Genomic DNA, 120,596 nt, shown 5'->3' on the forward strand with positions numbered 1-120,596 from the left:
TTCCTTCCCCTACAACTATTGTAACCTTTGGTCACCATTTAGCTCACTTCGGGCACTGAAACTCAAAACAGCCAACTAAATGTTCAGCAGAAACAAGGGCGACGCACAATTTCTCACAGATGGTACAGGTTCCAGGCTGTGTGGAAAATTCTGGATTGCCACAACTGTCAGACTTTTGAGGACACCTCAGGAACCAAAGCACCCTCACGTCCGACGTCCAGGTCGCTGTCTGAGGAGCTGGCGAGGAGGACTGGGCACTGCGGACGCCACGAACAAGAGGACACAGCAGAAAGATTGCTTAAACCCATTAGTTACCGAGGAGGCAGATTTTGAGGGCTTAGGACCAAGGCTACCCACTAGGAGGCGGCAGGGCTTCCAGTCAAAATCTGTGTCCGGGGCCTCAACCCGCTTGTTTGTGCCCGCGCCTCCACCGCAAGCGTGGCGAGCTCTCCACACAGGAGGCAGGTCTCCGGCGCCTCGGCCCGGGGGACAGACCCAGGACGCCCGGCTCGCGCGGGAACGCGGCCCGGGCGCGCCCCCAACGCGCCCCGTCGCTCGGTGCCCCGCCCCCAGGTGCGCTTCTCTCCCGGGCGCGTGCGTGCGCGCGCCGGGGCGGCGGGGCCGAGAGGCGTGGGCGCACGCGCGCTCGTGCACCCAGCCCCTTCCTCCAGGAGCCCCGCCCTCAGGTGCGCTTCCCTCCCGGGCGCGTGCGTGCGTGCGCCGGGGCGGCGGGGCCGAGAGGCGTGGGCGCGCGCGCGCTCGTGCACCCAGCCCCTTCCTCCAGGAGCCCCGCCCTCAGGTGCGCTCGGCAGGAGGCGGGGCGCGGCGGCGGCGGCGGCGGCGCGGGGGGGGGGGGTGGGGGCCCGGCCTGCTCCGGGGCGCGCGCGGGGCCGTGCGGCGGGGGCGCGCGCGCGGCCGCTCCCTCCTACCAATTTCCGAGCTCCGTAGCTCGGCACAGAGCTGCGCGGCGGGGCCTGACGGCGCTGCGGCCGCGGCCCTGAGGTGAGGCGGGCCCAGAGGGCGGCGGCGCTGGAGGCTCGCCTGGGGGACGTGGCCCCGGAGGGAGTGAGGGGTCGAGGAGCCGCGGCCGGAGGCGTGGGCGCAGGGGCGTGAGGTGCAGCGGGCCCCGGAGGAAGTCGGCGGCGCCCTGAGGGGAGCCCGGGAGTGCGGTGTGCCCGGCTCGGGGTATTGTCCTGGCGGGGAAGACCGGAGCCCCTCCGTGCTCCGGGCGTCGCTGGGGAGAGGAGGAGGAATGTTGCTGAAGTAAATTTCTCTCCCGAAAACTGGCTCCTCGTTAGCGCTTGCTTTCCTTGGGGAGGTTCGTGCTGATCATTATCGGGTGTGTTCGAGGGAGTTCGGGTGCGAAGAAAATGCGCAGGTCTCGTGACACGGTTTTGGGGCGAGGAACGTCGCCGCGGTTCCCGAGACACGGGGAAAAGCTGCTGGCACGCGGGGGTCCTCAGCGGATCGGAAGTCGGGGTGAGAGACCCTGGTGGCCCAGAGGTTTCTCCCGGGCTGCGGAGGCTTAGGTTTACTTTTAGGATATGTCTGGAAAAAAAAAAAAAATAAAGAGATCAGGATTGCTTTCTCTGGAGGACGTTCTGAAGGCGTCCAAGGTTAGAAAAAGAGTATTTGCCGGACTCCAGCTGCGAGCCAGGGTCAGTCTCCCGTGATCCCGACGGCAGCTGGGCCAGGCTGGGCAGATGTGGTCTCTGAGGTGGGGCTGAGACAGGTGAGGTCATTTCTGCGGTCTCCTCTGCTCGGACCTGGAGTTGAGATTTCGAGTCCGGCATGCCCGATTCTAGTCTGGCGCTTTATCCGCTGTATTTTGATTGGGGGAGAACAGTGTTGCATGGGGTTTGGGGAACACTGAATAGGAGAGAACCTTCTCAGGCTTTTTTGGAGTATTGCATTGAAATCAAACTAAAGAAGCATTAGTTGTTGAAGACACGCTCTTTAAGTGTATTTCCCTTCCCCTTCAAATGGGGGTTAGTATAGGGAAATCTTCCGTTCAGAGTAGTAGCAGATTTGTTAATGCATTTCATGTTTATTGCATATCTTTTGTGTTCCAGATACTCAGTGCCAAAAGTACTAAGATGAATAAAATTTAGAATCTTGGCTTTGAGTTTGAAAGGGTGGTTGTCTTAAGAGTTTTCCAGTACCCTACTAAATCATATTCTATACTAGTTTGTGAATCAGTCGGGTCAAAAATAGTTAAAAATAGTTGTAAGAACAAGCTTCTAAGAACCTATTATATGTAGGGAAAGTTATTGGATAATCTCAAACGGTACTATTGCATCCTTATTTTTCTCTTTCAGCAAGAAATAACACTGCTGTAAAATTTAGGTTAAATTACGTTGACAATTTTTGTTACTGCACCACCTTTGGTAAATTTTAAAACACTAGAGAAGAGAACATATATAATGCATCTGCTATTAAAAGGCTTATTTAATGGTGTTTTTATTAATTGAGAAGCCAGTGGTATAGCTGCACAGGAATTTCCAGTCATGAGTCAGGTAGTACCAGATTCCATTTAAGCTTTTCTAGTTCAGAGTTCTAATAAAAACAGAATCTGAATTGGCGTAGTGCTGCTTTGGGCGCAGATGTAGGTAGGTAGATATAAAGAATAATGGGAGATTTTGGAAATTTTGACTGTTTGCTTCAGTTTTTTCAATGAAGAAGGAATCAAGGCTACAAATGGAAGCTCTGAAATTTGGAGATTGGGAGGGTGAATGAACTAGTGACATACATGGTTGCCAGTGAATTAAGCAGTGTGAAAAGTGCAGTAGAGTGAATGTAGGGTGTTATATATGAGTGCACAAAATATAAGGTGTCTAATTTTGTGTATAAGGTGTTTCAGGTTCACTTTAAGTGCCTGTCTTTAGAATCATTTAGACCAAAAACTGCCCAGCTTATGCATTTGCTGTGTTACAGGTATTCTTACTTTGTACACAAGTTTTTTGGGGAGTCTAGCATTTCCATTCTTTTTTTCTTTGTATGGAAATTCCATTCTTTTCCTTTCCGAACTATTTCCCCACTTGTATTTAGCAGATTATATTAAAGTTACTGATAGTGTCTAATCTTTTTTGGCTTCATATGTTTGGTATAAATCCTTTGGTAAATGTTAAATTAATCTGACCCTTTTTTTTTCAACTTCCTTTTCTTCTTTCTCCTTTAACCTGCAAAAGGAGTTGATGAAATTTTTATGTAAAGATCAAGGTAGTAAATATTCTAGGTATTGGGGTGAGCATTTACTTAGCAGCTAAGATACCCACATCCCCCATCTGAGTACCTAGGCTCAGTTCCTGGCTTTCACTTCTGACTCTTCACTCCAGCTTCCTGCTGAAGCAGGTCCTGGGAGGCAGCAGTGATGGCCCCAGTGATTGTTTCTGACACCCATATGGAAGTCCTGGATTATATTCCTATCCCTTGGCCTCAGCACTAGCTCCTCCACAGCCATCAAGGGCATTTAGGGAGTGAACTAGCAGATGAGAATTCTAAAATTTTAAAATATTTTAAGTTTTTCAAATTGTATGACCTCTATTTCATTAACTTTGTCATTATAGCACAAAAGTAGTCACAGTACATAACTAATTGAGCATGGCAGTATTTCAGTAACATTTTACTTATAATCACCAAAATTTAGCTTGCATGTAGTTTATACATGTCACTAGATGTTGTTTTTGAATTTTTCTGGCCATTTTCAAATGTAGAAATAACTGCGTTAAATAGGCAGTAGCTTGGATTTAGTGCTTACTGCCTCTGTCTTAGGGTTCTTATAGCCTTTGATGTGTAAAAACTCTCATGAAGCCATAATAACAGATTTTATAGGATGATATCAGTTATAATGTCATCATTGGTAGGTAGAGAAGCAAATATAAATAATATTTTTTAATCAACAATATCATGGTCAATTTCAAGATTAAGACATAAAAATAGTAATTACAGTTTTATTAGGTGTAGAGGTAGAACAAAAGAGTGGTAATCAACTCTGGTTTGGTAGGCCAGTGTGACCTCAGTCATCTTTTAGAGGTAGGGAACTCACTTCCAACTGAGAGCCCTTCTGAGAATCTTTCAAGGATGCTAACAAGAGGACTGCACTAAGAAGTTGACTGACTGCATCTTTTACTAGGATGATCCTGAGGATGACTCAGTTTATTTTTGTAAGATGTTAATCTTAATTCATCCTTCACAGAGATAAACATGGATTTTAAAAATTAAATCTATTCATGTAAAATATATTTAAATTTATCAGGGTTATTTTACATGCTGCATAATGAAATGAATCTGATTCTGGCTAGCTTCAGTGAAAATAAAAATATATTGAGAAGATAGTAGGGAGTTTAACATACTCCAAGGAAGAAAGATAAGGTTTTGGGGAGGGTTTATGATATATTAATTAGGTAGCAAGACTGTATGAACTTCCTTTATAAATAACTAACTCAGTTCCCATGACTTCCAGTCTTTAAGTCTTTTAATTATAAATTACTGCCAGGAGAAAATTTAACTCTTACAGCTCAAGATTAGTGGTGGAGGAAGAGTGGTGCTGTTGATGATGATTTGTATGTTTGTTGCTTTGTTGGTTGAGGAACAAGGGTCATTTCTACTTTAAAAGGCTCCGACTAGGGTTGGAGTGAGTGAGCAGATTCATATATTTCATATAGGGCCATTAGAGACTTTCCCTTCAGGGAAAAGTTATCCAGAAGGAAAAATATTGGGAATCTATCTGCTGCTTTATGGGGAGTCTTTTATCTAAAAGTGAAGAGTTAAGCATTTAGTATTCAATTTGAATTAATAATTTAGTGGTGTCCATTACATCAATGTGCTTTGGCAGTTAACTTGAGAATGTTTATGCTATGTTGGTTGCTGTTCTATGTTTTATAGCAAATCCTGAAATGATCTGGCTTTCCTTTTTTCTTTTCTCTCTCATTCTGTCTCCTACCCTCCCTCTCTCCTCCATTCCTACTTCTCATCTGCCTGCCTAGATAGATGATTATCAATTCTTTACTGTTTTAATATTTGTTTTTTAATGTATCTTCTTTTGTTGACTCCTTTTGTTTTGTGTCTTTAATATTTTTGCAGGATGTCGAATTGTCTAATTACTTTTTTTACTATGTGGTATGTATTAATGGTAAAATAGAAAGCACAAAGAAAAAGTTGTCTAATACTATTGCTAATTTTTCAAATTGTCTAGTCTTTTAGTCTCTAGTGCATTTAAAAAGGGTGCTCAACTAAGTGGAATTTTAATTCTATGTATTTATTGAAAAAATTCTTTCCTTTATTTAAAAGCAAGAGAGCAAGAAAGACAGAGGGATCTTCTATACACTGATCATTCTCCAAATACCCTCAATGGCTGGGGCTAGGCCAGGTGGAAGCCAGGATCTGGGGGCTCAGTTGGGGTCTCCCAGGTGCATGCTACCTGAACTGTTACCAGCTACCTTCCAGGGTGTGGATTAGCAGGAAGCCAGAAAATGAAGGGAAGCTGGACTTGAATCCAGACACTTCCAGATGAGATGGAGGTGTTAACTGCTATGCCAAACACCTGTCCTTGTGTTTGCTTTTTTTGAAGAAGACAAAATGGCTCTAGTAGGTTGCCTGCTTTTTTAATCTTTGTGGAGATGGTTAGCCAGTTTGGAAGATTCTTTGATTTGGAGGGAAGTCATAGCAGTGCCCGCCCCCCCCCCCCCCCCCATTAGGTAGATTTTTATAAAACAAGGCAGTATCAATTGTTCTGGAAGATCTCCCTCAAGATGCCTCTCAATACCTCTTGGTATGCAGAGATTCTAGGTTACCAGGATAAACATATCTGAATGGGGACCACAGAAATTGCAGTTGAGACTCTGGCCTATTCTGTGTGATTTTCTTTCTTTCTTTTTTTTTTAAAGGTTTATTTATTTGAAAGAGTTACTTGGGGGGAGATGGGGGGGGGCGTGGAAAATGTCTTCTGTCTGCCACAGTGGCAGAGGCTGGGCCAGGTCAAGCCAAGAGCTTCATCCAGGTGTACCATGTGGGAAAGCAGAAGAGGACTCCTGTGCTTGGGCCCCTGCACCCATGTGGAAGACCCAAAAGAAGCTCTTGGCTCCTGGCCTGCTAGTTCACTTCCAAATGGCTGCAATGGCTGGAGGTGGGCTAGGCAAAAGCCAGGAGCTAGGAGCCAGGAGCTTCTTCTGAGTCTTCCATATGGATACTGTCTTCCACTGGTCTCCTATGCGCATTAGCAGGGCTCTGGTTGGGAAGTAGAGCAGCCAGGACTTGGACCATCGCCCATATAGGATGCCCACGTTGCAAGTGGCAGCTTTGCCAGTTAAGTCACAATGCCTCCTCCTACATTCTCTTTCTGAGTTCAGCTATAATGGAACTTCTTTGAAGAATTGATAAATTGATAAAACTTACAGCTCTAACAGAGGTCCACAAGCAGAAAGAGTTCTCAGGGTCTTCAAAGGGTAAATGTACTCTGGAAGAGGGTAATTAAACCTGTGACAAGCACAGTGAATTAGATCATACAACTGTACTTCTAAAGATATTTATTGGCCGGCGCTGCGGCTCAATAGGCTAATCCTCTGCCTGTGGCACCGGCACACCGGGTTCTAGTCCTGGTCAGGGTGCCGGATTCTGCCCCGGTTGCTCCTCTTCCAGTCCAGCTCTCTGCTGTGGCCCGGGAAGGCAGTGGAGGATGGCCCAAGTACTTGGGCCCTGCACCCACATGGGAGACCAGGAGAAGCACCTAGCTCCTGGCTTCGAATCAGCGCAGTGCGCCGGCCGCAGCGGCTATTGGGGAGTGAACCATCAGAAAAGGAAGGCCTTTCTCTCTGTCTTTCTCACTGTCCACTCTGCTTGTCAAAAAAATATTTATTGAGGTGAAATGTGTTTTCATTATTCCAACCTAAAAATCTTACTCATTAAGCAGTTAGTTTCTCCTCAGCTCTCTTTTCCCCTTAGCCTTTGGCAGCCATCTAATCTGCATTCTGTCTCTATGGGTTTATTTATCCTGGGAATTAAGTAAATAAATCAGACATTATTGGTCTTTGTGTCTAAATTCTTACACTTAGTATAATGTTTTGGAGCTTCATATACATTGTAATGCATATCAGTACTTCCTTTTTATGGCTGAATAATTTTTTAATTAATGATAATATATAATTAATTGTGTATATATAATAATTAATTGTGTATATATAAGGACTGTTCTGAAAGTATATTGAAAATTCACTATCTTTAATTCCATTTTTCCAGTGACCTTTTTGAGGTGGCCTCCTGTTTGTTTATCATCCATCTGTTGGTGGGTATTTGATCTGTTTTTACCTTTTGGCTATTATGAGTAGCTTTGTTATGAATATGTTTGAACTTTTTGTTGTAATTGTTACATTGAACTTGTAATTGTTCAATTACATTGAACTTGTAATTGTTAGAGTCTCTGTTTTCAGTTATTTTGCTGTATACCTAGGCATGGAATTGTGTGGTATTACAGTTAATTCTATGTTTAATTTGTGAGGAACTGCCAAACTGTTTTCCTCAGTATCTGAACCAGTTTGTTTTTGTACCACCAGTTTGTTTCTGTTTTTCCAGTTTCTTGTGAGAAATCTGTTCTTCATCTTGTTATTCTCCCGTAGATAATGTACTGTTACCTTTGTTATTGAAAGCCCAGTCCCTGTCCCTAGGGTCAAATCAGATGATAAGGACAAGGTTTGAGGGCAAAGGAAAAAGGAAGTTTAATCTCACAATAGATGAGGAGGTAGCAGATCAGCATCTCAGGAACTATCATGCTGCTTAGTGAGTATGTTTAAGGAGGCTAGGCTACTTAAGCCAGGTACTAAAGCCCAGTGCAGGTCGGGTAACTCAGTATCTTGGATGTCAGTGCTCTTTGGGAAACTTGTTTGATGGCTTGACTTTATTATAAGAAGGGACTAATAGGATGCTCAGTAAAGCTAAGTAGTTACGGAACATTTGACTGAAGCTGAAAGAGTCAAAGTATTGGGTTAAAAGAGCTTAGTGTTTCATTAATCAAGATGAAGCCCACTTAGTTTGGAGCCCATGCTTATCTTGCCCTTAGTTATTTGTATCCCTTTGCATTTTGTTTCAACAAATTTAAACCTCTGATCGAGATGATCAAGGAGGGCCAGACTACTTTGTAACTTCAGTTGACTTCTTCAAGGCCAGTTTCTGGAATATATGAGCAAGCATTATTTGAACAGACACTTTGGTCATATGGTCAGTAGTTTGCTTTTGTTCATCAGAATATAATATATCAGATGTATTTGGTCCAGTTTCAGGTTCAGGTCCTAAGTTTCCATAGTCTTTGAACTATGACTTGTAATTTCAGTATCTTTCGATCTGTCCTGTGTGTGCCATACAGTGATTAGTTTGCATCTGGGCAGTGGTACTTCCTTAAGACTTGTTAATAAGAATGGGATTAAACCCATGTAGTGGTTAGTGTAGGAGTTAATAACCAACTTTTGAGGTTCTTCCTGGCTTTCTCTTTTTATTTGCTGTCCTTGCTGCATTCACTTTTCTGGTGGCTGTTTTTTCCATCCTCTGGCCAGAAATCTAGGGCTTAGTTGCCCTATGGTGCAACATACTTCTACAGATGCAGGGCCGAGTGAGAGGAGGAGAAAAGCAATAGGGGTTGACTCCACGTCTTGGAACCATATTTCCATGGAGTGGAGAAGAAGGTTCCTCTGCTCAGAGTTCTGCCCATATTAGACTTTTTGTTAGTCCGGTGCTTCCACCATGGGATTGCTTGTGGATGGGTACACTGAAAATTAAAGAAAACAGTTTTGGTATTTCCACATTCTCCTTGAGCATTAAGACTTTCTCTTGCTATTCCTGAAGCCAAAACTAGAGGTTATCCTCTAGAGGTCTCTCTGTGGCCTAGTGCCCACTTCCCATGAGTTCAGTTTGGGAGATACCAGAGAAAAAGTAATAAGCTCACTGCAGGTTTGGTGGTATTTCAAATTCTGGTCTTTCCCTTGTGTTTTCATGCTATATTTTTTTTCTTTTTCATAATGCTTAAATTGTTGCTCCATCCATTCTATCTAGTTAGGAGAGACAGCTTGGAAGATGCTTTTAACTTCATTAACTTACTTAGGACTGAAACATCTCTGTGTTGTTAACATGTGTTTTATTGTGTGGCTCCAGGTTTGTTTCTCTTTTTCTTCACCTTTTTTTAGGCTGATCCAGAAAAAATGGCTACTGCAATTAGGGAGGTGGGAGTTTGGAGGCAAACCAGAACACTCCTGCTGAAGAATTATCTAGTTAAATGTAGGACTAAAAAAAGTAGTGTTCAGGTAAATTAAGTGACTTTTTCTTATATCTTATTTCAGTTTCTTTTGCTTTGATATGCTCTGTCTTTAAGAGATAATTAATTTTTAAGTGTATTTTTATTATAATTTTGTTTCCTTTGTTCCCTTTAATTCACTTGTAAAGAGCTTGTGTTTTGTTAGTGATAGAAAAATAACTGAATTACCTAGTACCTTCTAAATGTGAAACATTTAGATAATGATTACTAAAATTTAGTTAATTTCTAACACTAGTGCTTAATTTTGAACCTTCAGGTATGCATTTCCCAAGTTTCATGAAATAACATTCCACAGATAACTTTGTTCCCCCAACTTTCATTTTATAGACTATGAATTAAGTTGTCCAAGAATGCTAGAATTATATCACAGATAATTATATAATTATGTCAGAATATCAGACCTTACCTTTTTTTTTTTTTTTTTTTTTTTTTTGACAGGCAGAGTGGACAGTGAGAGAGAGAGACAGAGAGAAAGGTCTTCCTTTGCCGTTGGTTCACCCTCCAATGGCCGCCGCGGCCAGCGCGCTGCGGCCGGCGCACCGCACTGATCCGATGGCAGGAGCCAGGAGCCAGGTGCTTTTCCTGGTCTCCCATGGGGTGCAGGGCCCAAGCACCTGGGCCATCCTCCACTGCACTCCCTGGCCACAGCAGAGGGCTGGCCTGGAAGAGGGGCAACCGGGACAGAATCCGGCGCCCCGACCGGGACTAGAACCCAGTGTGCCGGCGCCGCTAGGTGGAGGATTAGCCTAGTGAGCCGCGGCGCCGGCCCCTTACCTTTTTTTAAAAAATAAATTATTTATTTGAAAATCAGAGTTACACAGAGAGAGGAGAGGTAGAGAAAGAGAGGTCTTCCATCTGCTGGTTCATTCCCCAGTTGGCTACAATGGCAGGAGCTGCGCTGATCTGAAGCCAGGAGCCAGGATCTTCCTCTGAGTTTCCCACGTGGGTGCAGTGGCCGAAGGAATTGGGCCATCGTCTACTGCTTTCCCAGCCCATAGCAGAGAGCTGTATAGGAAGTGGAGCAGCCAGGTCTTGAACCAACACCCATATGGGATGCTGGCACTGCAGGTAGTGGCTTTACCTGCTATGCCACAGTGCTGGCCCCCAGGCTTTACTTTTAATGGTAAACGAAACCAAGAATTCTAGCTAACAGCTAGTAATATTGTCAAAGGATGACATCATCATCTCAGACTGGCAGAATAATTAAATATCTGGAAGAAATAATAGTTTATCCCTGCTAAAGCTGACCATAGAATTTTGTATAGATTAGTATAAATTCAGATCTTATTAAAGTGTGATTTATTTATTTTTATTTTGACAGGCAGAGTTTAGACAGAGAGAGAGAGACAGGTCTTCCTTCTGTTGGTTCATTCCCCAAATGGCCGCTGTAGCTGGTGTGCTGCGGGGCTGGTGCACTGCGCCGATCCGAAGCCAACAGCCAGGTGCTTCCTCGTGGTCTCCCATGCGGGTGCAGGGTCCAAACACTTGGGCCATCCTCCACTGCCTTCCCGGGCCACAGCAGAGAGCTGGACTGGAAGAGGAGCAACTGGGACAGAATCCGGCGCCCCAACCGGGACTAGAACCCGGGGTGCTGGCGCCACAGGCGGAGGATTAGCCAAGTGAGCCATGGCACCGGCCTAAAGTGTGATTTATAATTCAGAATCTAATAAAGACATTTTTGTTATGATCCCTTATAGGGATATTTAGTTAGTTACTTCAAATGAAATCATAAGTAAATTCATTTTATTTTATGTAATCTAAGATATTTAAATATTACATTTTATGTCACTTTATTATGTTACTTGGGTTTAAACTATTTCAATAAAACTGAATGTAAAGGAAAAATCATTCATATTAGCCTATTGTGTTTAATGAGAAGTTCAACACTATAATTATGATAAAATTGCTTCATAATTTTTCTTGGTATTAGTTACATTATTTGCATAGAAATCTCGGGTGATTTTTGGTGCCATTTTTATGCTTTGTAATCAATTTCTTTTTTTATTATAGGAAATTCTTTTTCCACTATTTTTTTTATTTTGGTTAATATTAATTAGCATGATGCATCCAAATAAGAAATATGAAGAAGTGCCTGATATAGAACTTAATCCTATGGACAAATCTATTCTCTCTAACCTAATTCTTGGATATACTCCAGTGACTAATATTACAAGCAACATCATGCAGAAAGTGTCTGCTGATCATCTTCCAGATGGTATTGTGAGCTTAAATGTATATTCTTTGTATAACATGAAACCTCTTCGGTATTTATCAGCTTGCTTTACCTAGTAAATAGCATTCTTAGCTCTTACAAATGTGACCTTCCACCAAAGCATGATTTTATAATAATATTAAAATAATTGAATGCTGCTTTATATTTCTTGTGAAATGTTAATTTATATTCTGGGTGATACATATTTTATGCATTTGCATATTATGTATTTCTTAGACCATTTATGAAACAGGTTAAATATATTTGTACAGGATAAAAGTTTGAAGGAGTTTTTCATTTTGAATCTGTCTCAGAATTACTGAGGCTATAAGTTTGATAAAAATTATAAAGTCGTAGCCTTTTGAGATTGCTGTACCTGTTGATGGAGGTATATGGCACAAACTGAAGAAGTATTTAATTTTGGAGGCTATGACTGTGCCAAAGTACCTATGTCTGTTTTCCTAGTTTATTTTTCTCTCAAAGAAATGTACTAGAAAATTGATTAAACCATGAGGTGCTTGAGAACCTTAAGTTACTGTGAGAGAACCTAAAGCAAGAAATGGCAAAAAATGACAAAAGTATTTTTACTCTGATGATTAAACAGTGTAGTGCTGAGTTTTTGAAAATAATAGATTAGCATAGGATAGTTATAATTAATTTCCAGGATATATAATCATATAGTATATTTTAGCTACATAGTAAGGAGCCAGATGACTTGTTCCCCATTGGTTTCTTTTTCAGCTTTTTGCTACTTAATATGTTTGTCAAACATATTATAGTTTCTTGTTCTATCATATGAACACAGTATGCATAGGCATTAGAATTTAACATGTAAACTCAAAAAACTGATCAGAAATGTTGAGAATGAAATTCATTGTTAAATCTGAGAAGGAGGAAAGAGTATAAGCCAAGCAAAGACTAATCAGTGTCTAACTTAGATGCCAAAATAGTAGTATTGTATACAGATTTTTAAAAAAATATTATTTTTAACAACAGAACTATCCAAAAATGTGTCATACATACATGCATGATAATATGATTGGTAAGATGTCAAATTAATACCCTTTATTCAGGTTTGTTCTGGAGTCTTATGTTCCCCATAAATGCCTGGAAAAATCATGTTAATTAGCCTTTAAGTAATACTTAATAATTACTAATCAATTTCATGTATTTTACTTCTCTTAGTCTTCACAACAACCCATTGTAATCAACTAAGTATTGTAGATGAGGACATTAAAGTTTGAAAATTTAAATTGATTATCTATGTTCACACAGCTAATAAATGATAAAATTAAGTACCAAGCCCATGTTCTTCCTTTTTACCACATGTTCTATAGTAAGGACCAAGTTGCTTGCAAACAAACCTGCAGAAAAAAAATTTAAAACTTTTGTGTTTATATAAAGGGAATAAATTTCATGTATTTCATGTATACAGTTTCAGTTTTAAAAATATGATACTTGTCATCCTACCCTTATCCTTCCCTTGCTCACACTCCCCTTCCTCTTTCCAAGAATGATTGTGGCATTTTCTCCGTATATGTGCTGCAAAAGGAATAAGCAAATTCAAAGAATTGCATCATAGTTACTAAAAACATAACAGTTTTTGAGACAGATTAAGGAATTCTCTTCATAAGAAGAAACATTTAAGAATAGAATATCCATTTATTAAGGAGTTATTAGTTTTATTTTAAAATAAATTAGCTGTTAAGTATTTTTATACTTTCATTGCTGACTGAAATTTTAATTAAATTTAAGAATCTGTCTGAAAGCAAACCTGGTCATCAATGGACTATAAAGAGTAAAGATGACATCAGAAGTATTCTTCATTAAAGTTCTGTACAGTTAATTAAGATTTTGAGAAATAATCTCATAATGAAATAAGATTCTGCATATTGCTTTACCATCATTTATTATATTTATAACGTATGTATTATGGCACATAATTTATGTAATTCAGTGACAGCCAAGTAGGATCTGTATAATTGTACTATTTCATTTGTTCTTTAGTTTTCATTTTAGTTAGTGAAACATAAGTGCTTATAAAATATTCCATTCATCAAATATAATTGTAAAATTGATTTGCTGTGTTAAACTGTTTTACTTTTTGAGTTAACTGTATTGTAATATTTTATAGTTATAATTATTGAAGAATATACAAACGAAAAAGAAATGGTGGACTCCAGCCTTTCTAAATCCAGCAACTTTGTAGGTGTGGTTTTCAAAGACCTCATGTCCTATGAACTCCGGTTTTTCCCTGATATGATTCCAGTATCTTCTGCTTATATGGATTCAAGAGGTAAATAGCCCTAAATAGCCATTGAAAATCAGCTTCCATGCATGTCTTTGCTGTTCCACAGTTCATATGAAAAATCTAGATTCAACGTTGGTAATTTCAATTATACTTATTTGTTCAGATAGGAAAACTGTCAAGTATAGCATAAAATATGTATATAGAAATGTTTGTATATCTGCATTTACACATATACAGAATAAAATATATAACACCCATTTTAATTTTAACACATTTGCATGCATATCAATTATAGTAGCATATGCAAAATTATATTTTGAATTTTATGACTTTATAAATCTGTATCTTTTATCCCCTGTCATTGTTTTCAATCACAGTATAATAAAAATGTTTAGAATCTGAAGGTCTTCTACCAGTGGACTTAATTAGCTTTGTATTTGAAAAATGGAAAATAATCTTCAGTTGTTTTAAGCTATGAAGAGGTATTATCAACCACAAATATTTATTGAGCAATGTTAAAATCACAATGGTACATACTGAATTTGTAGCTTAATTCCAAAAAATCTTTCAGAAGTTTTTTTCTGTTTTCTTAACCTGGCCTCATCCTTGCGTCTGTGATGCTTTGAAGCGAAATCATTATAGAATGATTTACCTTACCAAAAAGTGACTTATTTTAAGTAACGATCTTTACAATTCTCTCTTTATACTTTTGTTCAGTTACCATTCAGTATCCTAACACAAATAATTGCTTTATTTCAACATTTTAAATAAATAATCAACAGTTTCTTATATTTTGCTTTTATATATCAGTAGTATATTTTATTTGGTCCTATAGAGACATTATATTGGTTTGATAATCCTTCAAATATTATCTTTAGAAGAAAGCACTTGCATGTTTTGCAAAATTTTATGCCTCACATTTTTCTCCCCATAGCTGGCTGTTCCAAATCATGTGAGGCAGCTCAGTACTGGTCCTCGGGGTTCACAGTTTTACAGGCATCCATAGATGCTGCTATTATACAGGTACATATGGTAAAGGACGAATCATATTTGAATAATTATTTTCTAATTCTTTATAGTAGAATTTGGTTTTATGACTGTCAGATGTGTAAAATATGTAACTTACTGCAACACCTTTGAGGAAAAAAGATGAGAAGTCATATTTTCTGATTTAATATATATTTTTTATTTGATAGGCAGAAGATAGAGCATTCCCATCCTTTGGTTCACTCCCCAAATGCCTACAATGGCAGGATCTGACCCCAGGGTTGGAACTAGGAACTGGGAATGCAATTCATGTCTCCCACATGGATGGCAGGAACCCAAGTATATGAGCTATTATTATTACCACTGCCTCCCAGGGTCTGCACTAGTGGAAAACTGGAGTCAGGGGCTGGGAATTGACCCAAGCACTCCAATGTGAAATGCAGGCATATTAACCACTAGGTTAAATACTTTTTTATTTTACTTTGGATTTAATACTTTTTGAAACTCACTTCATAAACTATTAATACTTTTTGAGACTCATTTGATGGTTATAAGCATAGGATTCAGCATTTTTTTTTTTAATATTTTATTTCTTTCTTTCTTTACTTTTATTTACTTGAGAGGCAGAGTTAGAGAGAGAGAGAGAGAGGCCTTCCATGTGCTGGTTCATTCACTAAATGGCTCTGCAATGGCCAGGACTGTGTCAGGCTGAAGCCAGGAGCCAGGAGCCTCTTCCAGGTCTCCCACGTGGGTGCAGGGGCCCAAGCACCTGGACCATCCTCCACTGCCTTCCCAGGCCACAGCAGAGAGCTGGATGGGAAGAGGAGCAGCCAGGACTAGAACCGGTGCCCATATGGGATGTCGGCACTACAGGCCAGGGCTTTAACCCACTGCGCCACAGCGCCAGCCCCAGGATTCAGCATTTTTGTGTTTTTGTATTATATCTTTATTGACAAAATGTTTATGAAAAATTATTTGTAGTCTTTCTCCCTTTAATTAAAGTAAGCTTAAAGAAGGCCAATATGTTTATTATATTGGCCATATTACTTTTTATTTAACATTCATCACTTATTTGCCAAACATTTTTTCTATGTTCCAGTGTTAACCCTTTTAATAATTAACAGCTATATGAGATTAGAACTGTTATCTCCATTTTATATTTGAAACTGAAATGTAGGGATATTGAGAAGCTTTTCCAAACCCAGCTAATTAGTGGCAAAGTAGGGATTCAGGCTATGTTTTTTTAACCCTTAACTCTGTGCTTTAATACATTTTGCTGACACTGGTATTATGAATTAACATTTATATTAGGTTCTGAAGACATGGCCTGATCTAGTGTTTCACATTTTGGCAGGAAAACTAGCCATGAAATTTATTTATTTATTTAAAGATTTATTTATTTATTTGAAAGAGTTACACAGAAAGGAGAGACAGAGAGAGTGGTCTTTCATCCACTATTTCACTCCCCAGATGGCCTCAGCTCCTGGAGCTGCACCGATCCGAAACCAGGAGCTTCTGGGTCTCCCACGCAGGTGCAGGGGCCCAAAGGACTTGGGCCGTCTTCTGCTTTCCTAGCCCATAGCAGAGAGCTGGATTGGAAGTGGAGCAGCTGGGACTTGAACTGGTGCCCATATAGGATGCTGGCACTGCAGGCAGTGGCTTTACCTGCTATACCACAGCACCAGCCCGATGAAATTTATTTTTAAAAAATCTTAAATTTTGGGGTTAACATGGTGTTGCAGCAGATTAAGTTGCTGCCTGTGTTGCCAGCATCTCATGTGAGCACCAATTCAAGCCCCAGCTGCTTCACTCGCAATCCAGCTCCCTGCTCATGTTCCTAGGAAAGCAGCAGAAGATGGCCCATGTACTTGGGCTCCTGTCACCAACTTGGGAACCTAGTTGGAGTTCCAGGCTCCTGGCTTTGGCCTGGCCCAGCCTTAGCCAGTGCGGCTATTTGGGGAGTGAATAAGTAGAGGAAGATGGAGTAGTCCCTCCCTCCCTCCCTCCCTCCCTCCTTCCTTCCTTCCCTCCTTCCCTCTCTCCCTCCCTCCCTCTCTCTCTCTCTCTCTCTCTCATAGTCTAGAGCACACTGGATGAATGGACAAGAAAGAACTTGTTCAATATTCATTTGAATGTTGGAAGCATCATATGGCATAGATAGTTTTATTATTCTGTCTATATGTGATGCATGTATAGATTTCAAAGCAAAGTAGAAGGACATACTACTTAAAAGAACATTTTAAAAACAGTCAATAGTGGTACAAATAATTATTCCTAGTCCCTCAATTTTGAAGTTTTATATTTTTATTAAGATGAATATAATTGCTTAACATGATAAGTATGCACTGTTATTTTCTTTGACAAATTATGTAATCAAAATCTCATCAACTTCAAACTTTAAACTTTGTGGTATGCTTTCAGAATGAATTAAAAGCTGTATTCTACTCTGTATTGTAACATTGAGGATACTGATTTTATTTTACATGTGTAGCTTTTTGAAGATTGTGTTTTTACTGGATTATTGACCAAATTTGGGTTATAATTGTCATATATATTATGAACTATAGTAATTAATTCAATGTATTTATATTTTCTAATTATAGTTGAAAACCAATGTTTCTCTTTGGAGAGAGCTGGAGTCAACGAAAGCTGTAATTATGGGAGAAACTTCTGTTGTAGAAATAGATACGTTTCCTCGAGGAGTAATTTTAATATATCTAGTTATAGCATTTTCACCTTTTGGATACTTTTTGGCAATTCATATTGTAGCAGAAAAAGAAAAAAAGCTAAAAGAATTTTTAAAGATAATGGGACTTCATGACACTGCCTTTTGGTATGTTATTAAAAGTTAATTATTTGGCATAATTAACAATTATATTAATTATATGACCATTTAGAATTGTAATTTTATTTATCTACTTAATGAGGTGCTGTTCTTGCTCTCTTTGAATAATAGCCTTTTCTTGGAATTTGAGACTAGTTGACAAACTTCAACAGTATTTGCCTTGTCATAGCATAAGGAAAGAGGAATATGGAAGTTTATGTCGACAAAGCATGCTTAAGTTTTATTTCATGCTGTGTTTGTATTCATGAGGCATGATCCATATATTGCACTGTACATTGCAGTACACAGAAGATGAAAGATTTGGGAATTAATTGCCTATAAAGTCCTCCCCTGATATCCTAGCACAGATTTATACATGTTATTCCAAATTCAGTTACAGTGATTAACATCTGCATATGTAGTATTGGAATTTTTTTTCCCTGGAATGTTTGTTATTTGGGTCAAGTAAGACTAAGGAATACACAAATAATTTTTGAAGAAACATGAGAAAAACATGTTTGCACAAGTTAACTTTATCAGCTTATTTTTACAAAATGATAATTTTATAGGAGCATATTTTATTTAGCTATTTTTTTATTTTGAGAAAGACAGGGAGACTGAGAGAGAGAGCTCCCTATGTGCTAGTTTGCTCCCTAAATGCCTGTAATGCTGGGGCTGGGCCAGCTGAAGCTAGGAGATAAGAACTCAATCTGGTTCGTCCATGTGGGTAGCAAGAACCCAGTTACGTGAGCCATGCCAGTTTCTGAAATTTTGTTTATAATTATTTTCTAACTATTAAAACCTATGTATTTGACCATAAGTATATTTGCATTTGCATTTTAGGCTTTCCTGGGTTCTTCTGTATACAACTTTGATTTTTCTTATGTCCCTTCTTATGGCAGTCATTGCGACAGCTTCCTCGTTGTTTCCTCAAAGTAGCAGCATTGTGATATTTCTCCTTTTTTTCCTGTATGGATTATCATCTGTAAGTATTTTAAGTTGAAATAGGAATAAGGAAATGTCAAAATATTTGGTAATATAGCAAGGTATTTTTCTTTGGTTTAGTTATAGTCAGTTTCCCATGAAAGACAGATTGTTGCTAAGTTACTGTTAAATGCATCATTGTACTTCCATATTTTTAAGGAAAATTATAAAACAGTCTCATGTTCAAATTCAGTTTATTTTAATATGGTACATGAATATTTTACATTAGATTGCTTTGAGTCTATCTGTTTTTATCTTTATATAATTGTGTGTAATGTAGATTACCCACTGCCAGACTTTTTTCTTCATCTTCATGAAATCCCGAGTTTTTCAAGTTAATTTATCCTAAAGGATAATAATGATTTTTAACGATATTTCTTTGTAAATACAGCTTTTGGGCGATCTTGGTATTTGGTATGTTGGGTGAATGCTGGTTTTTAGAAATATTTATTTTATTTATTTGAAAGGCAAAGTTACAGAGAGAGAGAGACAGAGAAAGAGATCTTTTATGCTAGTTTATTCCCTAAATGGCCCCAATTGGCCAACAAAAGCAAGGAGCCTGGAACGCTATCTATGTCTCCCGCCTGAGTGGCAGGGTCCAGATATTCAGGCCATCTTCCACTGCTTTCCCAGGTGTATTAGCAGTGGGTTGGATGCTCTTGAAAATGATAATTTAAAAATAACTCAAATACTTCCATATATAATTACCTGGTTTGTTTTTAAACTAGTTTTGTATTAACACATTATGTTTAAAAGTTTGTTGATAACATTCTTTTGTTCACACATCTTGTACATCTAACTATAGAAACACATGAGAGTTTATGGTTTCCGCACTGTGGGGGAGGTCATGTGTATCTGTGATGCAGACAAAATCCTGTCACCTTAAGTTTTTAAAATATGTATCACCATTTATATGAAAATAGCACAATGAGAAATTATAATTGTATTTTATTGAAGGTATTTACCAATGAAATAATTTTATTCTTTCACAAAGAAAATTTGTTTTTATACAAGTGCATGTGAACAGTGCATTAACATTAGTGTTTTTATTTTATAGGTATTTTTTGCTTTAATGCTGACACCACTCTTTAAAAAATCAAAACATGTGGGAATAGTTGAATTTTTTGTCACTGTGGCTTTTGGATTTGTTGGGCTTTTGATCGTCCTCATGGAAAGTTTTCCCAAATCATTAGTTTGGCTTTTAAGTCCCTTCTGTCAGTGTACTTTTTTGATTGGTATTGCACAGGTAGGTAATATATTAATCTTGTGTTTACTAAATGTTTTCTCTCCAATTCTGTGCAGCTTCCTATACTACCATTAATATTTCTTTTGATTTGAAAAAAAAAATTTTTTAAATTTCATCATGAGAAAGAAATGGTATTTGAGTACTGGAGTACAATTTAGAACTAGTTTCCTTTGTTCAATTGTAAGTTTCTAGTTAAATATTCTGCTTATAAGTTCTTCACCTCTTGCTTTATATATCTCAATAATTTATTCGACTGCAGTAACTCTGGTATAAGACACTGGTTTAAGTGTCAATCCAGATTGCTCTATGGCTTATTTACATTGCTGCCACTTTTAAATTCATCTCAGTAAAGTGCCAGGAAATTCTATATGAAGTAGAACAATTTTATTATGAGTGTAGTTGTGAAATAAGTAGATTTTGTTGGTATAAGTTTCATGGGATAATCATTCATCTGTGTAGTACTTAGATTTATAAATTTGATTTTTATTAGTCCATACTAATAAAGAAGATGGCCCAAGTACTTGGGCTCCTGCACCTACATGGGAGACCAGAAAGAAGCTCCTGGCTCCTGGATTCGGATTGGCACAGCTCCGGCCATTGTGGCCATCTGTGGAGTGAAACATCTGGGCCATCTTCTGCTGCTTTCTCAGGCCATAGCAGAGAGCTGGATGAGAAGTGGAGCAGCGGGGACTCGAACCGGCGCCATATGGGATGCTGGCACTGCAGCGCTGACCCCTGCATTACTACTGTTAACATTACACTTTATCTTTGTTTCATTTGATAGGCAATGCATTAGAATAAAATAACATAGGAGTGCATGTACTTCAGTTTCAGAAGCCTAGCATTAAAAACATGATTGAAAAGAATTGTAGTTAGCTTAGGTTTTGGTAAAATCTTTATTGTTTTCCTTATAAATTCATGTTATTAATTCGATATACTATTTAATGTGTTAAAGGCCCAGTTTGGTGACTGACACTCTAGATCTATGAGTAGCTATAAGTAGTATTAGCTTTTGCTTATTTTGTCATTTTTATATAATAATGTTGGTGTTTTTATTTTCCAGGTCATGCATTTAGAAGATTTCAATGAAGGTGCTTCATTTTCTAATTTAACTGAAGGCCCATATCCTCTAGTTATTACTATTATTATGCTAGCACTTAATAGTATATTCTATGCCCTCTTGGCTGTATATCTTGATCAGGTCATTCCAGGTATGCAAGAATTATTGGAATTTACTTTAAAGATTTTAAGGCTGTTTTTCCCAGACTAGTCAACTCATTTTTTTTTTTCACCAGAATACCCTGAGTCATGTTCACTGTTAGAACTTTAATTTGATATTAAATAATTTATTTTGTACCTTAAGCCTTAGTTACTAGTGAACCTTGGGAGAATGTATAAAAAAAAAAGAGTAGTTTGTTTTGAAAGCTTTAAGTCCCCAGCTGAACTTTTTAACTTGATCCTTTCCTATGTGAATCTTTCTTAATTAAGGTATTTTATTATTTTAGGAGACAAAACTATGATGTAATTTTCTAATTCTTGCCATCTGCACCATTTGCTATCATTCATCTGTAGGTAACCTCCTATGGATTCAATAGTAAATTGAATATCAACTACCTTCTTTCCCTTTCCCCTTGAGTTCCTTATTACTTTTGTTTGTATTATGTCTGCCTTATATGGTAACTGGTAGCACCATGTGGTTTTTAAATTTTAATTAAAATTAAATAAATGAACAGTTAATTTCTTGCATTTATAATTTAAAGGTCAGTTTTCAGAAATAACTTGTAATAACTCATTTTTAAATTTTTTTATTTTTCAGGGGAATTTGGCTTACGGAGATCATCTTTGTATTTTCTGAAGCCATCGTATTGGTCAAAGAACAAAAGAAATTATAAAGAGTTATCAGAGGGCAATGTTAATGGGAACATTAGTTTCAGTGAAATAGTTGAACCTGTTTCATCAGAATTTATCGGAAAAGAAGCCATAAGGTATGATTCAATCTTTGGCAGCTTAGGTATAATAAATAACTGCTAATGGAACCTTCCACTTTTAAATTTTATCTTTTAAATATAAGAGTTCTTTAGAAAGTTCATGGAAAATGAGAATTATGAAAAAATCAATGTATGAAATTCAAAAGTTCTTTTTTTATTTGTATTTATCTCATAAATACAACATTAGGAACATAGTAATTCTTCCCACTGTACCTGCCCTCCCACCCATTCTCCCACTGCCCTTCCTCCTCCCTCTCCTGTTTAGTCCAAGAAAGAAAAAGAACGGAAGGAAAGGAGGGAGGGGAGCAGGAAGGAAGGGAAAGAATAAAATAAAAAAACTAAGAAAACTGTTCCTCAACAGTCTAGACAAGGGCTGTTATTGCTTTTTTTTTTAATATTTTTTTAATTTTTAAAATTTTTTTTTTATTTTTTTGACAGGCAGAGTGGACAGTGAGAGAGAGAGACAGAGAGAAAGGTCTTCCTTTGCCGTTGGTTCACCCTCCAATGGCCGCCGTGGCCGGCAGGCTGCAACCGGCGCACCGCGCTGATCCGATGGCAGGAGCCAGGTGCTTATCCTGGTCTCCCATGGGGTGCAGGGCCCAAGCACTTGGGCCATCCTCCACTGCACTCCCTGGCCACAGCAGAGAGCTGGCCTGGAAGAGGGGCAACTGGGACAGAATCTGGCGCCCCAACTGGGACTAGAACCCGGTGTGCCAGTGCCGCAGGCGGAGGATTAGCCTAGTGAGCCGCGGCGCCGGCCTGTTATTGCTTCTTGAAGGTGATTTCACTCCCTCTCCCTTCTTTTCCCTTCTTTCCTTCCTTTCCCTTTTTTTCTTTTAGAAACTTAATTATCTTTAAAGAAGTACCCAAGGATGATATATCTTTTATCAGCTTTTAGACATAACTGTAACTTATGAGATATAATAATATCCTCCATTAATACACTCAAAGGAAGTGATTCTTGAGAACAAGTTTTACTATTAAGTCTCATGATAAAACTCTTTGGCAATAGAAGTTGCATGGGAAGTTAGTACACAGTGACTCTTGTTTTTTAACAAATAACATTCTTATGAATGACATCAGTGATCACCCAAGGTTCTTGATATGAGCTGCCTCAGCTGTGGAAACCTTTTGGATCCACTAGCTCAACAAGGCTGTAGGCAAAATGGAAGTTCTCTCCTCCCTTCAGAGAAAGTACATCTTTCTTTGGTGGCTACTTCTTTCTACTGGTGTCTCACCACAGAGGTCCTTTATGTAGAACATTTTTGCCAGAGTGTCTTGGCTTTCCATCCCTGAAATGCTCTCCTGGGCTTTTCAGCTAGATCAGAATGCCTTAAGGGCTGATTCTGAGGTCAGAGTGCTACTTAAAGCAAATATTCTAGGAGTCTGCTGCATGGACTGCTTCCCATGCAGCGCTCCGTGTTGGAGCCTTGACTCCTTTTTATTTCTGTTTATTATTATTTCCAAACTGTTTGTCCTATTTATATGATCACTTTAACACTTGATCCTGTCTATATGGTCACTTTACCATTTAATCCTATCCATTTGATCTCTGTAACACTTAAGCTTCTCTTTTTACCTGCCAGCTTATGGGAATTTGGGGTCCCATGTTAAGTTGTCAAGCTGTACCCTTAAAAGTTAAGTCTAGGAGTTTATGCAGGACTATACTGCATTGCAGTTACAAACTTAATATATTTTCACAATTACAACTTCATTATCTTGGTAATTCTTCCCACTGTGCCTGCCTTCCCACCTATATTCTCAACCCCCTTCCTCTTCCCTTTCTTATTCTCACTCTTATTGTTTACTAAGATCTATTTTCAATTAACTTTCTACATATATGGTTAACTCTATGTTAAGTAAAGAGTTCGATGATTAGTATGAAAGAAAAAAGATAAGGAAAATATTATAAAGGAAAAGAAAAGAAAAACAAAAATTTAGAATAAAAAGCTGTTCCTCAACAGTCAACAGAAGGGTTGTTCAAAGTCATTGCTTCTCAAAGTGTCCATTTCTACATGTTGCCTTTTAGGTACAGTAGTAGTTATCACAGGTCAGGGATAACATACAGAATTTGTCCCTTTGGGACTAGCTTATTTCACTAAGTATGATGTTTTCCAGTTGCATCCATTTTGTTGCAAGTGACTGGACTTTTTGTTGTTGTTGTTGTTGTTGTTGTTGTTTTTTACTGCTGTGTAGTATTCCATGGTGTACATATCCCATTATTTCATTATCCAATCTTCTTTGATGGGCATTTGGATTGATTCCATGTCTTTTCTATTGTGAATTCAGGTCTGATAAACACGGAGGTACAGATAGCTCTTTTATATGCTGATTTCATTTCCCTTGAGTAGATTCCCAGGAGTGGGATGACTGGGTCCTATGATAGGTCTGTATTCAAACCTCTGAGGTATCACCACACTGACTTCCATAGTTGCTTTACCAGTTTACATTCCCACCACAGTGGATTAGGGTACCTTTTCCCTCAAATCCTCACCAGTCTTTGTTATTTGTTGATTTCTGTATGAAAAGTAGTCTAATGGGGGTGAGGTGAAACATTATTGTGGTTTTGATCTGCATTTCTTTTTTTTTTTTTAACTTTTATTTAATGAATATAGATTTCCAAAGTACAGCTTATGGACTACATTGGCTCCCCCCCTCCCCCCAATAATCTGCATTTCTTTGATGCATGGTGATCTTGAGCATTTTTTCATGTGTCTGTTGGCCATTTAGATTTCCTCTTTTGAAAAATGTCAATTTAAGTCCTTTGCCCATTTCTTATTGAGATTTTTTGTTTAGTTTAGTTTCTTGATTTCTTTATATATTCTGGTTATTAATCCTTTATCCTTTATCAGTTACATAGTTTGCAAATATTTTCTCCCATTCTGTCAGTTGTCTCATCACCTTGCTGATTGTTTCTTTTGCAGTGCAGAAGCTTCTCAATTTGATGTAATCCCATTTGTTGATTTTGGCTTTGATTGCCTGTGCCTGGGGTATTTACAAGAACTCTTTGTGTATGCCAGTGTCTTGTAGGGTTTCCCCAATGTTCTTTAATAATTTGATGTTGTCGGATCATAGATTTAGGTATTAGATTTTGATGAAAAGTGTCAGGCAGAGGTCTTGCTTCAGGCTTTTGCATGTGGAGATCCAGTTTTCCCAGCACCATTTGTTGAAGAGACTGTCCTTGCTTCAGGAATTGATTTTTATTTCCTTTGTCAAAGATAAGCTGGTTGTATATGCTTAGATTGATTCTGGGCATTTCTATCTGTTTCATTGGTCTATCTATTTGTTTTTGTACCAGTACCAGTACCAGGCTGTTTTGATTATAACTACCCTGTAGTATGTCTTGAAATCAGATATTATGATGCCTCCAGCTTTGTTTTTATTATATAAGATTGCTTTAGCTATTCGGGTGTCCTGTTTCCATATGAATTTCAACATCATTTTTTCTAGGTCTGAGAAGATTGTCTTTGGTATTTTGATGGGTATTGCTTTGAATCTGAATTGCTTTTTGTAGAATGAACATTTTGATGATATTGATTCTTCCAGTCCATGAACATGGAAGATTTTTACTTTTTTTTGTATCTTCTTCAATTTCTTTAATGTTTTATAATTCTCATCATAGAGATCTTTGGCATCCTTGGTTAAATAATCCTAAGATTTTTTTTTTGTAGCTGTTGTGAATGGGATTGATCTTAGAAGCTTTTGCTCAGCCATGGCATTGTCTGTGTATACAAAAGCTGTTGATTTTTGTGTGTTGATTTTATATCCTGCTACATTTCCATACTCTTCTATGAGTTCCAGTAGTCTCTTAGTGCAGTTCTTTGGATCCCTCAAATAAAGAATCATGTAATCTGCAAATAGAGATAGTTTGACTTCTTGCTTCCCTATTTGTATCCCTTTGATTTCTTTGACTTGTCTGACGGCTCTGGCTAAAACTTCCAGGACTATGTGAACAGCAGTGATGAGAGTGGGAACCTTGTCTGGTTCCAGTTCTCAGTGGGATTGCTTCCAACTTTTCCCCATTCAATAGGATGCTGGTCATGGGTTTGTCATAAATTGCCTTGATTGTGTTGAGAAATGTTCCCTCTACTCCCAGTTTGCTTGAAGTTTTCATCATAAAAGGGTATTGTATTTTGTCAAGCTTTCTCTGCATCTATTGAGATAATCATATGGCTTTTGTTACTCAGTTTCAACATTTGATTTGCAAATATTGAACCATCCCTGCGTAGCATGGATAAGTCCCACTTGGTCCAGGTGAATGATCTTTCTGATGTGTTGCTGGATTCGATTGGCTAGTATTTTGTTTATTTTATTTTTTTTCTTTTTTTTTTAACTTTTATTTAATGAATATAAATTTCCAAAGTACGATTTATGGATTACAATGGCTTCCCCCACATACCGTCCCTCCCACCCACTACCCTCCCCTTTCCCACTCCCTCTCCCCTCCATTCACATCAAGATTCATTTTCGATTATCTTAATATACAGAAGATCAGCTTAGTATACATTAAGTAAGGGTTTCAACAGTTTGCTCTCACACAGAAACATAAAGTGAAAAATAATAGATGATTTTTTTTAAATGATGATGAAATCAGATCAGACCTATTGTCATGTTTAATCCCAGTGAGAGGAGAGTCAAGTTGGGAGTTGATAATTTCTTTTTTCTTTCTTTTTTTTTTTTTTTTTTTTTTTACAGAGGATCAGTTTAGTATACATTAAGTAAAGATTTCAACAGTTTGCACCCCCATAGAAACACAAAGTGAAATACATTGTTTGAGTACTCGTTATAGCATTAAATCTCAATGTACAGCATATTAAGGACAGAGATCCTACATGAGGAGTAAGTGCACAGTGACTCCTGTTGTTGACTTTACCAATTGACACTCCTGTCTATGGCATCAGTAGTCTCCCTATGCACCAGTCATGAGTTTCCAAGGCTATGAAAGCCCTCTGAGTTCTCTGATTCTTATCTTGTTTAGACAAGGTCATAGTCAAAGTGGAGGTTCTCTCCTCCCTTCAGAGAAAGGTACCTCCTTCTTTGAAGACCTGTTCTTTCCACTGGGATCTCACTCGCAGAGATCTTTTGCCAGAGTGTCTTGGCTTTCCATGCCTGAAATACTCTCATGGGCTTTTCAGCCAGATCCGAATGCCTTTAGGGCTGATTCTGAGGCCAGAGTGCTATTTAGGACATCTGCCATTCTATGAGTCTGCTGAGTATCTCACTTCCCATGTTGGATCACTCTCCCCTTTATTTATTCCATCGGTTAGTGTTAGCAGGTACTAGACTTGTTTATGTGCTCCCTTTGACTCTTAGTCCTTTCATTATGATCAATTGTGAACTGAAATTGATCACTTGGAATAGTGAGATGGCATTGGTACATGCCACCTTGATGGGATTGAATTGGAATCCCCTGGTATGTTTTTAACTCTACCATTTGGGGCAAGTCAGCTTGAGCATGTCCCAAATTATACATCTCTTCCCTCTCTTATTCCCACTCTTATGTTTAACAGGGATCACATTTCAGTTAATTTTTAACACTTAAGAATAACTGTGTATTAATTACAGAATTAAACCAGTCGTATTAAGTAGAGCAGACAAAAAAAACTACTAAGAGGGATAATGTATTAAGTTGTTCATTAACAGTCAGGGCTATGCTGATCAAGTCACCGTTTCCCATAGTGTCCATTTCACTTCAGGAGGTTTCCTTTTTGGTGTTCAGTCAGTTGTCACTGATCAGGGAGAACATATGGTATTTGTCCCTTTGGGACTGGCTTATTTCACTCAGCATGATGTGTTCCAGATTCCTCCATTTTGTTGCAAATGACTGGATTTCATTGTTTCTTACTGCGGTATAGTATTCTAAAGAGTACATATCCCATAATTTCTTTATCCAGTCTACCGTTGATGGGCATTTAGGTCGGTTCCAGGTCTTAGCTATTGTGAATTGTGCTGCAATAAACATTAGGGTGCAGACCGCTTTTTTGTTTGCCAATTTAAATTCCTTTGGGTAAATTCCAAGGAGTGGGATGGCTGGGTCGAACGGTAGGGTTATCTTCAGGTTTCTGAGGAATCTCCAGACTGACTTCCATAGTGGCTTGACCAGTTTGCATTCCCACCAACAGTGGGTTAGTGTCCCTTTTTCCCCACATCCTTGCCAGCATCTGTTGTTGGTAGATTTCTGAATGTGAGCCATTCTAACCAGGGTGAGGTGAAACCTCATTGTGGTTTTGATTTGCATTTCCCTGATTACTAATGACCTTGAACATTTTTTCATGTGCCTGTTGGCCATTTGGATTTCCTCTTTTGAAAAATGTCTATTGAGGTTCTTGGCCCATCTCTTAAGTGGGTTGTTGGTTTTGTTTTTGTGGAGTTTCTTGATCTCTTTGTAGATTCTGGTTATTAACCCTTTATCTGTTGCATAGTTTGCAAATATTTTTTCCCATTCTGTCGGTTGTCTCTTCACTCTCCTGACTGTTTCTTTTGCAGTACAGAAACTTCTCAATTTGATGCAATCCCAATAGTTAATTTTGGCTTTGACTGCCTGTGCCTCCCGGGTCTTTTCCAGAAACTCTTTACCTGTGCCAATATCTTGAAGGGTTTCTCCAATGTTCTCTAGTAACTTGATGGTGTCAGGTCGTAGATTTAGGTCTTTAATCCATGTTGAGTGGATTTTTGTGTAAGGTGTAAGGTAGGGGTCTTGCTTCATGCTTCTGCACGTGGAAATCCAATTTTCCCAGCACCATTTATTGAATAGACTATCCTTGCTCCAGGAATTGGTTTTAGATCCTTGATCAAATATAAGTTGGCTGTAGATGTTTGGGTTGATCTGGTGTTTCAATTCTGTTCCATTGGTCTATCCATCTGTTTCTGTACCAGTACCATGCTGTTTTGATTACAACTGCCCTGTAGTATGTCCTGAAATCTGGTATTGTGATGCCTCCGGCTTTGTTTTTGTTGTACAAGATTGCTTTAGCTATTCGAGGTCTCTTGTGCCTCCATATAAATTTCAGCACCAATTTTTCCAGATCTGAGAAGAAGGTCTTCGGTATCTTGATTGGTATTGCATTGAATTTATAAATTGCTTTTGGGAGAATGGACATTTTGATGATATTGATTCTTCCAATCCATGAGCATGGAAGATTTTTCCATTTCTTGGTATCCTCTTCTACTTCTTTCTTTAAGGTTTTGTAATTTTCATCGTAGAGATCTTTAACGTCCTTGGTTAAGTTTATTCCAAGGTATTTGATTGTTTTTGTAGCTATTGTGAATCGGATTGATCTTAGAAGTTCTTCCTCAGCCATGGCATTGTCTGTGTATACAAAGGCTGTTGATTTTTGTGCATTGATTTTATACCCTGCTACTTTGCCAAAATCTTCTATGAGTTCCAATAGTCTCTTAGTAGAGTTCTTTGGGTCCCCTAAATAAAGAATCATATCATCTGCAAAGAGGGATAGTTTGAGTTCTTCCTTCCCAATTTGTATCCCTTTAATTTCTTTTTCTTGTCTAATAGCTCTGGCTAGAACCTCCAGAACTATATTGAATAGCAGTGGTGAGAGTGGACATCCCTGTCTGGTCCCAGATCTCAGTGGAAATGCTTCCAACTTTTCCCCATTCAATAGGATGTTGGCTGTGGGTTTTTCATAGATTGCTTTGATTGTATTGAGGAATGTTCCTTCCAAACCCAGTTTGCTTAGAGTTTTCATCATGAACGGGTGTTGTATTTTATCAAATGCTTTCTCGGCATCTATTGAGATAATCATATGGTTTTTCTTCTGCTTTCTGTTAATGTGGTGTATCACATTGATTGTCTTGCGCACATTAAACCATCCCTGCATACCAGGGATAAATCCCACTTGGTCTGGGTGGATGATCTTTCTGATGTGTTGTTGCATTCTATTGGCGAGAATTTTATTGAGGATTTTTGCATCTATGTTCATCAGGGATATTGGTCTGTAATTCTCTTTCAGTGCTGCATCTTTTTCCGGCTTAGGAATTAAGGTGATGCTGGCTTCATAGAAAGAATTTGGGAGGATTCCCTCTTCTTCGATTGTTCTGAATAGTTTGAGAAGAATTGGAGTTAGTTCTTCTTTAAATGTCTGGTAGAATTCAGCAGTGAATCCATCTGGTCCTGGGCTTTTCTTTGTTGGGAGGGCCTTTATTACTGTTTCAATTTCTGTCTCAGTTATGGGTCTGTTTAGGTTTTCGATGTCTTCCTGGTTCAATTTAGGTAGGTTGCATGTGTCCAGGAATCTATCCATTTCTGATAGGTTTCCCTGTTTGCTGGCATACAAGTCCTTGTAGTAATTTCTGATGATTCTTTTTATTTCTGTGGTGTCTGTTGTTACGTTTCCTTTTTCATCTCTGATTTTATTGATTTGGGTCTTTTCTCTTCTTTTTTTAGTTAGTTGGGCCAATGGGGTGTCAATTTTGTTTATTTTTTCAAAAAACCAGCTCCTCGTTTGGCTGATTTTTTGTAATGTTTTTCTGGATTCAATCCTGTTGATTTCTTCTCTGATTTTAATTATTTCTCTTCTCCTACTAGATTTGGGTCTGTTTTGCTGTAGGTTTTCTAGATCCTTGAGGTGAATTGAAAGCTCATCTATTTGGTGCCTTTCCAATTTCTTGATGTAGGCACCTATTGATATAAACTTTCCTCTTAACACTGCTTTTGCTGCATCCCATAAGTTTTGGTATGTTGTGCTGTTCTCCTCATTTACTTCCAGAAAGTTTTTGATTTCTCTTTTGATTTCTTCTATGACCCATTGTTCATTCAGGAGCATGTTGTTCAATCTCCATGTGTTTGCGTATGCTCTAGGGATTCCTGAGTTGCTAATTTCCAACTTCATTCCTTTATGGTCTGAGAAGCTGCATGGTATGATTCTAATTCTTTTGAATTTGCTGAGACTTGCTTTATGGCCTAGTATGTGGTCAATCTTAGAGAAGGTTCCATGTACTGCTGAGAAGAATGTAAAGTCTTTAGCTGTAGGATTGAAAGTTCTGTATATATCTGTTAGATCCATTTGGGCTATAGTGTCGTTTAAATCTACTGTATCCTTGTTGATCTTCTGTCCTATTAATCTGTCTATTTCTGAGAGTGGAGTATTGAAGTCCCCCAGTACTATTGTATTGGGGTCTAAGTCTCCCTTTAAGTCTGTTAACAAATCTTTTAGATAAACCGGTGCCCTGTAGTTAGGTGCATATACATTGATAATTGTTATATCTTCCTGTTGAATTGATCCCTTAATCATTATGTAGTGTCCCTCTTTGTCTCTCTTAACGGTTTTTGTGGTAAAGTTTATGTTGTCTGAAATTAAGATGGCTACGCCTGCTCTTTTTTCATTTCTGTTGGCATGGTATATCTTTTTCCAGCCTTTCACTTTCAGTCTGTATGGATCTTTGTTGGAAAGATGTGTTTCTTGTAAGCAGCAAATAGATGGGTTTTGTTCCTTAACCCAATCAGCCAATTGGTGTCTTTTAACTGGACAGTTCAGGCCATTCACGTTCAATGTGACTAATGATAAGTGGTAACTTCGCCCTGCCATTTGCCAAAGATAAGTTCTAATATATGCTTTGAATTCCCTGTGATCTTTTGCTGTGAGCTTTTCTTCCTTGGTTTCCTTCCTTTACCTTCTTTCATATTGATGACCGTGTTTCTGTGTTTCTGTGTGTAACACATCTTTAAGCATCTGTTGCAGGGCTGGACGAGTGGCAACAAATTCTTTCAATTTCTGTTTGCTATGAAAAGTCTTTATTTCACCTTCATTCACAAATGATAGCTTTGCAGGATATAATATTCTGGGCTGGCAGTTTTTCTCTCTTAGTACCTGGGCTATATCTCGCCATTCCCTCCTAGCTTGTAGAGTTTCTGATGAGAAGTCAGCTGTGAGTCTGATTGGAGATCCTCTGAGAGTAATCTGACGTTTCTCTCTTGCACATTTTAGGATCTTTTCTTTATGTTTCACTGTGGAGAGTTTAATTACAACGTGTCGTGGTGAGGATCTCTTTTGGTCGTGTTTATTAGGGGTTCTGTGGGCTTCCTGTACTAGGATTTCTCTGTCCTTCTCCAAACCTGGGAAATTTTCTGCTAATATCTCACTAAAAAGGCCTTCTAATCCTTTCTCCCTCTCCATGCCTTCAGGAACTCCTAGAACCCGAATGTTGGGTTTTTTAATAGTATCCTGAAGATTCCCGACAATATGTTTTAGATTCCTAATTTCCTCTTCTTTTCTTTGGTCTGACTGTATCCTTTCCTGTTCTCTGTCTTCTAATTCCGATATTCTCTCTTCTGCTTCACCCATTCTGTTTGTAAGGCTCTCTATTGTGTTTTTCATTTGATCTGTTGAATTCTTCACTTCAGTCACTATCCCAGTTTCCTGTTGTACTAGTTGTTTCGTTTCATTTTGATTCCTCCTTAATATTTCATTTTCACGAGAGAGATTTTCTATCTTGTCCATTAAGGATTTCTGTAGTTCAAGAATTTGTTTTTGAGAACTTCTTAATGTTCTTATCAATTTTTTGAGATCTGCTTCTTGCATTTCTTCTATGTCATCATCCTCATAATCTTGAATTGGGGTGTCTTTTTCATTTGAGGGCTTCATGGTGACTTCCTTGTTTTTATTATCTTGGTTTTTGCGTTTGTTATTTGTCATATTGGAGATATTTGGTTTCTTCACTGTGGTGCTTTTTCTTGTTATACTATGACTCTAGATTAAGTGGACTATCTGTTTTTGATGGAGCCTTAGGGCTTGAGATGGGTGTGGCCTGAGAGCTCTGTTTGGTGTGCCAAAGGTGACACTCCCAGGTTAGGCGTGGTAAACCTCTCTCTCTCTCTCTCTCTTTTTTTTTTTTTTTTTTTTTGATTCAAAAGGGAAGTTATTCTGCACAGCTGAACGAAGTTGGAGGTAGTTAGCAGGCAAATGATATACCCACAGGAGCCAGAGATCAGAAGCTCTTTCCCAAGGACCACACAGGGAATCTGTTCGGCCCTCAGAGTGGGCTCAAATTCTCCTTCAGTCTCCCACTGGGTTGCCAAAGTTACGGAATTGTAGCGTCTCTGGAGAGTGCTCACGTGAATTCCGTGAGTTCTCTCCCCCACCGTCTCTTTTTTCACAGTCTCAGTTCAGTAGCACCACAAATTTACTAGGTCCTAATCTCCTGTTAATTTGCCCCGCCCAGAGTCAGGTTTTTCTGCTAGGCTCAGGGCTGGTGCAGACCTGAGGTCGCTCTGCTTATGACGTATGTCCAAGATGGCGCCTGCTCTTTGTCTTGCTCGCCCTTGAGAGGTGAGCGGAGAGAGAGAAACCCGTGTCCGTACCAGTCACCTTTTTTTTTTTCCTCCCCACCCCCCCCCCCCGGGGTCGTTCCCTCTAGTCTCCTCTCTCCGCTTGCCTGCCGGTGTCTCGGGCTATTGAGGTTCGGCTCACCTCGCGTTCCAGCGCTGGTGTGTTGAGTCTGCCGCTGGTGTCCCAAACTGTGGGCTCCACCTATTTTGTTTATTTTTGCTTTTATTTTCTTCAGAGAGATTGGTATGTAGTTTCTTTCTCTGTTGTATTTTTTTTATATTTAGGAATTAAGGTGATGCTGGCTTGAAAGAAAGAATTTGGGAGGATTTTTTTCCCTTTTGATTATTTTGAATAGCTTGAAAAGAATTGGAGTTAATTCTTTAAATATCTTATAGAGTTCAGCAGTGAAGCAATCCAGTCCTGGGCATTTCTTTGGTGGGAGGGTCTTTATTAGTGATTCAAGTTCTGTCTTGGTTATTAGTCTGTTTAGGTTTTCTGTCTTCATGGCTCATTTTAGATAGGTCACATGTATCCAGGAATCTGTCCATTTCTTCTAGGTTTCCTGTTTCATTGGCGTATAGCTCTTTGTAGTAATTTCTGATGATTCTTTTTATTTCTGTGTTGTCTGTTGTTACATTTCCTTTTTCATCTCTGATTTTACTAATTTGAGTCTTCTCCCTCCTTTTTTGGTTAGTTGGGGCAATGATATGTCAGTTTTATATATTTTTTCCAAAAAACCAGCTCTTCATTTTGCTAATCTTTTGTGTTGTTCTGTTGGTTTCAATTTTGTTGATTTCTTCTCTAATTTTAATTATTTATTTTCTCTTACTAGTTTTGGGTTTGGTTTGCTGTTGTTTTTTTAGGTCCTTGAGATGCATTGATAACTCATTTATTTGGTGCCTTTCCAATTTCTTGATGTAGGCTCCAGTTGCTATAAACTTTTCCCTTAACATTTTTTTCTGTATTTCATGACTTTTGATCTGTTGTATTGTTATCTTCATTTGTTTCCACAAATTTTTTTATTTCTCTTTTGATTTCTTCTATGACTCACTGTTCATTTAGGAGCATGTTTTTCAGTCTTCATGTGTTTGCATATGTTCTAGGGATTCTTGAATTACTGATTACCAGCTTCAATCCATTTTGGTCAGAGAAGATGCATGGTATGATTTTGATTTTTTTTGAATTTGCTGAGACTTGCTTTATGGCCTAACATGTAGTCAATCCTAGATAAGGTTCCATGTACTGGTGAGAAGAATGTGTATTCTGTGGCTGTAGGATGGAAAGCTCTGTAGATATCTGTTAGGTCCATTTATTCTATATGTTGATTACCTCTGTTGTTTCCTTGCTGGCTTTCTGTCTGGTTGATCTGTCCATTGCTGCAAGTGGGATATTGACGTCCCCCTTTATTATTGTATTTGAGTCTATGTCTCTCTTTAAATTCATTAACATTTCTTTGAAATAGCCAGGTGCCCTATAATTAGGTATATATATATTTGTAATCTTCCTGTTGAATTGATCCTTTAATCATTACATAGTGTCCCTCTTTGTTCCTTTTAACAGTTTTTGTGTAAAAATCTATTTTGTCTGATTTTAGGATGGCTACACCAACTCTTTTGGTTTCTGTTAGCATGGATTATCTTTTTCTATCCTTTCACTTTCAGTCTGCAAGTATCGTTGGTGAGATATATTTCTTGTAGGCAGCAAGTAGATGAGTTGTGTTTTTAATCCATTGAGCCAGTTTGTGTCTTTTAACTGGGAAGTTGAAGCCAGTTACATTCAAGGTGAGTATTGTTAATTAACAACTTTGTCCTACCATTTTTCCATAAAAGTCCTATTTGTTTACTTTGGATTTCCTTTTTTTTTTTTTTTTTTTTTTGACAGGCAGAGTGGACAGTGAGAGAGAGAGAGACACAAAGAAAGGTCTTCCTTTTGCCGTTGGTTCACCCTCCAATGGCTGCTGCGGCCGGCGCACCGCACTGATGCGATGGCAGGAGCCAGGTGCTTCTCCTGGTCTCCCATGGGGTGCAGGGCCCAAGCACTTGGACCATCATCCACTGCACTCCCGGGCCACAGCAGAGAGCTGGCCTGGAAGAGGGGCAACCGGGACAGAATACGGCGCCCCGACCAGGACTAGAACCCGGTGTGCCGGCGCCGCAAGGCAGAGGATTAGCCTAGTGAGCCGTGGCGCCGGCTGGATTTCCTTTGTTCTTTTACTGGACGATTTTCTGCCTTCACTTTGCTTTGTGGTGATGTTCCTGTTTCTATGTTTCTGTGTGCAGCACATCCTTGAGCATCATTTTTCAGGCTAGGCCGGTAGCTCCAAATTCTTTCAATTTCTGTTTGTTATGGAAGATCTTTATTTCATCTTCATCCATAAATGAGACCTTTGCATGCAGGGTACAGTATTCTGGGTTGACAGTTTTTTTCTCTACGGACTTGGAATACATCTCTCCATTCTCTCATAGCCTGTAGGTTCTGATGAGAAGTCCACTGTATCTTAATTGGTTTTCCTCTGAATGTGATCTGGCATTTCTGTCATGAACATTTTCGAATCATTTCTTTATGTTTTTTTGTAGAGAGTTTTACCACAATGTGTCATGGTGAAGATCTTTCTGGTTGTGTTTATTGGGAGTTTTGTGTGTTTCTTGTATTTAGATGACCCCTTCTTTAAATTGGGGGAGTTTTCTGTTATTACTTCATTAAAAGGGCCTTTTAATCTTTTCTCCCTTTCTATGCCTTCATGAACTCCTAGGACCCATATTTTGGGTCATTTGATAGTATCTTGTAGATCTCTAGCAGTTCTAATTTCTTCTCTTTTTTGGTCTGACTTTAAAATTTCCAGAAATTTGTCTTCTAGTTCAGATATTCTTTCTTCTGCCTCACCTACTCTGTTGTTAAGCCTTTCTACTGCATTTTTTTATATGATCTATTGAATCTTCATTTCTGGTATTTCATTCTGATTTCTCTTTAATATCACAATATCATGGGAAAATTTTTCGTTAATTCGTGAATTTGCTTCTAATTGCTTCTAAGTAATCTGATGGTTAATTTTTTGAATTCTGTTTCTGGCATATCTTCAATCTGTTCATCTTCACTTTCTACTATGGAAGTGTTGTAATGTTCCTTTGGGGTGCTCATAGTTTCTTCCTTGTTATTTCACTTTCTCCCTTTGTTTATCAGCATTTATGTAGCTTTTTTTTTTATTGTCTGCTGGCTTTTATCTTTGGTTTGTGGCTTTGTGGTTTTGTGGCTTAGTAGGACTTCTGAACTTTTAGTGAATATCAAGAAGTGTGGCCTGGGTGTGGCCTGGGTGCTCTTTTTAGTATTCCATGGTGGATCAGGTATCCAAGGTAAGGCCCTCACAGCGCTTTGTAGCTCTCCTCTGGTTATCTGGATGCAGGAGGGTGATACCTCTGTTGGCTTGGCCTGCCCTTCTCACAGCTATGGGGTACCCCGGTGTTAGTCCTGGTACAGTTCAGCACTCATTTGCACTGCTTAATGAACTGCACCTTTCATCTGTGGAATCTTTCTTCTGAGCACAGTTCTTTTTGTTATGAGCTGCTATAAGTAACTAGTGAGCTCAGGTATGCAGGGAAATGCTCTGTGGTTGCCCAGAGCCTAGTCACACAGTGTCTCAGGCTTAGCTCCCAGGGTGGGTTTTTTTCTTTGGTTAGGTCTGTGGGTCGTGGGCTGGTATGAGATTCCTATAGGTTGGGCTTCCCCTTGCTGTACAGCTTGCATAGAAGATGAAGGGATTCTTTTGAACTGTTGTACCCCTTGCTGTTTGGGGTGGAGAGTAAGGTGACCCCCATTATTGCTGGGTGCACACATGAGATGTAGGGGCAGCAGCCACCTGCCTGCATCAAAACAGACAAACAAACAAAATGGCTTTTCCTGGCTTTCTGTAGGTCTGTACTGTAGCAGGTTAGGGGGAATGGGGAGGGAGAAGAGAGGGGGAGAGAGGTACACCACCTCCTTATTTGTTTATTACCCCCTCCCCCCTGCCTCTGCTGTCCGAGGGGACTCAAGTACAACTTCAAAAGTATTTCATCAAGCTCTCCCTCTCACAGCTCTCTGCAGCTCTGTGGGCCTGCGGATTCCCCCTCACCTGGTCTGCAGGGCTGCATTCTCCCCAGATTCAAGCCTCCCGGTTTTTTTTGTTTGTTTGTTTTTTTCTTATTTGCTCTTTCTACATGGACCTCAACACTCTTGTTTTTCTAGGTTTCCCATTGCGAATTTCCCACAGCTTTATCTTAGGTGTGTAGTTTCTCCCCTTTTTAAATATTAATTTTGCCCCCATGTGATCCGGACTGTCCTGTTGCTATTCTGCCATCTTCCAAAAGTTCTTTGAATCAAACTAAACTTGTCTTTTAATTCCATTTTGCCACAAACATTTTAAGTACCCTCATATGTATTTAAGTATGATATCTAAGATCTGGTATACAATTCATGATTTTAAAGTATATAGTATTAGTAAAAACTACTTTCATTCCAGTTCTTATTTTTCAACCATTTAGAATAAGGTTGCTGGTAGGTTTGAAATTTTATGTTTCAATGGAAATTTGTAAAAGTAATACAATTCATTGTTTATATAATTAAGCTGTTTAAAGCTTTTCTCAGTTTTTAGAATGAAACAATGAACATTTTGTAATTCAATTCATACTTTATTGTTTTATACAATGTATTTTTTTAAGATTTATTTATTTGAATGTCAGAGTTACACAGAGAGAGGAAAGACAGAGAGACAGAGGGGGTGGGGGAGAGAGAGAGAGGTGTCTTCCATCTGATGGCTCCCTCTCCAATTGACTGCAATGGCTGGAGCTGGCTGATCCGAAGCCAGAATCTTCTTTCAGGTCTTCCATGTGGGCGCAGGGGCCCAAGGACTTGGGCCATCTTCTGCTGCTTTCCCAGGCCATAGCAGAGAGCTGCATCAAAAGTGGAGCAGCTGGGTCTTGAACGGGTGCCCATATGGGATGCCAGCACTGCAGGCAAGAGTGTTAACCCGCCTCACCACAGCGCCAGCCCCTATACAATGTATTAAATAGCCCTCTGTTAATTTTATAGGCTTTGTGACAAATTAAACTATTATTTAATTTTTTAAAGATCTATTTATTTTGTAAGGCAGAGAGAGAGGCAGAGGCAGAAGCAGAGAGAGAGAGGTTTTTCATCTGCTGATTCACTCCCCAAATGGCCACAGCAGCTGGAGCTGGGGCTGATCTGAAGCCAGAAGCCTGGAGCTTCTTCCAGGTTCCCTTCATGGGCACAGGGGCCCAAGCACTTGAGCTGTATCTTCTACTGCTTTCCCAGGCACATTAACAGGGAGCTGGAACAGAAGTGGAGCAATTGGGACTTGAACTGGTGCCCATATGGGATGTGGGCAACATAAGCTTTAGTTGCTAAGCAACAATACCTGGAGCTGGATTGGAAGTGGAGCAGCTGGGACACAAACTAGCGTAGTACTTTGATTTTTAAGAACCAGTGTAACTCATTACTATTCTTGGTTTGATCAGACAACACCAGAGTTGTTTTTTTTTTTTTTTTAATAAGAAAGAAAAAAAAAAGACAGTTAAAAAATGAACTATATTGCATTTTATAAATTTAAGAAAAACTTTTCAGCAAGGGAGTTCAAAATTTTCATATGTAAGTGGTAGACCAATATGTTGTGCCTACTCAAGGGTAAAATTTAAACTCTTTATCAAAATTATTAATTCTATACAAAATTGTATAAAAGGAGCTAGCACTGTAGGATAGTGGATAAAGCCACCACCTGTGGTGCCAACATCCCATATGGGTGCTGGTTCGAGCCTTCGCTGCTCCACTTCCAATCCAGCTCTCTTCTATGGTCTGGGAAAGCAGTAGAAGATGGCCCAAATTCTTGGGCACCTGCACACTGCGTAGGAGACCCGGAAGATCCTGGCTTTGGATCGGCACAGCTCCAGCCATTGTGACCATCTGGGGAGTGAACCAGTGGATGGAAGACCTCTTTCTCTCTCTCTCTCTCTCTCTGCCTTGTTTCAATGTAATTCTGCCTTTCAGATAAATCAATAAATCTTTTTAAAAAAATTGTATAAAAATCTTTAATGGAATGAGAACAATCTCTTCACATTTATGGAGAGTTTGCAGCTTTAAATTTGTGCTGGCATGAAATGGCATCTGGTATTTAGCTTTTTTAACTGATGTAATATGTATCTGATTAATCAGTGATGAAAAAAATCCATAAATTATTTGAATTAAATGATTCTTTTTAGAAATTGGCTTGGCATAAAAAATGAATGAGCGGCTGGTGCCGCAGCTCACTAGGCTAATCCTCTGCCTAGTGGCGCTGGCACACCGGGTTCTAGTCCCGGTTGGGGCACTGGATTCTGTCCTGGTTGCCCCTCTTCCAGGCCAGCTCTCTGCTGTAGCCCGGGAGTGCAGTGGAGGATGGCCTAAGTACTTGGGCCCTGCACCCCATTGGAGACCAGGAGAAGCACCTGGCTCCTGTCTTTGGATAGGTGCGGTGCGCTGGCCACGGCGGCCATTGGAGGGTGAACCAACGGCAAAAGGAAGACCTTTCTCTCTGTCTCTCTCTCACTGTCCACTCTGCCTGTAAAAAAAAAAAAAAAAAAAAAAAAAAAAAAAAAAAAAAGAATGAGCAACACTTAAAATGGAATGACTGTTACACTTTTGTATCTTTAAAATAATTTTATAATTAATGTCAACTTTCTTTTGGCATTATTTTAGTAGGATGGAGATTTGTTATTATTCATATTAGAAGTGGCACCCTTGATAGAAACAAACATATACACTTGTAATAAGTTGCTTTAAACACTTAAAATAGAACTCTTTTTCAGAATCAGTGGTATTCAGAAGACATACAGAAAGAAAGGTGAAAATGTAGAAGCTTTGAGAAGTAAGTAGCTTTCCTCATATTTGGTCCATAATATTAAAGTACAAACGGAAAATTAATTTGTATAGCTAGTGGGAAGTACAAACTTCTCTACCTTAATTTTCTGTCTTGCTTATAGATGTATTTATGTGATTAATGTCTATGGTAGAAGTAATAACATCAAAATTGTAAAAGCAAAAGTAACTTTTAACTAAGATGAAAAATATTCAACTATTTGAACAAGTCTATGTCTGTTTTCACTATTATGCATGTGTATGCATTTTAGTTATTTTTTTTAAAAAGTCATTTTTACCAACATTGGATTTCTCAACTTCAGCACTACTGACATTTTGGGCCTGATGATCCTTTGTTGTGGGGAGCTGTCCTGACATTTGTAGGTTGTTTAACATTGTATCAGTGTGTTAGTCATTGATCTCCAGAACCAGAATACACAAATACACAATGATATTATTAGTCTACTTAACTTTATTCTAGTAGGATAAGGTGGTACTCCACAGCATGTGACTTGATGTCTTTCTAGATTTCTTGAAAGTAAATTTCTTGGGCTGGCATTGTGATGAAATGGGTTAAGCTGCTGCCTAAGATGCTGCATCCCATTTGAGTGCCAATCTGAGTCCTGGTTGCTCCACTTCCCATCCAGCTCCCTGCTAATGTACCTGGGAAAGCACTGGAAGATAGCCCAAGTCCTTGGGCCCTTGCATCCCCTTGGGAGACCCAGACGTAGCTCCTGGCTTCAGCCTGGCCCAACCCGGGCCATAGCAGCCATTTGGAGAGTGAACCAGCAGATGGAAGACTCATTCTCATTCTCTCTCTCTCTAATTCTGCCTTTCAAATAAATCATTAAAAACAAGAAAGTAAATTTATCTGTCTTGATGATGAATTACATTTCTTGTAATCCAGAGGATTATAATATTATATATATTAACTAGAGATAGATCATAGACAGCATTTGAATTGTAGATTATTTGGACCCCACTAATCTGTCTTCTTTGTATCAGAGCTCCATCACTGTTCCTAAGAAAAGTAAGGCCATAGGATTATGCTTAGCTTTTGAGCTGAGTTTTTAGTTGCTGGCTTCAGTGACTGCAAACAACTTTTCTGTGTGTATCAGCATATAAGTGAAATACTGTCTCACAAATCATCCTCTGGGCATTTACTTGACAGTGATACCTGGCATATGATATGATTGCTTTTTTCAGTTGACAGCAAAGAGAGTATTGACTCATCTAAGGGCTAGACTTAGAGCAACAGAGAATTTCTAGAATGGCTGCTGCCATTCTTGGTGGATAATCTTTGTAGACTAGAATTGGAGCTAAGTAAGAGTTCACAGTATATGTTATTCAAAGCTGAAGAATGTCAAGGGGAAAACATTCCTCATCATTACCCTTAACTGGGATACCTCATTCCAGTCGCTTTAAAAGGAGTATCAAGTTTCTTTCCTGAGTTGCAGAGTTACAGTTACTGGGGAAAAGAATACAGTGGGTATGCTATTTTCTGTATTCAGAATGACAGATTCTAAGCTTGTGTGCATGGAAGTCGTGGTGCTGCAGAAGAAACATTTTTTCCCCCAAAGAAAACTTTTATTTCAGAAATACAAATTTCATAAGTACAACTTTAGGAATATAATGATTCTTCCTGCCAAACCCACACTCCCACCCATACTCCCAACACGCTTCCTCCTCCCTCTCCCATTACCAGTTCTATTCTCCATTAAGATTCATTTTCAGTTAACTTTATACAAAGAAGACCAACTCTATACTAAGTAAAGATCTCAACAGTTTGCACATACAAACACACACAAAAAACTGAGAACTAGTTTTACAGTTAAATCTCATAATACAACTCAATGAGGACAGAGGTCCTGCATGGGAAGTTTAAGGCACAGTAACTCCTGTTGTTAATTTTAACAATTAACACTCTCATGTAAGAGATCAGTGACCACCTGAGGCTCTTGACATGAGCTGCCTAGGCTATGGAAGCCTTTTGAATTTACAAACTCCATCATTATTTAGATAAGGCCATAAGCAAGGTGGAAGTTCTCTCCTCCCTTCAGAGAAAAGTACATCCTACTTTGATGACGACTTCTTTCTGCTGGGGTCTCACTCACAGAGATCCTTCATGTAGAACATTTTTTGCCACAGTGTCTTGGATTTCCATGCCTGAAATGCTGTCATGGGCTTTTCAGCCAGACCAGGATGCATTAAGGGGTGATTCTGAGGTCAGAGTGCTACTTAAAATGATTAAAACTACAGTAAAAAAGAGAGTGAGAGGACAGGATCCTTCTTTTTTCAAAAGAAAATATTTAACTTTTTATACATCATAGTTATTTCTCTTGAGTAGTTCATAGATACCCTTTTCCCTTAGTATGTTCATAATATCCAAAGATTTGTAATATGTGGGTACTTCAAAAAGTTCATGGAAAAATAGAATGGAAAGGTAAATTTATTTTAATGTAAAATAGTTTTGAAATACATGCATACTTTTTCGTAACACATATATTCATGAACTTTTTGAAGACACCATGGATAAATCATGATACTTTTGTTGATTAATTACTTTTCCTTTTTCTTACACAGTGAATGTGTCAGACAGTGAATCTTGTGTTTGCCTGGATTATAGAACTTTGTATGTGCATGGTTATCAGTGTGACTTTGCTTTTTAATTTACTGTGATGTTTACTATTATTCCTCAAAAAGATACTTTACTAAGTAGTTTCCACAAACGTATACATGTGCATGTATGTGTGTAGTGTGTGTGTGTGTGTGTGTGTGTGTTTGTGCACTCATGCATATACCTACTCACAAATGATTTATCAGTATGTCAACTTTTGCTCCCCTGAGATAATTACAAGTATGTTTGTGGTCTTGCTTTGGGTTTCTTGGTATGTCCTGAGTTCCTATACTGTAACTTTTACTTGTTATGTATTTTTGCTTGCTACCTCCCTGATTGGCTCTGGCATATGATACTACTTCTTATTTTATATTTCACCATTTGCCTAGTTTCTTGGCTAATTCATTTCTACTTCATAATTTCAGATCACCTCCTGTCTTCATTCGTTTACATATACATCCAGTGGTATTTCTTCATTGATTTAAATGTTTTAAGTATTTACTTAATCATTCTTGTACTATTGGTTAATTTCTATTTTTTGCCAGTGTTTTAATTCCCTTGAAAGTCACAAAAAGTCAGTAGATAGAAAATTCCAATTCCCAAATATTTAGTATACCCTCTAAATCTTACTATATTAACAAATACAAATTATTTTCATTTGCCTTTCATACTGTTTATACTATTTTTAAATAAGATTTATTTATTTATTTGAAAGAGTTACACAGAGAGAGAAGGAGATACAGAGAGAAAGAGAAAGGTTTTCCATCGCTGGTTCACTCCTCATTTGGCCCCAATAGCTGGAGCTGCACCAATCCAAAGCCAGGAGCCAGGAGCTTCTTCCAGAGCTCCCACATCAGTGCAGGGGTCCAAGGACTTGGACCATCTTCTACTGCTTTCCCAGGCTACAGCAGAGAGCTGGATTGGAAATGGAGTAGCCGAGACTCAAACTGGCACCCATATGGGATGCCAGCACTGCAAGTGGTGGCTTTACCTGCCAAGCACTGGCCCCCTGTTTATACAGTTGGCTATGATAAAGAAGCTCCTGAACCTGCTCTAAAAAATGCTGATAACTTTATAACTTTAAATGTATTGCTTTACTTTAAAATTACCCAAATATTATGAATTATCTTTCATAGCTGAAGTGAAATAAAAATTACATTTGAAGCTTCTTTTTTTCCTGAACTAGATTTGTCATTTGACATATATGAGGGACAGATTACTGCATTACTTGGCCATAGTGGAACAGGAAAGAGTACACTGATGAATATACTTTGTGGACTGTGCCCACCTTCTGATGGTGAGAATTTGCTGACTTAAATGAAATTTCTGACTTGTCTTATTAATGCTATTAACCATAATATATAATAATTATTTTTCCTTTAATGTGTAATTAATGATTTTTATCAGTGATTTGGGATCCATTTCTGTACTTGTGAAAGTGTTTTCTTTTTGTTTTGCCTACACATATTAGGGTATTTTTCCACAGAAAATAAAAGTGATTCATTTTTTGAGCCTATTTTTGTTACATATTTATGTGTGTGCATGTGTATGTGTATATATATACATATGTGGTATATGTGTATGTATGTTTGCTTATTCATTTTAGTGAACAACAAATCAGTTACTATCTGGAAATTAAATCACATTGATAGAATATTTCTAGTTGAAAAAATAAATCCAGATTTCTAAATTTAGAGCAATATTTTAAAAGGAAACAATGATAAATGTGAACACCATTGTCTAAATAGAATTTTAAGAGCAGTACCTCAAAACATACTTTTGATCTGTAATTATTTCATAGATAGAAATTCAGTGCAACAGCTCCATGTGTTCACATTAGCTAAATAGAGTGACAGTGTAGTACATATTTTACAAAAGGGCCAAATTGCATTGAATCTGCATTTTTCAATGTTTTAAATGTAGTTATACTGTTAAAACTAGTTTGATTTTGTTGCTTATGTTGTATCACTCATTATGGTAGTCATAGTATCTTAACATTTATATAAATTTATGATTTTTTATATGATTCTTCATTATCACTTTAACATTGTTAAGTGAGTTGTAGTAGTATTCAGTTTATAGAAACACTGGAATTTAGAGATTCTCTAATTTGCCTGAGACAGTACAACTGTCTATTTGAACTCTCCACTAAAACATAATATCTAGAAACAATGGGAAATTGTTACTGTTAATTGTAACAATAGACATTTATGTTTAATGTTAAATTTCTAGTTCATTCCTCATTTTGCTATGTAATATGGCCTAGAAGTGAAGGAAAATGAAGTTGAAATATAAGTGGAAGCATATTACCAATAATATGTAAATGAGAATGTTTTCTATTTTCCAAATTTAAATTAATTCTTGTTTTATATATCTATTAGAATCAAATAACTAAATTACTAGAATACATTAAAGCGTATATGTTGTAATACTTGCTATGTTTAATATAAATTTAAAAATGCATTTTTCTTTTAGGAATTGCATCCATATATGGACACAGAGTTTCGGAAATAGATGAAATGTTTGAAGCAAGAAAAATGATAGGCATTTGTCCACAGTTAGATATACATTTTGATGTTTTGACTGTAGAAGAAAATTTATCCATTTTAGCTTCAATCAAAGGAATACCAGCCAACAATATAATACAAGAAGTATGTTATTTATCTAGATACCTGTACTTTTTTCCCTGTGAGTTAATAACTTCATTATAATACAGATGTGCTCTAAATATAAGACCTTTACTGATCCAGTAAACAGAAAGTTATTAACAAAGAAATACAATTTGGAGCAAATGTGTTACTACATATAAAGTAGTCCTTCTTTCATCTGCAGAATTCTCACCCCCTCCCTCCCTCCTTTCCCTCATCTCCCTTGTTGCCTCCTATGTGCTGCTTCCATACCCACTTTCCTATACACCAAGAAACTTCACTGATCACTTCTCATTCCAAGTCTACCCAGGAAGGTACTAGAGTAAAATGGAGCCTTCCTTCAAAAAGCTTGTTATGTGCTGTTGTCAAAGCTATGTATGAATAAATGTCAAAGTAAAGTTTCATTTTGAAGGCACTTTAAAAAAAAACACACACACAAAAATTATCTTAAACTTAAAACCATGTATTCTAAAATATTTAATACTTTAAAACTTAAAATAGTTAAAAAACAAATACATAACTGGTGTGATTTTTAAAATTTGATTGTTCAAATTTTGCTTTTACAGGTGCAGAAAGTTTTACTAGATTTAGATATGCAGGCTATCAAAGATAACCAAGCTAAAAAATTAAGTGGTGGTCAAAAAAGAAAGCTGTCTTTAGGAATTGCTGTTCTTGGGAATCCAAAGGTAAATAAATATTAATTCACTGATGGGATCATTTAAATTATGTTGAATGCAAAATGTTATAGAAATATATATATATATACGCACATATAGTATATTATAGAAAGTTTAAACATATTCTGTGTTATCATAGATCAGAAAAATATATAACATCTTTATAATATTGGGTGCTAGAATGTATAGATTTTAGTTATGTCTGAAATGTTTTATTTCTTTAAAAAAAAGATCTGAGGCAGGCATTTATTGCAGCACTAAAGTCACTGCTTTGGATGCCTACATTCCATATCTGAGTGCCAGGTTAATAGCCGGAGTTCCTCTGCTTTTGATCTGGCTACATGCTTGCTAATATGCATCCAGGGAGACAGCTGATGATGACTGAAGACCTTGTGTTCCTACTGCCCACATGGGAGACCCTGATCAAATTCTGGGCTCTTGGATTCAGCCTGTCCCAGCCCTGGCTGTTGTGTGAATTTGGAGAGTGAACCAACTGTTAGAAGATCTCCTTTGTCTATCTCAAATAAAATGAAAATAAATCAGTTTTAAAAATTATAAAAATTATAAAAATGAAGAAAATATGGCCCCAAATATTTGAATAAAACAGTGTTCTTTTCTCTATAGTTTTGACTATATTTATAATAACTCATAATAAAAGCTAAAAATAAAAAAGGGATAGTTTAGTTTGTTCCTGCCCTGCTGCTTTGATTTTATGTGTGTTGTTTTGTGCTGCTGTCTGTGCTGCAGAAACAGAAGCAGTGTCTGACTGCAGTATGGAACCTGCCACACTCCAGTTGCTGCTATAGCTTGGGATGATTTCCTATTCTAGCTTCACGTTAATTAATCTTCCTCCTAATCTTCACCATCATGATTTTTTATTTAAAAATAGTTTTGAAACTTATTGCTTCGTTTGAACTAATATAGGACATGTTTCTCTAAAAAAGTTATTATGTCTACGAATTTAATTGTTAATATAATGGCAGCATACTTAATGTTTTTTGTAGTTTATCTTAATGTTACGTGTTATATGTTACGACATTAGTCTTTTAACATTAAACCAAGAAAAATATTCATATGCCAAACTTAAAAGTTTTACAATTTATGTGAGTTCAAATAAAGTGAAAAACTCAGAGCTAATATATTTCTGACTGATAATAGTTACTTGAAATGGAGAAACTTTTCAGTGTCCACATACATTTTAAATGTTGCAGTTTTCCTAAGGATTTCTTGCCCTTCCCACCATTTTCACACAGGTACTACTGCTAGATGAACCAACAGCTGGAATGGACCCCTGTTCTCGTCATATTGTTTGGAATCTTTTAAAATACAGAAAAGCCAATCGGGTGACAGTGTTTAGTACTCATTTCATGGATGAAGCTGACATTCTTGCTGGTGAGATTATTGCTTTATTTATTTATTTTTTTTTGCTTTATTTTTTAGGAACATTGCCATTGGCTAAAAGGGTTATGGGCACGAAAATGCTCCATCTTGAGGAATAGAAAAACATGTGTCTAGTTTCTCCAGCACTGGTTGTAACATGTGTGACTTGTCTACCATGGAAGCTCATTAGAAGCCCAGTGTTCTTATTGGATGCTAGTTACATAGGTATCTTCTGCCTTGCACATACCCACTGTCCAAACTCCCAGAAAGAAAGCAAATGTTTTGTATAAAACCCACTGTTTTATAGTTTTGTACAGGCCTAATGGGCTGCACTTAACTGTCGCTCCCCCTCTTCGTGGAGGAACGACACTAAACCCTGCCTAGGCTTCATATCCGAGTCATGGCACCATTATGTCGCTCCCCCTCTTCGCGGAGGAACGACACAGGACCCTGCGCTGTTCTTTTGTCTGCTCGGCCCTCCCCTGGTTTGCTGCTGGTTCTTCCCGGGTTGGCTACCGTCCCTCCACCTCCGTGGAAGGGCGGTTCCCCCTGCCACTTTCCCCACTTCCGCGGGGGAGCGGCACACCGCCAGCCAGCTCTCTCGGGGGCTGCACAGGTGTTCCTTCAGATAGATGTTCCTGGTGCATGTTGTCTCTCTCCTCCTTTATAGTCCTCTTCCGCCAATCCCAACTCTGCTACCCACACGCTGAGTACGCTGCTCTCCTCCAATCAGGAGCAGCTCCTGCTGCTTATTGGTTGAACTGGAGGCAGCTGTGTAGAAGCTGTTTCCTCCTCTCCCAGCGCCATATTGTGGGAGAGCAGATGCATAGAATAAGTCTTAATTCCAGTAACAGTCTAGTCCGAGTTGCTCCCAGTTGCTCCCCACACTTAACTTTTTGAAAATATTAGGAACCCTCCCAAAATCCAACTTTCCAGTTGCCAACCATGGGCCAACCTTGCAAGCAGGACTTTCTCAGGGTAATTTTTCAAGACCTGCTATGCTAACTCTTTTATACCCATAAACATACAAAGAACACAGGTTTATGCTGACATATAATTTTTAATAATCTTGACAAAATAGAGAAGTTAGAAATTCTAGAGTGACTTCTTTCAAAAGGTTACAATCTAATGGATAAATTATTCATCTCTTCAATAAAGTATCTTTATTTTAAAAAACACCAAACATTTTGTTATTTCTATTGTTTATACATTTGGTTATTAAAAAATGTAAAAGCCATTGTATTTAACAAGGTTTTTGTGAAGAAATATTTGAAGTAAAATGAAGAAAATGGCTCATAAATTCATATTGTTTGGGTCCAGTTTCTGGATTTGTTATTTAATAGTATATGAAATGTGTAATTAATTTATTATTACTTCACTATTCTCATTTGAAAAATAGGTGATCTGTTACCTTCCTCATAAGATATTTATGAATGATTATTGAAATAATACTTGATTACCTCATGATAATCCAAAAAACATAAATGCTAATTATTAATACTGTTATTAGCTTAGACATTGAAATGTAAATCTCTACTTGCAGATAGGAAAGCTGTCATATCACAAGGAATATTAAAATGTGTTGGTTCTTCAATTTTCCTTAAAAGCAAATGGGGGATTGGCTACCGACTGAGGTATTGTTCATTCTTTATTGAGTTTATTTTTTTTTATTATAGTTTGTATGTACTGTTATTGCTTTTATGGTTTGTCATAGTATTTCTTGACCATATTTTATGACACTAAATTTAAAGAATTCAGAATTCACTTTGAATTGCTTGTTGAGTGATAATAAAAAAATTCCAATTCTTTGATCTTCTCTAGTATGTACATAGATAGATACTGTGCCACAGAATCCCTTTCCTCACTGGTTAAACAGCACATACCAGGAGCTACGTTATTACAACAGAATGACCAACAAGTTGTGTATAGCTTACCTTTCAAGGACATGGACAAATTTTCAGGTATTATTCTCAGCATGTTGGTTGTCAGACAAGGATCTTTTATTGGGAATGGGCTTTCTTGATGTCCTTTTTGCTTATTTCTCTTTCTTCTATTCCTATGCTTCCAGGTGGTCAGGATTAATATTTTATTTTTGCTTTATTTTGTTTTTGAAAGCTAGAAATACTGAATGTTAACTTTTGTTTTTCTTTACAAACAGCATGCAAGAAACTAATATGTTAAATATTTTAAGAAAATGTAAGAAAATCATAAAAAGAATTTGTTTAATATGCTGTCAAGAAAAAAAGAAATTGCTCCAGATTTGCTTGTTGGCTTCATGAGAGTAATGCATTGATATGAGGATGCTTCAAAAAGTTTGTAAAAAAATGTAATTAAAATATAGGTAGTTTTGGGCCGGCGCTGCGGCTCACTAGGCTAATTCTCCGCCTAGCGGCGCCGGCACACCAGGTTCTAGTCCCCGTTGGGGTGCCGGATTCTGTCCTGGTTGCCCCTCTTCCAGGCCAGCGCTCTGCTGTGGCCAGGGAGTGCAGTGGAGGATGGCCCAGGTGCTTGGGCCCTGCACCCCATGGGAGACCAGGAAAAGCACCTGGCTCCTGGCTCCTGCCATCAGATCAGCGCGGTGCACCGGCTGCAGCGCGCCGGCCGCGGCGGCCATTGGAGGGTGAACCAACGGCAAAGGAAGACCTTTCTCTCTGTCTGTCTCTCTCACTGTCCACTCTGCCTGTCAAAAAAAAAAAAAATATAGGTAGTTTTTTGCAGACAAAATTTGAAATTTATATACAGTTTTTTTATAATACACATTTTCATGAACTTTTTGAAGACCCCTTGTGTATATATACATACATTGTTGCTTTTGTATATTCTCAAGTTCTTTTTAAATTTCATGATTTCATAATGAACTATATGATAAATCTTTAATTTCTTTTTATCGAGGCACTGATTTTCAGCTTTATAATGGGGAACTCAAACTCAGTCTGTTTAATAGCCAAAAGGGTATTACTGATGTAGGTGTGTTGTACAAAATTCCAATAGTATTGATCTCATAACCAGAAAAATATTTTCTATAGTAGATTAATTAGTTTATTTTCAGAAAACCTCATGAATTAATTGTATTAACAGACATGTACCAGTTTATTGCATCTTACCTATTATTCATCCAACTTATATCTTACTCTTTAATAGCATTTATGTAATGCTTGTCTTGTGCCAGATGCTGGTCTATGCCTTTACAAGTATTAGTTTTCTTAGTTATCCCAATTTTTCAACAAATAAATAAGTGAGATAAGTACTATCATAATTTCCAGTTTTTAAGTGAAAAAACAGTTATAAAAAGGTTTAGGAAAATTGCCCAGAGGTCATACAGATAGAAAATAGTGGTGCTGGGTTTTGAACCCAGGAAGGCTGGTTCCAGAACTCATGTTTTCACTACCATACTTTATTGTTCCTCATGTTTCTTTGATAAATTGTCACACTACTTCACTGGATTTTTTTAAAATTTATTTATTTGAAAGAGTTACATAGAAGAGAGGCAGAGAGAGAGAGAAAGAGAGACAGAGGTATCTCCTATCCACTGGCTCACTCCCCAATTGGCCGCAACGGCCGGAGCTGCGCCAATCTGAAGCCAGGAGCCAGGAGCTTCCTCCTGGTCTCCCACGTGGGTGCAGGGGCCCAGGGACCTGGGCCATCTTCCACTGCTTTCCCAGGCCACAGCAGAGAGCTGGATTGGAAGTGGAGCAGCTGTTAACCCGCTGTGGCACCAGAGCGCTGGCCCCTATTTTACTGGATTTTAAAGTGTGTTTTTGGAAACTCCTAGGGGTGGGCCCTAAGAGACCTCTTTATGGAATTCATGAAGTCAATACTTTTTTCCAATATACCTAGACTTATTTACCTTTTTTTGATTCTCAGCTTCTCACATACAGTTTCTTTCAGAAACTACAGGACATGTGCCGTTACAACAGAAACAATTACTGGAGAATCAGTTTGTCCTCTGTTAAGGAAATTTGCAAAGATATCCCCTTCTTAGTGACATCTTTGTCTGGAAAAATATAATTTTTAAAATAATATTATTTTAACATGATTTTCCTTATTATTTTTAAAAAAGCAACTGATTTTTCTGTTTTTGAGTATGTTTCAGTTTTAACTTTCTCAGTTTTAGTTGCAAATACTTTAAAATATTTCTTAATTTTAATTTATAATATAAATACCTATTAGGTATATCCCCATAAACAAAATTTCATTGGTTTCTGGAGCATTGATAAGAATTTTAAGGCACCAGTTGTAGTGCAGTGGGTTAAGCCACCAACTGTGACACTATATAGGCACTGATTTGAGTCCCTGCTGTTCCACTTCTCTTCCAGCTCCCTGCTAATGTGCTTGAGAATGCAGTAGAAGATGGCCCAAGTACTTGGACCCCTGCCACCCAAGCGGAAGACCACGAGGAAACCCCTGGCTCCTGGCTTCTGCTTGGCCCAGCCCTGGCCATGGCCACCATTTTGGGAGTGAACCAGAGAATGGAAGATCTCTTTCCACTCTCTCTCTCTCTCCCCCTCTCTTTTTCTCTTCCTCTCTCTCTGTAATTCTGTCTTTCAAATAAATAAAACTTTTAATAATAATTTTAAAAAATCTTAAAATTATCTTGTTACCAAAAGCTTTAGAAACTCTGTCTCAGCAGAGTACATTTATTTACTTCTTAAAGAATTATTTGTTTTTGTGAAAGAGTTGGAGAGAGAGAGAGAGAGATGGAGAGAGAGGGAAAGATCTTCTACTTGCTGGTTCACTGCCCAGATGGCTGTAACAGCCAGGACTTGGCCAGGCCAAAGCCAGCAGTCAAGAGCTTCTTCCTGGTCTCACACATGGGTGGCAGGGACCCAAGCACTTGGGCCATCATCTGCTGATTTTCTAGGTGCATTAGCAGTGAACTGGATTAGAAGTGGAACAGCTGGAACTTGAACCAGATCCACTTGGGATGCCGGCATTGCAGGTAGTAGCTTTACCTATTGTACCATAACACCCACCCCACAGCAGAGTAAATCTAGTCTTACCCTATTTTTAAAGGATATTTTAGAGTAATTCATGATAATATGCTTTACTATACATCATTCTTTCATTTTTTATTTTAGGTTTGTTTTCTGCACTAGACACTCATTCAAATTTGGGTATCATTTCTTATGGTGTTTCCATGACTACTTTGGAAGATGTATTCTTAAAGCTAGAAGTTGAAGCAGAAATTGACCAAGCAGGTAAAAACGCAACTAAAAATGTTTTAGACAATGAGCCAGACAGATGGTGAATAAGACAAGTAACTGTTTAAGCATGTGAAACTTTTATTATTTTAGGGAGGGAGGGCAGAAATAAACAGGTAAGTAAATAAGTAATTGAGATATTTACTGATAGTGATAGGAGTTATGAAGGAAATTGATGAGTTTGTCTTGGTATGCAGTGAAGTTATATTGTATTGTATTGTCAAGGAGGACTTTGTTGAGAATATCTTTAAGGTACTGGTGCTGTGGCTCAGTGGGTTAAAGCTGCTGCATGTAGTGCCAAGATCCCATATGGGCACTGGTTCGAGTCCTGGCTGCTCCACTTCTGATCCAGTTCCCTCCTAATGTGCCCAGGAAAGTAGTGGCATGCTTGGGCACTCTACCCACGGGAAACCCGGAAGAAGCTCCTGGCTCTTGGCTTCAGCCTGGCCCAGTCCTGGTTGTTGTAGCCATTTGGGAACTGAACCAGCAGATGGAAGATTTCTCTCTCTCTCTTCTTTTCTCTCTCCCCATAAGTCTGCATTTCAAATAAATAAATAAATAAATCTTTAAAATTATTTTTAAAATTAGCATATATTTGAACTGAGAACTGTATGAAAGAAAAATCTAGGTAAGAAGATTTTAAGACAGAAATTTCCAGGTAAAGAGAACTTCTACTGAAATCACATAAAATGAGAACTGAATTTTATGTTTTTAAGGGATGAAGAAAGACCACCATGGCTGGAACCATGGTGAGGACTACAGACAGTTTTGTCAGAGGGTGGGCAAAGGCCATATCACATTTTACCTTTGAATATGTGAATTTTGTTTTTTGTCTTAGTGTGATATGATAAACTATGAAATTTAAAGCAAAAAAGTTAATACAATCTGATGGGCATTTTTAAAAAAGGCATTATGGTTGTTGAATGATGAGTGTATTATAAAGAAATAATGGTAGCAAGAAGATCATTTATGAAACTACTACAATTAATCCCGGCTTGAACTAAGATGATGGTGAATATGGGTGAAAAAAAGTTTTGGGTTATATTGGTTGTAGTGGGGATGCTTTGCTGATTGATCGAGTGTTAAGGGTTTGGGAAAGGGCAGAAATCAATACTTTTGGATTAAGAATTAGGAATAGAATTGCCATTTCCTGAGAATAGGGGAGGAGTAGGTTTGTGGAAAGAAGGAATTAAGGCATGAATTTAGGCTATATTGTCTGAGACACATCTGTATTTTATGAGATGCATCTGGAGCTAAGTGAAGATGTTGGATGAAATCACTTAAGTTGAGAGTATAGATAATAGTAGAGGGGCAAGTCTTGAGGGTTAAAAATGGAGAAGGGTCCAAAAAATAACTGAGAAAGAGCAGTTATTAGAGAATGAATAAAAGAATGGAGATGGAAAAGTATAGAAAAACAAAATGGTTTCCCAAGAAAGAATAAGTGAACAATTACTTGTGTATTGTTGCGATGAATGAGATGAGAACAGAAAAGATTGTTTTGATAATACTGAAAACAGTGAGGAATTTGATAGTGTGGATGATAATGGTGACCTCGACAAGTACAATTTCAGTAGTGAGGTAAAGAGAAAGCTGGGTCTGTGTATTTTCAGGAGAGGATGTAAGCTGAGGAAACTGTTCTAATGACTGAACAAGGTGGTTGCAGTGTTGGGTCAGGAGAGTAAAGAAAACTGGGATATTAATGGTTAGTTAAAAAGAGTTTAGTGTTTTAAATACACAATTTTTGTGATTGCTGGTTGGCTGATGATTAGAATTATTGTGAGATAAGAGTAAAGAATAAGGCTGAATATATCATCATGCTAAACTAAATCTGAAATTTTATAAATAAGTTATGGGAATTTTCTAATAGTTTTGGTTGTCAGATAAAAGATTGGCATTACTGTGTGGGTGTGATAATTTGTAAGCACTGGCAGCTGGAAAATTGTTTTTGTGGTTATACATACATATATGACACCAGATGATCCCTTTTAGATGTATTTACTAAGGAAGCAATGCGTTTTTGGGTACTCCATTTTTTTTTGTCTTATATATCAAAGAAGATTAATCAGAAACATTATATATGATTTTATGGTTTTTTTCTTTTGAATTTTTAAAATGATGAAGTTGGCATTCTCAAAATTTGTAGAGAAATTAAAAAATTTTTTGAAAGTGTTAGTTCTTTTTTTTTTTTTTGACAGGCAGAGTGGACAGTGAGAGTGCCGTTGGTTCACCCTCCAATGGCCGCAGCGGCCGGCGCACCACGCTGATCTGAAGGCAGGAGCCAGGTGCTTCTCCTGGTCTCCCATGGGGTGCAGGACCCAAGCACTTGGGCCATCCTCCACTGCACTCCCGGGCCACAGCAGAGAGCTGACCTGGAAGAGGGGCAACCGGGACAGAATCTGGCGCCCCGACCGGGACTAGAACCCGGTGTGCCGGCGCCGCAAGGTGGCGGATTAGCCTAGTGAGCCGTGGCGCTGGCCAAGTGTTAGTTCTTAATGGAACTATTAACTGAAAATGAAAGAAAGCCTTCAAAAATTTATTTTGTTTAATATTGTGAGTGCTAAAAAATGTGTATAATTAAATACATAAAATACATATACAAATACATAAAATACATAAACAAATACAAAATACATAAATACAAATACATAAAATTAATATTATTTTTTCAAAAAATCAGCTCTTTATTTTGCTGACCTTTTGTATTTTTTTATTCAATTCTGTTGATTTCTTCTCTAATTTTAATTATTTCTTTTCTCCTACTAATTTTGAGTTTGGTTTGCTGCTGTTTTACTAAATTCTTCAGATGCATTGATGGTTCATTTATTTGGTGCCTTCCCAATCTCTTGATGTAGGCACCTATTGCTATAAACTTTCCTCTTAATACTGCTTTTGCTGTATCCCCTAAGTTTTGATATGTTGTGTTGTTATCTTTATTTGCTTCCAGAAAGTTTTTTATTTCTCTTTTGATTTCTTCTATGATCTAGTGTTCATTCAGGAGCATGTTGTTCAGTCTCCATGTGTGTGCTCTAGGGATTCCTGAGTTGCTAATTTCCAGCTTCATTCCATTGTGATCTGAGAAGATGCATGGTATGATTCTAATTCTTTTGAATTTGCTGAGACTTGCTTTATGGCCTAGTATGTGGTCAATCCTAGTGTAGGTTCCATGTACTACTGAGAAGAATGTGTATTCTTCAAGTGTAGGATGAAATGTTCTGTAGATATCTGTTAGATCCATTTGGTCTGTAGTGTCGATTAAATCTGCTGTTTGTTGATTTTCTGTTTGGTTGATCATTCCATTGCTGAAAGTGAAGTATTGAAGTCCCCCAGTACTATTGTATTGGAGTCTAAGTCTCCCTTTAAGTCTCTTAACGTATCTTTTAAATAGCCTGGTGCCCTGTAATTAGGTGCATATACATTTATAATAGTTACATCTTCCTGTTGAATTGACCCCTTAATCTTTATATAGTGCCCCTCTTTGTTCCTTTTAACAGTTTTTGTGTTAAAGTCCATGTTGTCTGATATTAAGATGGCTACACTAGCTCTTTTTTGGTTTCTGTTGACATGGAATTTCTTTTTCTAACCTTTCACTTTCATTCTGTGTGCATCTTTGTTGGTAAGATGTGTTTCTTGTAAGCTGCAAATAGATGGATTGTGTTTTTTTAAATCCTTCAGTCAGTCTGTGCCTTTAAACTGGGGAGTTGTGTCCATTTATATTCAATATGACTATTGATAGGTAATGACTTTGCCCTGCCATTTTTCCAAAGATATTCCTAATTTATACTTTGAACTTCATTTGATCTTTTACTGAGTTATTTTCTTCCTTTACCTTCTTTCATATTGATGACCATGTTTCTGTGTTTCTGTGTGTTTAACACATCCTTAATTATCTTTTGCAGGGCTGGACAGGTGGTGACAAATTCTTTCAATTTATGTTTATTATGAAAAGTCTTTATTTCACTGTCATGCACAAATGAGAGCTTTAAAGGGTGATAGTTTTTTTTTTTTTTTTTTTTTTTTTCTCTTAAGAGTTGGGCTATATCGCTATTCTCTCTTAGCCTGCCTGGATTCTGATGAGAAGTCTGTTTTGTGTCTAATTGGAGATCCTCTGAAAGTAATCTGGCATTTCTCTCTTGCACATTTTGTAATCTTTTCTTTATGTTTCACTGGGTGAGTTTGATTACAATGTGTCATGGCGAAGATCTTTTCTGATTATGTCTATTGGGAGTTGTGTGCTTTCTGTACTTGGATGGCTCTTTCTTTCTCCAAACCCAGGAAATTATCTGCTAGTATTTCACTAAAATGGCCTTCTAATCCTTACTCTGTCTCCATGCCTTCAGGAACTCCTAGAACCCGAATGTTGTTGTTTTTTCTTTTTATACCACCCTGTAGATTCCTAACAGTATTTTTTTTTAGATTTCTAATTTCTTCTTATCTTTGGTTTGACTATATAGTTTCCCGTGCTTTGTCTTCTAAGCCGATATCCTCTCTTCTGCCTCACTGATTCTATTTTTAAGGCGCTACACTGCATTTTTTATTTGTTCTATTGAATTCTTCATTTCATTTTGATTCCTCCTTAAGATCTCAATTTCATGAGAGAGATTTTCTTTCATGTCCTGCATGGATTTCAGTGGTTTGTGGGTTTGATTTTTGATTATTTCTGTGTAATCTTATGATCAATTTTTTGAGTTCCTTTTCTTGGATTTCTTCTATCTCATTGTCTTCATAATCTAGAATTGAAGTGTCATGTTCTTTTGGGATCATCATGTTGTCTTCCTTATTGTTTTTTGGATTGTTGTGTCTGTTGTTCGGCATTTTTGGAGATACCTGTTGTTTTCTTCTTTTTTTCTACTGTGGCGGCTTTTATCGTTGTACTATGACTCTGTAGATAAGTGGACTGTCTGCTTTCAGTGAATCTCTAGAGGCTTGTACTGGGTGTGGCCAGAGAGCTCTCTGTTCAGTTCTCCAGGGTTAAGGGCATGCCTAAGGTGATACTCCCAGGTTTGGCGTGGTAGATCATCTCTCTCTCTCTCATTTTTTTTTTTTTTTAATCAGAAGGGAAGTATATTCTGCTCAGCTGAGCTCTATTCCTTAATGGAGACCAGAGCCTGAGTGCTAGCCCCAGTGAGTATAATATTTGTCTGTCCCAAGGACCACACAAAGAATCTGTGCAGTCCTCAGTGTAAGTTAAGATTCCCCAGCAATGTCTCTGACCAGAACTATGAACCCCTGAGCTTGTGGTGTCTCCCACTGAGACTGCTCAAAGTCCCAGCCATACCGTGAATTCTCCCACACACCCTCAGTTTTTCACAGTCCTGGTTCAGAAGCTTCACACAGTCATAAGGTCCTAGCCCCCTGTTATTTCTCCCCACCAGAGTCAGGAGTCTCTGCTCTGCTGATTGCTGGGCACAGACACAATCTGGTGTAGCTGTTACATATGTCCAAAATGTGCTTGCTCTATCAGCTTGTCACAGTATACCTTTCTAAAGTGATCAGAGAGAGAGAAACGTGTCTGTCCCGTTCTTTTTTCTTTTTTTCTCCTCTAGTTTGGCTGGTGCACTTTCCCTCAAGAGGCTTCAACCCTTTTTCCCTCTAGGCTCTTCCTATTGCTTTTTTTGCCAGTGTCTCTGTCTACTGTGGTCTCATTTCACCTCACTTTCCAGCTCTGGTACGTAGGTTCTCGGCTGCTGGAATCCCAAGCTGTGGGATCCCTTGCCCTCCACATAAGTCTACCGTGTCCCTCTGATTTCGCTGGAGTTTCCTCTGCTGTTCTTTTCCTAACTGTTCCCTGAGACTACACTGTCTCCACTCTTTTTTATTTTATTTATTTATTTATTTATTTATTTTTATTTTTGACAGAGTATACAGTGAGAGACAGAAAGAAAGGTATTCCTTTTGCTGTTGTGTCACCCTCCAATGGCTGCCGTGGCCGGCGCACTATGCTGATCCGAAGCCAGGAGCCAGGTGCTTATCCTGGTCTCCCATGCGGGTGCAGGGCCCAAGCACTTGGGCCATCCTCCACTGCACTCCCGGGCCATAGCAGAGGGCTGGCCTGGAAGAGGGGCAACCGGGACAGAATCCGACACCCTGACTGGGACTAGAACCCGGTGTGCCGGCGCCGCAAGGTGGAGGATTAGCCTACTGAGCTGCGGCATCGGCCCCTCCACTCTTTTTTAAACTCTTCTGGACTAGAGCAGTAAGCTCCCTCCTTCCTCCTCCATCTTTGAACCCGCTCCAACTGTGTTGTTAACGTGCAACTGTATAGTACTTTGGTCACTTTCATTGTCTTATATTGTTAAATATCTGTATATATTTTATTATATATTTTAATATTTGTATTTTTTACAACTATTTATGCATTTATTGATAGATATTTGAATTCTGTTGGTTTATAAGTATTTGGACTTTATTATATATATTATAGTGTTATATATATTGTTATATTGGACTGTACCAAAAACATTCTTGTACATGTGTTCTGATGAAGTATATGTATGTGTGTGTGTTTGTGTATTGGGGCTTATACTTGATACAGGATTTGTGGGTCAAAGGGTATGCATATGTGGAGCTTTAGTAGATACAACCAAAATGTATGAGAGTCCTGATTTTTGCACCTCATCAATTTGCTGATTTTAAAATTGCCTTGGTGCAGCAGGTTAAGTGGCTGCCGTATGACACTGGCATCCCATATGGGCATCAATTCAAGTCCCAGCTGCTCTACTTTTGATCCAACTCCCAGTAATGCACCATGGAAAACATGGAGGATAGCCTAAGTGCTTGGGCCTCTGCCACCCATACAGGAGACCCAGAGGGAGTTCCAGGCTCCTGGCTTCAGCCTACCCCAGCCCTGGCAGTTATAGCCATTTGGGGAATGAACCAGTGGAAGGAAAATAGATCAATCTCTGTCTCTCTGTCTCTCTCTGTCTCTGTCTCTCTGCCTTTCAATAAGTAAAATAAATTTTTTAAACATCTGTATGCTTTAGAAAGACTCATTTTTTTTAAGGAATATACCAAAATATATTTTTGTGTTGTTTTGCAAATAGATTATAGTGTATTTACACAGCAGCAACCAGAAGAAGAAATGGATTCAAAATCTTTGGATGAGATGGAAGAGAGCTTACTTATTCTTTCTGAGACCAAGGCTTCTCTAGTGAGCACCATGAGCCTTTGGAAACAGCAGGTGTATACAATAGCAAAGTTTCATTTACTTACTTTGAAACGTGAAAGTAAATCAGTGAGATCAGTGTAAGTATAACTATAACTCTACTGCTTGAGAAGTTATCTATTAAGGTTAAAGATGCATTTATATCTTAATTATTTAAATGAAGAGATATGTAAATAATATATATAGCTTTGAAATATTAAACTTTAATTCCATCAGAAAAATATGTATAATCATAATTATATACAACTATCATTAAATATACTCAGAGCCTTACTTTTTTTTAACTAACATTTATTATCCTACCTATACAATGGAAAAGTAACAATTAAAATTCTAAAATTGTGTGATTTTTGAATTGCTGTCTTTGAATCTTCAGTTTAATTTTTCATTTACATTTTGAAAAATTTTTTGTATCTCTTAACTTGTGTTACCACTTTTTACTCCTATTTAGTAAATGAAGAAATGGGACTAAAAAGAAGGGTATAGCTAATAGATTCAGGATAAATGTAGCATTTTCTGAAGTTTATGTTAGCCTCTCTCAGGTTCCCTTAGGATGCTGGGCATTTAATTATTTAGAAATATTAATTACTTTCATATTGAACATCTATCTTGTTGACTCCAAAATAGTTGAAGCAATAGAACTTAATAATCAAGAATAAATATTGTTAAAGATTTGAAATGTTCTCTATTTATTTCCTCTTTTGGTTAGATTTATTAATATTAAACAAATGACAGTAAAGTATCTGATTTATTCCTGTGAGCATTACTGATAGAAAAATGTTTAAGTCAGCATGTTTCTGCTTTTTTAGTTGAACATATTCTCAAAAAATACTCCCTGAAAAACAATAAATGTGTTTTAGCTAATCTTTCCATAACAAAGTACAATAGACTGGTTGGCTTAAATAACAAAAGTTTATTTTCTCACAGCTCTAGATGTTGGAAGTATGAAATCAGAGAGCCAGCATGGTGAAGGCTTTCTTGTTGGCTTGTAGAAGGCTGCCATCTTGCTACATGCTTGTGTGACATCTTTGTCAGGGGCAGGGGAAGAGTGAAGCTGTAATGAGTACTCTGAGATGTCTGTTTTCATAAAGACACTGATCCTATCACAAGGGCCTCACCACATAACCTTATCTAACTCAAATTACCTTTCAGAGATCCAGGCTTGAAATACCACAGATTGGAGTTTAGGACTTAAAAATATAAAATTGGGGACAGGTTACCAATATTTAATTCAAAACAAGTCTTCAGTATTCAAATATATTCAGGGACTATTACATTATATATTCTGTCTTTCAGATTTACAGCGTGGCCATAAAAACAAGTTAGACGTTTGATGTTTAAGGAAAAATAATTTCTTCAACTTTAACACAGTTCCCAATTATTATTCAATCATGATTCTTCTAAAACACTTATTAAGTTATTATAGAACTTGATTTTAATGCAATATGCTTTTGTAAATGTTAACTTAGGTATGCTTGTAACAGTTTAATCGTATTGCCTGGGAGGGTGTGTGCTGGGCCTGCTCGCAACAACTAAGAAGCTTCTGACTCCCTGTTGTCCCTTCCTCGAGATATGAATGGGGTCTTAGGTGGCAGGGATGCCAGTGACTGCACTGAGCCGCATGAATACCCCAGATCTCCTCTACTGCTACCATCAACTATATTCCCCCCCCCAAAAAAAAGGAAAAAAGGAAAGAAAAGGTATAGGAAGACTATGTGACAGAACCAACAAGAACTAAAGCCAAAATAATCAACCAAATGAATACTCAAAGGCACATCTTAGGGAAAAAGCCTTAAACCAACAAAATCTATTCTTTAAAAATGATGGAAACAAATAATCTTCAAAAATTAACATAGGACCCAAGAAATATGAATAAACAAGGTACTATAATACCCCTAGAGAAATGCTATATACATTAATTTCAGAGCATGAAGAAAGAAAGATTGATGAAATGCTAGAAAAAGAATTCAGAAGAGTGATTTTAAGATTACTCAGAGATACAAGAGAACACAGATAATTAGGAAATCACTGCGCGACATGAATGGGAAATTCAGCAAGAGATAAAAGATATTGAAAAATAACTAAACAAATATTAGAAGTGAAGAAATCAAACATGTCAAAAATATAGTTGATAACCTTATCAACAGACTAATCAATTACAAAAAAAAAACTTCTGACCTTCAAAAGACAGGTATTTTGAAATACCTCAGTCAAACAGAAAAAAGAAAAAAAAAATGAAAACAGTGTTCAGGATTCATGGGATACTCAAGCAAACCAATATTCAAGTTTTGGGAATTTCTGAAGTAATGGAAAAAAAAAGAATATCATAGAAAACCTATTCAGTGAAATAATAGCAGAAAACTTCCCCAATTTGAAAAAGGTGCATATAAAAATACAGGAAACTTATGGGACCTCAAAGAGACATGTTCAGAAAAGAACCTCAACACAATACATTATAGTCAAACTTAGAAAAGTACAACATAAGAGAGAAGTCTAAAATTTTCAAGAGAATAGCACCAGGTCACTTTGAAAGGAACTCCAGTGGATTGACAGCAGATACCTCAGCAGAAATCTTAATGGACCAGGAGAGAATAAAGAGAGAGAGTCTAAGTCCCAAAAGAAAAAAAAAAAAAAAAAAACTGCTAGGACTGGTGCTATGTGTAGCAGGTTAAGCCTTTGCCTGTGGTGCAGCATTCCATATGGGCATCAATTCGCAGCTGCACCACTATTGATCCAGCTCTCTGCTGAGATGTTCCTGGGAAAACTGGTGGATGGGCCAAGTGCTTGGGCCCCTACATCCACATGGGAGACCTGGAAGAAGCTTCTGGGTCCTGGCTTTGGAGGAGCTCAGCTCCAGCTATTGCAACCATTTGGGGAATGAACTAGCAGGTGGAAGATCTCTTTCTCTCTCTCTCTCTCTCTCTCTCTCTCTCTCTCTTTCTCGCTCTTGCTCTCGCTCTTGCTCTCACTCTCTCTGGCTCTCTAACTCTACCTTTCAAATAAATACATAAATCTTTTTTTTTTTTTAAAAGAAAAACTGCCAACCCAGAATATTTTACCCAGCCATGTTATCATTCATAAATGAAGGTGAAATAAAGGCTTTCTAAGACAATTAAAAACAGAAAGAATTCATCACCACCCGATGAATCTTACCAAAGAATGATTTGTCTTTAAAAGTGGGGTATCTGAAGATTATAAATTGCAAAGTGAAGTATGAAGATCTAATATCTCCAGCAATTTGTCATGACATTCATCATCACATACAATATAGATGTATTTAGTGGAATAAGTACTGTCTTGCTAGAAGGTCACTGCAGTATGCTGCACATTATTTTCCTTCCAAAAAGAGCAACAGCAATGAACATGATTAAATTGTGCTTCAGATGAAATGTCAAGATATCAGTCATTCAAAGTTTCGCTGAAGTTTTGTTCTCTACCCTGTATCTAAAATATTTTTTTAGTTTATAGAAAATAAATGATTGGAATAGAGATAGAACAGGAAATAGTTCCTGCAGTAGTTCAGAGATAAAAGTATGTGGGACATGATATCTGATTGCTTAACATTTATAACAACATATTTACATATTCTATAAAAATTTAAGGGTGGCTGTGATATAAAAATTAGAATTTGATTTTGTCATTAAGTATTGGCGTTTTCTCAAATATTGTCATGAGATCATTTTTAGAAATAGAATTTCCTATAATTTTTTTGTTTTTTAAGGTTTTATTTTGTTGGTTGTTGTTTCAGTGATTACTTTTTAACTGTCTGGGACTTAAATCTGTACCAGTGTAAAGGAAGGCTTTTAATAGGTTTATATATTAATGTCCCTTGATTTATAAGTTTTTTTTCATTTCAGGTTGCTTCTGCTTTTAATTTTTTTTGCTGTTCAGATTTTTATGTTTTTGGTGCATCACTCTTTTAAAAATGCTGTGGTTCCCGTCAAACTTGTTCCAGACTTATATTTCCTAAAACCTGGAGATAAACCTCATAAATACAAAACCAGTCTGCTTCTTCAAAATTCTACTGGTGAGACTGTGTGAAGGTCTGTGAATGTGTGTTGGTCATGGTATGGGTTGAAGGGTAGCTAGAGGCCAGAGATACGGAGTTTAGAAATATATTTAAGATAAGGTATGACTTGTCTGCATGAAATGTAAATGAAATGAAATGAAATATTTACCTTATTAATGCTGAACAATATATTACAGGAGTAAAATTTTGGTGTAAATGTAAATAGAAAGGGCCGGCGCTGTGGCATAGCAGGTAAAGCCGCCACCTACAGTGCTGGCATCCCATATGGGTGCTAGTTCAAGTCCCAGCTGCTCCACTTCCAATCCAGCTCTCTTCTATGGCTTGGGAAAGCAGTAGAAGATGGCCTGAGTCTTTGGGTCCCTGCACTTACGTGGGAAGACCAGGAGGAAGCTTGTGGCTCCTGGCTTCAGATTGGTGCAGCTCTGGCCATGGCGGCCAATTGGGGAGTGAACCATCGGATGGAAGACCTCTCTCTTGCTCTGCCTCTCCTTCTATGTGTGACTCTGACTTTCAAATAAAATAAATAAATCTATAAAAATATAAATAGAAGTTTTAAAAGTACCATATACTATTTATAATTGTAAAATTATCTTTTTTTGTTTTTAGTAGAATTAAAACATTGTTAGCTAAATATTTTATATCAGAGTTTATGATGAACAAATTAAATTTAAGAACTTAAACATCCCACTTAGAAAGAGTTGCAGTATGTAATGTTCATGCAGTTGAATATCTATGTGGATATTTTCAAGTAATCCTTCAAGGACTCTCTGAAGAATTATTTAAAGCTAAGGAAAATTAGCCTTAGATTTTACTATATATTAATGAACATATTAAATTTATAGTAAATATTTTTGTATTTGTAGCTGGTACTCTTACTACAAAATTGTTAAATACAAAAATAAGTTTTTAAGCATACAGATTTGAGCAAAACTAAGAACAGAAACTAGCACAGGATTCTGATCTTCAAAATATTAAAACCTATTACACAATTTTATTCATACATGATGAATTAGTCCTAAAACATCTCCCATCTATGTAGGGAGAGTCCCAAGGTTCTCTAAGAAGAAGAGTTCCCAAGGTTCTCTAAGAAGAAGAAATGAGGGATGACTGCCTAGTACATTTACAGCAAAACAAAATTGGTTTACTTCAAAGCTTCATTTGTTTAATCTTGCTGAAATATGTCTACACTTGAAAGTACAATTTATATAATCTTTTTATAATCAGAAAATCTTTGGGGGTTTAACATTTCCCTACACTGTGATATTGCTTTTTGAGTCACTATGAACTGAAGAGTTTTTCCCAGTGTTAAAATAATAAGCATGGTGAGGGATGATTGTAAATCTAGTGCTTTATTACTTAGCCTCTGTTCTTTTTGAGGAAAATGTACTGGGTGATAGAAAATTACCCTTAACTAGAAAATGTTATGCTTCACATTTTTTTCTTTCATTTAGAATCCTTGTTTTTTGTTTCAATACACATTTTAAGCTGCCAAAATATACTACTCCATGGAAACTTCCATTGTGATAATTTTGACATTTTTATGTGTGTCTAGAGAATCCATCTCCCATCTTTTTGCTTTGAGTTCATTCTCACTGATACGTGGAAATTAAGTACTTCCAACTTGTCCTCTTCATTATTTTTAATATGTTACTTGCTATGAGTATATCCCATATTTTCCTAATCTGTATTACCAGACCAAAATAAAACTACTTTTACTTTAGGGATAACAGCTCTACGTATACAAATATAGGTGTGAATTGCATGAACACGCACAGGTATGTGCTGGTATCTTTTCCCTCTTGCAGAGCTTCGTATATCCTTCAGTCACAGAACATAGTCACTCTGGCATGCCCAAGATAAAACAAAAGTTAAGGCATTGAATGGATTGGGAGTAAATGTAATGTTACTATAAACCTAAACCCACCATTCTCTGAAACACTTGAGGTGGTGTGGTCTGTTCTGCTTTGCCATACTACTCAGTGACTGATAGTTCTGCTTTGTTTGATTTGTATTCCTATCAAAATCACATTTGTCCTTGTTTGAATCCTGATTTTGTGATGATATAGGGTGAACTGCCTCTATTCATCAGACATGTGGGTACAAATTTAAATCCCAGAAGGAGTCAAAAATCTTTCTCTTGACTTGAAGCAATTTAGAGAATATAGATGGAGATCTGATTATTTATTTGAATGTTTTATATATTTATATATTTTGTATATTTACATATTTAGATGTATTTATTATCTTGACTTTCAGAAGAAACTAAGGCCCAGAACATCTAAGTAATTGGCTTGAAGAATGAATAGTGTGAATCGTGCAACTCAGATTTAAATTCAAGCCAAATAATTCCAGATCTAGTATTCCTAATCATGTTTTAGCAATGAAAATAAAATGTTCTCTAAAAATAGGATGGAAGTTATGGGGGGGAAAAGCCATTGTAATCCATAAGCTGTACTTTGGAAATTTATATTTACTAAATAAAAGTTTAAAAAAAAAAACCTTGTTAGGCCAAAAATAAATAAATAAAAATAGGATGGTTTACAATGTGATTAAAACCCTGCATATGTTTCTAACTTAAACTGATTTTTTTATTTGCTTATTTTCTAATACTAGACTCAGATATCAGTGATCTTATTAGTTTTTTCACATACCAGAACATAATGGTGACGATGTTTAATGACAGTGACTACGTATCTGCTGCTCCCCACAGTGCGGCTTTAAATGTGGTGCATTCAGAAAAGGTAAGAGTAATACATTTGAATGAATATCCATTTGAAAGTTACAAAAGATTAATCTATTTCCTCCAGAATTAATCATTTGCCGTTTTGACCTCTTTAGTTGAAAACTACTGTCTACTTTTGGAAATAACTAGCTACATTTATTTATGTTTTTTGCCCTGATGAATGACTAGTATAAAAGGGTATAAGGAACTTTATTTTATTTATATATATATATGTTGTTTAAAGAATCAGGTCTACACATTCTAAACCAGATTGTCTTTATCTGTAGTTGAGAATAATTTTTATGATTTGTTGAGGGAGATTTTCTGTATAATTAATGAAAATTATGTTAGTTGGTGTGAAAAGCTTGGTACATAGAATGTGTCCACATACATACAGTGCATAATAAGTCTCTCTTTTTTATTGTAGGACCATATTTTTACAGCTGTTTTCAATAGTACTATGGTTTATTCTTTACCTGTATTGATGAATATCATTAGTAACTACTATCTTTATCATTTAAATGTGACTGAAACCATCCAGATATGGAATACCCCCTTCTTTCAAGTAAGCAAAGATAAAATTTCTTATACATATCGTAAACATATACACATACCTAGTTAAAATTCAAGCAATGGTAACAAGATGTGTAAAAATTAATCTTGTGAGATTGCCTAGTCATCTTAAAATTTAGTTGAGAGATGTCTTATGTAAAAATTTAGGAGATCCTAGTATAAATTTCTGTCAGGATCAAGGTGATCCTGTTTTGTTACTGATATTTTTGTAAAGCATGAATATTTTTATATAATTCAGTGAAGAAAAATTAATTTCAAAATGAATATTATTTTTGCAAAATCTGTTACTGTGATATTGAGAAAACCTTGAAAAGCCATCTAGACTCACATTGTTTTCTTGAGGTAGGGCTGTTGGGATTGTAAAATCAAAATAATTTATGTCTCGAGGAGAATCTTCAATATTTTTTCTCTCAATCCTTTGTTTTTCATTTACTTAAAAATAGAAGGATGAATATCTGTAATAGGGTTTTCTATTATATTTTTAACAGCTTTATTGAAATATAATTTACACATCAAGTTGACCCATTTAATGTGTACACTTAAGAAGATTTTTTATGTTCAAAGATTTGTGCAACCATCACCACAGTTTAAGATATTCCATCACCCTCTAAAAAACTCGAGCACCTGCTAATAACCACTCCCCTTTCCTACCCATAGTCCTAGATAACCACTAATCTACTTATAAATGAAATAATATAATATGTGATCTTTCTTGTCTGCCTTTTTGATTGTGGCATGCTGTTTTAAAAACTTATCTTTGTAATAACATGTATGATTTCTTCATTTCCTTTACTAATGAAGAGCATTCCCTTGTGTGGGAGGTTCAAAAAGAGTTAGATCTATGAATTTTGGAGAGGATAGAAGCAAAACACCTTTTACTGTTACGTGAGGGAAGAAAAAAAATGGCCATATGTGTAATAGCTTCTCTACTCTGTGAGGGAGAGGATTCCTCACCCAAAAGATTAAAAAGTTTCACTTTCATAGAAGATCATGGCTTTGTGATCTACACCAAAATGTTTTTAGTTTGCTGTATTCTTTCTCCTACTTTAAATGGAAATCATACTGAAGATGAATTCTTATTACACTTATACTTGGAGATGGGTACAAAATATCAAGCTTGTACCTTGAAAAATGGCTCTCACCAAGGTAGAGGGATTTCTGTGGGAGAGCTGGAGTGTAGGAGAGGACAGCACGAAATCAGATCAGAGATTCCATTTTTCTCTGTTTTGGAGATTATTTTACTAGTTCAAATGAGAAGAGATGACATGTCTGAGTTAATGCAGCAACAGTAACAATTAGTGAGAGAAGGATGTTAAAAATTAAGTAAAATAGCTTGATTACTGTTGCATTTGTGAAGTGAGGAGAAGGAAAGGGTCATGTATTTCATGCAGTTTAGGTACTGTGATGTACAATAATATGGTTCACCAATTCTGATGATACAGAGAAGAGATTTTTGTGGAATAGGAATGTTTATTTCAATTTTGAACTTACTGAATTGATTATTCTTATAGCATTTGCTTGATAGATATTTAGTAAACATTTTGGATATAGGAATCTGTAGAGATTTCTGGTTAGGAATATTTGTGAGATACTACCAAATATGTGATACTAAGGTCTTTGAAGTTGTAAGTCATCCTATATGATTTTTTTTATTGTGAAATATTTAAAACCTATGGAAAATAATAATGCATATACTACTCAAATGTTTCAAATGTTATCTTGTCATAATTGTTTAATAAAATTTTAAAGATACAGTGGAAATATAATTTTCACATATTTTTATGATGTTACTATACATGTGTGTATCTGTAACTATTATGAGAGATCTTATAACTTACATTTTCTGTTAAAACGATAGCATTTATTTTTCAGAGGGAAAGAGATATGACTTTTAAAGCTTACTATTCATAGATACGAGTATAGTCTTATTAATATTCTAAAATTTTCCTTTATCAGATTCTGTGGATGAATGCAACTATAGTTTCCTTAATCTTTACTTGTTCTACAACTTCTTTTATATATTTATAGACTGTATCTGAACCTTCTATTATCATGTACCATAGACAGTGAGACATATACCAGAGATACTGGAACAAATTGCATAATTCCATATGGAATGAATTGGGGTATTGACTTTATTGCTAAACAAGAAAACTTAGAAGTCTAGAGTACCGTGACAGTGATACATTCTGCTTCCACTTTATCTAATGGAAGGGTGTGTTAGAGCTAGGGTTTCTGCTAAACACAATGACAGTTCTATTCCAGTGCAGACTGACTTCACTGCCTCATGGGTATAACTTTTTACAGAACAAGGGTAAGATAATGGCCTTGTTATGGTGGCTGATAAGATTGTGTCCTTAAGTCCTAGATAATCTCCATTTGGGGTGCCTACTGTTCAGCAGAATGTCTTAGAAAGTTAGTTGACTGCACATGGATTCTAGATTGGCCATGGGCATTGAGGCCTATAGGACTTAATATTGTTAATTATTAGTTTGGGAGAAGTTATTTTTGTTTCCATTGGAAGCTAAGCTGTATTCTTAATTCCATTTCTCAATGGAAAAAAGGAAGGCCCAAGATTCCAGCTGGATTCCACATAGCCAATGAGGAGTAACAAAAATAATATTTTTTAAGATTTATTGATTTATTTGAATGAATTACAGAGAGAGAGAGGGAGAGACAGAGCAGAGATCTTCCGTCCACTAGTTCACTCCTCAGGTTGCCCCAACAGCCAGTGGTGGGCTAGGCCAAAGTAAAAAAATTATCTGGATCTTCCACATGGGTGGCAGGGGCCCAAACACTTGGGCCATCTGCTGCTGCTTATCCCAGGCCATTAGCAGGGAGCTGGATGGGAAGTGGGGCAGGGATTAACAAACTAGCACCCATATGGGATGTGTGCATTGCAGGCAACAGTTTTACCTGCTATGCCACAATGCTGCCTCCCCCGCACCCAATCATTATTTGATACTCATTATCACTGTGTGAGATAATGGTGATCATGCTAATTTCTTTGCACCCATTTTTTTAAATGTTGAAGTTTAGTTTACATGCCAAATTATTCTGTTATAGGTAAGAAAATGAAAGAACAGTTACTTGCTCAGAATCATTTAGCTGTAATTAGGTACAGAGTTAGTACTGTAGTTCACCACTGCCTGTTGTCTACCACCCATTCTTTCATATATATACTATGACTAGGATGGTTTTCCTAATGTTTTCCTTCAGAAAATTTGAAATATTTTAGGATTTACCAAGGTTATATAAAGTGATTCCAAGTTTCATTTCTTGTTTTGTGGTTGTCTTTCAGGAAATTACTGACATAGTTTTTAAAGTTGAGCTGTATTTTCAAGCAGCTTTGCTTGGAGTCATTGTTACTGCAATGCCACCTTATTTTGCAATGGACAATGCAGAGAATCATAAGGTAATGAATCATTCAGTTTAAAAAGTGCAGTGTGGTTTGCTATTAGAAAATATTTAAAAATAATCTATTTGCATGATTCCAAATCTTAAAATATAATTTTTATTTCAGGAATAAGTAAATGGAATAGAAATACATTTATTTATTATAATTGTGATAATAGGGATAATTAACATTTAATACTTAGTACTTTTGTACTTTAAAAATTACATACTCTAGTTCTTACAGCATTGTGATTTAAGTTTTATTTCACCTGTTTTATGGATCAGAAAACTGAAGATGAGAGTTTTCATATAAATTTACCACGGTAGATCCGGGATCTGGCTGACTACCCTCTTTATGTGCTAATTTGACACACTAACTTGCCTCTCCCCTTTTATCTTTTATAGAGCATGTAGAATGTATAATGAGCTTAATTTTTGTTAAATTTAAAAATTGGGGTGAAAAATGATTATCATCACTAGGTCCTAGAAAAACTTGCTAAGTATACTGAGTCTTTGCTATTGCTTCACTTTTCTGTACATTTCTCTTTTGCTGTACTCTAGGAACAGTGACCTTGGAGTCTTTTGGCTGTTGAACTCCTTTCACTCTTCCACCCTGCTGAAGTTTTATCTTAACCCTCTAATCAAAAAATCTTATCCTCTTCATCTGTTATCTTTATTCAGTAGAATCACATTTCTCTAAATTAATTTATAAACATGGTGAATAATGACTGTAGACTGTACTTTTTAACTGTATTAAGTATTAATAAAAAGAAATTCCAATTTTTATAAAAATTTTTTGTTACACTTGCTTAGCATGAGTCTCACAAAACACTTTTAAAATAATGTTTAACCTTTGTTATGAATGCATGAATCGTCTTCAGAAAGTTCATGAAAACTGCACATTATCTTTTCATTACATTTTTGAAGTACCTTTATACATATTTATTATAGTAATTTATAAATAGTATAAAAATATAAAGAAAATATACATCATTATAGATAAGTTTAAAGAAAATAAAAATCTATATCCCTATCACCCACCCAAAGCTGAAGACTTATAGGAGAGCTTAATTAATTCCTTTTTTAACTCAAATTTAAAATTTTTTGAAAAGATTTATTTATTTATTTTGAAAGTTACAGTTACAGAGAGAGAGAGAGAGAGACAGGAATCCTCTATCTGCTAGTTCACTCCCCAGATGGCTGCAACAGCCAGGGCTAGGCCAGGCCAAAACCAGGAGCCAGGAGCTTCTTCCAGATCTCCCATGTGGGTGGCAGGGGGGCCCAAACATTTGGACCATCTTCCGCTGCTTTGCCCAGGCCATTTGCAAAGAGCTGGATTGGAAGTGGAGCAGCCAGGACATGAACTGGTGCAGACTATCCTCTAGGCCAAAGCGCCTGCCCCTTAAATATTTTAAAATTAACCTTTTTATTTTGAGATAATTGGGGACTGATGTTCAGTGTTAAGAAATGATACAGAGATCCTATGTACTCTTTACCTATTTTATCCCAGTGATAACTTCCTGCAAAATATTACAGTGTTGTAAGGATATTAATGTTGATACAATCAATATACTGAACAATTCCACCACCACAAAAATCCCTCTTGTAGCCCTTTGCTAGACACCCTACTCTCCCCTATGCTTGTCCTGACTTCTGGCAGTAACTAATAAATTCTGATTCCTGTAATTTTGATATTTCAAGAATGTACAAGTGGAATCACAGTATGTTTTTTTCTGGGTCTTGACCATTTTTACTCAGAATAATTCCCTGGAAATTTATCCAATTTGTGTGTATTAGTAGTCCATTCTCTTTTATTGCTGAGTAGTATTCCTTGGTATGGCTGTACCACAGTAACCATTTGCCTGTTGAAGAACATCTGTATTGTTTCCAGCTCTATTATGAATAAAGTTTCAATGAACATTTATATTTAAGTCTTTGAATGAAAATAAGTTTTCATTTATCTTGGACTAAATGCCCAAGGACGCAGTTTCTGGGCCTTAAGGTGGTTGCATGTTTAGTGTTACAAGAAGTTGACAGTTATTCCCAGAATGAATAGAATATTTACATTTCCACCAGCAATGTATAATGACAAAAGCTTGGATTATTTTAAATAATTTTATTTGACCTGGTTTGTGTTTTTATATTTCTTTTGGAATTTACGCTTCTGATATTCTTATAATTCATTGACCACAAAACTTGTCCATTTTCTTTTATTTCTATTCTTAGCTAATCTTTATATTTCATGCCTCCTTTATCTTACCTATCGCCAGTTTTTTTGTATTATACCTGTAATTATTAAAGTATGACAAAAATCAACTGAATAACATTGTTAGGTATTGAGATTTGTGAAGGGTGTGTAAAGTTTTAAATTAAATAATGAGAGCACAAGACAAGGAAGCCATGTTCATTTAAGTTTGATATTGAGATACATGGCAATACTATTTATTTGTGGTAGAAATAGCACCTTATCTTAAAAAAAAAAAGAAATAGCACCTTTATTTATGTACTGTGTCAGCATACCTAAAAGGCTTTCACATGCATTATTTGTGTATATAGTTTCACAATTAAGCTGAATGCCCTGTGTAAATTAGAAGGATCCTGGAAGTTTATTCATGTTTTTGTGAAAGGTTAATTTTAAAAAATGAGAATTTTCTGCTTAAACATCATTTTACCTACAAACATTTCCACATACTTTCAAAAGCTGCTGTGTTTTGACTACTTTCTGTTTGTGCATCAATAACCCTATGACTTTATTCCAGTTTTATGCTTATTAGCAGTACTACTGTATTTTGATTCTTAAAAATTTGATTGAAAATGTTACATTTTAGAAATAATCAAATTAAGGGCTAAGAGAATCTATATTTATTGTGAGGATGACTTTTATTAACTATAGGCCTAAAATATAACCTTTTTTGCCTTGTCGACGTAAAATTAAGAGTTCTACATTGATTTACTCATTTTTTGTTTCATAAAGTGTCTAAAATTATAATCTAAATACTTTTCCTTCTTTTTTTTTAGATCAAAGCTTATACTCAACTTAAACTTTCAGGTCTTTTGCCATCTGCATATTGGATTGGACAAGCTATTATTGATATACCCTTATTTTTTGTTGTTCTTACTTTGATGTTAGGAAGCTTATTTGCATTTCATTATGGATTATATTTTTATGCTGTAAAGTTCCTTGCTGTGGTAAGTTAACAACAGTTTACTTGGCTATTTGTAGGTAAAATGTTTATAAACATATCCGTTGGCTAGTTGGATAATTTGGCTATTCTTTTGTTTTTTAAAGAAAATAGAACCAAAGTCGATTTAATTATTGTGTAGAATACATTTAATCAATTCAGTTTATGTGATTATGAGCAATTTATTAAAAAGCAATAGCAGCATTTAAGAATGAAATTGAGGTTATCTTTCATGTATATGACCTATTGTGTAATCCGGGATACAGAAATATTTTCCTTTTTTAAAAGTCATTACTATTTCTATGCCTGGACATATTTTCATAAGGAAGTAGTTCTTTTATTCCATAACCTAAAATATGGCTTAAAATATTAAGGAAGCATCTGGTTCATATTCTTTTACACATATAATAATAATAATAATACTTATAATAAACCCTTTCATTGAATAATTTTTATGAGTAAAAAACAGAGATAGGTGTTGTTAGTGTTGAAATTAAATATTAGTTTTTCCAGGGTTCTACTGACCTTATGTATTAATTTCTTCTATACAAAATAGCAAATGTTTGGATAGCCTCGTTGCACAGTGTATTAAACCACCACTTGGAATGCCTGCATCCCATGTTGGAGTGCTGATTTGAGTCCCCACTATGCTTTCTTTGATCTCTCTTTTGCTAATACACCCTGGAACCAGGTGATGGCTCATGTGCTAGGGTCCTAGCTACCCACATGGGAGACCCAGACTGAGTTCCTAGCTCTTAACTTCTTGCTGGTCTTGCCCCAGGTGTTGCAAGCATTTGGGGAATAACCCAGTGGCTGAAAGATTTCTCCTTTGTGTCTCTATGTCTCTCTCTTTCCCCCCTCCCTTTCCATCTCTGTCACTCTTACTTTTGCATACTTGAAAATAAATAAACGTGTAGAAATAGCAAATGTCTTTAAACTTTGTAAAAATATATTCGATGCTATGTATTAAAATAGTAGCTAATAAATTGAGAGATAAAAAGTTGTAACCAGATATACTTGTTTTTACAACAAAATAAAACATTTTATACTATAAATAGTATTAAGTTTAAATGACTTATTCAGGACTATATTAACAATAAATTAAAAGTGTGATTTTTATTGATTATTAGACATATGGATCATATTTCCTTGAGTAATCACAGTTTCAGTTTATAGAACAATTTTGCAGAATCAAATCAAATTCCTTAACATTTTAAGATAACTGGTATTTTGTATCATATGTATTGCTGTCTACTCATTTTTTCATAATAATAAACATTTCTGACTTACAGGTTTTTTGCCTGATTGGTTATGTTCCATCAGTTATTCTGTTCACTTACACTGCTTCTTTCACCTTTAAGAAAATTATAAATACCAAAGAATTTTGGTCATTTATCTATTCTGTGGTAAGTCATATATTTCAGTTTTTCATAACAGTTTATTTAATTCATGAACTCTTTCATAATAATACTCAAAAATATTACATGTCTTTTGTCAGTATAGAATTTAGATAGAAAGTGGTAGTATCTTTTTGCAGACATGCTTTTCTTGTGTCATCTCTTCCTTGAAGGAATGATATTAGAAGCATTTAGGCCAGCACCGTGGCTCACTAGGCTAATCCTCCGCCTGTGGCGCCGGCACACTGGGTTCTAGTCCTGGTTGGGGCGCCGGATTCTTTCCCGGTTGCCCTTCTTCCAGTCCAGCTCTCTGCTGTGGCCCGGGAGTGCAGTGGAGGATGGCCCAGGTCCTTGGGCCCTGCACCCCATGGGAGACCAGGAGAAGTGCCTGGCTCCTGGCTTCAGATCAGCGCGGTGCGCCGGCCACGGTGGCCACTGGAGGGTGAACCAACGGTAACAGGAAGACCTTTTTCTCTGTCTCTCTCTCACTGTCCACTCTGTCTGTTAAAAAAAAAAATTAAAAAAAAAATTAAAAAAAAAAAAAGAAGCATTTAACAACTGGCATAGCTACAAACAAATGGTATCAGCATACTTACAGTTCCCAGCTAAGTATCATCTCTGTTCCCATGTTTGTTTAAAGGATTGAAAATGTAGTTCATTCTGAAGCACCAATTTACAAATAAGATTGTATGAAATTTGTACAAACTTTGTCACTTGTTTTCTCATTTTTTTTTCCTTTAGACAGCATTGGCTTGTATTGCAATCACTGAAATAACCTTCTTTATGGGATACACAGTTACAGCTATTTTTCATTATGCCTTTTGCATAGCCATTCCAATCTATCCACTGCTAGGTTGCCTGATTTCTTTCATAAAGGTAGGTCTTTTTGGTATTTTAATGTTTTAAAAGTATAAACAAATACTGCCTAACCTTTGATATCTTAGTTCTGGTGCTAAAAAAAAAAATGCATCAAGTTAATTGCTACTACTTGGGTAAGTCTTATTAATCCAGCAATTTAAATTATCTTGGTACTTTTCTAGCCTATTTTTAAACTTTAAATTCTATGTGTATTACTATGTTCTTGGTAAAAGCCTATGTATATTACATGCTTTTGATGCTCAAAATGAATGTAATTAGAATTTTGTTTCAGTCATTTGTTTCTAAGAGTTTTTCAGGTATTAAGAAATGTATTACACTATAAAGAGATGAGACAAAATGAAGTGTAAGAATTTTTTCCAAGGAAAAACAAAGAAAAATATAGCAGTTTTACTAAGACTGGATACTTGAAATAAATTTCTGTGTTATTTATTAGGGAAAAATAAATTTTGAATTCTTGATTTGGAATTACTTAATATTGATTAATTCTATTCTCTAACTACCCCACCCTTACCTTTGTTAAGTTTTTGCTTTTGTTTAATAATCTACAGCAATTCTGATGGAAATATTTGGAGGCAGGGGAGATTTTAATTCAAATATAAAACATAGTTTAATTAATATGAATAGCTAACTTACTTACATAGATGTTTGCTGAACAAACATGTATTTTTCCATTTTAATGCAAATATTTCAACATATCACAGCATATACACTGAAATAGATTTTTGTCTCAGGTTTCTTGGAAGAATGTACCAAAAAATGAGGATGCCTACAATCCATGGGATAGGCTTTTGGTGGCTGTTATATTGGTAAGAAATGACAAAAAGTTCTTTTTTGTGTTAGCATGTTACTTTTAGAATATTTAGTTGTATGGTTTTAACTCTTTAGTTTTTATCCTGCTGCATAAAAAAGAAGGTGCATAAAAAGTCAAGTGTATTAATGCTGGGTGGCTGCATAGGCAACGTAAGAAGTTTTCAGAGGAAGAAAAATATGTTAAAAGTTATTTTACTAAAAATAATTCTAGCTAGGTTTATATTAAAATTTGTTTTAAGTTATCTTTACTACACAAGCATAAAGGCATTGTGATTATGCTTTTGGAGAGGGTAAGGAGGCTGATGTATGTGGTCTTGGTTCTGCTGGCAAAGGTGAAAACGATGATTCAGTGTTGAGCTGTATTCTGTTCTTTTAGCCTTACCTGCAGTGTGTTCTATGGATTTTCCTCTTACAATACTATGAGAAAAAATATGGAGGCAGAACAATAAGAAAGGACCCATTTTTCAGGTAAGTTCTTTTAAAAATTTTAATGTTTTAGCATATTTACAGAATTGTATAATGATCACTGTAACAGTTTTTTTTTTTTTTAAAGATTTATTTATGTATTTGAAAGAGTTACACAGAGAGAGGAGGAGAGGCAGAGAGAGAGAGAGAGAGAGAGAGAGAGAGAAAGAAAGAGAAGTCTTCCATCTGCTAGTTCACTCCCCAAATGACCACAGCAGCCGGAGCTGAGCTGATCTGAAGCCAGCAGCCAGGAGCTTCTTCTGGGTCTCCCATGCGAATCAGGGGCTCAAGAACTTGGGCCTTCTTTTACTGCTTTCCCAGGCCTTAGCAGAGGGCTGGATGGGAAGTGGAGCAGCTGGGACTCGAACCGGAGGCCATATGGGATGCCGGCACTGCAGGCAGCGGCTTTACCCGCTATGTCACAGTGCCAGCCCCCCCATGACAGTTTTAGAACATTTCCAGCACTCCGGAAATAGATTTTTCTTCCGTTATTAGATTCTCCTATCGCACTTTCCATGCTTCCAGCACTAGGTAACCTCTAACCTACCTTCTATATTTGTCAGCTATGTCTATTCTGAACAGTTCTTATAATTGGAATTATACAATATGTTGCCTTTTTTTGTCTGAATTCTTTTACTCAATGTACTTTTTTGCCTTTTCTTAACATGTATTTTTGCAAAATTAATGTATACAATGAATATATATGTATACTATATATAGATTTAGATACTTCCCATTGTGCTTACTGCACATTAAGTGCTTTAAATATTCATATGCTACATTTTAAAAATATTTTAAAGAAAAGAAACAGTTCTGAAAAAATTAAGCCAAAAAAGACCAATGGTTTTCTTACATACTTCAGAAATACTTACTTTTCATCATAATTGGAACATTATTTTAATATCAGAAAATCATATTCATCAGAAAACACTATATAATTATTAGAATTATTTGAATTTAGTGTCTAGTATACAGTTTTACAGTTAGTAAAATGTTTGAAAGGATCATTATGTTGCATCATGTAGCAGTGCTTCATTACCTGTGTGGGTGTTTTAGTGTTAATATTACATTGTTGAATATCTGTACCATGCTTATGTTTTTGTCAGTGAGTTTGGTTTTATTGGCTATTATGAATACTGTTTCTGAGAACATTGTGTACATGTCTTTGTGTGGACATGTGGTTTTCATTTCTCTTCAGTGGATTCCTAGAATAGGATTTATAGATCAGAGCTCTGTGTTTAACCTTTTGTGGAACTGCCAATCTACTTTCTAAAATGGTAGAACCATTTTACTTCCACTTAGGAATGTCTGAGAATTCTGTTTTCTCCACAACCTCATCATTGCTTGTCATTTTATTTTAGCCATTGTAGTATATGTGTAGTCGTATACTATTGTGATTTTGATTTATATTTCCCTAATGATTCATGATGTTGAGAACCTTTTCATGTGCTCGTTGTACATTTTGTTTGTTTGTTTTGTTTTGTTTTTTTGAGAGCCAGAGTTTCAGACAGATCTTCCATCTGCTGGTTCACTCTCCAAATGGCCGCAAGGGCCAGACCTGGGCCGATCCGAAGCCAGGAGCCAGGAACTTCTTCCAGGTCTCCCATGTGGGTGCAGGGGCCCAAGCACTTAGGCCATCATCCTCTGCTTTCCCAGGCCATTAGCAAAGAGCTGATCAGAAGATAAGCAGCTGGGACTAAAACCAGTACCCATATGGGATGCCAGTGCTGCAGGTGGAGGCCTAAACTACTACACCACAGCACCAGCCCCCTCATTAGCTGTTTTTAGATCTGCTTTTGAGAAATGTCTATTAAAAGCTTTCACACATTTTAAATATTGTTATTTGTCTTCCATTTTGTCTTTGTCTGGTAGACCCTTTACCTAATTGTAATCTTTAACATGATTGACTTACTCTCCTTATACTTGTCTTTTTGTCCCTTTGTTTTCTATAATGTCATCTCCTATTTGCCTCTTTACCTTTCTTCCTATTCAAAATTTCCTTCTTCCTCTGCCTATCCTTAAAAATTGTATTCCTATGTATTCTGACTTCTGCCCCCTACATCTAATGCTTCCACGCAGTTCCATTAATACCCAAAGCTGTAAATTCTTGTAGAGTCCGTATTTTTCTTCCTTTTATCTTTCTGTGGAATTATATCTGACACTTACTAGTCATAAATGATATTGTTGAATAAATGAAGTTAGATGATATCATTTAAATGCTATCTTTCAGTGAAGAATATCAATTGTAATTCTGGTTTTCAGAGATAACCCTAGATCTGATGTTAGTATATTTCTCAAATTTTCCTCTTTGTAATGTCTATATTTCTTATAACTTTAATTATTTGAAAGTCTGTCTTCATATGTTTAGAAACCTTTCAACAAAGTCAAAAACCAAGAAGTTTCCAGAACCACCAAACAATGAGGATGAAGATGAAGATGTCAAAGCTGAAAGATTAAAAGTCAAAGAACTGATGAGTTGTCAGTGTTGTGAGGAGGTAATTAAAAATTTAAAATATTTTCCTTTGCACAAATAAATCTGAAAAAATCTTGCAAAAATATTTTGTCTACTTTTGGATATTCCATCATTTCAGTTGCAATGAAAATGTATTTGTATAATTATCATGTTATTAATAAATGTATTCTGGTGATATGTATATGAAGAACAGCTTGCCATGAAATGACAGGTATCTTTTTTCCCTAATTAGAAACCAGCCATTATGGTCAGCAATTTACATAAAGAATATGAAGACAAGAAAGATTTTCTTCATTCAAGAAAGATTAAGAAAGTGGCAACTAAATACATCTCTTTCTCTGTGAAAAAAGGTGTTGTCGTTTAATTATTTTTTTCTTAAATAGTTTTCCAGAAGAATAGTTTTTGTATTTATTTTGATCATAATTATTTTTTTTCTTTCAATTCCTTTAGGAGAAATTTTGGGACTGCTGGGTCCAAATGGTGCAGGCAAAAGTACAGTTATTAATATTCTAGTTGGTGATATTGAACCAACTTCAGGCAAGGTATGCCATACAAGGATATGGAATTTATTGAATATGATTTACATTTTTTTAAAAAAAAATTATTTATTTTTACTTGAAAGTCAGAGTTACACAGAGAGAAAAGGAGAGGCAGAGAGAGAGAGGTCCTCCATTCGCTGGTCAACTTCACAATTCAACGGCTGGAGCTGCGCCGATCTGAAGCCAGGATCCAAGAGCTGCTTCCGTTCTCCCTCGCAAGTGCAGGGGCCCAAACACTTGGACCATCTTCTACTGCTTTCCCAGGCCTTAGCAGAGAGTTGGATCGGAAGTGGAGCATCCAGGACTTGAGCCAGCGCCCTTATGGGATGCCGGCACTGCAGGCCATGGCTTTACCTGCTACGCCACAACACCAGCTCCAGATTTACATTTTTAATTTAGATAAATTAATGCTAAATTAGGATTTTGATGCTCAGATTTTCTGTATTATAATAATATGCATGGTGAGATTTTCATGCACACATGCAGGTATGTATGTGTATGATATTTCTGCTTTTCTAATTATTATGTGCATAGGTGATTTGTGTACCAACTTAATGGAAAACAGTTGTGTTAACTTCAGGAGATCTGGGAACTAGTCTTGATCCTCCTATCAGCTTATCTTTGATTATATGTGTTTCACTCCCCACTTTGAAGAAACTTCACAATACTTGCCTGTCTGCATTTCTTGTTTCTTTTGCCTTACTAACTTCAAAACCAGGCCCACTGACTTACTGCTTTTCTGGAATATACCAGGCATTCTTTCTTTGTTTTTTCGCCTGAGCCATTTCCTATATTGGCTGTATCTTATGTCCAATGAAATTCAAGTCACTAAATTCACTTATTCCTAGTTTCAAAGATCATTTTACAGTGAGACAATTTTCTAGTGAAAGTTGTATTTTTCTTTCCTATCCAATGCTACCTTAAAATCAACCTTTCTAGCTGTGTCACTGAACTGTGACTTAGCTATGTCCTTCCGTCATCACAAAGTATTAAAACCTGACATGATACTACACAGGCAATAGGAAGGGATTTGAATTAATCCACTTGCCTCTTCATAATGTAAATCAAATGAAAATACTTAACTGAAAATCGGCTTGTATCTTTGTAGGTATTTCTAGGAGAGTATTCTTCAGATGCAGCTGAAGATGATGATTCTATTAAGTGTATGGGTTACTGTCCTCAGATAAACCCACTGTGGCCAGATATTACATTGCAAGAACATTTTGAAATTTATGGAGCTGTGAAAGGAATGAGTTCAGGTGACATGAAAGAAGTCATAAGCCGGTAATATAATTTTCTTCAGATCTATTTTATTACATGAGGAAGTTTTATAGCTCATATATTTAAATTTTCCTAACAAGCATTTCTGTAGATCATGATTTTCATAGAAACAGCCATTACTTTTACAAATATTCTTTACAAAATTATAACAGCTATGCAACTGAAAGGCGTTTTTCCACTTATGATTATTAATGATATACCATTAAATGTATGAAACTTGAAGTAAATCATTTTATGAAGAGCTTCATTTGTTTAAAATAATTTAAATTGGGCCGGCGCCGCGGCTCACTAGGCTAATCCTCCGCCTAGCGGCGCCGGCACACCGGGTTCTAGTCCCGGTCAGGGCGCCGGATTCTGTCCCGGTTGCCCCTCTTCCAGGCCAGCCCTCTGCTGTGGCCAGGGAGTGCAGTGGAGGATGGCCCAGGTGCTTGGGCCCTGCACCCCATGGGAGACCAGGAAAAGCACCTGGCTCCTGGCTCCTGCCATCGGATCAGCGCGGTGCGCCGGCCGCAGCGCGCCGGCCGCGGCGGCCATTGGAGGGTGAACCAACGGCAAAGGAAGACCTTTCTCTCTGTCTCTCTCTCACTGTCCACTCTGCCTGTCAAAAAAAAAAAAAAAAAAAAAAAAATAATAATAATAATAATTTAAATTGGTGATTTTTCTTGTCTAATTATAGTAAGTTAACTTAGTAACTCTTCTAGAGAAAACACTGGCAGTGATTATACATAGTATATATATATTTATATTTAAAATGGTACACTAATTTTGTGCTGTCAATTTTGCAGAATAACAAATGTACTTGATTTAAAAGAACATCTTCAGAAAACTATTAAGAAACTACCCGCAGGAATTAAGCGAAAGGTACTTTTTGTTATGCAACAAGTATATCTCTATATTACTGATAATTTAATACTTTTTATTAACTTGATAGGATTCCATATAGTGAAATCTTTTAGTCCACCTCCATTCTTTTCTTTTCCATCTAGTTGTGCTTTGCTCTAAGTATGCTGGGAAATCCTCAGATTACTTTGCTAGATGAACCATCTACAGGTATGGATCCTAAAGCCAAACAGCACATGTGGTAAGTGTGATACTGAATAAATTTGTAACATATATCATAATGTAGAATAAAGGATTATTTATTATTAATTAAGCATTACTATTAAATATTAATATTTAAATGATAGAATAAAGGAATATTTCTTTTATTTATAGTTTTATATTAGTTATATGCACATCTTGATTTAGAATCCTAGTAAATGCTATAATAATTAAATATTAGATATTTAATTTCTAGATATTTCTTTAAAATTTATATTTTCATGAAATGTTTATAATATTTTCTATGAGTATATTTCAGAATGGAAGTAAATGTATGGCTATTACTAAAATAAAGAATTCTACTTACTGAATAGTTTTTAAAAGTTTTCTTTGTAGGCCGGCGCCGTGGCTCAACAGGCTAATCCTCCGCCTTGCAGCGCCGGCACACCGGGTTCTAGTCCTGGTCGGGGCGCTGGATTCTGTCCCGGTTGTCCCTCTTCCAGTCCAGCTCTCTGCTGTGGCCAGGGAGTGCAGTGGAGGATGGCCCAGGTGCTTGGGCCCTGCACCCCATGGGAGACCAGGAAAAGCACCTGGCTCCTGGCTCCTGCCATCGGATCAGCGCGGTGCGCCGGCCGCAGCGCGCCGGCCGCGGCGGCCATTGGAGGGTGAACCAACGGCAAAGGAAGACCTTTCTCTCTGTCTCTCTCTCTCTCACTGTCCACTCTGCCTGTCAAAAAAAAAAAAAAAAAAAAGTTTTCTTTGTAGTCATTTAACATATGTTTTATCTTTCCCAAAACAATATTGCTTTGAATTTATCTTGGAACACTTTCTAATAATTCTTTCTAATAATTTCTTTGTAATCACTTAACATATGTTTTATCTTTCCCATAATAATATTGCTTTGAATTTATCTTGGAACTCTTTCTAATAATTTAAGGTATGAAATAATTAAACAATTCTTTGAACTTCAATTTCTGGGTCTGCTTTTTGAATATTAAGCTTTCCTTATGATTCTATGGTTATTTTTCTTTTTAATTTAAAAATATTTTAATTAATTTAATGGGCATGTAAAGATTATAATTATTTACAGAGTATCATGTGATGTTTCAGTCCATGTATATATCATGTAGTGCCCAAACAGGGAAAATATCTCTGTATCTTCAAACTTGTAATATTTCTACATGATAAAAACATCTGAAATCCTGTCTTCTAGGTTTTCTCTGAGGGGTGGGGACATCCAGCCCGCAGGTCATATAAGTCCAATGAAATCCTTTGATCTGGTCCTGCCAAGGAAACCACAGGCAAGACAGAGTGAAATAAGCTGGACACAGAAAGACAAATACCACGTGTTCTCCTTTATATGTGAGAGCTAAAATTAAAAAACAGAAAAAAAAAATAAAAAGAAAGCAATTCATATTTGTATAAGTATTGCTGCAAATATAGTTTTGTCAATCTTTATTTTTAAGAAAACTTTTATTTAATAAATATAAATTTCATAGGTACAACTTTTGGAATATATCAGTTCTTCCTCCCATATCTGCCTTCCCACCCCAACTCCTGTCCTACCTCCTACTCCCTCTCCCATCCCATTCTTCATTAAGATTCATTTTTAATTATATACATAAGATCAACTCTTTACTAAGTAAAGATTTTAACAGTTTTCACCCACACAGACACACAAAGTATAAAGTACTGTTTAAAGACAAGTTTTACCATTAATTCTCAAAGTACAACTCGTTAAGGACAGAAGTCCTACATGTGGATAAGTGCACAATGACTCCTGTTGTTGATTTAACAATTGACACTCTTATTTATGATGTCGGTGATCACCTGAAGCTCTTGTCATGAGCTGCCAATGCTATAGAAGCCTTTTGATTCCACAAACTCCATCAGTATTTATACAGGGCCATAAGCAAAGTGGAAGTTCTCTCCTACCTTCAGAGAAAAGTACCTCCTTCTTTGATGGCCCCTTCTTTCCACTGGGGTCTCACGGAGATCCTTTGTGTAGATCATTTGTTGCCCCAGTGTCTTGGCTTTCCATGCCTGAAATGCTCTCATGGGTTTTTCAGCCAGATCCAAATGCCTTAAGAGCTGATTCTGAGGTCAGAGTGCTATTTAGGGCATTTGTCATTCTATGAGTCGGTTGTGTGGCCTGCTTCCCATGTTGGATCATTCTCTCCTTTTTAATTCTGTCTATTGTTATTACCAGACACTTGGTCTTATTTATGTGATCCCTTTGACAATTAATCCTATCTATATGATCAGTTACACGCTTAATATGAATATGATCACTTTAACATGTAAGATGGCGATAGTACCTGCCAACCTAATGGAATTTGGAGTCTTATGGCAAATTTTTAGCTTTACCCTTAGGGGTAAGTCCATGGGAATGGATGCCTAACTGCACATCTCCTCCCTCTCTTATTCTCACTCTTATATTTAATAGGGATCAATTTTCAATTGGATTTAAATACCTGTGAATAATTCTGTGTTAAGTAAAGAGTTCAACCAATGATATTAAGTAGAAAAAGAAAATATTAAAAAGAATAAAATAGTAAGCTGTTCCTTGACAATCAGGACAAGGGCTGATCAAGTCATTGCTTCTCATAGTGTCCATTTCACTTCAGCAGGTTTCCTTTTAGGTGCTCAGTTAGTTGTCACAGATCAGGGAGAACAAATGATGTTTGTCCCTTTGGGACTGGCTTATTTCACTCAGCATGATGTTTTCCAGATTCCTCCATTTTGTTGCAAATGGCCGGATTTCATTTTTTAACCACTGTGTAGTATTCCATAGAGTACATATCTCATAATTTCTTTATCCAGTCTTCTGTTGATGGGCATTTAGGCTGATTCCATGTCTTAGCTATTGTGAATTTAGCCAAAATAAACATGGAGGTGCAAATAGCTCTTTTATTTGTTGATTTAGTTTCCTTTGGGTAAATTCCAAGGAGTAGGATGGCTGGGTCATATGATATGGCTATATTCAGATTTCTGAGGTATCTCCAAACTATCTTTTATATTGGCTTTATCAATTTGCATTCCCACCTACAGTGGATTAGTGTGCTCTTTTCCCCACATCCTCGCCAGTATTTGTTGTTTGTTGATTTCTGTATGAAAGCCATTCTAACCAGGGTGAGGTGAAACATCATTGTGGTTTTGATTTACATTTCCCTGACAGCTAGTGATACTGAACATCTTTTCATGTGTCTGTTGGCCATTTGGATTTTGTCTTTTGAAAAATGTCTAAGTCCTTGTCCCATCTCTTAACTGGCTTGTTTGTTTTGTTTTTGTGGAGTTTCTTGATCTCTTTGTAGGTTCTGGTTATTAATCTTTTATCAGTTGTGGAGTTTGCAAAGAATTTCTCCTATTCTGTTGGTTGCCTCTTCACTTTCCTGTTTCTTTTGCCATACAGAAACATCTCAATTTGATGTAATCCCAGGTGTTAATTTGGCTTTGCCTGTGCCTCTGGGGTCTTTTCTAGGAAATCTTTGCCTGTGCCTTTATCTTGCAGGGTTTCTCTGATGTTCTCTAATAATTTGATGGTGTTGGGTTGTAGATTTATATCTTTAATCTGTGTTGAGTGGATTTTTGTGTAAGGTGTAAGGTAGGGGTCTTGGTTCATACTTCTGCATGTGGAAATCCCGTTTTCCCAGCACCATTTGTTGAAGAGACTGTCCTTGCTCCAGGAATTGTAAACCAGAGTATTTTTGCTTTTTATTGGTTGAAGTTTTTATTTGGTGGAGCATTAAGCCCTTGAATGTAATGTAAATGAAAACTATGTCATCTCAAAAATACAAAAATGAAACGGAGGGAGGAAAAGAGGGAGACAAAGAATATCATTATATTAGAAGTGTGTCAGGGCTGGTACTGTGCACAGCAGGTTAAAGCCTCAGCCTGCAGCACCAGCATCCCCTGTGGGTACCAGTTTGAGTCCCTGCTGCTTCACTTCTAATCCAGCTCCCTACTAATGCACCTGGGAAAGCAGCAGAGATAGCCCAAGTCCTTGGGCCCCTGAACCCACGTGGGAGACCCGGAAGAAGCTCCTGGCTCCTGGCTTTGGTTTGGCTCAGCTCCTGCTATTGCAACCATTTGGGAAGTGAACCAGCAGATGGAAGAGCTCTCTCTCTCTCTCTCTACCTCTCTGTAACTCTGCTTTCAAATGAATAAAAATAAATCTTAAAAAAAAAAAATTTGTGTCTTTGAACTATATTGAATCTGTTAAAAAGTAAAGCAAACTAAAGAAAAAAATAAAAATAATAAAATTTTAGACTCATTAAAAATAAATAGAACTAACAGGCTAATTTTTAAGTTGATGATTTTGTATGGCCTCATGTGATATTATAAATATCCAAAATGCCATTGGTAGAAAAAATGTTTACCACCCCAGCTTTAGAGAGAAATATACAGTACATAACAGTAGTATATAGTATATTAACAGTAGTCATCCTACTGTGTAATCAATCCCCAGAACTTCTTACTTTTACCATCTATAACTTAGTACTCATGAATCAGTCTTTCCCAGTCCCTCCCCACTTTCTTCTCTCCCTAGTGTCTGGAACTACCATTATACCTTTAATTTCTATGAGATCCCCTTTTTTGATTCTGAGATTATGTGGTACTTGTCTTTCTGTGTTTGGCTTATTTCACTTAATGATCTCCAGTTCCATCTGTATTGTTACAGATGATAAGATTTCAATCTTCTTTATGGCTAAGTAGTATTCATCATTCATTTATTGTGGATTGATGCTTAGGTTGTTTCTATTTCTGACTGTTATGAATAGTGCTACAATAAACGTGGGAATGCAACTGTCTCATTGACATTCTGATTATATACTTAGTGGGCTTGCCTTAGTATGCTTGCTGGATCATTTGGTAATTCTCTCTCTCTCTCTCTCTCTCTTTTTTTTTTTTTGAGAAACCTCCGTAGTTTTCCACAATTGCTATACTAATTTGTAAGCCACTTGTAAGGATTTCCTTTTCTCAACATCATTGTCAGCACATGTTATTTTTTGTCTTTTTGATGATAGTCTTTACTGAGGTGATGTTACCTTGTGATTTTGATTTGCATTTCTCTGACCATTAGTGATGTTGAACATTTTTCGTGTGCCTGTTGGCTACATGTATGTCTTCTTCTGAGAAATAGCTATTTAGAAACATTGCCCATTTTTATTGTATTGTTTGGTTTTTTGTTTTGTTTTGCTGTTGAGTTTTTTGGGTTCATATATGTATATGTATATTCTGGATATTTGGGTTCATATATATATATATATATATATACACACTCTGGATATTAACCCATTGTCATATTATTTTCTCTCTGTAGGTTGTCTCTTCACTTTTTTTTTTTTCACACTTTTACTGTGCAGAAGCTCTTCAGTTTGATGAAATCCCGTCTATCTGTTTTTGCATTTGTTTCCTGTGGTTTTTGAGGTCTGATAAAAAAAATTATTGCCTATTCCAATGTCCTGAAGCATTTCTTCTGTGTTTTCTTCTAGTAATTTCAAAGTTTCAGGTCTTATACTTAGCTCCTGAATTCACTTTGAGTTGGCTTTTGTACATGGTGAGGGATAGGAATCTGGCCTCATTCTCTTTAAGTAGATACTCTATTTTCCTAGCATCATGGATTGAAAAAAACTGTCCTTTTGGCAATGCATGTTGTTTGCACCTTTGTGAAAGATCAGTTGGCAGTAGATGTGGGTTTACTTCTAGGATCTCTATTTTATTCCATTGGCTTATGCATCTGTTCTATGCCAATACAATGTTGTTTTAATTACTATAGCCTTGTAAAATCGACTAAAGTCAGTGTAATACCTCCTGCTTTGTTCTTTTTGCTCAAGATTTCTTTGGCCATTCGGGGTCTTTCGCAATCTTACACAAATTTTAGTAGTGTTTTTTCCTAATTCTGTTTAAAATGATACTGGTATTTTAACAGGGTTTGCACTGATTCTGTAAATCACTTCGAATAGTTTCTTGAGTGAATATGAGGTGTCTTTTTATTTGTTTTTGTCCTCTTTAATATCTTTCACCATTGGTTTATGGCTTTCATTGTTGAGCTCTTTCACCTTGCTAGTTAAGTTTACTCCTAGGTATTTTATTTTATTGCAGTTACTGGAAATTGCTTCCTTGGGTTTTTTTTTCCCAGATAATTTGCTACTTTGTATAACAGTGTTACTTGTTTTTGCATGTTGACTTTGTATCTTACAACTTGGCTGAATTTCTTTATTCTAACAGCTTTTTGGTTGAGTCTTTGGGGATTTATATATATCATGTCATTTTCAAATAGTGACACTTTGGGGCCTACACTGTGGCATGGTGGATAAAGCCCACCTGCAGTGCTGGCATCCCATGTGGGTGCTGGTTTGAGTCCTGGCTGTTCCACTTCCAATCCTGCTCTCTGCTAATGCACCTGGGAAAGCAGCAGCAGATGGCTGAAGTGCTTGGGCCCCTGTACCCATGTAGGAGACCCAGAGGAAGCTTCTGGTTCCTGGCTTCAGATCTGCCCCGCTCTGGTCATTGAGGCCATTTAGGGACTGAACCAGAAGACCTCTCTCTCTCTCTCCTTCTCTGTCTCTCTCTCTCTCTCTCTCTCTGCCTCTTTGTACCTCTCTGCCTTTCAAATAAAAAATCTTTTAAAAACAAACAAAAAAATAGTGACACTTTGATTTCCTTCTTTCTGATTTGGATGCCTTTTATTTCTTTTTCTTGCCTAATTGCCTGGCTACAACTTAGAATACTGTGTTGACTGCAGGTGGTGAAAGCTGGCTTCCTTTTCTTATTCCAGATCTTAGAAAGCCTTAATCAACATTTCCCTATTCAATATGATGTTAGCTGTTAGCTTGATAGATAGAGCCTTTATTATGTTGAAGTACATTACTTTTATACCTACTTGGTTCAGAATTTTTGTCATGAAGAGATGTTGAATTTTATCAGTTGCTTTATCTGCATCTATTAAGATGACTTTATGATTTTTGTCCATTATTCTCTTGATGTCCTGTATCATGTTTATTGATTTGCATTTGAAGCACCCTTGCATCCCTAGGATTAATCCCATTTAACCATGGTGAATAAATATTTTAATGTGCTATTGATTTTACTTTCTAGTATTTTGTTAAAGATTCGTACATTTATATTCATCAAGGATATTGGCCTGTACATTTCTTATTTTGTTATGTTGTTTTCTGGTTTGAGTATCAAGGTGATGACAGCTGCATAGAATGAAGTGATTGAATATTGCTACTTGTTATTGGTCTGTTTAGGTATTCTCTTTTGTCACAGTTCAATTCTGTCAAGGTGTATGTATAAGAGAATTTGTCTATTTCTTCTAGATTATCAAATCTGTTGTAAAGAATTTTTTATTCATTTTCATTAGCTTCAAGAAATTTTAAAATTTCCTCCTTAATTTCTTCTTTGATCTACTGGTTGTGTGTTTAATTTGCATATATTTACGTAGTGTCTAAAACTCTTGTTGATTTCTAATTTTAGTGCATTGTGATAAAATATACTTAATATGATTTCTGGTTTTTAAAATTTGTTGAGACTATTTTTTTTAAGATTTTATTTATTTATTTGAAAGGTAGAGTTACAGACACTGAGAGGGAGAGACAGAGAGAAAGGTCCTCCCTCCGTTGGTTCACTTTCCAAATGGCCGCAACGGCCAGAGCTATGCCAATCCGAAGCCAGGAGCCAGGAGCCTCCTCTTGGTCTCCCATGTGGGTGCAGGGGCCCAAGCACTTGGGCCATCCACCACCGTTCTCCCAGGCCACAGCAGAGAGCTGGATTGGAAGAGGAGCAGCCAGGACTAGAACCGGCGCTCATATGGGATGCCGGTGCCGCAGGCGGAGGATTAACGTGCTGTGCCACGGTGCCAGCCCTGAGACTTGTTGTATAAGCTACGATATTATCTGTCCTGGAGAATGTTTCATGTGCTATTAAGAATAATATATATTCCGTAGCTTTTGAATAGAAAGTTGTGTCTGTTAGTTCCAATTGATCTGGGGTGCAACTTAATTTGGCTTTTTTTTGTTGTTGATTTTCTTTTCTTAAAGATTTATTTATTTGAAAGGTAGAGTTAGAGAGAGAGGGAAAGTCAGATCTTCCATCCGCTGGTTTAACTACTCAAATGGCCACAATCGTCAGGGCTTGGCCAGGTCAACACCGGGAGCCTAGAACACCATCTGGGTTTCCCACGTGGGTGGCAGGGGTCCAAGTACTTGGATCATCTGCTTTCTCAGGCACATTAGCAAGGAACTGGATTGGAATTGGAGCAGCAGGGACCTAAACTGGTATTTATATGAGATGAGATGACAGCACTGTAGGTGGCAGCTTAACGTGCTGTGCTACAACTCCAGCCCTCTTTGTTGATTTTCTCGCTGGATAATATATCCATTTCTAAGAGAGAAATATCGAAGTTCTCCACTTTTATTATATTGGAGTCCATCTCTTCATCTAGGATTGTTAAGATTTGCTTTATGGAACTGGCACTGTGGCACAGTGGATTAAGCCGCTGTGTAGCGCCGGCATCCCATGGGCACCAGTTCGGATCCCAGCTACTCCACCTCTGATCCAGCTCCCTACTAATGTGCCTGGCAAGTCAGCCATGCTTGGGCCTCTGCACCCGCATGGGACACCCAGATGAAGCCTGGCTCCTGGCTTTGGCCTGGAACAACCCTAGCGTTTGCAGCGGCCATTTGGGGAATGGACCAGCAGATGAAAGATCTCTCTTTGTTGCCTTATCTCTTTGTAATTCTAACTTTTAAATAAATAAATAAATCTTTAAAAAAGATTCACTTTATATATCTGGGTACTCAGATTGGCTATTTCCTCTTGGATTTGGAACTCTATCATATAATAACCTTGTCTCTTTTTACTGTCTTTAATTAAAGTCTGTTTTATCTGATACAAGTGTGGCTTCTCCTGCTTTCTTTCGCATTCTGTATTTCTTATAACATAAAAAGACATCAGTTTTTACAGTTCATTAATTATACTTTTAATCCTTATAAACATTTGAAATTATGAAATTACTTGACATTTTACAAGCTTTTAAAACTAAAGGAAAATGAATTTGAATAGAAAAATCATATTTGGGCAGGATATAACAGTTTATATTTGGTAAGTTTTAATTAAGCAAATCAAATAATAGAATATTTAAAAACCTAATATTAACAAACATATATTCTTTTAAAATTTTCTTTATATTTTTCAGGCGAGCAATTCGAACTGCATTTAAAAACAAAAAGCGAGCTGCTATTCTGACCACTCATTATATGGAGGAGGCAGAGGCTGTCTGTGACCGAGTGGCTATCATGGTTTCTGGGCAGTTAAGGTACTGTCTAAACCATTTGCGTTTAGGGAATGAGAGCAGGAAGTATATTTTGAATGTTGTCTTTTCCAAAACTTACTATATGTTAATCTAAATGTTAAAAAGTGTTTCTGGGCCGGCACCGTGGCTCACTAGACTAATCTTCCACCTGCAGCGCCGGCACACCGGGTTCTAGTCCCGGTCGGGACGCCGGATTCTTTCCCGGTTGCCCCTCTTCCAGGCCAGCTCTCTGCTGTGGCCCGGGAAGGCAGTGGAGGATGGCCCAAGTGCTTGGGCCCTGCACCCCATGGGAGACCAGGAGAAGCACCTGGCTTCAGATCAGCGCAGCGTGCCGGCCACAACGCGCCGGCTGTGGCAGCCACATAGGGGGTGAACCAACGGAAAAAGGAAGACTTTCTTTTTGTCTCTCTCTCTCACTGTCTAACTCTGCCTGTCAAAAAAAAATTTAAAAAAAAGCATTTCCTTATTTGAACTTTTATGTCAGTTTTCTACAGAATTACTTGGAAGTATTGATTTTATTCCAAAAGATAGCTACTTTGCATTTGAAATCAGCTTAATTATTTGGAAATTTGGAATGTTAATTTCAAAGTTGATATTGTTATTTTAGAAAATTGTTAGGCACTGTAATAGGTTATAGCACAAACAATGTAATGTACACTTTCATATTTACATAAATGATTGAATAAATAAATGAATCTGGGAAAAGAGGCAAATACTCCTTACACAATGATTCCAAGTAAAATTTGTGGATACTATCCCCTCAAGAGGGGAGACATAATATGCAACCCCCTAGGTTTAGCTTGGACTTTGCCAGTTCTAAAGCATAGAGTAGTAGAAGAGAAAACAGTAACTTTACAGTTGAGAAACCTGCCAAAATAATATCTTAATTAAATACTGTTGTGTGGCTCTCATGTGCCCCTGGATATGCAGTGGTAAGAAGGATACTTCAGCCATGTGGTATTCCCTTCAAGACTCTAACCTTTGAATAATCATGTGAAAAACATCAGACTGACCGTGATTGAACAGCATCTACCAAAACACTTGACAAGTACTTCCAGAACTGTGAAAAATCACAAAAAAGAAGGAAAGAATAAGAAATTGCTCCTTACCAGTGGAGACTAAGGAGGAGACATGACAGCCAAGTGCAAAGTAGAGCAGAAAAAGGGCACTAGTGGAAACTATTAATCCAAGTAATTCTGTAGTTTATGGTGATACACCAGGGAGGTTTATTCAGTTTTGAAAAATGCCATAGTAATATCTTAATATTATGTAAACTGAAATTGGATGAGGAGCCTATGAGGATACTGTGTTATCTTTGCAACTTTTGTATAAAAGTATTATAAATTCCAACATAAGTTTTCCTAAAAGTTGGTAGAGATTGAAGTGAGAAATCATTCTTTGAAATTGTCATGCCATTTTGTGTGTAATCTTTCCTTTAAAAATTAATTCAGATGTATTGGGACAGTACAACATTTAAAGAGTAAATTTGGAAAAGGCTACTTTTTGGAAATTAAATTAAAGGACTGGATTGAAAATCTAGAAGTAGACCGCCTTCAAAGAGAAATTCTGTATATTTTCCCAAATGCAAGCCGTCAGGAAAGGTAAAGAAAAATTCAGATTATTTATATTTCCTTTAGAACAATATACATAATACGTTACAGGATTAGGAAAAATCCTTTTATCATTCATTGGCTGTATTTGTATCTCTATATACACATCTTAAAGTACTGTATTAATACTGTACTAGTAAAATCTGATGAATGAAATTTAAATCAACTTGGTGTTAGAACTTTCAATATTTGGTTGTATTTAAACTTTTTAAAGTTCTCATTCAGTGACAATGATAGAAGTCACTTCATTATCTTGTATTTTACCATTTTTACATTTTATCCAAATACATATAAAATATATTATTAGAATTTAATTTTGAACTCTAGAATTTTTGAATTTTAGCTTAAGAGTAGAGTAGTAGTAATGTTTACATTTTTTATGTTTTATTTTTCAGTTTTTCTTCTATTTTGGCTTATAAAATTCCTAAGGAAGATGTTCAGTCTCTTTCACAATCTTTTTCTAAGCTGGAAGAAGGTACATGGTATTTGAAAAACATTATAAGATAGTTCTCAAATTAAAAATAATTATATTTTAAAAGTTCAGAATTGTCATCTCAGTTTGTTCTGTAAACTATGGCAAATATAAACTTTTATTCATTTTATTTAAAATCTAGATAAATGCTAATTCTGAATGGATTTTTGCAAATCAGCTATATTATGGTATAAGGTGTAAACCTCTTATAGTCTTCAGTTAACATCATCAGTGTTTATTATCGTTGCATCTGTGAAAAAGCTTAATTATCTTAGCAGTCATTCATGCAACAGGAACACTGATTTCCTTGAATCCTTACTTTATACTAGGCCATAGAAGCAGCAGCAATATCAAAACTGTGCTTATAGCAGGAAAGAAACTGCAGTAGAGTTGGTTACTCCGTACGAAGTTTTTAAAGAAGCCTATTGAATGTTAGCATTTTAAGAATAAGTCATGGGTAAGAAAAATAGATGCCTGTGGTGGCAGTGGAGAGAGATAAATTCCTTGATGGCAAGTGTTGATATACAGTTATTTTATGACATATATAAACTACAAACAACCTGTGTTTATATGTAAGATTTATCATTAATACCTCTCAAAATAATTGTAGGATTTTTATGTTTTTATTATGTGAATACTAAATATAAAAAATTACCTGATACAACACATATTCGTGTCATAGCTATGAATTTATGTATTACTTTTGTTCTTTTTTTAAATGTTATTTTTGAGCCAGTAATATATATTGGCAGAGTTTCTGCTTTCTTAATGATTTCTTTATAATTGAAAAACATCTGAATTATTTAAAGAGAATTAAATTAAAGGAATGAATGGAGCACCAGAAATTAGATATTAGGTTGTACTGCAAGGTCTGACAAAATTATAAAAAAATTTATAAAATTATAATCAGAATTCACATTCCAAGTCAACAATTAAGAGCAAGCTTCCATGGAGTTGTTGAGGAATGGGAGATAGAGAGCAGATATCAAAAAAATAAAAATAGGGCTGACGCCGTGGCTCACTTGATTAATCCTCCGCCTGCAGTGCCTGCAACCCATATGGACACTGGGTTCTAGTCCTGGTTGCTCCTCTTCCAGTCCAGCTCTCTGCTGTGGCCCGGGAGGGCAGTGGAGGATGGCCGAAGTGCTTGGGCCCCTCCACCTGCATGGGAGACCAGGAAGAAGCTGGCTCCTGACTTCGGATCGGCGCAGCGCCAGCCATAGTGGCCATTTGGGGAGTGAACCAACGGAAGGAAGACCTTTCTGTCTCTCTCTCACTATCTGTAACTCTCCCTGTCAAATAAATTAAAAAATAAATAAAATAGGAAAAAAATGAAGAAAACATGAAAAAATAATAAGAAAGAAGATAAAGGAGAAAAAGGTGAAATAAAATAAGGTCTTAGGGCTGTCAAATAATTGTCAGCATGGTGAAGAGAAAGGAAGCAACAGGAGAATAACAGAGGTAGCTTCAAATTAAATGAGTTAATTTGAGGTTTTTTTATACAGAGATTGTTAGCCATATTAAGTTGTTGCCATTTTATTCTCTAAAAATATTAATAATTAAATTTTATTTTTTATTTAATATTTAATAGCTAAACATACTTTTGCTGTTGAGGAATATAGCTTTTCTCAAGCTACACTGGAACAGGTACTATAAAGTTTAATTTTTAAAAATTATTTTATAGAAGATAGTAACTATTGTTAATTATTTAGGCTATATTGGACACAGATTTTGAACCAGAGACAAAATATTATAGAATAACCTTAAACTTTGTGTTATTTTAAAATTTTTTATGTTCTCCATTGCTTATTTTTTTTAAATTTAAAACATTTTTATTTATAAATGGTGAACAAAATCATTTATTTCATATATACAGATTTAAAAGCATGATACTACTCACTCCTCTCCTCCTCCTCCCACACTCCCACCCTTCCTCCCTCTTCTTTCTTATTTTTTCTTTTAATTTTTACAATGGCATTCTTTCAGTTTATTTTATAACCACAAGCTTAACATTAGTCTTTTACTAATGTTACATTTAATTGACAAGTTGTTTTGTATATGTTTATGTGGTACAATATGTTTTGATGTATCTATACATCTATTTATATATAATACAATGTGGATTAATTAAGTCAAGCAAATTTCCATTTGCTTAGTTTTCATAGCTCAATATTTCCAATTTGGTAAAGAAAGTAAGTCATGAAAGTATTTATTAGAAGATCTGAAATTACATTATGTAAACATTATTTTATGACAGTGCTACTTAGTATATTAATTTACTAAGCCTCTATAATAACATTCATCTTTGCATGTAATAAATGAAGATAACTCATTCTGTTTGTGTAATGTTAATGCTTATAGATCTTTTAGGATGCTTATTAATTCAATCAAATATAGACTAATACTTGATTAAGTTAAAAGTTCTTGGAGATAATAGTGATAGAGATAACTTTAATAGTTTATTTCTTTTTATCTAGGTTTTTGTAGAACTTACTAAAGAACAAGAAGAAGAAGATAATAGTTGCGGAACTTTAAACAGCACACTTTGGTGGGAAAGAACACAGGAAGACAGAGTAGTATTTTGAATTTATCTTCAGTCTGCTTACCAAATTTATTTATTTAATCTTTGCTTTATTTCAACTTTTGTTTAAAAAGTTTTTTATTTGCTAACTAGCGAACAGTGGAAGCAGTTGGGACTTTGCTAAGCTATTTGAATTGATCTTCTGTGATTGTGTTTTTGTTTTCTTTAAATAAAACTTACATATAATTAATTGAACCTGCATGTTTATATCTGTAGTATATTGAACCTGTAGTCTGTATGTCTTTTTTACCTTTCAGAAACAATGAATTTGAAGGATTAGTGGTTGAATACTTTTATTTTGAGTAATTATTTTTAAAAGTTTATGGCGTCTGACTTAAATATATAATATCTTAAACTAAATAAAAATTGATAAATAATATATTTAATAGTGATAAAGCAATAAGAAAGATTCTTGTTTCTCTTTTTCAGTGTCTAAAAGATACTTAATGGAGGTTGGCATCCCTAAAAACTGAAGTATAAACATTAGTCTCAATGTAGAGGTTTGAGAGAAATGGCATCCACTAGGTGGCAGTCATCAGTTATAGTAAATGAGACTTTTCTTCTAGTAGATGATTTTAGATGTAGATAATTGGATATTTGAAGTTAAATTTCTTTTGCTTTTGGAAAAATTGAGGTGTTTAATGATTTGGATTATAGGAAGACTCTTTCTAGAGTATTGTCACGTAATATTCTGATTATTTGACTCTATGTGGCTAGAATGGAAGACATCTATAAAGATGGAACAATTAAGCCATACCTTTAACCTTGCCTTTCATGAAAAATAGAAGTTTTTTCTCAAGAACACATTTAATTGTATTCTTAGATAAAATAATCATTTTGGGTAATCGATTTGTTGGCAAACTTTACCCTTTGACCTCTGTCTCCTTTATAGAGTTTTAATTAGATCAGTATATAGATTTATTTCATAACTCTTCTCATATTAACTGTAGTAAATAGTGGAATTTATGTAAACTCTTTCCTAAGGGTTAAATTAAGGTTTAGAAATGGAGTATATGTTATTTTCTTTAATGACGACCAAAATTTCACTCTATGAATAGAGTCAAAATAAGGCACCGTTAATGTAATCTTAGAAACACTTCCTTGTAGAGCCCATGTATGTACTATAGCTATAAAATGTGATATCATTACTACCAGTTGACATGAAAAAACATATTGAACGTGTGCTTACTGCATTACAGGGACAAAAAACAGTTTGATCTGGTAATGAGTTACTTGGAATAGCCAGACCCTTTCATGAAATTATAAATTCATTAATGTATATAGCACCTAATGAACTTTTAGCTTTGTTATGTAATAAGACATCTGTGTTTTTACGCTCTAGAGGCTTACTTAAAATAGTTCCTTTCTCAGTACAAGGAACATAGCTGACATTTCTCTCCATTGCTTTGGCAACTACTATGCACATTTCTAAAGATATCTATTTGACCAGCTCTCTTTAAACATCTTCTAGCAAATCTGAATGATACACCTTACAAGTTTATGTTTGAATTTTAATACCCACAGTAAAGTTATTTCTCTTTGTATGATTTAATTGGCCATCACTTGGCTTATGACATTGAATTATAATTTTGAATTCTTTACCCGAGAATTTCAGTTGCATGTCTAGCTAATGATAACTGCATGGTGAACACAATTAAGACATATTTGGAAGAAAATCTTTGACTTTGTAAATAAGTTAATAAATAGCATATTATATTTTCTAATCAATTCATTGCTAAATGGTGCCACAGATTTAAAGAGATATCTTTTAATATCTAATATTCATATGAACACCCAGAGCATTTCTTTTGGTATGTTTTTGTAACTGGGTATGACCTGGATTACTGAAGCTCTATATGAGAAATAAAACTGTATCTGTAGTTTACTGGGGCAGTCATGGAAAAAGTGACTTTTTTTTTTTTTTTAAATCTAACCATCTTAAGAAAGATTACTTTAAAATAAAGCATTACTAGCATAGGACACTACCTGCTTTTGCATAGATTTGGTCACTTTCCATTCACACTTGTGAACATGAGATAAATACAAGAAAAGTTTTTTTTCCTTCAAAGTAGAAGTTGAGATTATGTTGACCAGGCATAATCATGTTTATTATGTTCATTTAGTCACATTATTATTATCATATATGAATACGTGGGTTTTATAAACAAATTAAAAATATGTGAATTTTTTTAGTTTTTAAATATACAAAATAAACGTATTTTGGTCATGAATTAAATTATAAATAGAAGTGCTGTTTCCTTTTTCTCAGTAACAAAATCTTTGTGATTGAAGCAAGATGTAATTTAATACTTAGGAAAGCAAATCTGAGCTGGGAAGAAAAGGAGACAAAGTCAAATGTGAGCTTTATTTATAATGAACAGTTAATCTTTTTGAACATATTTTAAAATATCTCAAAACTTTGTTTTATACTAATACAGATAAACAAATATATATATATATTAGGCAAATGTTGGAAAAAGCATTATGTGTTTCTGTTTTCTACCTGTGACCAAATTTTAATGGTAGAGAAAAGAATGAGCATTACTGAGTGACTGTGGTTACTGACATTTGTCTGTAGAAGTTATGAACTAGGAAGCTGGTAACAATGAAAAAAATAATGTTTTCTTTGAATTCAACTTTGTGGGGCTTTTTTTTTTTTTTTTTTTTTTGACAAGCGGAGTGGACAGTGAGAGAGAGAGACCGAGAGAAAGGTCTTCCTTTACCGTTGGTTCACCCTCCAATGGCCGCCACGGCCGGCGCATCGCGCTGATCTGATGGCAGGAGCCAGGTGCTTCTCCTGGTCTCCCATGGGGTGCAGGGCCCAAGCACTTGGGCCATCCTCCACTGCACTCCCTGGCCACAGCAGAGAGCTGGCCTGGAAGAGAGGCAACCAGGACAGAATCTGGTGCCCCGACCGGGACTAGAACCCGGTGTGCCGGTGCCGCAAGGCGGAGGATTAGCCTAGTGAGCCGCGGCGCCGGCCAACTTTGTGGAATCTTAATTTTTTGTTTTTTTTTTTAGTTTTTTTCTCAGTGAAGGTCTGTGTGTTTCCTTTAAGAATACTTTTTTCTTTTAAATTAGTAAAATTACCATAAGTGAATATTTTGCTTTTCACTAAATATTTTTAGAATAATTTAATTCAATAAACAATTTAGTGACCATGTTTCCAGTGATAAATTATTTGGCTAGAAAGATGTCTGTCAAGGTTAGCCCTGTAAATGTCTTGCAATCTAATGAGTGGAAGATTGGTAATTATGTCGTTAGCTATGATATGACAAATGCTTTCCTAACAGTTTTATAGTGCAATTAATTCTTCTTTGGGTAAATATTTTTATTGTTTTATTGCTATTCTATTGGTCACACAACATTCATCTGATTTTGCTCTGAATTTGTTCAAATGCAATATTATATTTTCATGTAATATATAAATAGGCATTAATTGTCTTAAATAAGTATGTTTATCTCTATTGTATTTTTAATATTGCTAATATTGGTTTTTAATTTTCTTTCCTGAAATAGCATATTACTTTAAATGAAAGAATTATTCTCAGGTGAATAATTTTTATATCTGCTATTCTTATATAAGGTAAAATTTATTTTTTTATTCATAATATGTTATATGTAAGTACTTCACAATGATGCCCTTTAAGAAAAATAAATGTGATTGTTAATAATCTTTTAAGAGCTGAAAATTTAAGACAACTTTGTACACTGAAATGGATTCTTTGTTATTTAGTGTTGGTAATGGAATAAAGAATGGCTTGTATTAATATTGAAGCAAAAACCTAGCACTAAAATGGCTAGCAATCTTTTTAAGTATTTGGGGACAGTTTTCAAGTATAGAAGGAATGCTGACAGTTACTATGTGTTGTACTCTCTAAGACTGGAAAACATAGGAGATGACTAAATTCAAAACAAGTAATGTGCTAGATAGGGGCACATCAACATCATTCTAAAGTTACTGGTTGCTATTCTGTGAGCAAATGGTAAGTTATGCCGTTATCTGGACTTGACAGCAATGAAGGTGATAAAATCCTGAATAATATAAGCTAGGTGGCAGAACTTAACAATCAAAAACCACGTGGTCACAGTTATTTTAATAAACACTAAGAACTATAGGTTTGCAGTAACTCTGCAAATCCCTGCTCTGAGAGACCTGCACAAACCCTGACATGGCTTCTGTCAGCAAAAGGCCACTTTTAAGATAATCCCAGCCACCCTCTCCCTTCCCATTACATTAAATAGCTTGATTAAGAAAAAAGAAAAAAACCAGTGCTGCCAGGAAATTTTACTCTCCTAGCCAAGACCTATTGATAGGTCTGACCTTCTTTTTTAGGAGCATTTAATGAATATTTTGCTTTTCACTAAATATTTTTAGAATAGAACCTATCTCTTGCAGTTTAGAAACTTCTCTCTCAAAGACCTGAGAGCCTTTTCTTTTAAATGTAATTTTCAAGAAGAATAAGGACTGTCTGCCATTCTCTGTGGAAGGGTAAAATCCTAACTTCAATAATGCCAGCTGACAAACACAGATGGCCTAACCACTTTTACACTGACAACCTTTGTACTTTTTCACTTCTCTTATTCTACTGATTCCCTACAGCCCCCCTTCCCTCATACTCTCTTTGAAACTCCCAAATCACCTATATACATACACAGTCAGGAGTGAACTGAGTTTTCTCCTCTACTGTCAGTAGTTACCAGTAAGGTCTTGCTTTAATATCAGGCCATATTTATCATGACAGGAGCTAGGTCACCTAATACAGTTATAAAGATAGTTAACAGAACACTGAATCCCTTGGGTCCAAGTGGGTCATCTACTGGGCTAATATTCAGTCTTTACAAACAAATCAGCGAAGGGGGTTCAGAAAGTTGAAAGGAATTGACTCCATAAAAGGTGGTAATCCCTTGTCCAGATTCTAGATGTTAGCCAGTTTTTTATAACCACAAGTGTTCAAAGATAAGTTACTGGTCCCTAGCAGGAAGTATCATGTAATTTTTAAAAAAGATGTGTTTATTTATTAGAAAGGCAGAGTTACGGAGAGAGAGACAGACAGAGATTGATTGATTTCCATCTACTTGTTCATTCCACAAATGGATGCAATAGCCAGAGCTGGGCTGGTCTGAAGCCAGGAGCCAGGAGCTTTTTCCAGGTCTCCTAAGTGAGTAACAGGGGCCCAAACACTTGGGACATCTTCATCTGCTTTCCCAGGTCATTAGCAGGGAACTGGATTGGAAGTGGAGCAGCCAGGACTCAAACCAGTGCCCATATGGGATGCTGACACTGCAGGCAGCAGCTTTACCTGCTACACCACAGCACTGGCCTCTCTTGTAATATTCTGGCATAATGAAGATACTTCAGACAGCTTGTGGAAGAATGGAATTTAAATGTAAATTTATTTTGGTGCAAATAATTTGAAATAATTTTTATTTCATAATATATATTTTCCATGAACTTTTTGAAGTCCCTTTGTATATCTGGTATCTACTCTCCCAGACTTCCTTCAGAGTGATCTGTGGCCATTATCAGGTATACTGGAAAAGAATGCTGCAACATTTCAAAGTCTGTTGGATACATGACCAAAGTTGACACAGACCAAGGTGTCATCATTTCTCCGCCATCAGAATGAAAATATTTGAGACCCAAGTATTACCCAACACACAAGACTAGATCCAGTTCACAATGAGTCCAGTAATCTCTAGACCTATCTGGTATAGATGTCTATAGTCTTTGAATTTTTGATTGAATAACAATAACTGGGAATTTGTACAACCCCTCAGATATTTTCCTATTAATATTGAAGCTAGTCTGTGGGGTAAGAGCTATCATAGTGGCTGCATTTGTTTCTTAGGGCTGATATTACAAAATAACAAAGCAGGCAGGGCATTAGGGGCTGAAAGTCCAATATCAAGGTGTTGCTAGGGTTGGTTCCTTTTTGGGGGCTTAGAGGGAGAAACAGTTCCATACTTCTTACCTAGATTCTGGGATTTGCTAGAAATCCAGGAACTCCAGTCTTGCCACATTGTCATCATCCCGGTGAGTCTGTCTTGATGTTTCTTTTTTTCTAAAATTGCCAGTTGTCTTGGATTTGGGTCCCAACCTAGTCCAATATCTTAACTAGTTAACATCTTCAAATATCCTATTTCCAACTGAGATCAGATTCTGAAGTTTGAGGAAAGATAAGAATTTGGTAGAGACACTTAAGAATAACTGTGTATTAATTACAGAATTAAACCAGTCATATTAATTAATACACAGTTATTCTTAAGTGTTAAAAATTAACTGAAATGTGATCCCTGTTAAACATAAGAGTGGGAATAAGAGGGAAGAGATGTATAATTTGGGACATGCTCAAGCTGACTTGCCCCAAATGGTAGAGTTAAAAACATACCAGGGGATTCCAATTCAATCCCATCAAGGTGGCATGTACCAATGCCATCTCACTATTCCAAGTGATCAATTTCAGTTCACAATTGATCATAATGAAAGGACTAAGAGTCAAAGGGAGCACATAAACAAGTCTAGTACCTGCTAACACTAACCAATGGAATAAATAAAGGGGAGAGTGATCCAACATGGGAAGTGAGATACTCAGCAGACTCACAGAATGGCAGATGTCCTAAATAGCACTCTGGCCTCAGAATCAGCCCTAAAGGCATTCGGATCTGGCTGAAAAGCCCATGAGAGTATTTCAGGCATGGAAAGCCAAGACACTCTGGCAAAAGATCTCTGCGAGTGAGATCCCAGTGGAAAGAACAGGTCTTCAAAGAAGGAGGTACCTTTCTCTGAAGGGAGGAGAGAACCTCCACTTTGACTATGACCTTGTCTAAACAAGATAAGAATCGGAGAACTCAGAGGGTTTCCATAGCCTTGGAAACTCATGACCGGAGCATAGGGAGACTACTGATGCCATAGACAGGAGTGTCAATTGGTAAAGTCAACAACAGGAGTCACTGTGCACTTACTCCTCATGTAGGATCTCTGTCCTTAATGTGCTGTGTATTGAGATTCAATGCTATAACGAGTACTCAAACAATATATTTCACTTTGTGTTTTTATGGGGGTGCAAACTGTTGAAATCTTTACCTAATGTATACTAAACTGATCCTCTGTAAAAAAAAAAAAAAAAAATTATCAACTCCCAACTTGACTCTCACTGGGATTAAACATGACAATAGGTCTGATCTGATTTCATCATCATTTAAAAAAAATCATCTATTATTTTTCACTTTTTGTTTCTGTGTGGGAGCAAATTGTTGAAATCCTTACTTAATGTATACTAAGCTGATCTTCTGTATATTAAGATAATCGAAAATGAATCTTGATGTGAATGGAAGGGGAGAGGGAGTGGGAAAGAGGAGGGTAGTGGGTGGGAGGGACGTTATGGGGGGGAAGCCATTGTAATCCATAAATCGTACTTTGGAAATTTATATTCATTAAATAAAAGTTAAAAAAAAAAAAGAATTTGGTAGAGACACTATTCAACTCAATTTACTTAAGAAAAATGGCCCTCCTCCCAGCCAAGATAGAAAATAAAGTTTCATTCTAGGATAGAGAATGAGGAGGGAATAAGGTAATAAGTGCAACCCTTAAAGATCTAAATATGCAATGGCAGGGGATAGGTCCTATATTTATATTTTAATATACTAATCTTGCCTCTGCAAAAAGCAGATTCTGGAGGAGGGCATTACTCTACTGCAGAGCCTACCAATTAGCCCCTCTACTTGAGGTTAACCAGATGTCCTGTCTTTAAAACAGCAGATTAAGAACAGCTTCTTTGAGATGGTATTCAACCACTGATTTGGCCAATGACATTTTCATTTTTGTCAGAAATAGAAACATTTTCCATTGATCTGGAATAGACAAAAGTATACACTTTAGTCTTATCCTAAGGTTAAATTTAAGATTTTTCTGCTCTCTTTGAGTATGTTCCCAAGAGTCTTGGATCAGCTGTACATCTCACAGAACATGACTCTAGTCCACTCTGTTGATGACATCATGGATTTTGGATGAGCAAGAAGTGGCTAATACATTGGAGACCTTGATAAGACATCATGCTGTAGATGGATTATATAAATATCTAGTGCAAATAATGTTCTAGAAAATAACACTTTAATCATCTACCCTTAATCATCAAACATGCTAAATTTATCCTAAGAAAATCTATTTTGTACCAAACTTATGATTGATTAAGGGTAACCTTGATAAATGCTTTGAACTGGATATATCGTTCTTGGTGGGGGGAGGACGGCTGTCTATAAATACAACATTTATAGTATTCCTACCCTTTTCCCACTAGATGCAAGTAGTACCTCCTACCAAGTGACAACCCCAAAAAATGTTTCTAGACTTTGTCAAGTATTTCCTAGGGGAGAAGGGCAAAGTAAACCAACATTTTAAAAACATTTCAGTGCAAAGATTTGCATTTAAATTATTCAATTCACTTACCCAAAGGTGTCAGTGGAAAGTTGTCTTTCACAGTTATCTGTAGTTTTTCCATATACAGTAATGTTTCATACTCTCCTCAAAGAGAGTATTTTGGTTCACTCAGCTTGAGCTAATATAAATCTTTTTTATTCCAGTTTTATTTATTTATTTGAAAGAGTTACACAGAGAGAAGAAGAGGCAGAGAGAGAGGAGAGGAGAGGTCTTCCATTCGCTGGTTCACTCCTCAGTAGGCTACAACGCCTGGAACTGTGATCAGGAGCCAGGAGCCTCCTCTGGGTCCTCCACATGGGCACAGGAGCCCAAGGACTTGGGCCATCCCTTAACTGCTTTCCCAGACCTTAGCAGAGAGCTGGATTGGAAGTGGAGCAGCTGGGACTCAAACCGGCGCCCATATGGGATACCGGCACTACAGGCGGCAGCTTTACTACACCACAGCACCGGTCCCTTTATTCTAATTTTTCATAAGTGTATTTTATCAGAATTTAATAGACTGTCTTCAAACCTATCTTGAAGATCTGTGGGAGATATTTGAAATACTTCTCATTCAACACAGTTTTGAATTAATCTTGTATTATCTTTTGAATATTTGGTGGTCTTTTTATTACATATAAAGTTATTCATCTGTTATTTGTAAGTCATTACTTAATGAGGGTCCCAATTTGCAAGTATTCACTTGGGAAAGAATCACTACTTTTAGACCTATGTTATAGAAATTAGAAGTAGGTACCAAGATGAACACAAGCTGTCCATAAAGACAATATGGCAGATCCAAGATCCAATGTAGCTTTAGTTACATTTTAAAATTCTTGGGACCGGCACTGTGGTGTAGCGGATAAAGCCGCCGCCTCCAGTGCCAGCATCCTATATGGGCGCTGATTTGAGTCCTGGCGGTTCCACTTCCAATCCAGCTCTCTGCTATGGCCTGGGAAAGCTGTAGAAGATGGCCCAGCTCCTTGGGCCCTGCACTCATGTGGGAGACCCAGAAGACGCTCCTGGCTCCTGGTTTCAGACTGACAGAACTCCGGCCATTGCGGCCAGTTAGGGAGTGAACCAGCAGATGGAAGACCTCTCTCTCCCTCTCTCCCTCACTCCCTCTCTCCCTCTCTCCCTCTCTCCCTCTCTCCCTCTCCCTCTCCCTCTCTGCCTCTCCTTCTCTCTCTGTGTAACTCTGACTTTCAAATAAATAAATCTTTTTAAAAATTCTATGTTAGAGCCTTCTAAAAAATGCTACTGGTAGAGTTTTTATTTATAACCATGAAAATGATAATATATATATTATTATTGCAGAATCTTACTTTGACCCTCATGAATATTCCCACACAGTTGAGGATATAGCAGACTACAAGAAAACATTGCAAAGTGAATTATATATAAAGCCATTAGAAATTTTTGATTTTTTTTTTTTTTTGACAGGCAGAGTGGACAGTGAGAGAGAGAGACAGAGAGAAAGGTCTTCCTTTGCCGTTGGTTCACCCTCCAATGGCTGCCGTGGCCGGCGCACCGCGCTGATCCGATGGCAGGAGCCAGGTGCTTCTCCTGGTCTCCCATGGGGTGCAGGGCCCAAGCACTTGGGCCATCCTCCACTGCACTCCCTGGCCACAGCAGAGAGCTGGCCTGGAAGAGGGGCAACCGGGACAGAATCCGGCGCCCCGACCGGGACTAGAACCTGGGGGGATCTTTTTGTCTAGTTGAAAGTCAATAGAATTTGCAATAACAATTTATTATTTAAATTTAGAGCTCTAACTGTTCTAGGGGACAAAGAATCTCACACTTGCGATGTTTAGTGGCAAGGTTATTTATTCAAATGCATTTTGTCTAACTTTACAACTAAAGTCGATCTTTTAAAAAGTTGTATTTATATATTTGACAGGTAGAGAGGGTGAACCATCTTCTGGTTCAATTCCTAGGGCTCTCAACAGCTCAACAGCTGGGGCTGAGTCAAGGTGGAAGCTGAGAAAGGTATCCAGGTCTCCCACAGGAGCCAATTACTTGAGCTGCCACCATTGTCTTCCAGGGTTTGCACTGGCAGGAAGCTGGAATCAGGAGCTGGAGCTAGGCATTAAACCCAGGTAGTGTAGTGTGAGATGCAGTTATCTTAACTTCTAAACACCTGCTTCAAAGTTCATTTTACGTTAGTAACCATGAGATAACAGTTTCTAATTCTGTCATGTGGAAGCAACACAATATAAACTGCAGGTGCCTAGTATGCCTAGTAGACTGGGCAGACCAATGGGCAAAACCTGTTGACCACCAGATAGCAGCAGAGGGCTACAATGAAGAGGCACCTTCTGAGTCCTAGTAAGGAAGTGAGATCAGATTGCTTGAGCAGTGGCAGAACCAGCAAAGCAGTCTTTGAAGCTAGAGGTTTAGAGTTACCCAAGTGCTAGTTCATTTGGCAAACACATAAGAGGTAGCAGGGTTTAAGTTTTCAAAGTACAAGAAATGAGAGGTGAGCCAGAAGACAGTCCCAGCCGTTCATCAAGCTGAACAAGACAACATCCAGAGGTTAGAAAGGGCAGGAGTGGTGTAATGGGCAAGAGCCCAAGTTGGAATTCTAAATTACTAGTTTTTAAATACCTCCTTTGATTCCTTTAAAGAGCCACAAACTCTGAAATTTCTTAGGCTCTGTCCAAATAACAGAATGTTTTCATGTCTTATTCATGAAAGTTTCATGTTTCTTTCTGTAAGTAAATGTCAGTGATGTCTGGGATAACTGGGAGAATAGGTAGATAATAAAAGGTGTTAGGCTGTTATTTCTGTGAACAAGATGTATACTCTACCTTCAATCTGATTTTTCACCTCTCTGATTTCCTTTGTTTCAAATATTAAAACTAATAAAACTCAAATACTTGAGAAAATTTATTTTTTTCCACATAAATCATTGCTTAAAAATTTCCTTGGTAAATCCCACTGGAAGGAAACCTCAAGATGAGTCAAAACAAAAGTGTTACTTTAGTGGGATGTTTCAAAAATAATCCTCACTATTTGGAGAGACTTGGTTTTTAAGAGCTAAGCTTTTAAAATAGTAGTGATTAACGTCAAGGATTTACTCCATATGGGGCATTTTCCAGACTTAGTGGTCATTGAGTAGCACATCAAAGTCAACTGGAGGGGCCAGTGCTGTGGTGTAGTGGGTAAAGCCCCAGCCTGCAGTGCCGGCATCCCATATGGGCACCAGTTCAAGTCCTGGCTGCTCCACTTCCTATCCAGCTTTCTGCTATGGCCTGGGAAAGGAGGAGATAGCCCAAGTCCTTGGGCCCCTGAACCTGTGTGGGAGACCCGGAAGAGGCTCCTGGCTTCAGATCGGCGCAGCTCCAGCCATTGTGGCCATCTGGGGAGTGAACCAGCGGATGGAAGACCTCTCTTTCTCTGTATATTTCTGACTTTCAAGTAAAATAAATAAATCTTTAAAAAAATCAGCTGGAGATTTGTCAGAAGTAAAAATCAGACCACACTAGATATAACAAACAAAGAACTCCAAAAATGGGGTCAAGCCATCTGTGTTTTTAGAATATTCTCCAGGTGACTGTGATGTATACTGAAGTTTGAAAACCACTGGTGTAAATATCACATTCAATCTTCACAGCAACACTAAGAAATAATGATTTTTTTTGCACCCTTTACTTTGTACTTGGAGAATCATGAGACCAATTAGGTTAAATGACTTACTCAGTGATACCAAGTTCCTAAGTGGCAGAGCTAGAATTTGAATCCAAGTAATATGACTTCATAGTCCGTATTCTTGACTGCTATATATCAGAGAGAGTGCTACTTAGTCTGTTGTATTATCTGACTCCTGTTATATGGCATGTGTAGCATATTTAATACACAGGTCTCTTCCAGTGTGCATTCACCTGCATGCACATGTAAGGGTATGTGTTGGCAGAGGTGGTTGAATGAGCGCTATTTGTCTTGTCATTCTGCCAAGTCATCTGAAGATAGTCAAAAGGGATATATTGCAAAATGTGTAGAAAAATGAAAATTGACATTAGCTCAAGGAGTGATTTTCAAAGAGAACTGGATATCAGAATTGCCTGGTTTGAGAAGGCCGTGATGGCCAGGAGAATTGGACAAAAAATGGTAAATGGCCTAAGGAATGGAATAGGTCTTGAAGAAGACTTTGAAATACTTCACACCTTTTCTTGAAGTTCTTTTGGAATTGAACATTTAGATTAGAAAACACAAATTTGTGAGGAATCAATAATTAGAAGCTTATTTTTTGTGGTAATGAGTTTAAATTCTGAGAAGGTATGTGAGCATATACTGGGAAAGCGAATCTGGTATATAGAGAGAAGCCCCCAGACTGAGCTATGTTCAGCCACATACCCTGGTCTTCAAAAAGTGTGGGAAATTGAATTAAAGATAATGTGTGTTTGTGGGAGAGTGAGGCAGACATTTGTTGCAGCTCTTATTTTTTTAAATTATTTTTAAATCTTCTTTAAATGGATTTCATGTATTTCATATATACAGTTTTAAGAACATAGTGATGCTTCTCTCCCTACCATTCTTCCTGCCCACACTCTCACCTTTCCTCCTTTCTCTCTACTCCCTCTCTTAATCTTTATAATAATCTACTTCCAGTATTTTAGGGACACCCACATTCCATATTGAGTGCTGGTTTGAGTCCCAGATGTCCATCCTATACAGCTGCCAGCTAATCCACACCTTGAGAGGTAGCAGATGGTGGCTCAAATACTTGGGTCCCTGTTATCTTCTCAGATTGAGTTTTGGTCCTTGGCTTTGGCCTCGTCCAGCCCAGGCTGTTGCAGGCATTGGGAGTGAGTCAAGCAAATAAGAGGTCTTTATCTCTTCCTCTTTGCTTCTCTGGCTTTCAAATAAATAATAATAAAAAATAAATGTGCATTTTTCCATGAAGTTGTTAAGATGCCTGCATTTAATATCGCAGTACCTGGATTTGATACCAGTCCCCTGACTCCAGTCTTCTGCTGAACCCCAGGGGGCAGGGTGATGGCTCAAGTAATTGGGTTCCTGCTGCCCATGTAGAAGACCTGGATTGAGTTCCTGGCTCCTGGGCTTGGGCAATTGCAGGCATTTTGAGAGGGAACCAGAGCATGGAAGTTGTCTCTGTCTCTCAAATTAATTATTTGTGATAAAGCTTAAGCAATACATATCTCAAGACAAACAAATCTTACAGGGCAGTGACCCCATATTTCAAAATTTTATACTAATTTGATAATTTGAGCATTTATTCCAAATATGTGTGTAAATTAACTTTTAAACAGTTTATATACATTTATTATTGTATTAATATGTTTTAAAGCATTCACAAACCATAACAGGTAAGGTAAAGCTGTGGTAATATTTTTTCATCTTGTAAACAGACTGAAAAGAAGCTCATACTTGTCATTTTCCTATTTTTCAATGTACATACATTATTAGAACTATTTTTGATACACATTTCCTTTGCAGAAATCTTGTTACATTGAGGGCAAATTGAGGCAATGTAAAGTACAGAGGTTTCACCTCACCCCGGTTAGAGTGGCTTTCATACAGAAATCAACAAATAACAAATTCTGGCAAGGATGTGGGGAAAACGTACCCCCATCCACTGTTGGTAGGAATGCAAACTGGTAAAGCCAATATGGAAGACAGTTTGGAGATATCTCAGAAACCTGAATATAGCCCTACTACATGACCCAGCCATCCCACGCCTTGGCATTTACCCAAAGGAATCAAAATTGGCAAATTAAAGAGCTATCTGTACCTCCATGTTTATTTCAGCTCAATTCACAATAGCTAAGATTGGAAAGGAAGAAGTCAAACTATCCCTCTTTGCAGATGATATGATGCTTTATGTAGGGATCCAAAGAACTCTACTAAGAGACTATTGGAACTCATAGAAGAGTTTGGTAAAGTAGCAGGATATAAAATCAATGGACAAAAATCAACAGCCTTTGTATACACAGGCAATGCCACGGCTGAGAAAGAACTGCTAAGATCAATTCCATTCACAATAGCTACAAAAACAATCAAATACCTTGGAATAAACTTAACCAAGGATGTTAAAGATCTTTACGGTGAGAATTACAAAATCTTAAAGAAAGAAATAGAAGAGGATACCAAGAAATGGAAAAATCTTCCATGCTCATGGATTGGAAGAATCAACCTCATCAAAATGTCCATTTTCCCAAAAGCGATTTACAGATTCAATGCAATACCAAAGACATTCTTCTCAGATCTAGAAAAAATGATGCTTAAATTTATATGGAGATGCAGGAGACCTCGAATAGCTAAAGCAATTTTGTACAACAAAAACAAAGGCAGAGGCATCACAATACCAGATTTCAGGGAATACTATAGGGCAGTTGTAATCAAAACAGCATGGTACTGGTACAGAAACAGATGGATAGACCAATGGAACAGAATAGAAACACCAGAAATTAATCCAAACATCTACAGCCAACTTATATTTGATCAAGGATCTAAAACCAATTCCTGGAGCAAGGATAGTCTATTCAATAAATGGTTCTGGGAAAACTGGATTTCCACTTGCAGAAGCATGAAGCAAGACCCCTACCTTATACCTTACACAAAGTGGATTAAAGACCTAAATCTATGACCTGACACCATCAAATTATTAGAGAACATTGGAGAAACTGCAAGATATTGGCACTGGCAAAGACTTCCTGGAAAAGACCCTGGAGGCGCAGGCAGTCAAAGCCAAAATTAACTATTGGGATTGCATCAAATTGAGAAGTTTCTGTACTGCAAAAGAAACAGGAAAGTGAAGAGGCAACCGACAGAATGGGAAAAAATATTCTCAAACTATGCTACAGATAAAGGATTAATAACCAGAATCTACAAAGAGATCAAGAAACTCCACAACAAAACAACCCACTTAAGAGATGGGCCAAGGACCTCAATAGACATTTTTCAAAAGAGGAAATCCAAATGGCCAACAGGCACATGAAAAAATGTTCAAGATCACTAGCAATCAGGGAAATGTAAATTCAAACCACAATGAGGTTCCAACTCACCCCGGTGAGAATGGCTTACATTCAGAAATCTACCAACAACAGATGCTGGCGAGGATGTGGGGGACACTAACCCACTATTGGTGGGAATGCAAACTGGTAAAGCATTTGTCCTAATTTTTAAAAATGCAACTAAATCAGAGAGATCCTAGATGGCTGAATAGGGTATAACCACATTAACTTAAGCTGCTCTGGGATATGGAAAGAACAAATGAAGGAGTATGTTTTCAGGGGTGTGACTGATGGAAATTTTCTGTGAAGAAGTGAGGGAAAAGTAAAACATGAAGACTTCGTGGGGTAAGAGGAAAGAAGACAGAGACACTGTTACAGCCAGCCTTGTGGTGCAACCAGCTTCAGGCTGTGAGCCATCTTGCCACATTAAAGTAGGAAGAAATCACCATGTACCCTGCTGCTCACAGTTTTATCTGAGAAGGAATCCCACAGTCACCCACTTAGTTTTACTTCAGCCTGGATAGCTGACTGGTTTGAGCAACTCCTGGGCTAGGAGTAGGGAAGATGCTTTAGTTCCTTTCCATCCTCTACTGCAGAATGCTATACTTGGCAGTGAAAAGTCACACAGTGCACTAGTGTTCTCTTACCAGCATCATAATGTCAGAGCAATGGGTGGAGCGAAAAACAAATCCCCTGCATTCTGCAACTGTGGGAGTTTTAGGATCTTAGCTCCATAGCTATGTTCAGGCAATCTATGTGAGCAAGGGAGATTCAATTTATTTATTTTATTTTTTAAATTTTTTTTCGACAGGCAGAGTGGACAGTGAGAGAGAGAGACAGAGAGAAAGGTCTTCCTTTTCCATTGGTTCACCCTCCAATGGCTGCCGCGGCTGGCACGGGACTAGAACGCAGTGTGTCGGCGCCGCTAGGCAGAGGATTAGCCTGTTGAGCCACAGCGCCAGCCCATGGGGGATTCAACTTAGCTTTTGGGGACTAACACCAGGAGCAGCCCATACAAAAATCCCCAATCCTAGAAAATCTGGATAATGACCGCATGGTACCCTACAACACCAGGACTGTAATAATTCATTATAAATTTCTAGGTGCCTCTGGAATTACCTATTGGACATATGGAAGACCCTTCCTACATTCCACCTCTCTGGACTCACTCATCAGAGTAAAGTCTCTTGTATACCTTGTAGTCACCCTGTACAACTAGAATGGAGTTCAGTTCATATCCCCTAGTCCTAGGATTAGGGATGTTGTTATTATAAGCCACAGCACCAGTTGGACTCTCCTAGCAGGACCTGAGGAAGGGTCCATTCATATCACACAGTCCTAGAACCACAGCAGTTGGTGTCATAAGCCCTGGCATCAAGATTGCAAGTAGGACAATTGGGCCTCCACTTATGTCTCAGTACCAAGAAGAAGGCCCTAGCTATCACATTTGCCAGGAAGACTGACAACTCTCTGTGGACCAAAGATACATACCCAAGGAAACCTTTATTCATCTCAAAGTCATGCTTCTGTCACTATACATTGCAGATTAGTTCACTTGTCACTTAGAGACAGCTGACATTGATTAAGACAAAAGAAATCACTCAGAGACTACACTCTTGGGCTTACCTAGAACCAAAGTCAAAGCTACAAGCCAAGTGATACCCTGCATTCCAGATACACTATGAACTTATTCATAATAAAACCTACTTCATAAAGAGATGATTACACCAGATTATCAGATATCCATGTAGGGACAAGAGGACATGAAGAAGGTAGCATGATGCCTTCAAAGGAACACAGTAATCCCCAGAATTAGATTCTGAAATAAAGGAAATTTATGAGAACCTGCTAAATGAAATATTAGTTGAAAATCTCTCCCAGGTCTTGAAAGAGACATGGACATCCAGATATAAGAAGCCCAAAGAACCCCAAGCAGACTCAACTAATAAAGGTATTCTCTAAGGCATGTTGTAAAATTTGTCAAAATTTAAAGACAAGGAGAGAAACCTAAAGACAGAGAAAATCATCAAGTTGCATATAAAGGAAAGTAGTTAGATTGACGTCAAACTTCTCAATGGAAACCCTACAGGCCAGAAAAGAGTAGGATGATGTATTCAAAGTATTAGAAGAAGAAAAAACTTCCATCCAAGAATATTATATTTAGCAAAGCTATTTTTTTAAGTGAAAGAGAAATAGAATATTTTCCAGATAAGCAAAAACAAGAGAATTCACCACTACCAGACCAGCCTTAGAAGAAATTTTAAAGGATAAACATCATGGAAACATGTGACACCACCAGACCCACTCATAGAGCAAGTAGAATCATTATCCAATCAACAAAATGAGAGATAGTTCTCATCTATGAATAGTAACTTTGAATGTAAATGGATTAAATTCACCAACCAAAAGACTTAGGTTGGCTGAATGGGTTAAAATCATGACCCCACTATATGCTACCTATAAGAAACTCACTTCACAAAGATACAGATTGAAAGGGAAGGTTTAGAAAAGATATACCAGGCTGGTGCCGCGGCTCACTAGGCTAATCCTCCACCTTGCGGCGCCGGCACACCGGTTTCTAGTCCCAGTTGGGGTGCCGGATTCTGTCCTGGTTGCCCCTCTTCCAGGCCAGCTCTCTGCTGTGGCCAGGGAGTGCAGTGGAGGATGGCCCAAGTGCTTGGGTCCTGCACCCCATGGGAGACCAGGAGGAGGAAGCACCTGGCTCCTGGCTTCGGATCAGCATGGTGCGCCGGCCACAGCGGCCATTGGAAGGTGAACCAACGGCAAAGGAAGACCTTTCTCTCTGTCTCTCTCTCTCACTGTCCACTCTGCCTGTCAAAAAAAAAAAAAAAAAAAAAAAAAAAAGAAAGAAAGAAAGAAAAAAATATACCAGGCAAATGGAAACCAAAAGTGAATCAGCATAGCTATCCTGATATCAGATGAAACAGCATTTAAATCAAAGACAGTAAAAATAGGTAAAGGACGTTACACTTTGATAAAATGTTCAATTCAGCAGGGTGATGAAACAATCATAAATATGTATGTACCCAACACAAACCACACATACATACAGAAAATACTATTAGACCTAAAGGAATAGATGACTCCAATACAATAATAGTGGACTTCAACACCCACTGTCATCAATGGACAGATCATCCAAACAATAAAAATACATGAGTTGAAACATACTATCAAGAAAATATACCCAGAAGAAAAAAAATTTAATAAAATTAGAGATGAAAAGGAGACATTACAACTGACACCACTCAAATACAAAGGATCATAAGAAACTACTATATAAACTGAAAAACCTCAAAAAAATAGATAAATTCCTAGATTCATTTAACCTACTGAGATTAAATCCAAGAAGTTATAGATAATATAAAAAGATACATACCAAGCAGTGGGATTGATGGAGTAATAAAAAGTCTTCCATCTTCCATCAAGGAAAAGTCTGAAATCTGATGGCTTTACTACTGAATTCTACAAAAAAACATTCAAAGAGGAAGTAACTCCAATACTATTCAAAGTATTCCAAAATACTGAACAAGCATTACTTTGATACCAAATCAAAAGACATGATACAAAAAGCAAACTACAGAACTATATCCTTAATGAACATAGATGTGAAGATTCTCAACAAAGTACTAGCAAATCAAAACCCAAAACACATAAAAAATGTACATTATGATCAGTGGGATTTATCCCAGAAATGCAAGGTTGGTTCAACATTTGAAAATCAATTAATGTCATAGATCAGCTCAGTGGAATGAGGAACAAAAACCCTATGGTCATCTCTATAGATGCAGAGAAAGCATTTGATTAGACTGAACACCTCTACATGATTAAAAGAAAAAAACTCTCCACAAATTAGGTATAGAAGGAACATTCCTGAAAACTATAAAGGCTCTCTATCACAAACCAATAGATAATATCATACTGAATGGAGAAATACTCAAAGCATTTCCCCTCAGAGCTGGAACAAGAGAAGGATGCCCATTTTCACCACTCTTATTTAATATATCACTGGAAGTTTTAGCAAGAGCAATTAGGAGAAGGCAATGAAAATGTGGAAAAACCTAAACACTCCACCAAAAACTTATTGGAATTGATCAACTCAGTAAAGTCAGAGTAAATAAAAATGCCAAAACAGTAGCTTTTTTGCATGCTAATGATGAACTCACATTAAGAGAAATCAACAAGGAGATTTCATTCACAATAGCTACAAAAAATCAATTATTTAGGAATAAATTTAACAAAAGAAGTGACAGATCTCTACAATGAAATTATCAAACATTGATGAAAAAGATAACTAAGGACACACTAAAAATAGATATCCCTAGCTAATGTATCAGAATAATCAGTAGCATTAAAATTTCTTTACCACTGGAAGTAATTTACAGATTCAATGCAGTCCCTATCAAAATACCAATGGCATTCTTTACAGAGTTAGAAAAAAGAATCCTAAAGTTCATATGGACCTACAAAAGACCCCAAATAGCCTAAGTGTTTCTGAGCCAGAAAAACCAAGCTGGAAGAATCACAATACCTGATATCAAAACATACTACAGGGGCTGGTGCTGTGGCGTAGCAGGTAAGGCCACTGCCTGCAGTAATGGTATACCATATGGGTGCTGGTTTGTATCCTGGCTGCTCCACTTCCGATGAGAAAGCTCCTGGCTTCAGATCAGCACAGCTCTGGCCATTGCGGCCATCTGATGAGTGAACCAGTGAAAGGAAGACCTCTCTCTGTCTCTCTACCTCTCCCTCTCTGTGTGACTCTGACTTTCAAGTAAATAAATAAATCCTAAAAAAAAAATACTACAAAGCTATAGTAGTTAGAATAGTTTGGTACTTGCATAAAAATACATAGATCAAATGAACTGAATAGAGAGACCATAAATTAATCCACATACATACAGCCAACTGATTTTTGACAAAAGTGCTCAGGCTATGCAGTGCAATAAGGATAATCTCTTTAACAAATGCTGCTGGCAAAACTGGATGTATATATGTAGAAAAATGAAATTAGGTCCATATCAACTCAAGATGGACCACAGACCTAAATTTAAGAACTGAGACTATGAAGTTGCTGGAAGAAAATATAGGGGTAACACTGCAGGACATTGGTGTAAGGGATAACTTCTTGGACAAGACCCAAAAAGCACATTAAAAAAGGCAAAACTAAACAGGTGTTTGCATTTTTTAAGAAGTACCATCTTTTTCCAGTACAAAAGAAAAAGCAGGAGAGAAAGGGAGAGGAAAAAAGAAGTCTCAGACTCACCGGGTGGACCAGCTTTATTAAAAATTTTTGAGTACATTGATGCATCTGAAGTGTACAATTCAATAGTCTTCGACAATTCTAAGCTTGCAGAATATGGAAAGATCGTATTGCTCTAGGCGAGAGGAAAATAGTTTTTAAAAAGTGGAGAAAGTACATTCTCAGAGGAGAGTTAGAAAACTGCAGTGGAGATTCTATAGAAATAAGAGGATTTCTGTGGATTTGTGTGGAAGGTCCAGATGCACAGCAACAAGTACGAACACAACACATGACCCCAGCAGCTGAGAGCCAAGGAAAGCACCAGCTTTGGAGAGCAGGGTGAGATCAGTGACTCACATCACTGGTATTATAGCCAGAGGGAGAGCCTGGCAGACTACATTGTCTTTGAGTCTGGTCTGGAGCCCTTAGGACAGGTTGGCTGCTAACCCAGCAAATAAAAGGTGCATGCTTCTCTTTCTCCATTTTCCCCTTCCCCAGCAGCACCTGGCAACTGGCTGTGAGAAAGCAGGTGCCATTTTGGACATAAGGAGCAGCTGCAGCAGCTCTTGTGCACATATCCAGCGACTGGCAGAGACAACATGCCATCTTGACAGTGGTAGCAGCGGCAGCAGCTAGGGTGCCCACACACAGCAATGGACAGGGATAAAGAGCCATTCTGACTTCAGTACCAGCTACAGACTTCGTGTGTGCCCTGCAACCAGAGGGGAGAAAGCACCAGTGTGAAATGAGTAGGGGCTGCAGCTGTCAGCTCTTGTGCACACGTGTGATCCAGGAATTTTACCAGAGGGAAAAATCTGCATTTCCTACTTTGAGTCTAGCTGGGAGGATTGATACGGATTTGGGCATACATGAAGGACTGTGAGGTGCCCCAGCCTCTCAACATATCACAGGTTCCAGGGCTCAAACTGCTTAGGCAGAGCACCCATAGGCAGCTTACTCTAGGAACGTCTCAGGCTCTCCATGGATGTAACAGGCTAGCAGTGTGGCAAGGGGAGCCCTGTGTTCTGAGACTGGGAATTCTGTGACTGTGTGAGAGGGTGCAGGATATAGCCAGGTCTCTGGGCAATTGTGTGTGGCTCCACATGCTCAGAGCTCTCTGAGGTAGGTCATTGCAGCGGGATCTTATGCACTTCATGCAGCAACATAGATGAAGATTGCACTCACTAAGGGCTAACACCCGGGCACTGATCACCTTGGAAGAGAGGAGGTGAGGCTGTGATTATCCCAACAGAGGTGATCATAACAAGAGGAGATCCACTCCAACTTGGGTGTCACCAGGAATAATCACCCAACATAAAGCATGGACCAGAGCCAGCTGGCAACACCCAGCACATGCCTTTGGATATTCACTGAAAGAGCATACACTCCACTAAGCCAAAGAGGCATAGTTCAAAAATAAAAGCCATCACAGGAAAAGGCCAACAAGTATCTCTACAAGTACCTAAAAATAAATGCATATATTCAAGAAATGATAAAGGAGACAACCTGACCTCCCACCCAAAGGAACACAAAAACACTTCAATATTAGAATGTGAAGAAGAAGAGATTGTCGAAATGCCTGAAAGAGAATTAAAAAGTTTACTCATAGGATTATTCAGAAGCAGTGAAAAGCCAGTTCACAAGTTAAAGAAATCCATACATGACATAAATGAAAACTTTCCCATGAAATTGAGATTTTGAAGAGAAATCAAAATGAAATATTAGAAATATAGAATTTAAATGCCAAATAAAAATACAGTGGAAATCCTTAACAACAGACTTGGTGAGGCAAAAGACAGATTATTTGAGCTAGAAGACAAATCTTGGGAAATTTTTCAATCAGGCCAAAAAAAATGAAGAAGATATTAAAAACAGTTGGAGATTTAAGGGTACTATTAAACAACCCAACATACGTGTCTAGGAGTTCCTGAAGATGTGGACAGAATGGATTACAAGACCTATTCAGTTAAATAACTAAAGAAAACGTCCTTAATTTGGAGAAAGAAAGGGATATCCAAGTACACGAGGCACATAGAACTCCCTACAGACATGATCAGAAAAGATCTTAACCATGACACATTGTAGTCAAACTTCCAAACTGAAAGTAGGAGGAAAGAAGTAATTAAAATTAGAGAAGAAATAAGCAAAATTGAAACAAAAAAAATACAAAAGATCAGAGGAACCCAGAGCTGATTTTTGAAAAAATAAGCATAGTTGATACAACACTGGTCCTACTAACCAAAAAAAAAAAAAAGGCAGATGACTCAGATCAATAAAATCAGAGATGAAAAAGGAAATACAAATAGATACAACAGAAATAAAAACAGCCCATCAAATATTACTACAAATAGCTGTCTGCCAACAAATTGGAAAATCTAGAAGAAACTGATATATTCCTGGACACATACATCTACCAAAATTGAGTCATGAAGACATAGGAAACCTAAACAGATTAGTGACCAAGACAGGGATTGAATCAGTAATAAAGAAATTCCCAACAAAGAAAAGCCCAGGACTAGATAACTTCACTGCTGAATTATACCAGATATTTAAAGAAGAACTAATTCCAATTTTTCTCAAGCTATTCAAAACAATTGAAAGGGAGGGATTTCTCCCAAACTCCTTCTATGAATCCAGCATCTCCTTACTTCCTAAACCAGAAAAAGATACAACAGATAAAGAGAACTGTAGATCAATATCCCAGATGAACATAGATGCAAAAATCCTCAACAAAATACTAGCTAATCTTATCCACCACACATCTGAAAGATCATCCACCCAGACCAAGTGAGATTTATCCCTGGTATGCAGGGATGGTTCAACATTTGCAATTCAATCAATGTGATATATCACATTAGCTAACTGAAAAAGTAAAACAATATATTATCTCAATAGCTGTAGAAAAATAATTTGGTAAAAACAACATCCATTCATGATGAAAACCTTAAGTAAACTGGGTTTAGAAGGAATATTCCTCAAGTCAATCGAGACAATTTATGACAAACCACAGTCAGCATCTTATTTAATTTTAGCAAAAATTTGGGAGGCTTCCCACTAAGCTCTGGAACCAGATAGGATGCCATTCTTATCATTGGTTTTCAATGTAGTGTTGGAATTACTAGCCAGAGACAGTAGGCAAGAAAAAGAAATCAAAGGAATACAAATTTGAAAGGAGGAAGTCAAAATATCCCTGTTTGCAGATGACATGATTCTATATATAGGGGATCCAGAAGACTCCACTAAGAGAATATTGCATCTTATGAGAGAGCTCGATAAAGTAGAATATAAAATTGTTACTGGAGAAATTGCAGGGTTCTTGTCTTCGCGCAAGAAAGAATTCAGGCATGAGACAGAGAGTAGTGGGAGGTAAAATAGCAAGGTTTATCAGGGAAGGGACATCCGTAAGGATGGATGGGCACCCCTCCAGACAGAGCCTGAGAGACTGGGGCGGGGGGGAAGGAGCGAGGTTACATGTTGAGATGAGAGATTACACCTGGCCAGACCAAGCGGGCGGCTCAGCAGAGAGGCAGA

At 37.1% G+C, this 120,596-nt stretch overlaps 1 protein-coding gene across 8 annotated transcripts; it reads left to right on the forward strand.

The window, feature by feature from the left end:
- The first annotated feature begins 675 nt into the window (after positions 1-675).
- On the forward strand, positions 676-100,203 carry ABCA5 (ATP binding cassette subfamily A member 5). 8 transcript variants are annotated; one of them, XM_051825898.2, is made up of 40 exons: positions 676-799; positions 7,234-7,279; positions 9,168-9,284; positions 11,306-11,510; positions 13,642-13,803; positions 14,693-14,781; positions 17,349-17,578; positions 18,413-18,554; positions 19,611-19,799; positions 20,863-21,010; positions 21,616-21,784; positions 39,903-39,961; positions 43,755-43,865; positions 45,044-45,219; positions 45,783-45,902; positions 47,147-47,285; positions 48,817-48,907; positions 49,095-49,234; positions 52,352-52,471; positions 59,515-59,716; positions 63,494-63,663; positions 66,280-66,407; positions 66,816-66,953; positions 70,263-70,376; positions 73,376-73,546; positions 74,832-74,945; positions 75,678-75,812; positions 76,547-76,621; positions 77,002-77,093; positions 79,459-79,585; positions 79,796-79,913; positions 80,014-80,105; positions 81,211-81,386; positions 82,169-82,244; positions 82,370-82,464; positions 91,627-91,746; positions 93,195-93,344; positions 93,749-93,828; positions 95,417-95,472; positions 96,303-100,203. In XM_051825898.2, the coding sequence occupies exons 3-40, from the start codon at positions 9,183-9,185 to the stop codon at positions 96,408-96,410; spliced, it is 4,929 nt and encodes a 1,642-aa protein (XP_051681858.1). In that variant the 5' UTR covers positions 676-799; positions 7,234-7,279; positions 9,168-9,182; the 3' UTR covers positions 96,411-100,203. The 8 variants fall into 8 exon arrangements, with proteins under 8 accessions (XP_051681858.1, XP_069916494.1, XP_017204788.2 ...); XM_017349299.3 differs by lacking the exon at positions 676-799 and adding an exon at positions 876-1,002; XM_008271755.4 differs by lacking the exon at positions 676-799 and adding an exon at positions 988-1,318.
- Positions 100,204-120,596: the final 20,393 nt, after the last annotated feature.

Source organism: Oryctolagus cuniculus, chromosome 17 (genome assembly GCF_964237555.1).
Source record: "Oryctolagus cuniculus chromosome 17, mOryCun1.1, whole genome shotgun sequence".
NCBI classification, from domain to species: domain Eukaryota; kingdom Metazoa; phylum Chordata; class Mammalia; order Lagomorpha; family Leporidae; genus Oryctolagus; species Oryctolagus cuniculus.

Excerpts from the sequence above, each read along its gene's own strand:
- ABCA5 (XM_070060389.1), top strand. Across the intron at positions 66,408-66,815 it reads ATGTGGTGCATTCAGAAAAG|GACCATATTTTTACAGCTGT; the intron begins GTAAGAGTAATA and ends TTTTTATTGTAG. Across the intron at positions 93,829-95,416 it reads TTTTTCTAAGCTGGAAGAAG|CTAAACATACTTTTGCTGTT; the intron begins GTACATGGTATT and ends AATATTTAATAG.